This window comes from Anas acuta, chromosome 5 (assembly GCF_963932015.1).
Source record: "Anas acuta chromosome 5, bAnaAcu1.1, whole genome shotgun sequence".
Classification (NCBI taxonomy): Eukaryota; Metazoa; Chordata; class Aves; order Anseriformes; family Anatidae; genus Anas; species Anas acuta.
Window position 1 is genome coordinate 48,943,844 of NC_088983.1, and position 125,699 is coordinate 49,069,542.

Genomic DNA, 125,699 nt, shown 5'->3' on the forward strand with positions numbered 1-125,699 from the left:
ACTGTATTTTTTGGACACAAGGACTTAAAAACTTGCTCTTTTAAAAACCATATCAGGTAGCACTCTTCTGGAGTAACTTTAAACATTGCCAATCATCAAGGGACTGCGTTGACATAAAATTAAACCAAGCATGCAGACTCACTGACTTATGTGAAAGCTTTGATTAGCTGGTATCAAAGCTTTGTCATGTGTACCCCTGTTACAAAACTCTACCACGACTCAGAGGGCTGTACTTGTGCACAACATGGGTCTCTAAGTCACAGATTTTATTAACCTTACATGTTGGGAAAGAAAAGAAAAACAAAGCCTACAAGGATTTACCTCTTTACCTCCCTTTATAATAAAAGGGAATTTCAAAGGGTCTTGAAAAAGGAAGCATTCTCCTATTTTTATTTTTATTTTTTAGGTTACATATGAATCAGTGAAGTATATTGCCAATAACTCCCTTCAGCAAGGATACCTTAACTTAGCTCAGAGGTAGGGTTTTGGGCTGTTTTGTTTTAGAGTTTTGAAACTAATAAGGGTTAACGTCAAACTATACATATTTTTTTTCTGTTGGTACAAAAGTAATCAGTCGAAAATGCTCCTGGTTTATTTGCCAATTTGTCATCTCCTCTAAAGATTGCACAAAAAAATTGTTAGACATTTAAATAGCAACAAAGAATTTAGAAGAATAATGCTAATGTAGTCCTATCGTTCCACTAGTCGGTAGGATTTTTAGATGTTAATTTTTAAATGATGATTTCAGTTAAAGGAAGTAGAATGGCAGTTGTTCAGGCATTACAGCATCATAGAGAACTTACAGCAAGCAGTTATGATGCCAATATAAGTTATAGCTCTATCACTCGATATTAGGATATGCTGCTTTCTGCAGTTTTATTTCCTTCTTGGAAAGCAAGTAGGATGTTAGCTAGGAAATTACTCTTATTGAGAAATACTGGAACTTAATTAGTATTTTGGATGACCCACTTGAAATGGGAATTATTACATTTTTACATAATCCTATCTGGTGATATTAAAGCAAGATAATCAGCTTCTATGGAGATCAAGTATTTGTTGCAAACATACACATCTAGCTGGCTTATTAGTCTACAATTCACATGAGAATATTATCTAGACTTCAAAATGATGAGAAGTTAGAAGCTATAAATCATGTAGGAAATTTTTAATATTTTCGTTTTACATAATTGGAACTGAACTGTAAGAGCTTTATGAACACTTCGGGAGAGAGTAATCATTTCACGGGTCTGTGAAGCCACCAGAGTTGTCAAATCACTGATTTCTTTGTTGAGATTTCACACACAGATGTGCGAAGAATATATTTAACTCATGCAGTGATACAGAAATGGGACTCAGTATCTCTAAATCCCCTATGAAAGAACATTACAGAAAATTCCTATTTCACGCAAATTTTAGAAAGGCTAAAGAATTACAAATTGTATTTGGGTGAGGAACTGAATATTTGTATTTAACATATGACCCCAGAGGAATATATTTGGCAAATATAATTTTCCTTGACTGTTCTTTTTTAGTTAGTCATTAATAAATATGCAGAACAAAACATTGAGAAGCATAAAATTACCTTTATCCTTATAAAACATCATTATTAGGGAATGATATAGTTACATCTTCTTCTGACATTCAGAATAAATTCTCTTTTTGCAGAAATCTACCATTTTAAAAAAGGAATCAAAGATCATAACCAGTAGGTGGCAACTAGATTTCAACAGTAAGTAGATTTTTGCATTAATATGTAATTGAAAAACACCACGGTTTTCATCTAAGTTCTTGCTACAGTCACGGGATGTGTAGTTAGTCACCCCAAGGTATTTACCACTGACAAATAAGTGTCTAATAATGAAAAAATGTATCAATAAAACTGTAATCAGCAACCTGCAGTAACCTGGAGATAACCGCCATTTCACAACTAAGGCCACCCTCCCCCTGAGGTGTAAAGGTCGCACACTGCCGGGACACCTCCACCTACCCTAGGGAAGGGCAAATGTGCCCAACTGTCAAAAGAAACTTTTCATAACGAAACCTGCTGCTCTGTCAGCATGGTGCTACTGGCTACTGCTTTTTTTTTTTTTTTTTTTTCCCCCTGTGAGTTGTAGGAGTCAGGGAGCACCACTTGGAAAGGGAGTTCAGAGGATGAAGTGAATGACACAAAACTCAGCAAAGGAAAGAGCTATATCTGGTTAATCCTTTAATGTAAGAATGTAGTGGCAAAGATTTTGTTCACTTAAATTTGCCCTAATGGATGCTCGTGTGCCTCACAGCCTGACCACCAGGCAGGGGGAGGCTATCCAAACTGTACGGCAATTCTCATTAACAGTTCTTCAGCTGTTAACTGACTGACAGGATCAGGAAAATTTAAGAGCAGAGCTTAGGTATTTTCTGCTGAGAAAACCTGAAGGCTCCCAGCAAGGTGAGGGTACATTATACCGGTAGATAAATTGCTGGCAAGCTTCCTGTGGTGCATCGTTCCCTACATGCCCCAGTCCTGTCAAACAGTAACTCTTCATCACTTGATGTCTTGATTCCTTCTTTGATAGCTGGTCTTGTCTGGTAGCAGCAGATGCTGAACATGCTGTCTTGTGCCTGGCACAGAAAGACAGCCTGTAGTTGCCACGAGGATGTGGAGATGCAATGCATTTGGTTGCTGACATAGCAGCAACAACTCTGTTGGCTGCACCAGGCTGTCATGGCACAGGTAACCACATTTTATTGCTTTAGAAACAGCTGTTGCCCAACCTGGGTTGGCTCTGGTCAGTAGGCACTTCGCTTATAGCAAGATGCCTTACTGAAAGAGTTTTGCTGGAGCCCAGTGAAAGACTTAAGTGGGGACACAAATATCGACCAAACCAAAACAGGATGGTTTATTTTTTTGGGTGCAAGGTCAGCATAAAACAATCACCAGTAATTTGAGCTTTTGTTGTGATATAATCAGTAGGTCTGATGTACGTAATTACAAAAAGTCAATGCTTTTTAATAGGTAAAAAATAAAAAGTTCTTCCTAATTTCTTTGTTTAGTAAAATACCTTTCCAGAAGTAGCTGATTAATTTTGAACAGTCATCCCCATCAAGTATGGGAATGTCTTCTCTGTCTCTGATGTTAGCCATCTCTTTTGCCACAGCTCTGGTACTCTGGACCCACCTCTAAGCTGATTTAACATTCTAAGGGGATGATTAAGTAAAATATAATTATTTTATTTTTACCCCCTGCAGTAGTTTTTTCTTAGGTTAATAAGTTAATTCGCCTCACAGAAGCTCAAACAAGTGCCAGATATGATGCAAGGGAAGTGGTGAGAATGCATGGCCCCTAGCAGAAAACAGGAGGGAAAACAAGACCTCTCCCTTCTGGCAGTGTAAGCTGGTCAATTGGTGTTCTTCCCTGGGACAAGAGTCTCAATGCTCAGTCAGAAAGTTGGTCAATCATGGCTTAGATTGATGCCACTGGGGGCTATTCCAGGAGATTATGAAATGAGGCACTAAGATACATAAACACATGAGACTGTTTTAATAAGCTGTTTGATTAAGCCTACCTTAGGCTGGATAATCAGTGTTCAGAAAAAAATATCTTACAGTTGTAATAGTTTTAAACAAAATCACATTGAAAGTGAATGAATTGTAAGAGGTAAAAAAAAAAAAACAACTGACAAAACCCAGAGCAATCTCTCAAATTCTCAATGCACGCTATAAAACTGAGTTTCTTACTCATTATAATGACAAAATATGATTTGAAAATACATATGCTACAGGCTTAATTTCACAGAAATCCTATTAACATAGCATAAATGAAACAACAGTTTAAACAATCCTTTAAAATTCATACCTAACTTTTTAATTAAGGGGGGTCCCCACATTTTTCCCAAGAATAAGGACTACTTTATCTTTCAGAAATGAAGATCTAGAACAAGTTAAATGATGTAGTAGTTGAGCAGGATCAGCAAACACGTATTTGTTGAAATATAAAAAGCATACAAACAAAATGTCACATTAGTTCTCTGGAGCTTTTTTCACTCTTTTTTTTTTTGCATCTGAATTTTCATTCTTTCTACTGTAGATTTTGACAGCACTCGTGAATAGCAGTAATTGTCCAGGATTTCTGTTTTAACTCTCCTTTTCTTCTTTGATGTGTTTGATAGTCGAAACTGACTGCTAACACCTGTCAATCTGCTGAGTGTAATAGCACCCCCTTCTGGTTTCAACAGGGTGAGGTGTGGAATCTGGAACTCCCATGTAGGAAGATACCTGTATGGGGAAAACAGGATAAAAAATTAAGGTATTTTAAAACTACGTATTTCAGACCAAAGGCAAAAGAAGATTATTGCCACTATGTTAGTACAACATGTTCAATTTCAGGAGCTGAAGAGCAATTTTAGAACCCTTCTCATGGGCCATAGGGTAGCTCTGTGCAGGTGTGCTAGGCAGCATGTCTTCATCCCTCAATGCAGTGGCAGCTCTCCAAATATCTCCTCAGACAAGGACTCATTTGACAGCAAGCCTCCTGTCCTACTGCTTCCTTCTCTAGCGTGGGCATTACGGCTAATGCTCTGAGTACCCAGCTGGTCTAGGTAACCTTCTATGCTGCCTAAGCAGCCATTTTTCATCTCTTCTGATGCAAACATGGTGGGTGGAGAGAATTATCTGATGGGCCAACTCTGTGCAAGAAATTAGCCCATCCTGTTTAATTAGACCACTACTTTGGTCTAGGAACTCCTTTATGATCTCAGTACCAGTATCTTTAAATTTGCTTAGATGTTAGGAAGAGGTATCACAGACTCTGCAACATCATGCTACCACTGTGTTTTGCCGTACTGAGTCGTATAAAGCCTAATGTGAATTGTTTGAGAACTCTTTCAATTACATAAAGTACTGCCCGGTCACTTTATGTATGTGCTTTTACTTCAGAACAGTGGCTACAAACAGAAATTCACTGTGACACGAGTCACAGAGGTGCCGGTAATCAACACAACAATCAAATTATAATCAGCCATTTTTGCTTAAGACCAGAAAACCACACCAAATAAGTAACACTACTGAGACAGACTGAAACCAAACCTGATACCACAAGCTGAAGAACAAAAGCAGGTGTTCAGATATCTCTTTATAGATTAGCTTACTAGGATGTGGGCTTTTTCTTTTACTGTTTTCTGTCAAATAATGCTTGATATACTTTAGTTTTCAAAAGCAATTCACTCCATGCCACATGTATGCACTAGAAGAGGCACTGGGCATGCTTAATATGTATCTTTCCATTGCATTGCATGGTAAGGGAGCATTATTTCTGGCATAGATACAACTGCAGTGGTAATGGAGCAGAGAAGGGGAGAGTACTGAAGTTTCTAGTCTGTTGACTGACTGAGAAAGCAGACTGAACAGATGGTGTCAACTACAGTCTTTCCCTCCAAAAAGATCATCTGTACAGATAAATTCACACCTGAATATTGTCATTTATAAGATCCCATTTTCTTCTGCTGGATGTTTTGAAGGATCTAGTCCATGCTTTTTCATTTTCACTGCGATGTCAAATAGGTAATCATAACACTCACACCTAAGATTAAAAGGAAGAATATGTGAAATGTAAAGTTAGGCTCAAGTTTTACCACATTTTCTGAAAGTTATTAGTTTTCTTTCTTGAACTGTACACCATCAATGTGACAGTCTGTCTGGACAGCTGTTGTAATTTCCATCACTGCTACGTGGTGAGTGAGCTGGGCCATGCCCAGCATTTTTGCTATCTGAACTTGATTTGTTGCTCTTCCATCAGCAAATGAAGAATGCAATAACCCCCTGAAAATGGACTCGGGAAAATGGGGAACAGTATTGGTAGATGTCAAATAAAAGCAAAGATTGTCTTCAGGTTTCATATGCGAAGGGACTTGCCTGTGTAAAAGGCAAACACGGGGAACTCACTCAGCACTGAATAGGAAGAAAAATCAGTGAAATCATGGATGAAACCATTACCAAATACATTCAGTGAGGCCAGAAATTAATGAATGTTCTGAATGATTAAAAATGCTCAGAAATACACATAATATTAGGGTCATTAAAATTTTGAGGTATAATGGCAAAATATACTATATTTGTAAATTGTACTCACATTGTTTTGGCTTTTTCCCATGTTTCTCCCCATACGTAAACTCCATGACGTCTGACCAATACAGCACAAGAATCTGGGTATTTTTCCATTGCTTTTGCCATTCTTTCTTTGAGATCCTTCTCTTCTGGTGTATTCTCAATAATGGGAACCACTAGTGTATCATCATATCTAAGAGAAAAATAGATGTTTATATTTTAAAAATGCTATGTTTGGAAGCCTGATCTTATACTTTAGCTCTTCCAAAAGGAAGAGATTCTCTTTGCATAAAGATGTTAAATTCTCAACACTATAAAGTTTTAAGCTCTTCTATTGTTAGTCAATCGCAGTGTAACATATGAACTCCAGAGATATCTCCCACTCCTAGACTTATGCCATGCTGGCAATATCTGAACCGCACTTGAGGCAGTAAAAGAAAACAGTAATTTAATGTATTAGGTGTAGTTGTTTGTTCACATATCATCACTTTGTTGGGTCCTTTTACAACTTTTTCAGACTCTCTTCATCCTGTATTGGCATCACCTACAAGCTTGATCTCAGATTAAATTATTCAAAAGAATCACATCACGAAGAAGGAAATAAAGCTGTTTGCTAGAGACCAGAAAAAAAAAATAATTTAGGTAGTCCAAAAAGCCCCTGGAAATAAGATTGTCCTTCTAAGGCATATAAATAGAAAGAGTCAACACATGAAAAATAAATTCTTCTCTGTGATAGAGTGATTGGTGGGCTACATGTGATCTTAAGGGAGCCTGAGAACCCCAGTTCCAAAGACAAGATGATGCATGTTATTCAATGGAACTTGCCTAACAGTTTCTTGTGAAGGAGGACTGGGATATTTGGCATTGTTTGAACCTTAATTAACACTGGCAGAAACTTGTTTAAATAGTTTTTAATAAGTCCCCAGTTCACATGCAGATTTATCACTGAGATCTCATAGATATTTCATGAGTGGATGCTCGTACAATTCTTAAAAAACACAGAAGGGAAGCAATGGTAAAAATAATATAGCCTGTACTTCATATTACATATTCACAAAATTAAGAGGTCTCATCCCTTGCAGTTTTCTGTGATGATCGTTTTCACAAGGACGTCTAAAAAATAACGAGTGAAGAAAATTTAAGTTTTTATACATTTACTTTGACTCCCATGTATTCTGATCACTTAAAATTGGATTTGGAGTGTTTGCTACTAGTAACAACATCAGCTAAGGGATTGGTTTCCTGCTTTCTAGTTGGACCTTAGTTTTGAAGCAGGTATAGACACCGTAAACTGATTCCCAATCATAAACTTGTTAGTAAGATTTACAGAATCATAGAATAGCTGAGGTTGGAAGGGACCTCTGAAGATCATCTAGTCCAACCCCCTGCTGAGCAGGATCACCTAGAGCACATTGCACAGGATGGCATCCAGGTGAGTTTTCAGTATCTCCAGAGGAGTCTCCATAACTTTTCTGGGCAACCTGTTCCAGTGCTCTGTCAGTCTCACAGAAAAAAAGTGCCCTCTCATATTCAGCTGGAATTATTATCTCTAAAGCCCATAGAAGACTCTGAATGAGTTAAACTAAACAGATATCAAGTATTTTACTGAAAGATAAGGAACCCGCATTCAGATAAAACTTTATATAAAATACTTTGAGACAATCTGAGACTTTCAAAGCTATTTACTACAGATCTAGTTCTCTGTCTACAGAAGTCAAAGGTAAAGTTATTCTGGCATCTCTAGGATCGTATTTAGGCCAACAAATACTTCTGATTATCCTATCTGTAACATTTTCCTGGATAGCTTCCAGAAAAGGAAGCTTTTTGTTTTTGTTTTTGTTTTTGTTTTTTTTTTTTTTGTAATTAGAAAAAATATATTCTCGATATCCCCTGGTGTTGTTGTTTTTTAAGACCCTATTCTGCACTATAGAATTTCTTTTGAATTCAGTGCGCAGTCTGGTGTGACGCAAGACAACAGAACTGATCTAGGGTGGATGAACATGTACTTAGCAAAGCTCCAGATTACGTTTGCTTTCTTCATTTTTTCTGGTAGATTCGCAGGATGGCATAGGACAACTTGTAGATATGGAGCATAATAAATACAGTGTTTCCTGACTAACATACAGGAATCTTTGAAAACTCAAAATGCAAAACAAAACAACAAAAAAAGTTTTTTGGTTGTTGTTTTTAAACCAGTGTTGTTAGACAATTCAGTATAAGGGATGTCTTTTACTAGGAAGTTTTGCCACATAAAAATACAAATGCTAATGCTGTCAAGAAGGGGAAAGCTGGCAAGTCAACCAAAACTCTGAATAAAATATGCCTAGGCATAAAATCACAAGTCAAACATATTGCTTGCTCCCTTGCCAAAGGGCAATTGTTAGTTACAAAAATTAACATCAAAAAGTGGAAAGAATTTAGCATTTCAATTTTTCATCTAATTGTCACATATTATATAAATGTTGTTTGCTGGTCTCAATTCAACACTCTGTGGGTGGAGTCCTCAAAACAAGCCATCACACATAATTTGGAATAACTCAGCACTTACCTCAGAGCTCATCCTTGAAAAGTAATAACATTATCTTTAATGAGCTGTTTATTCTGAATTTTCTTTCAAAGTCTGTCAAGTAAAATCTGAAATCCTCTACTCTCTTAACTTGCCCCAAACTAGCACAGGCAATGATATGTGAAGTCCACCCAAATGCAATTTGTGCTTTATCAATCTAACCTAATGTTGGCTGGCTACAATTTCAGTTTAACATCGTATAGATCTGTTCACATCTCTGTTCTTGAGATATTTGTCGGGACATGGCTCTTTATTTGGTTTGTTTCTGTAGCTCAACAGACCACAGGAACTTTGACATTACAAGATTTTATCTCAGATCCCTTCCATAGGCTTAAGACCTTCGTAGGGGAAGCCAATGACTGATTTATTCCAGAGGTCTTGTTACTACTTATTCCTAATACTTTATATTATACACGTGAACACACATAACTCAAGTTACTTGTCATCTATTTATTTTGCTGAAAACAAGCAATCAAATAGCATGCCTCTGTTTTTAACATAAAGATATACCGGTAATAGCCTCCTGAAGTACACTTCTGTATTCCTTTTATCATCTCCTGATGGGTAATAGTGAACTCACTCCCTCGGTAAAGAAGGGTGGCCATAACAGCAGCCTTGGAGTGAGTATGGATCACTGCGCCTGCTCCTAAGAAGAGTCAAAGAAGAAAAATAGATATTTTATATTTTTAAAATACATCTATAAAGAACATTTTATTCACATGCTTGATACATTTCCTTTGGCTAGGCATCATAGCAAATGGTGATCTACTGTAGTAGAAGAAAAAATGTACAGCAGCCTAAATAAAGGTAGGAAACAATTACTCATCTATAAAAGATAATTACAGATTGTCTTACGGTATCTGTGTCAAATTTTAGTTAGTGACAAATTCTACGAGAAAAACTATTTGCATAAAAGCAAAGAGAAACATTCCTCGCATATTTATTTAGGTACTGCGAAGACTAAAACACTCTAAGTTCATCAGAAATCTGTGATTCTAGAGAATTTCCAAACTTATTTGTGAAAGTTTAAAGACTTTCTTTTTATGCAAGTAGTCTTCCTCAATAATCCACTGATTCTCTGAAAAATTATTTATTGTTATCTTATTGTACCATGACAGAAAGATAGATAGACAATAATTATAATTTACTGCTTTACGGCTGCAATGTTGCCAAAAAATACAAGTTTTCCTGAGGTACAAATGCAAGTTTCTTGTGTAGTAAGATGAGCTGAGACACCCTAAATCCTTTGTATACTATCAGATGTACAGATGTAATCTTACACAACAGCAAAAGCTGTCTATTACTGTCCATCTGCAGATGTTCCAGTACAGTCATGCCAGAGAAACATGCAGAACATTATTTGCAGCCCAAATCCCCCAATACCTTTTCCCATATGTATGATTGCAAGCCATACTGCTACCTAAATGTACTAAGGAATTATAACAACTGAGCTTTTTTTAACATCTCTGACACCAAAAAAAGGAAACAGATGCCCAACTGGAAACTAGCAGTGTGATTACAGAAAAGCTTCATATTTTTTTTCACCTATCAGTAATTTAGAGCCTTTAACCATAGCCAAAACTTGTAAAAAGGGTATCTTACACCTTGCAAAATGTGTAAACACCCCATTCCCTCCTGCAACCACACTAAATCAACAGACTGCATTAAAAGTCAGTGCTGAAAAGATGATGATCACAGGTGTACCTACATAAGAAAGTGTAAATGAGACTCATGGGATGTAATACAGATTACCTTCCATTGTATATGTTCCTGTACAAATTAATTTATTTTGTAGTGTTTTTTTGTTTGTTTGTTTGTTTGTTTTTCCTCACTGTGACTTTCATGTATAAAGAATCTGGTACTGAATTTTGATTTTGAGTGTACATATATAGTGTTTCAGTCATCACTGAACCAAAAAGATGTGCTATGTACCTCTCATAGTGTAGGCATTCATAAAAAGAGGTGTGCACTGGCTTTTCTTTAGTTTCTTGTGTGGTGGGGGACCACTGATGTCCTGTTCATTCATGTCGCAAACAAACATATCTTCTGGCTGTAAGACAAAAAATGTTGTTACTTGCGATGCTTCAACAGTTTTGTTTTCCTTCTAGGGAAATATATACGTACAAGAACGCCACATACTTATTATAGCATGCAATTTTAACTTTGGAAAAAGTTGAAAGATTAAAAGATTAGAAGTTATTCTAGCTGCTAACATTAATCATCATCACTATCTAAAGTGAGTGAATATTAGGTACTCTTTTATTCAGACTGCTGTAGAGCAGATATTTGTAAAACTATATATTTCTAGGAAAGGAGACATCTATCTACATAACAATCAATACACAAGGAAAAGTAGGAACCTATTCAAAAAAAGAAATGTAGATGTACTTTTCCTTTACACCATTAAGAACCAACAAAGGAAACAAATTAAAACTAAATATATTTAATTTGTAAAACTATGTATTTTTAACCTTGCTTTTAGTAGCTTTACAGGAATATTACCTTTGCATCAATCAGCTAGTCATCACAGTAGAGAATTGCTCAGGTTAGAAATAAAACTGTTTTCTAATTTAAAAAAAAATCAGCAGGAAATATAGTCACAAGACATCACCTTGCTCACTATGCTCAATCCAATGCTGCTGCCAATGAGGAACAAAACATGACATCTTGTCATATTTTTTGCTTATCTTGCTTATGTTCCTATCGGGCACTATGCAAGTTTCTATCAGTGAAGAGCTTCCTTTCACTCATCATTGTATTTTCCCTCAGACCTGTAAAATAAATATTTGGGGGAGTTCCTGCTGTTGTAAGATAGCTATCATTTACCATTTCCCCCTCCACTTATATTTTGGTATTTTGCTGTTTCAGGGAAGGAATAAAATAGCCAAGGTCACCTTTTTGAGGTGCAACCCCATCTATTTTCTGAGAAGATCAAGAGAAAGATTAGCAATCACTCAAATGACAAGAAATAGAAAGGAGGTGTTAATGCTTAATTATGTAGGTGTTATTGAAACTGTAGACAGATATCTATAAAGCCATTTAATCTTGAAAAAGAAAACAGCTGGTCTAGAGTATCTTTCAGTCTTGAGAGTTAATTTAGTCTTGATGATCTCTGTTTTAACCCACACTGGCCACTGAAACAAACATTGGCTTGCTATGTTATCCAAGTACTTAAATAAGGAGAGAACTCCACTGTTACTACAAGAATGCAATGAATAGTATAGTAAGTGTCTAACTTCACATACCGAAAAATGAAACACTAAACAAAGGTACATGTACTTCCACCCATCTCAAAATGAGGTCTGAGGTAAAAATAATGTTCAACGTACCTGTATTCTTTCCTTCTGGACTCCTGAAGGAGCGATGTAGATTTCATTCCTAAGGAAAGTCACAGACAGGAAAAAATATAAAAAGCACACCTATTTAACTGCATGGGCATTGTAACTGTAGATAGATTGAAAAGGAAATAGCAAATCTAGTCTGTGAAAATTTAACTTTCTTACTCCTGCATATAATCACAGGTAGACGTTCTTTTGTTTTAAATGCAACTGGATCATACAAGGGCATATCAATTCTCTAGCTTACATGAGTACCAGTGTTTCCAACTTGTGAAGAAATCTGAAATACATGCAGGAAATGCAACTTTGTTTTTCCTGTAAAGGAAAATACACAACTTTCATCTACACTAAGTCAGAACTCTACACCTCAGAATTCAGAACAAAAACTTGTACAAAAGAAACAATCAGTAGCAATCAGATACTGAGCTGTAGCAAAACTACTACTTAAAAATCAATAGACTACCTATAAACAGTATAAATTGTCTACTTTATTATACAAAATAAATACTTTAATTTTTGTTGTAACTGCCTAGTCTATATACAGCCTTAAAATGTATTTATATATTTATTTGCATTCATTAAAAATCACAAATTCAATGCAATGAAGTGACAAATTTAAGTAGAAGTGCATCACTTCTTGCAAGCTTCATATGATTAAAATCAACAAAAATAATTTAAATGATTTTAAGATGGCATCTGAAATAGTTCCAATAACACCAAAGAAAATCAGATTATTATATCTTATACTTGTAATCACTATTTGGTTTCAACAGCAATGTATTAAATTCGGGAGTGCGGAGACATCTAGTGAATAATTACTCAAGTTACAGATATAGCTAGGAAGCATGAGATGTCTATTTATTTATTTATTTTCCACTTCTTTAGAAATTTGTCATGCAAGGAAAATCTGATGATGAAATACAGACTATGAAATAAGGGATACCTGATGGAATTCTAGATCCACTTTTTATAATGCTATACCGTATCCAAACTGGCATCTTTTTTCTGAGTAGATCCTGTAAATTGCACGGTGAGTAATGCCGATCAGGATTAGTTGGTAAGACTAGTTGCTGGAATTTCAGTTGAATTTCAGTTGCTCTTTAGCTATCTCCTGTGGAGCAATTCTAGGCTAGTCCACTCGTTGCCTCATGGCCATTCATTGAAATGCTGCTGTAGTCATGAGTACAGTTATAGATTACCACTCCTACCACAGTAAGATGAGTTACTAATAGTAACTCAAATACGTATTTCAGTGTGTTCTGAGCAATAAAATGATAGAACTGTCGAGGAACGCCATGCTACTATGTTCCTTTATTTGCTATTGACAACATTTGTCTTGTCACAATGAACATGAATTACACAGAAACAGCAAAGAAAATAGCCTACATTTAGCTACGGATGAGAAAGTAGCGTTAGAAAGATCTTCCTGTAAGTGAAGAACTTTGAAAACAAGAATTAATCCTCATCATTTCATTTCTCTGATTATTTATTGCTGTTGGTTTGTTTGCAAAAACAAGCAGGGAAGTGACGTGACCTGCCCAAAGCCATTATATCACAAACATTTGTTTGTGATACAAAGCCATTATATCACAAACATTTTGTTTAGGGCGGTGTTTATTTGAGATACACATACATATTTAAATGGTAATAGCTGGTTTCTTCCTGATATACACTGCATGGAAGGATATGTCAGAAAAATGAGGGATCAGTCACTTTCAAGTTACCGTGTCACAACACCCTGTGAGGTGGCAGACACTGTGAAAGCTACTTTGCAGCGATCATTTCTCTTTTTTTCAGTGGCCACTGAGAGGAGCTCTGTCTCCATTAGAAGCTTGGAAAGTATGAACAAGGGCTGATGAGCAAGTAAAAAGCAAAGTGTTGCTCCTCAGATACACACCAAAAATTGTTTTGCTCTTGCCTGTTCTGCTTTAATTATATGCCAAGAATATCTCCTTAGAAATTATCTCAGTTGAACAGTGATTTCCTTATTGAAGGAAATGTCTTGTCTGCGACATGTCTAAGGTGGGATTAATCTCATCTAACCAGAGGCATTTGATAGCCTGGCATAACCTAATCTAGATTCCATAGTCAATGGAATGAAAAAGGGAGAAGAGATAATTCTTTGAAGGCAATTCATCTACCTTAAAGATAGAAAAAGGACAGAATAAAGAAACTCTCTGAAGTTGCCTATCCTCCACTGAAGGAACCTCAGTAATTAATTCAGGCTAGACACCTCCTCTCTGTACGGCTAAATTTGTGGTATTGTTCATTTCCACTTCTACCTTGTTACATGCACTTGACTGTCAAACACTTGTCACGGAACTGAACTGCCCTCACCAAATACTAAATGACAGCCACCTTCTCTCTATACCCATCATAGAATGATTTGGGCTGGAAGGGACATTCAAAGATCATCTAGTTTCTTTTTCTTCCGTCTTTACTTACCCATGCTTCAAGCTGATTCCTCCACCAGTTCCTGTTACCCAGCCTAAATGATAAAACTGTCTGCAAAGCTCTGGGATAAGGTTTCTTGGATGCAACTTTTCCTGCAAATAAATTAAAAATAAATTAAAAGCTATCATAAACATCACAAAACCAAGAATTTCATTTCTGAAACATAGTTTAAAGAGGTAGTGCTTTCATACTGCAGCATGACAGTCTAATTTACACTTACAAACTTCAATTACAAAATGACTGTGTCTTTGTACAATGTCTTCTTTGCTTTGTTGGGGCCATTCATGCCTCGAAACAAACAAAACTCTGAAATAAAATATGGCTACTTATCCTTCACAGGAATAGTCTCATCTCAAATTTATCCAAGTGCAGTGGCCCATGAGTATTACCATCAAGACCACATCGTGGATTATATGGAAAATAAATGTACATAACTTATTTCACTTTGAAAAGCTCTACTGTTTTTCCATTGTATCAATTTTCTGTATGCTTATTTTGCTAGCTTTGAAACTTCATAGTTTAATTTATGAATTACTATATGATTTTATCCATACTTACTATAAATTACAGTAGAATATGATTTTAAGCTGCTAATATTTTACACAGCAGTGAAAAATACCATAGAAAAGATAGGCAAATTATTTGAGGAACTTCACATTCCTGCATTTTTACAATGTGAGGTTACCTCACAAGCAGTTTAGCCAGAAGGCAAATTGCATTATTTTAATATTTCTTTCAGAAGGAAAAAAGTTATTTATTTTTTCCACATTCTGTTGTTTATTATATATGTACTATATGTGTATATATGTAAATATATTACATATATAAATACACATTTAAATACAGATGTATACATCTATCTATCTGACTTTTAAACAAAGGTACCTGTCATGGCAAAGATACGTTTATCATTGACCTAAACCAGACTGGCTTTACAGTACAAGCCAAAACTATTTATTGGAAATTCTAAACATTTCTTTGCACTGAACATATAAAACTCAGAAAGCTGTACATAACAGGTAGGTAACAGTCCTTGGTAATTAAGTATTAGAAAATTTAAGATCTTGAATGTTGAAATATTTATATGAGAAAAATAACCAGTATATAAAAATTGTGAGATACAGACTTTAAGTCATAGTGTGCTTGAATTTCCTCATTTGAACGTTGACTTGAGTACTTCTTTTAGCTTATCTTAGAGAACAGAAACCGAACAAAGCCTCCCTGCTTTACCACTGTAAAACCAAAAATTATATGTATTTTCACAAAGATCCTGATATAATTGAACTCTTAAAGTAATGGATAAAACAGTAGAGAAACAGAGAAGTACTTTCACATAAATGTATCTTCCTAGAATGGGGTAAGATCTGTAAGTACAATACCTCAGTAACAGAGCTGGTTATGTTTCTTATATGAGTGCGTGACACAAATCAGCAATTAACACACGTACTCCCTGAATTGCCAGTTTTCATCAGAAAAACGATCAATTTTAGGAAGGCTGTTTTGGAAAAAAATAGACCCTTAGGTCATCAAATACTGACCCTGGATATTGGCACCAACTCTTGCATAATTCATTATATATATTAAAATATGTATGTAAAGTCTGATCAATACTTCAATTTAGCAGCGTAGCACCATGTTCTTCAATGACACTTGTTTATGAAGATGTCATCTTTGAAGAACTGGCATTCACTTCAAATGCTAATCCTGCCCGCTTTGTTTCTGTTCTTTAGTCTCCTTCAGTATATTTAAAAAATAAAAAAAATGCCTGTTTATTCAAGTGTTAGACACAGACTAACCGACACACCTACAAACTTAGGTAAGAAGTTAGATTTTTCAAGCACCAACTTCACACTACTTAAAACAGAATATTATAGACAAGAGTACACAAAGAGGAAAAAAAAAAAAAAAGCAAACTTCTACATTTACAGTGAAAAAATTCTGAAATCCCTCCCTCAATCACATAGCTGAGAAGGAAACCATTCCTTTCTAGCTCTTCTTCACTGAGAATAGTTAACATACTAACAAGTATATTCCAACTAAGCATATTTCTCAAATGCTACCGTCTCTGAAATGTTACTGTGATTCTGAAAATATTAATGCATGTGTTCTATGTTTACAAAAACAAGTGCATAGCATGTGTAAATTATGGGTCCCCGTTCTGTTGTTCTAACTTGTTACAGACCGCCACAGACTGAGTCCCATGACGTCTTGTTTTGACTTTCATTCAACACGACATCACTGACTAGTTCTAACCCATGAATTGGTATTTTTCATTTCAAAGAAAAATTATCCCTTCTACTTCTGATGGAACAAACTCCAATTAAACAGGTTTATATTGCCCTTATTTATTGAATGTACACAGCAGTGAAAAATTCTATTATAGCATTCTTCCAATTGTTTCAGATTTTCTCTGGTGAATCTGGACATTTAGCACAGAAGTCACATTCATAGCACAATATACGTGCTTTTTGCTACTTTAAATCTTCAGAGGTATTTTTTTAAGTTCAGATTCAGGAACTACTTTCATCAAAAACATACAGAAGTAAGTATCATCCAGAATTTTTGACTGTTTTTCTGAGGAACTCCAGGATCAGAAATCAGTCTTCATAGTTTAATATTTTTCCAGGATTAGTGGATACTGATTATAACCACAAACTACCTGAACAGAAATATCGTTGTATTTCATGTTTAAAATTACTGATAATAAAGATGACACCCCTTTTCAAATCTAAAAAAGGTTATTTACTGTAATAAGCTTGGGAGTGAACTTGTGACAGCAGCAGGCAACCACAGGATCAATTTCAATGAACAGAACTTTTAAAGTTGATTTTTAAGTTGAAGGACAGATGCCACTTGGTTTTCTCTTCCTTAGGTCTCCAACTCAGGATCTAGACCACCAGTTTTCCGACACAGTCAGTGTGGGCAATTTAGCTTCTTTGCTGCTGTGCTGTTATCATCTTGTCCTGAGCTTTCTACATGATGTTAGGTATGAGGAAAAACTCCACAAATTTTCATGAGTTAAAAGACGTGACTGATTTTTCAATCTTTACTTTTTTATTTTTTTGAAAACAAGTTTGCTGGTAAGTTTCAAAACAGAAACAGAAAGTATTCACTTAAAATTTAAGCTATTTCCATCAGTATTTTTTTTTTCAGAAAACGGTTTTTGTATTTTGCAAAAAAGACTGTGGCTGCTCAAGGAAAAATGGCTTTTTCCTATTTTATCCAACTTCTTATTCTTAGTACTATCCAAACTAAAAAAATGATAATATCATGTAAATATAACATAATGGAAATCAAGGTGGCCCCAGGCTACCTGTGGAACAAACACATCGTAAAACTCAACTAAAGTGAGTTTATTTCAGGACGTGAGTTTATTTCAGGAATATGAGGTTATTTCAGGATATTAAAGTCAATAAGCAGTACTTGATATATGCATACATATATACAGATGCACACATACGTATCTCCCTATCTACATCCGTGTCTATATATATCTACATATATATCTGATATATGATATATATGATATATATATCATATATGATATATATCATATATCATATATATATATATGATATATATCATATATGATATATATATCATATATATCCGATATATATGATATATATGTGTATATATATATACATCTATATCCATATCTACATATGTATCACATATGTATCTCACATGTACTTCTCCCTCACAAATTGCTTAGAAAACATATATTGTCCTGAGAAAGAAGCAGGTAGTAAATCATTATTCCTTGGACTAGCTCAGTTTAACGTGGCAAAGCGGCTCCGTGCTACCCTACGTATAAAGGCTGAAACTGATCACTTATGTATTTATTGCGCACCACTTTCACTGCTTATTACCGCAATTAGCAGCTTTAATGAGTTTTAAAGGCTGGGTGTTCAGCACCTGCCCCCCCCCTTTCCCCCCTTCCCCCCTCAACGGCCGGGGGCTGCGCGCGGCCGCCCGTTACCTGCGCGCCGTTACACCCGCAGCCGTGGGCGGCAGCCATAGCGCCGAGCCGGGGGCCTGGCGGCGGGGCACGGCGCAGGCAGCGCAGCGGGCAGCCCCGGCGCGGCGCGGCGGGGCGGGGCGGGAGGCGAGGCAAGATGGCGGCCTCCTTGTGGCGGGGCGGCGGCGGGGCGCTGAGGCGGCTGCTGGCCGGGAGGCCGCTGCTGGGCGCCGCCGCCGCCCGCGGGGGCTGGAGGCCGCTGCACGGCTCCCGGCGGCGCTGCGGTGAGTGCTGGGGGCAGGGCCGGGCTGTTAGCGAGCGCCTTGCAGCAGCTGTCTGGCCGGAGCTGGTCCCGCCTGTGAGGAAATGGGTTTTAATTTTCAACGCGGGTTTAGGAGGCGAGTTTGGGGTTTGTGTTGAAGCGCTGGTCGTAATTCCCAAGGTGGGTTCTTGGCCTCAGAGCTGGGTGAGGGCTGCCGCGCTCAGCTCCTGTATCGGTTACTAACATAGTAATGTTCCAGCCCTTGGCATCTAGGCTTTTAAAAAACATCACCTAATAAACTCCTAGGAGAACTTACACTTTTATTTCTCTGCTGTGAATGATACAGACCTGTCTAAAACATGGTAAAAGGCAGGCAGATAAAGGGAGGAAAGGAAATGTAAGTACAGGTCAGTTTCAAAGAGGTTGCTCATGCAGGCCTTGCGAGGAAGGACACCAGGAGGCCTACAGCAGGAATCTGCTGGAATTGCCAGGAGCAAACGTGTAGGAACAAATCTGGGAAGGTCAAGGCATAACACGATGCGGTTCTTGTCTTGCAGAAGTATCAAAGAAATTGCCTGTAAGTAAATTAGTGTGAGAAATAAGAGTTAGTCAGTTACACGGTGAAACCTACCAAGAGCAAACCATGTATACATCCTAAATGACTAGTATATAACTAGGTCATGGTTTGGATTTGCTTATAAGCAGTATCTGCTTATAAAAGCTGTTTGTTTGTTTGTTTGTTTTTTAGAAATACAATAGCTCTTTCCCTCTTAACTGGTAATTGCAACACTGTAGTCCAGCTAGGGGGCAAGAGCTCTGTGATACCTTGTGACATCTATCTTGTCCTCCTGGCAGGCCTTGCAGGTGCCTTATGCTGCAGCAGTAGAACTATGTTATTTTAATCTGTTTGTATTAAACGGCATGATCTGCCTCCTGCCTGTGGAATGTGAAGGATGTGCAACTTGTGGAATATAGGGGAGGTCAAGGAGAGAAAAACAAAGGGGTGGTGGGAGCGAAACCTGGATAGCTTCTGCTGTTGGTTCAACCCTCTGTTATCTCTTAGGTCACACCGTGCATCTTCATAAGCTGAAAAGTGTGAAGTTCCAGCAGTGCCTATGCGTAGGCTTTCCAATGTCTTTAATAACATTAGCTGAACTACCAATGTTTAGATGTGCTTCAAAATAGTGGCAAATTGGTATAAATTACTTATGTTTGGACAGGTAATTGACACTCTAGTAACTCTGAGGAGCTGCACAGTAGACTTGGTGTAAGGCCAGAGCACTGATGTACTTTCTTCATAGAAAGAAAAATAGAACGAACCTCTAAAAATATTAGAGGTCTGTCAACCTTTTCTTGTGTTATTTTTTTAGTATTCCTTAATCCTATCATTGATGTCAGGTTGGAGTAAATCTTTTAAATCTGTTGTCACTCAGGAGTATTACTTAGGAAGTTGTGAAAGAGCTCACCAGTGGGGCGCATTAAATCATTTTGTTTGTTTTGACAAAGCTGTAACTGTTTCCATGTCAAAGGAGGTCAAACAAGGCAACAAACCAAAGTTATATTGGATATGTTTAACTACAAAATTCATCATCACCGATATTCTCAGGTTGTGGCTAATAGCCTATTACAGAGGTCTACTGGTCTGCTCTTTAGTTCATTAAACATACAGTGTAAAGATGCATTAAATCTCTTCAAGGAGGGGAGGAGGAGGAGGCAGAAATCTCATGCCCATGTTTGACATAATTCTTAAAATGTATTACCAAGAAAAACGCTCTTGGCTACATAGGGGGTTATCTTTAAAATAGTAGCTCCAATTTATGTGAAGGTTTTCTGTTGTAGTGTTTTAGATCTTTCTTCATTTTTTCAAGTCAGCTAAATGTGAAATGATAACACTTCAAATTGATAGGAGTCGAATTAGTGGATGGAGACTGGGAATTGAGAATTTTCTCATGGTTGTAGCTCTACGTTCTGTTAACTGAGTGAGCCTCATCTTTGTGGGATTGTGTGAATTGCCAGAACTTTTCTTCATTGCATGTTTACATGCAATGAAAGAGCAACAATATTTACTTTTAGAGTGCTTATAAAGACTGCTTTTATAGTACAGTGTAATTCTCTGTGTGAATACGATGATTTCTTTTCATAGAGTCATAGAAAGGCTCAGGTTGGAAGGGATCTTAAAAGTCATCCAACTCCAACCCCCCTGCCGTGGACAGGGATGTCACCCACTAGGTCAGGCTGGCCAAGGCCACAAATTACCCTAGACAATAAGATGGATATTAAAATGCATGCAACGTCCATGTAGGAAGATACGGAAAGTTTTCAAAAGCCAACACTTGGCAACTACAAATAAACTTGTATTTTCCTTTTAAGTTTTGACCTGTGATGTCTCTATATAACTCTTTTGGTTTGAATGCATTTGGTGATCAGAATATTTCCATATGCAAATTATTTTGTGATTTAAACAGTATGCTGAACTTTCAGGTGAACGGTCTAAAGAAAACATCTCAACAGTCCAAAAGAAAACATCAACTGTTGTTTTGCAGTGTATCTTAAGTCTTGAATGACAATGCACAGAATTTTACAGCCAGATGTTTCTTTTCCAGCCTGGAATCCCCACCTCACTCTGTGTCTATTTCAAACCCAGAATACTAAATATAGTATTCTGTTTTGAAGTAAAAGGTCAGCTACATTCCAAGTAGTAGTATGGGCCCTGCAAGTTGCAGTCCATCTTCAAAGAAAGTGGAGCAAAGGATTAGTTTTCACAATCCTAGGTTTTGTTCATACAGTTCCTAAATATTTTTGCAGAGCCATGGTGGTAGAATTTTTCTTTCTTTGTGACTGTTAAAGGCAGACTCATACACCTTGCACAGTCAGTTTGAATGCTGCTACTCACTTGCGTTTTCCATTATTGCAATGAGGCCCAACAGTTCCTCATTTTCAGAGGACGCATTTTAATGCATGCCTTGATTTTTGGATTCTTTCTCCTGCTTTGTCTCTGGTTTACTTTTCCAATACTTCATATATGCTTGCTCCTGGATCTTGTCTTTTAATTTGCTTAAAGGACCAGAAGGGACCGTATGGTTTGTTGTAGCTGCTCATAACAGGAAAGAGAAAATGTTACAGTACCCCAGATTTGTTGCTCAGTTTTGGGTTTATTCCATGGTATGGAGCATATTGTGGGGAATGGGTCAAGTAACTCTTTACTAAAACAAAAACTATGACACACCGTGTTTAAAAACATATATTTTTCTCATTAGAAATGTGGAATGCTTTCATTTTTTTTCAGTGAAGTATGTCCAAGTTCTAGGTAGTCCTAGATTTTTGTGGGGTATGACTTCAAAGTAATTTTTGTTGTTGTTGTATTTGACCATCAAAGTTGACTCATCAATTTAGACAAATGATATGGAAAGCATTTATTTACATAGTGTAAATTTTCAAGTAATGTATTTTCTACTTGCTGTTACCTATAAATGTATTTCAGTGAATGTACATAGCATAAAGAAAAGTAAACTCATGCTTTAACTTGGAGTGTTAGGAAAAAAAATCATAAATAAAACATGATGTGGTACATGAGCACAGAGAAGAATTCACAGAGTAATATACATTGTTAATGTAGATCATTTTCATGTGTATTAGCCCAAGATGAGAGCTTGTAAAAAGAAACTTTAAAAAAAAAATTCTTGGAGGAAGTTCAGATGAAGACCAGCAGTGCTACCCAGAACATTGTCTGGATGCATTTCTAAGGACTACAGTAATGAATAATGCAACTCTGACAAGTGTTTCAGTATCACAGAAAGAACAGAACAATTTCTAGGGCTGAGTTGGAAAAGGAAAAATACCCTGGGAATAGGCAGCTGAAAGAAATGTGTATTTCTTCATGCAGTCTGCTGGAAACATGAACCATGTATATGCTGGGCTCGTATCCACAGTTCAAGAGTTTTGGGGAGCGTGACCCTGAGTGTTTTGATGTCCTGGGGACTTTGGGGAATAGATAGCTCGCTCTCTGTGCCTCCTAAAATGGTGAGGTCATTAATGGCTGCTGAGGTTGTTAGATATTTCAATACATTATTTCAATTTTGCATTTTAAAATGCATTGTGTCCAGCAATAATGGAAAAACTGTGTCATGTCTATAACTCTACATAACCTCTGAAATATTTATGTTTTAATACCTTTTACAAGTTTAATAATTTAATTCTTTCATAATCCTGTAACAGTGAGACAGGCAAGGGCAGATTTATTGGATATATTAACATTAATTAATTACAGAACAGAGGTGGATGCTTTTAAATCCCTTAAAACATTGTGTATTAGTTGAAGTTTTCCTTTTATCTTTGTCTTCTCTGAGATCTTAACCATTAAGTTAGGACTTAGAAGTAAGGGTGGAAGCGTTTTCATTCTGGCCTTTTAGCTGAAACCTCTGATTTTATTTCATTGCCTGTTTTATTCTGGACAATGGGAAAAAACCTGGGGTTACTCCTAAGTGTGTAAAGCTGTTCCTGTTCTAAGCAATACAGGAACTGGGAGAAATGTGCTGCGGCTTCCTATTGTTGATAAACCTTAATGCTGCTGACAGGGTACAGAGAATAAGGGGAATATGAAGCAGAATTTGTTTGCCGTTATGTGCAGTGTTCTTCCTATTTGTCTGTTTCTGTGCTTTAACTCGATACAAACTCCGATTAAAAATAATTCAAGAAGAGCTTTAAAAATTGACCAGGCACTGGAAAACTGCTCTTCCAAAATAGCACCTGAAGATCTGTACTAGTACTGTACTAGCTTGGCCTCGTTGCTCTCCGCAGAAGGTCAGCAGGGTATCTCCGGTGTCACCAGCTGGGCGTCTGCATGCCCCCGTGGCACCAGGATCAGAGGGCAGGAGGCGGCGTGCTGGGCATGAGCCCTGCGCTCGCAGTCCCACGTGGGTGTCATGCAGCTGGGTGCTGTGCAGGGCCGCTTCTCCCGCTGTGTTTGGGTGCCCTGGGAAGGTTCAGCTGGCTGGCACGTGGCAGCGAGCTGCTGGCCGCCTGTGCCAAGTACATGTACGTGGTGTGGTGGGGCTGGGGTCTCTATTGCTTAAATACGTGGTGGCACCCTGCAGATCTTTGTGTTTGGCTTGTCACGGGAAGGAAAGGGCTGAGGATTTACCTGGTCCCTCTATAGAGACACCCACGGAAGACCTCTGGAATGAGAAATGTTTCAAGTTTTTTTTTATCAGACATAAGATCCAATCACTGAAATTTGGGTTGGGCAATTTCAGACTGCAAAGTAGATCTGGTTTCCTAGGAAAAAGGATAAATAAATGCTGGAACGGTTTATCAGTGCAGGAGGCAGCTCATCATTGTCTGGAGTACTGGGGTCAGGGGAGCTTTATTAATTTAAAAGATATGCTTTAATCTGTCATCTGGAAAAAAATACCAAAGTCTGCAGTGGAGAGGAGAAGGAACACACGGTGTTTGTGGTAGATTTTGAGAAAATTGATGAAACTTCTGGTCTCGGAATCCAGGACTCTGAACTTCAGGGAATGGGATTACATGCTTTGCCTTGGCACGCTTTTCATATTCCAGTTCAGCATTAAGGCAGGGGTCACAATTAAGTTGAAGTCTCTCACCTTTGGTTAAGAGTCGGAGATGAGTCTGACATTTGGGTAGCTGTGTTCTGTGCATTTCCACCCCGCTCTGTCCTAACACACATGCCCGTAACTAGAAATATGAGGACAGAGAAGCACTCCGAGATAGAACAGGAGGTGCTTTGTAGGCACAGTGCTCATATGTTTGTAATCAGCCTGCAGAACTAGAGAGACAAATGCTGGTGAATACTACTGAGGCGTTTCTGGATGGAGTATCCAATCCTTTATAGCCCATCAGGGTACACCAGAGGGTAACTTACCAATACCTCTCATCCAGTTTCTTGTGACTGCAGCAGTTTTGGCCTCTCGTAAGGGTTGAGATTGGTGCGCATGCACACTGCTGTGCCTGGGGTTTTTCTTTCCTTTGGGTTTGCTTATATCTGACAAGTCTTACACTTGGACTCCCTTCCCTGCTCACTTGTCTCTGAGACTCATTTTGTTTGTCTGTGTGTCCTGGAGGGAAGGAGAGGCTATGGCATGGTGTTTTAGCCAAGGTTTCGCTCAGAGAAGCTCTGATGGGGCAGAACTAAGCATGTGCAGGACCACATGTAGAAACACACACACAAAAAAATGGAAACCCAGTTTGGCTTAGTACCTCTGCTTCTGGTATGCAAGAAGCAAAGGCTGTTGGTGGCTCAGCTTTTGAATTTTGTGACATTTATATGAGGAAGAAAATTTACAGCTTCATCATAGCTGATTATATTCTTCTAGTGATGTTTATATTTTGTTGTTGCATTTTCATTTGATGCATGGTAACACCCACATAGTTTGAGCTCTAAGCAAGCTGTAAATTTTTTTTCTGTTTACATTTCTGTTGGGCAAAAGTCTTATAACTGTGCTTCACTTCCATCCACCAAAGCATTGTTCAGTAGGTCAAGCTGAACTGAGAGCTACTTGAAATACTAGTGTCTATTTTTAATAATGCGCTAAGTCTTAGTCCTAGGAAAAGTTTCCCTTAAAAACTGCTTTAAAGCTGAAACAGCATGAGCGTCTGAAATCATCTTCATCAGATCTAAAGTGTCCATGTTGTATTTTTATTTAAGACAGGGTTCAATTTATTTAAAGCTTTATATTTTTATGGCTTCATATTCAAGTTGGCTCTTCTCTGTGTAACAGACAGATTCAGTGCTTTGTGCTTTGCTTCCCTTGGTGCTCTTGGGAGTGCATTTACAGTGTGTGCATGTATGTACATTCTAGAAAAAGAGCATCATCATAGTTAATATTTTGTTCAATAATTGTTCTTCAGATTCATTCACTTCTAGTTGCATTTGAGTTAAGCAATTTACTGAGAAAAGAATTGGAAAAGCATCTAGTCTGAATAATAATGTTATTGTTTTACAGGTACGCCTGCAATTAAGGTTCTCATGCCTGCCCTTTCTCCTACAATGGAAGAAGGAAACATTGTGAAATGGTTAAAAAAGGAAGGTGAGACTTTTTTTCCCCCCTTGGGACCACAGTTGTAATTCTTCAGCTACATATTCTATAAGAATAAGATTGGTCTTTCAGGTTGTACCTTAATATTTTGAAGCAAAATACTAACAACTGAAAAGTAATGACTTATGTTGAATTATGTGGGAGTAGCTAGATAACTAAGCTGAGTGTACATTTTGTCTTCATATAGATTGTATTTAATTGGAAAAAAAATTGGTAGTCCCAGTTCCGTCAGGAAAAAATTTATTCTCTTCCTACCCCTTCTCCTTCTCCAGTGTAATATTAGAATTGGACTTTGTAGTTTTGGATTCCAGGTGCCAGTTGTCCATTTGTATAGGATGCACTGTGAAGTTTTAGGTGACTGTAGAGATTCTGTCCTCAGACATTTTTGGTTTTACGAAAGAAGCGGACATGTTTGGAGCAAAGCGCATCTCTTAGTCCATTAGCTTCAACAGGCACCATTTGACCAAAACATCAGTTTTGAGTGTTCTGACTATATAAGTAATTTATTTTTTTCCGCTTGCCTTTAAAATGTTCGTACATCCTTCATTGCTGTATTACTGGAGTACTTTGCTTGTATCAGTTTTGAATACAGTTTGGGAGGTAGACAGATAGCAACAGTATAGCTCAGAGATCCTTTAGTAATGGACATGATGTTTGGCTTCTGGTAAGAATTTCTGAAGAATTTACGAGGAATAATATGATAGTTTGTCCATAAAACATGGATGAATCGGTTTTCCTCATAAACTGGTCCAAGGATGTAACCACTATACAGTCATTTTTCTTCCCACTACATTCCAAACACAACACAAAAGAAAAATAAAAGTATTTTAACTAAATTAAAATTAATTCTTAATTGATGGTTGGAGTTCGAGAAGCTATTTCAGTATATTCATTGTTATGCGTGCCATTTCAAAGCAAGACCAAATCTAAGTATATGATATTGCTTTGTTAGGAATTAACTATGATCACAGAAGTGCCAGCGAACTTCTTTTTTTCCCCCTCTGGAAGTCTGGAAAGTAAACATAATAAAATTTAAAAAGTGAATATAAGTGTCTGATAATCTAATATCCAAGAAAATAAATATTGCCAAGCAATTGAGAGAAGAAAGCTGGTGATTGCATATGAAGTGTTATTTTCCACTATAACCAGCAGGGGTCAGTAGAATACTACTTGATCATTTTACTGTTCTTTGTTTAAGTATCAAGTGTTTTCATTTTACAGTTTCACAGGATGGGCAGATGATATTGGTACAGCAGAAGGAAAAATGTTGAATTTAATTGACAGCTTTAGTCTTTCTCTCTCATTGTTAATGCAGTTTTATATTGATTCCTGTGGGTAATAAAGTCCTTCACTTAAAACAAAACTGTGTTTCTAAAAACTTGTATTTATTATGTATGAATTTAATGTTGATGAAAGATGATAGATTAACAGCCCTGGAGACTAAAACCCTCTTGTTATCATGGGCAGGAAACAGACCAAGCAGCAGTGCTAGCAGTTTCCTAGTGCAGTGCAACTTGGCCTTCTTGTGAGACATCACCTCCAGGGAGTTCAGTCTCTATGCTCAGTCAACTTTGATTTGATTTGCAAACAGTACCAAGGAATGCACTTTGTATCTTGTGATTTGGATACTTGTCTGCAAGTAATTGAATGGAGGACGCAGGCTACTGAATGCCAATTGGATATGATTTCCTAGAAGGAAACTCAGCTTCAGCAGGAATACTAATCATTCAGTCTAGCTATAAGAAATTAATCACTTAATTTTTTTTTTAAAAAAAAAAAAAAGGGGGGGGGGGCATAAAAAGTTTTTTCAAGTGCATTATATATAATCTCAGAGTACCATTCAGGCAACTTCCTTTGGAAACACTGCTTTCTCATTAGAAAGCATAAAAACACACATTTTGCAAAGCTGTTCATTCCAAACATCTCTGCTGGGAAAGCTGATTTGTAACTGACATCAAAGTGGGTGCTATTTAGGAGTGATCACAAATTTTGCAGTCTACTGAAAATAACTATGATCCTTTCTATAGCACTGAGATATTGAAACTCGTGAAATTTTGAAGGCTGCTATAAATTGTTCTTGAAATTGCATATGAACAGTTTTCTTCCAAACTTTTGACCACTTCTTGGCTGCAGTATATACTGGGACTAGGGAAGGGAAAACAAAACAAACAGTGATGGAAAAGTGGTTTGCCTATTTCCCTGAAGACTCCTCCTCTTGTCTTCCCTGTGTATGGGAATCCTTACAGTTCTGTGAACAGCCCCATGTATATAAGTTATGAGATGCATTGTACGGGACAAACACATGAAATTTATTTTGCTTAGCTTGCACTGTTAGAGTTAGTGCTAAGCAGCCTCCAATAGTAAGATTTCTTTTTAAAGGTACAGAACATTTACAGATTGATTACAGGCTGGGAGAAGACACTAAGATGGAATTAAGCGCCTTTCTGCTTACCTGTGTTAGCTTTGTAGATTGCACAATTTGCCCAACAATTTGGTTTCTTAACATCTATGAAGTACTTACCTAATGATTTAATGATATATAGGCCACTTGAATTAATGATCCAATGGGATTAAGCCACAGATATAAAGCCTGGGAATTTAGTTTCCTGTGTAGACTGTTTATGCTCTAGTTATCGCAAAGTGCGGTGCGGCAATTAGACTATTACATTAAATAATCAGGTACTACTTTGTGACCTCCCTTGCCAAGTTCCTCAATAGGAATTTTTACGACTTCTAAAACTATGTAATTGGTTGAGCTTTGAATGCTGCTATTGTTTGTTACTGCAGAGATCGCGAGAATCATATAATGCTTTATTTTTCCCTTCTAACTGAGGTAGTTTTGAAACAGGCAATAATTTAATAATAAAATTTTAAGTGTATCATATGCCTAAATATAGGTTGTAACCTGCACAACTTTTTTTTTTCTTTCTGATGCTTAAGAATCAGTAGCAGAAAGAATTAAGTGCTTAGATAATATTGTTGCAGCAGTTCTGGTACTGGGGAGATATTAACATCTGTACATGTTAGACTTGCACATATTGATGCCATTTTTCAGTGCTCTATAAGGAAAAGTATAATATTTTGTTGGGGACCAAAGCATTCAACTACCTCAAAGTTCTTCAGTGTAATTTCAGTTTTAATGTAGGCCATCTGGTCAGTATTGGTGTGTTGAAGGATTCCAGACCCATTGTAATTTTATCATGTGCCCGCAGTTATAGGTATACTTGAAAAACAGGGGAAGGGTAGACTTCAAAATTATTCTACTTGGTTTTTTGTAATGTTGCAAAAGCAGATTCTAACATTTGCGCATATTTTTATTTCACAAAGTAAAAACATTTCTATTACACCTCTTTTGATTGTATGAGATTGAGGAAGCAAGCCTGCAGATAAACTTGCCAAAAGGATTCAAGTTCCTGAGATTTCTAATTGAAAATCTTTGATAGTACAGGTACAAACTAGGGAACTGTAATACTTACAGATATTGCTGACTAAGACCAATCTTAATAATTACTGGTTTAAACATCTTAGGCTTATGGCTAGCAATGAAAATGGAAGGCTGGGGATTATATTTGTGCAAGTGCTACTGATTGATGGTCTTGTGCAAATAAATTTAATTTTGTGTGTGTGTGTACTTCCTTTTGGAAAGCCTACTATAAACAATGCTATTTGGAATTTAATGAATATGTTAATGTTCTACTGCTGCAGTTTCTGTCTCTGCATGTTAGTGTTCATATTTGGAATTGAAAGATACAATATATCATGATAAACCATGATGGGGAATCTGCTAGCTATAGAATGTATTGAAGGATGTAAAGTGCTGTTATTGTATGTTTAATGTCTGTCTTCCATGGTTAAATAGTTCTGAAAGAAAGTTTAGCCTAAGTATTCTTAAGTTCTGTTATATTTTGCAGGTGAAACAGTGAATGCTGGAGATGCATTGTGTGAAATTGAAACAGACAAAGCGGTGGTTACCATGGAATCGAGTGATGATGGCGTATTGGCAAAAATACTGGTAGGGATTCTGTCTGAGTAGGATGTTACAATCTCTCTTGAGACTGTTGTTTAGCATAATGCCTCAAAAACTAGTTTAGACAGATAGCTTTCAGTCTGCTCAGCTCCTAGTATAATGTACTTATTTGCATTCCCAGTGAGAAATAATTGCTCTATTTATATCAGTACGTATACCAGACCACTCGTATTTGTAATTTCTAGACGTATTTAGAGAGAGATTTTCAGTTAGTCCAATTGAGTTGTATTAATTTATCTTTTGTTCATTATGAGTCACACCTGTGAAATATTGCAGTTTTTCTCAGAGAAAAAAGTGACAGTCACTTGGAATATGTAGTTTTGGGTGGTGCTTTAACCAACAATGCGGTAGTGATATTCTGTTGTTCCTGTGTGTGAAATTATTAATAAATCTGTAACATACTCTTTCTTGCAAACCACACTGTTTTATAAGCATCATTTGCATGGTGCTTATAGTCTAGTCTCTACTTCATTCTAAATGGATACCATGGATAAATTATAGGCTTCATTCCTTACACTCAAAATAATCCAACCATGTGGTTTGTTTGAGAGGACCATAATTTTTCTCCCTTTTCCGTTTCTTATGGATTTCTTTCCCAAACTGCTTACTACTTGAAGATTTCAAAACTCTCTCATTTTCATGCTGGTGGGAGTATAGTAGATGTTTTTCCCCTCCATTCACAATAACGAAACGTTAACAGTGAATTTGAAGTTTTGAATAAGAACTTTGGAGAAATAGTTTTGTCATGTATGTGCAATAGATAATGAAACCCTTTATAGAAACATCTAGTTCAAAGTGGTGGTGTTGGGAAAGAAGGGAGTGGACAAAAATGTAGAGATGAAGAAGTAAAATGAAAGAGGATGAGTGGCATTTTGATGTTATTTGGGTTCCTATAAACAATTTTGGTTACCTGTTGCCACTAAAGATAAATTTCCAGAGGAACGGTGTTGAGCAGAGTTACTTAAGAGTTGGCTGTGATTGGGAAGGATCTTGGTTGCTTGAGCTTAGCAACATAGATTTGCTTTGACTGCAAAATCAAAAAATCCAAGTATTTGATTGCACCCACACTAAGGGAATAAACTGCTTGAATTGAAGAACTACAGGAATAAATAATACTCCTTCTTTGAAACAGATTTAGGACTGACCTTGGATTTTCAATGCCAATGGCATATGAATATTTTTTCTGTTTTTTTAAATGTTTTTGTTTTGCAAGTAGGCATCTAAAGACCAGAGATCTTGTGCTGCTTCAGTGAGGCAAAAGCAAAGACTCAAGTGTAGACAGGGACTTGAATTTTGTCTTAAGTTTCAGTTCAGTGGCTTAATCACAGTATCATCCTTCCTTTTCTATCAATTTCTTAAAACCTTACAAAGTGTAAGACCAATTTTATTAGGTAGTGTCCTGAAGATGAAAAATAGCGATTGCAGTAGTTCTCTCCAATGCCATTTTCTAAGACTAGGTCCGTGAAAGATGGCTCCTGCTCTGAAACAATAGCTTAATTAACGTGGCAGGAGATAACCTTTCCGTATGCTTGGTGTCAGCTAAACAGTGTTACTCTGGTAACTGCCCTACAATTAATGAGAACTGGGATTGCGCTCTGAAGAAGACTGCTGTTGATGACAAATTTTTATAGTAGATAAAACGTAATTTGGTCAGGGAGGTCTCATTTAGGGAATATCTAATCGAGAGATGGGGTTGTGGAGCTATATAGGCATACTGCTACTAGTAATCTAGCTACTTAGAAAATTACAGAAAGGGTGTAGCTACAACTAGTTCCTAGAGCCAACAGCGTGCAAGACAATTCTACCCTGCCCACAGTGCGACTTGTTTGTGCTGCTATTACAAAAGCTAGTTGGGTTGGTATGTTACATTGCCTCTTGCTGTTGTACGAAAATGCAGTTGTAGCAGAATGTATTCGCGTAGCTACTCTTTGCAAAAAGGGGCGAGTACTTGCCTTCATGAGAGAATTTGAGAAGTGATGGTCCGTTTAGCATCTTCCTTTTTTGTATGAGCATTCTTTGCAAAAATGAATGCATCAAAATAGGTGGGAGGTGTTTTGGGAGGAGAAGTGATCTAGGATGGAATGCAGCTGCAAGTTAAGCTTGTCAGGGTTTATAAGAAATTATTATTAGCGTTGCATTTTCTACAAAAAAAAACTTGCATTTCAATCATTAGTTCATATAAATAGCAAGTTTGTAAACCTTTTTCTTCTTGTAATTTACATTGCTAAATAGTTATTTTCCCCAGATCCTTTTTTTTTTTTTTTTTTGGTAGCACCTTGATAAAACTCTTGCTGTTGCATTCAACTGCATATCAACACATCTAGTAATTTTCAGAGAATCCATTCTGGTATTCCAGAACAAAATTTCACAGCAGACACTTCTGAAAGCATGGGGATTTTTTTTTTTTTTTGGTCTTCATATTGTTATTTTCATAACTGGTAGATGAGTAATGCTTTCACTATTTTTAATTCTTTCGTCTTCAGTTTTGAATGCTTCTGAAAATTATTGTGCAACCTCTTCATTTTTTTTTCTTTAATAGGAAGTATCTATTCTGCATTTACAGATACTGCTTTGTGAGATTATGTGAAGAGGAGGCATGGGGATTCTCTGTGTCAAAATTTTTAAAGTATGCTTGCCCAAGAGACGTAAAGGATAGGATAGACTCCAGTGCTCACTTGCAAGCATCTTTAAAAGTGGTTCATGATGACTACAGATAGCATTAGTATTTCAGAAACTGCGTTTTTCCTGTTCCCTGCATTCCAAAACCATCCCAGATTCCAAAATTTCCTTATGTATATTTTGCTGTTTTGGTGCCATTTTATATCAATCAAAACCAGACTCTCTAGCAACATTCAACAGTGGCAACAGTTAGATTCTCTAGCAATGGCATTCAACCTTAGCCAAGACATTTCACACCATCCAATAACAATCGTACACTGGAAGCTCAGTCTGAAAAGGAGATGTCTCAAGGGGGATAATAGCTGTAATGTCTTTCAGATTAAGGGAAGAGAGGCAGCTTTATTGGAGTAGCATGAACAGATTATTATGCCAAATAAATTTTTAATGGGTTAATACTCCATTTTGGAATCTGGAAATGACGGGCTTAAATATTGTAATACAGAGTAGATATTAAACTTGATTCCAGTCTCCTGAAAAGTACTGGATGAAACTGATGTTTTGGGGAACTGGAATAATAGGGGAGCAATAGGATGTGATTTTCCTTTATTTTTCTAATTTATTTTTTTTAGCTCAAGTACAGTTCTTAATAGTCTTTTTGCAGTATCCTGCACTATACTGGATGTTCAGGAGACCTCTGTGCAAAATTTTTGACATTAAGCTCAGATTTGTGGATGGGGAGGTGATTTCATATTGAAAAGACTATCCTTTCAAAGCCCATCTCAGAAGTTTCATGTGATGTAGCTGATGAGGAATTAAGAACAAGTATAATGCATTTCAGCGGTCAAATCAGTTGAAGTTTATTCATTTCCTAAAAGAAACAAGGCAACGGTTTTAAATTGTTTGATTCCAGCTACAGTTCTGCACTATGGTAACTGAGCGGAAAACTTGAGTCAAATAAATGCAAACTAGCACTGTGTTTTTTTACCTTTAAAGAGGTAAGGTTCATTAGATTAAAGGAATTCATGTTTCTCTAACCCCTTTTTTATGACTATATGCTACAAGTATGTATGATATAAGAAAGAGCAGGCTAAGAATAAAATAGGTCCATACACATACATTCCTTTTCTTTCTGAATCTGTCTTTTAATGATCACATCTGATTTGGTATAAAATGCACTAAAAACTTAAATGAGTGAATGAAAATTTTAGAAGGGTAATTTCAGAAAGGTGATTACTCTTTCAGTAGTGTTAGTTCTTAAATTAACTGTGACTTTTTTTTCCTAAAATACTTAGTTCAATTTGGACTGAAAACAGGGGATGAACGATTGTTTTAAAGAACTGTATTTAAAATCCATTCCCATTTTCTCATTCATGACCTAAATGAGAATTGCTATGAACAGAAACTACTTCGTATAAAACTTCCACTGTGGTCAGCCAGCATGAGTTCTGCCCACCCTACCTGCCACTGTGCTGCAGTTGCACCTGCTCAGAGGAAAATTTAATTGCATAGAGGAGTAACCTCCAGCTTTTTCTCCCTGGCATTGCTCAGCTGAGCATTGCTGATTTGTCAGCTAAACTAGGATTTTTTAGAATCTTCTGGGCTATGCTTACACGCAGAGCAATAGAAATATTGTGAAACTACTTATTTGAGTCTTATCTTTATCTTTCTACATCTGAGATTCCAGGGTTCATTGAGGCTTATGCAAAGGGGTCTTTTGGTATTGTGGATTTTGGAAATACAGAAGATATGATTTAAAAAATCCAGGAGATGAAAAGTTAACCGATACAACTCTTGTCTCTCTGTTCTGAGCTGCAAAAGCTGTACGCATGTATTCTTATTTTTTGAAAATATTTTTAAACACATGTGTTTTTAAAAATATAAACTATGTGTTCATCTGGGTTGGAAACTTGTACTGGAAATGAAGGAATGCTGGAGTTTTCACAGCTGTTTATCTTGAGGAGTAATGAATATGAGAAAAAAGCACAATAGGGTCACTATGAAGACTGTTGGTAGGTTTGAATGTTCGTGCAATGCTGGTCTATAAACAAATTCTGACTAGTAGAATTGTTATATTACTGAATGGTCAACCATTCCTCTTGGATTTCTGCATGTGCACTCATAGCACCATTAAAGCACTCCTAGACCAAAATTGCAATGAAGAATTAATACCACAAGCATATCCTAGTGCTTACTGGTCTGTTCAGGTACAATATGTAGACTGCTTCTTAAAATGGAGCTGTTCTTTATCGTACATGCATGCCTTTGCAAAGGAATGAAAACATGCGCCGAAAAAAAAAGTTCTTATGTTGCAAAAAAAAATAAATAAAAATATAACTGCTGCTACATATTAGCATGGGAACTATTTTGAACTTGTGGGACATTTGTGTTGTCATTGGTATGAGTCTTGTATTCAGCATCAAACATCTGATTACTGTTCTGACAAATGGAGGCTTTTAAATGCCTTGTTCAGTGCTAAGTAAGATAATGCTGTAAAATTATTAGAGTGAATAATTTCAGGTTTCTTTTTGGTTTATAGCATAGTTTTCTTTTTTTTTTACCCTTTTTTTGTGTGTGTTTTCAGTGGCTATGTTAGGTAGGTTGTGTTTACATCTGCTTCAAGCTGCTGTTTTATTTGGTTATGAGTAGTAGTAATACTGCAAGCTTATCCAGTTATACAAATATGCTTGTCAATGGACCTTTCTGTTAAAGGGTCTTTCAGCTTTACACTAAGCAGTTTGAGTTTTGCTTGGCACTCTGTTATTCCCAGGTACTTTAAACTCACCTCAAAAAAAAAAAAACAAAACAAACAAACATGGTCAAATCTAGAGCACTTCAGACCTTTTTCTCAAATAAAGCTTTTCAGAGTATTAATGGAGAAAAGTGCATCAAGAGATCAGACAAGAAATAGTGATTTGTCTTAGATTTTTTTTATTCCTCATGTAATGAATACTCTTTTAAAAAGAAGTATTACACCAAAATTTATGTACTGTTCCTGGGGGAAGACGAAGTGGACTGACAAAGCTGTAAATGTGAAATGTTTTATGAGAATATACTCAGAACAGACTGGCTTTGCTGTTCATTTTTACATCTAGTGTTGGCCATTCTAGGGAGGGGGACGGGTAATCCAGTGAAATCTGATGTGTTCTGACAGAGGAGGTAAGTGTGCCGACAACTGTGTTCCCTGAATAATAATGTTCTAGTATCTGCATCTGCCTAGTACACTTTTTACAGTTTTACAGCATTCTACTTAGCGTTTAAGTGTCTACAAAACTTGATGAAACTAATAAGAACAATATTACACTCGGTGCTATGTGTATCTATTTATTTTGTGTCTGGTTTTTAGTTTGGACTTTTCAAACATTTGACAGTGATTTGCATTTTCTTGGTCAAAATGTCAGCAGTGCAGATAGATGCGTACTAACTCTGTCTGAGGCAAATGTTTGTGCAATATGGCTTTATGTAGAGCTTTTGTGTGTTTCCGTTGTTTGGAAATTAACTCTGTTTGGGCTTGGTACAGTCTAAGTTATATGTGGCTACCTGTGGTCCCAAGAGCTATTTTAACTTATGGCATGATGCCCTGGGAACGTTACTGCTTTTGAGGATCTAAAGAGTTCTACTTCTGCAACCATTTCAAAGACCATAAGACTGTCCTATTGTGGAGCCCTTTATTAGGTTAAGTCAATGTTGTTTGTTTTTTTTTGTTTGTTTGTTTTTAAAGTCCATGCTTTTGTCTCCCAAAGCATCATAAAAGCTATTTTGATTGTGGTACAGAAATGTCTTTTAATTTTGAGAGGAACATCTGGAACAGATTGGCCTTATCTGGTCTAATTACATTATGTTCTTTCTGTAAGATTTCTGTTCAGATGTTATCTGAAATAGTGAGTTGTATATCACATACATGCTGGCATATTCTTTGGGACACACTTGTTATTTGACACCAGTTAGGTTAAAATAGACAAATTTTAGCAGTGGATGATAGCATGAAGCAAGTGTTATCTTTTTCAAAAATAAGTTAAGTTGTTATGGGGTTGGGGCTTCTGTTTTTTAGCTTCTGAATTTACAAAGTTGTGTTTTTAAGAAGTGCCATTACTAGATACAGTGTGGATATCTCAAATTATCTTGCTGTACATAACTAGCAAAATTTTCAGGCTTTGTTCCCAAAGATTAGGCATCCACACTCATTTTCAGTAGCTAACAGGGCTTTTTTTTTTTCCCCCCCCAGTGGTACTCTGAGTGTCCTCACTTTAACTTCTGAATGCTAGCTAACTTTAGATGTATGGAACTTTGAGGCATTAATGTAAGTTAATATTTCCCTTTCACCTTAAAATAGCAGCTGTACTTAATTTCTGTCATGAGTCTTCATTATTAATAGTAGAAATAAAATGGGATATATTTTCCTGATGAAGTGTCATTAATATGCCTGAAATTTTTACATCTACCCTTTTTAGTCATGTTAGTCTAGACAATGCTAACTTAATGTTCTCATTGCTTTAAATTTAGGTGGAAGAAGGAAGCAAAAATGTACGCTTGGGCTCGCTAATTGGTCTGCTGGTAGAAGAAGGACAGGACTGGAAGCAGGTTGAAATACCAGCTGATGCTAGTGAGCCATCTTCTCTGGCTCCACCAGCAGCTGCACCTACTTCAACTCCTGCAAGTCCTTCAGTTTCAGCCCCTCCTCCTAAACTGGAACATCCACCTGGAAAATTGCAGTGAGTTTCTGTGCTCATTATGAAATGGAACACTTCCTCAGTTAGATCAGTAGAGCTGAACCAAGAAGAATATTTTCTCCCTTCTTACCTAGTATTAAGCTATTGTTTAAGAGAGTGTTTCAGTATGTGTGATGTAATAAAGCTTGCCTTCTCAGAATATTTTTCTGCTTGTACTCCCAAAAAGTCAATTCAAGCAACATACGTTTATTAGAGCAGCTTCTGTTAATGTGCTTTTATTCTGATACATAATTGCTTTATGAAGTATTCTAAGATTAGATGAGGAAAAAGTTGTTTTTACATATGATGGATGCTAATGCTTATTATTAGATACTTACCATGAGATTATCAGTTTAACTTACTTTATCTTTTTCCTTTAAAAAAGGAGACAAACAACAACAAATGACTCACTCCAAACATGCTAAGTTCTTCCACTTTTTGATATTAGGAAAAAGGAGTATTTTAATTTTCCTAACAGAATTGTGAAAAACTCAAGATCATGAGCTTGTGTGCTCTTTGTTAGGTTGTTTTGTTGTTGTTGTTGATTGTTTGTTTTTTATATGTTTGGGTATGGTAAGCATTTGCAAACATCTTAGAAGGCAAATATATTAACCCCAAAGTGTTAAGCAGGTAATAGTAATCTATGTATCACAGGTTTGTGTTTCAGGCTCCATGTTAGACATTGCTGCAGATAATCCAAACTGAAGAGTTTTATTCAAACAGCAATTTCACGTTAAAGTTTATAAATGACTGTGGTGGAGATTTTTGACTAGGTTATGTCGTTATACAAGCAAACAAACAAAATATCAAGTCAACCAAGGGTGTTACTCTCCACTTGGAGTGAATTATGGTAACATAAAAGCTGTGAAGTCAGTCTATTAAAGAAAAGAATGGGGAACTCTCATTTTGGCAGCATGTGCTACTGAAACTGTTCTGGTTTGATTTTTTTTTTTTCATTTGTTTGGGGTTTTGCGCTTTGTTTGTGGATTTTTTTTTGTTTGCTTGTTTTTAAACCTCCGTGCTTTGCTAATCTGGTTTGCTATGTTCACATTTGATACCATCATTTGAGCTATTCTAATGCAAGTGAAAGACACGTGGAAGCAACTGAGTGGTCGCTTGGTCAATGCCCAAATATTACCTGTAGGAGGACAATTATCCATGCACTTGAAAGGATTAAGTTTTGTATTTTTGTCAAATGTGCAACTGTTTCTCTGCAGCTGTTAATTCCAGAGATGCATTAGCACCTTTGGCATCAAATGATCATTTATGATGTGTTTCTTTGACAAGGACGTATGGACAGTGCTTAAATTTGATGTAGTGCAAACATTCTCATTCAGGAAATAACAAATAGGTATGTCTGAGTGTGGGATGAATTCATATTTAGTCTTCCAAAGCAGATACTGAATTATGCAGCTACATCTATATGACTTGCTTTCCCAAAGAGCATCTGCTTCATTAAATCAATACTATAAAAAAAAAAAAAAATGGAAGCTAGGGAGAAAATAATGTTATAATAAGAATTAAACTGCATTAGTAATAGCCAACTAGCCAAACAAATATTAGAGATGAGCAACCCTTTTGTCCAAGTTCCTGAAACTCATTTTTTATGTTACTACAAGCTAGTCTTCTTTAATATGCTAACATATTAAAGAATGTATTTGATTCTGCACTGATAATCCTTTCCCGCTATACTGCTGTGGAAGGAAAATTTGAAGATGAGTTTTGCAGTCTTTATTTTGGTTCCTGTAAGTCACTGTTGTGCTTTTAAATGCAACCTGGTATTGAAACTTGGTGAGGGGGAAGAGTCTGTCTTTAGTATTAAGATCACAGGTTTTGCATAGAACTGTTTTCTTCCCCAGCTGTTGCTTGCACAATACAGCATAAATTGTATAATTTCTCTTACAGTAAAGAAAAGAAGTAAACCTTACTGTTTTAAATAGTTAATTTTTCTCCTCATTTCCTTAGGGTTCGCTTAAGTCCTGCGGCTCGCAACATTCTGGAGACACATGGACTAGATCCAAGCAATGTTACACCTTCTGGGCCTCGAGGAATCTTCACTAAAGAGTATGTAGATATTTCAGTAAACATACAACCTCATATTCCTTTATTTCTTCCTTTGAACCCAGAGCAATCTCCATAAAATTGAAAAGTCTATTTTCATAAAAGCCACCTTTTTCTTCTATATTTTTCTTTGGAGGAGTTGCCTAGTGTAATTTGAAGAACCTGTCAAGCAGATGGGGAGAATAGGTTAGGAGATACTTAAAGAAGCCTTTAACTTCAAAACAAATAGATTTTTGTTTTTATATTCAATGTGGATTGTATGGTACTGCTGTCACATTAACAGTGGCTATCAGTGCCTTGACAGCAGTGTTCGCTACTGTTGTGAATCTAAACTGTTATTCCCTACTAGAGATACAGAACCAAAACAAAACAATAGCGGACTTTTTTTCTTCAGCTCCTATTCTTTGACGAATTCAGATCTTTTTCTTCTTTCATTGAAGTTAAACTATGAAATCTGTCAGGATTTAATTTGCTCTCCTTTTTGTTAAACTGGGGAGAGCAATGAAATGTATGTATGGTATGAATGAAATCCCAGAGTTCTGTTTTTTCTCCCATTTGTGTTTCTTTGTTGTTGTTATTGTTTTTCCTATTTTTAGTTCAGGGAATGTTTACAGCTCTGGTTTGTTGTGATCAGTGTTCTAGTAGTTTAATGTTACTTTGAGTATTCTGTTCTACTGATTAACACTCAACCCTTGGAGGTAGGAGCTTGCGTGTTAAATGGTATTGTGGTAGATTCAGAATGCTTAGCCTTGAAATGGTATATATATTATCTTTGCATTAGTTGTGTGTAAAGCTATCAAAGATAACTTTTTGTAGAAATTCTTGGTTTTGTTCTAAGTGAATGTGTTATTTTTGACTGATGCCATCATTCACCTACGCAGCCCTTGTTAGCTGCTGTAATGTTGTTTCCATACAAACTTCTTTTGAATTTTTGTTTCCATACAAAGCTAGGTTAGTGTAACTGAAATGTACTGGAAAAGCGGACTATGGAAGTTCGTTCCGTTTTAAAGCTTTTTCATATAGTCTTTGGTTGAATTGAGTGAAAATAGGGATTTGAATGGATAGAATGTGCTATGTACAGCAACAAATTATCAGAGATATTTTCTTCATTATGCAGTTGTAATGGTATTTTGTGGTGTGTTTGTAGTCTATGGCAGGTGGAAACCCTCTAGGACTTAGAAACACCTAATTAACATTCCCAGTTGTCATGGAGATGTAGCAAAGAGATTTCTGTAACTATGAAAATGTTCTGACTAACAATCTTATTTTTTCAAAATATCTCTTTCATACAAAAGACTTGAGTTTGAAAATACATTTTAAAATGCAGACAGATTTTTTTTAAACCATTACTTTGAAATGGTATTAGCCTTTCAGGTGCCTCCAGGCTCTGCTATTATACTTAGAAATGAAATGTTTGCAGATTTTTTTTGTAGAAAGCTGCTACAGACATTCAGGGAAATGCTACTTTTGCTAACTTGAGATTCCTGTTAAATACGTGCCATACTTCATAGCTGAGTGACTCATAGTCATGTTTCTAACTAGAGTAGTGATCAATTCTTCAAGGGATTGTAGCAGGTTCGATTTTCACTGTTAAACACCAAGTTTCCTTGGTTAAATCCAAGACTTTTTAACATTGTTTCTTGTAATCTCAAACTTGGATTTTAACAATGAAGGATAGTGAGTTATGTAAGAATGCCAGATTCTTTTCCCCAACTTTGTATCTTTAGATTTAATGCACCGTAAAGTTCACTTTTAACAGAAATAGGTGATTTCACTTGATAGTTTTCTCTGTCACAATTTGCTCCCTTAGTGGGCTGATAGTTCATTTCCTTCAGGTCTTAATTACTATATTCCTTGTTCTGATTGGTTTTGTTCTGGAGTGGTTTATTTTCTTCAAGCAGTGTCTTGTGCTTTCTTCAGAAATATGCTAGAAAATTAATGTATTAACAGAAAGTAAGTCAACTTCTGTTACACCACATTTCTAGTCATCAGCTCAGACACTGTTTTTGGACACTATGTTAAAATTGTTGATTGTCTCAGACTGCTTCTGCCCTTTCTCATCATGTTTGCTGATGATGTAGGGATTTGTAAATGCAAACAGTAAAAGGTGGGCATGTTAGTTACTGGCAGTAACTGGTCTTCTGAGGCCATGTTCGTTCCATCTATACCTTCCTACCTGCTGTCACTAAGTTGGGTGTGATTGAGGATTTCAGAGTTTCTCAGGCATTTATGTTTTCCACTTGCAAATAAGATATAGGACACTGATGTACTAATGGGTTTCCAACGAGTGAATGTATTTATAAAGTGCAGACCTGCAGTGGTATCTGTGCTTCATACAGCTTATCAGCTGTCACTATGGGGGAATGAGTTCCTTGTATAACACTGATGGTGCAGTAGAAGCTGTGTGTAGCATTCTCAGCTCACCTTTCCCCTCTCCCAAGAAATCTATGAATACAGTAATCAGATGTTCAGGTGAAAGGAGGCTGAGGAAATTTAGCAACAATAACTGCCACCAGGGTATGCTACTGTCAGTATGTGAATCTCATGGTGCCAACACTGGATCTTCAATGATTATTAGTAGTATTTGTGAAATGGGCAAATTAGAGGATGTAAAGTATATTTTGAGCACAAAACACACAGTTTACTGTGGCTGTTTTTTGTCTTTTGGTCAACATGATGAAGTAGAAAGTGTTAGTCTGCACATTTCTGTAGTAGTGGTTAAACTGAAGAGTTGCCTTAATTTGCATTCTTCTAATAATAACAGTTTGGTATAGCATACTGTTGTTTAACAAATGTTCACCAAGCTCTGGTATCTTCCCTGAGCAGATTGCTCTCTTTCATGTTTCTGTACTCCTCTCATGTTTCTCCATTACTATCCTGTATTGATAGGGGGTTTATAAAGTAGCTTGGAAGGGATGGTAACATCTTTCCTTTCCAGTTTTGATGAGATGTCACTTGTTGGCGTTGTACAGAAATGTTTAATTTGGTATGTTTTGGTGCCTCCTCCATCTTATGTTCAGGCTCCCAGTGTTGCACCCACGACAGTCATAATATTGATCTGCCTATTTTTCTTAATCTGTTAAGTCATGCGGAGTAGGTCGTTTAAAAAATAAAGTGTCTATCTCGTACTTGCGCGAAATTCAAAAACTCCTCAGTGAATATTCTAGTCTAAAAATAAGCTCAATTCTAGCAATATTTTTTTCAGTTAACACACTGAAAGCTATCAAAATCATTAAAGCATTTTGACTTGGCTATGGTAGGTAGGGCCATCTGTTTCGTATGCCATTTGCATAATACATGGAAGTAATTTTAAAACATTTTCTTAACTTTAAATATATAAAAAGTTATTAAAGCTTTATCCTATGTAATATGGGAATAATATAATGAACAGATGGTCTGTCTTATGGCTGCCAAACTAAAACCCTTAAGTGATTTTTGGTAGCTTCTAGTATGTTAAGTAGGAAAGTTGCATTACATCATGTAGTTACTTTTTTTTTTTAAATCTGAAATTGTAATGCTAGAGACGGTTTTTATTCAGTGAAATCTAACCATCTTTCTCCCTCTCATGTGGTAATTATGTTAAACATTAAATACTTTTAAAAGAAATGCTAGCATGTAATTCTGGAAAAAACAAGTAACAGCTTTAGTGATGAATTACTCAGCAATGAGTAATAGATATATTGAAAACAAGGAGCTTTTCAGGTTTTAATTCTTGGCTCTGGATTGCTATTGTTAAGAAAAAATACAAGTCCATTCAGATTGTTCTGTGGTTCTGAGATTTTGCCCCTTCACAAAAAATTAATAGCATATAAACTATTGACACTCACTGAAGAATAAACTCTCCCTTGAGCAGTAATTAATGAAAGTCGAAAGCCTTTTTGCTTGGTATGTCATATATTTAGAAGCCGTGCTGTGGTTGTCAGTAGTCTGATTTTTACACTTGCTTTTGATTTCCTCTACCAATTTATGTAATAAACCTTTGTGTACATACTGTGGTGATGGCTTCATGAAGTGATAGAGGATTATGTAGGGTACATGATACAAGCTTTTGTTATCAGATCCAGAGCATAAATATAAGTGATCCATGACTGATACAGCTCTTTTGCCAAGTCCCTGGTAGAGACAGATTTTATTAGCGTAGCTTATTTTACTTGCAGTTGGCAGTAGTGGTGTAAATGTAATTTTATCTGTTTTACCTCATACGTGCAACAGTATTTAGCATGTAGCTATATAAATGCAATGCACCTTTGTAGGTATAGGATTGTAGCTTAAGGATATGAGTTTTCCTTACATGTATGTCTTCATCATGGTGCTATCTTTCAAACTGTATATGAAGTGTGAACTTGTATACTACCTATACGTTTGTGCATATTTATGTCAGGAAGGTACAGGGAAATGGTTGGTAAGTGTAATGCTTAATTTCCTGTGAGCATTATTTATAAAGTAGCATTAGAAACCTACCATAATTATCACAACATAATTAATTTTAGTTGAAGTGGTTCCAAGTATAACAAATGAAATAGCTTGTATTTGAGATTTTCAGAACTTTATAGCCTAAGTAAATGTACTCTGATACCTTATTTACAAGAATTGTTAGTGCAATTTACAAATTGTCTTATACACCGACAATTAGTGATGACAGACATGCTTCTCTGACACAAATGTTTTCTGTTACTGCATATTCAAAAAAAAAAACACTTTATTAATAGAAATTAATGAGATAATTTACTGTAACTCAAGATATCAATAAAAAAACAGTAATTGTATCAGTTTAAAAATCATCTTCTTAACGTTTGGTTTATCAACAGAAATTGAAATGCACATAGTTTGCCAACAAATTAGTGATGGAGCAGTAATACTTTGAGAATTTTTGAAATTGTTTCTTCTTTGTCAGTATTTCACTGTGTTTAATCACCAGGGATGCTCTCAAACTTCTGCAAGAGAAGCAGAAGGGTAAACCCAGTGAATTGAAACCTATGGTTTCTCCAGCTCCTCCTCAGCCTAGTGCAGTGCCTTCTGCTTCACAAGCAACAGCTGTGACTTCTGCTTATCCAAGGCCAGCAGTTCCACCACTTTCCACACCAGGACAACCAGCTGCACCGGTAATGTTTCTTTTAAGTCCTTACCTTTATTAGAGGTAAATATTGCCACTGCTGCTTAGTGCTGAAAGCCACTGCTTTCTTAAAAGATGATTTGCTTCTATGAAGAAGTTGGGGAAACTTTTTGTACTGAAACATTACTGAATGTATCTTGGAGAGAGGGAGGAAGAATAAGGAAAAAGATATGCAGTGAAACCTGTCTGAAGCAACTACTCTGAGAACTGGAAAAGTAGTAATTCACTGAGGAAATATGTATTATCTATAGGGAACCAAGCATAGTCTGAGCAATATGTCAGGTCTGGTAGATGGAGAAGAGTGCTTACATACCCTGGCTGAGAACTGAAGCCTGAATATTTGGATATATTTTCTTGAAGACATCTGCTGGAATTAATTTTAGGATTAATTCTATACTGTAAAGTGAAACTGTCTTTGTTCTGTAAAACCTGTTGATTTAATCCAAATTCAGTGGAATAGACTAGAACACTCACTGATCTTAATCATGTTACTTTCTGTAGCTGGAATGTGCTGCTTTCTGATCCTCATTGGTGAAGTTTAAAGTGAACGGGAGCCACCAATGATAATGCATCAGTATTGGGAATTTTGTTTCAGCAAAGGGAATGTATGTTTGCTCTCTTGATATTTAATGTGTAGTATGTGATTTCTTTCAGGGCACATTCACAGAAATCCCAGCTAGCAACATCCGAAGAGTTATTGCAAAGAGATTAACGGAGTCTAAAACTACTATACCTCATGCATATGCTGCTGCTGACTGTGACATTGATGCTATTTTGAAATTAAGAACTGAATTGGCCAAAGGTTAGTGGTTAAACTGACTTACTATTGCATGTGGTACTAATGTGTACTTTGCCTTGTTCACATCACCTTGTGTCCAGGAGGTGGTGGACAGAACATGATGGTATTTTTGGTGTTTTGTATGTCGGACTCAAGCTATAGTCCTGTGTGATTAGTGGAACTGGGTAGCTTGTCAAGATACAGGAAGACAGAGCTGTTACTTTGCCAGCTAACACAATGGTTTGTAGACAACTGCAGAGGACTATGCATTGTCCAGTTGGTTTTTGTTTCATTCCATCCAGATACAGGAATATTTAGATTTTTTTATGGCTTAAAAACTCAAATTCTTCTTGTGAAATATAACAGGGGAAGCTTTAAATTAAAATACCCTCGTGTACTATTCTTGGGTACAAAGTTAAATTTTTTAGTTTTGCTGGCTTCTTCACTGAAATTATTGGAAAAGGGAAAGCTAATACAGTCTCTCAAATTCTTGTTGAGAATGGCTTTATTCGTGATAAGAAGAGAAAGTTCTTAACCACTGCCAGCCAATGCATGGTAAATTCCCCTTGAAGACATATAGTAACGGTGTTAATGGGAGTAAGGCAGTTATCTCTTTCAACGAAAAACTTAGATACATGCTTAAGGCTATGTTAAGATGGTAAGTAAACAGAAATCTTTCATGCAGAGAACTGGATAATTTTGAAATACACATTGACAATTGAATCAAGTGCTATAAATCTTATTATATGTAATGTGGAAATTCCAATTTTCATGTGTCACTGTTTAATTTATACAAAAATATATTTGTATAAGATTAAGAAATGAATTTTTCACTTTTTTGTCACAACTTGTATTCACTGAAATGGCATGTTTAGAAAATATTGTGGAAGTTTAAGGTAATAATCAAAAATTGCTTTGATATTACTAAAATAGTTCTTGTTTTTCCTAAAATCAGTTAAGTGTACTGTGCAACAGGATTTCTTATTATTTTCAAAATTAACAATGCAGACTAGAATCTTTCTACCCAATTTTCACATCAGTAAAGTACAATTGACATGTATTTAAAAACGGCAGGTTTTTTTCTCATGCTCCAGTTCCGTCAATCCAGTTAGGTACTTGTAGATTCCCTGGTGTTATATTAGAGTTCTGGGTTTCTTCTAATGGCTAACATTGCAAGTCAATTATGTGGCAAAATGGTCACTTGGTTAATTCCTCTAAATTAATGATCACTTGAGAAATTTACATAATTATCTGTAAATGATTTTCCCATCAGAGAAGCATTCCTAAAGACATGTATATTTATTACATGCCATAAGTCAGTCTCAAAAATTAAGTAGTTTTGCTTCTTGATCTGTGACAACAGTCACAAAGACAGCAGAGTAATTTACCTTTTTCATTATAAGCATGATGAATTTAATATTGTGTAAATACCTTATCTTCAGGATAATTCTATAGCAACTATGGAATATTCTGCATTGTGTCTCTAGGCTTTGCTTCTGTTGGCAGTCACGATCATTATTAGTACTTTGGTCTCCTAAAGCTTTGAAAGATGCATGCAGAGCATATGTAGCCATTTTTTCCCTTCCTTCTTCCAAGTTTTGGGGGAAAGGAAGCAAATGTACTAAGTGATATGCAGTATTTGTTATGCTTAAGTCAAAATAAATATATCCATTCCTCTTAAGGTTATCTTATATGTTTCTAGCTAATATTGACTTTGTGTGTAGTTTTGCTTATTAACTTGCTTACTTGCATATTATTTTGCAGCTTGCTTTAAAAGATAGCATTAACTCAATTTAAGGATTCGCAGGTGCCTTCACCTTGCTAATTCTTGCATTGCAGGGCTACAAGGGTCACTGGAGAATGACATACTTGTGATTCATAGCTGAACAAAAGCTGATCTTTGCGATTATTCCAATTTATGCATTACAGTACACAATTATAGCAGTCTTCAGTATTATCTTTGTGTATTTAGATCCTACAATAGTCTTCTACATGGAAAGTAAATATATGAAACATAAAACACATATGGAATACTTCTCATTAGAGCGAACGATAATATTCAAGTTTGCAGCTACTCTGACTTTATATCAAAAGCTAGAAAGGATGTCTATGCTGAGGAGATTTCTCTTTCTTGATATTCCTTTTGTTCTAAGGGGAGAAAGTGTTCTCACTTTTATGATAGTAATTTAAAGACGAGATACTTTCTGACAATGTTTCTAAGAAGCAAATCTGCTGAATTGCTGGAATCTTGTCATTACACAGGTTTGATAAACACATCTTAAGGGTAATGATTTTTTTTCTTTTTGCAGATGACATTAAAGTGTCTGTAAATGATTTTATTATCAAGGCGACAGCAGTTACTCTGAAGGTAAGTGAATAATTGACTTCAATAATTTAATAATTGAATTTTATAATTGATGATCAGTTATTAAATGAATATAAGAATTCTTAAATTATTGAAAATAAACACATTTTTCTCTATTGCTATTCACATTACATTGTTGTACTGTGTTAAATGCTAGTACTTGATGTGAATATATACTCTTAATCATTGATGACAAAGGAAACAGTGAACAAAAGCTTTTTCTTTCCATGTAAACTTGTTTCAGAGTTATTATTTTATCTCTTCTGATTTAAGTATTTTTTTTTCCTGTAGAAATATTATGACCATTGCATTCATTTGGATTTCAGACGCTTGGTTTTCCATATTGCAGTTTCTTTTGATTATTTTCTCCCCTTTCCCCTCCCTTTTTTCTAAAAAGTTTACTTTTTAAATTTATCTAAAGTAATAAATCTAAAATAGTAAACTAGCTTTGTGTAACTGTGATTCAAAGAAATTCACATTTAAGCTCAACTTGAAAACAGACTTAATTTTCCCTTATGTGAAGAGCATAGCAGCCTACATACGTTATTAAAGATATACATATGGAAAGACCTCTGCTGTGGCTTGGGTAAAATGTTAAAACCACGTTATTTATAAATGCGTGGGTTAAATAATCTAAACCTCTCTGTAATACAGGTAAAGGTTTGTTTGCTTATAGTTGAAACAATGAAATAACTTTCTGGAAAAAAAGAGTCTTGATTTTTAAAATTCTTAATTAGAGTATTTAGATCACAACCCTTATCAACCATTTTTAAGATTGTTTATCCAATTTGGGGCTTTAAGACACTTGATTTCAGGTCATATTCTCTTTTTTTTTTTTTTTCCCACTTTCAGAACATTCCAACAATGGCTTAGACAAGTTGTGACAGAAGCATAGTTTTCATCTTCTCCTAATGGCATGTGAAGCTTAGACTGAAATATATTGCTTAAAATTGCTTAATGTTATGTGGCCAATACTGTTCATTCAGTTATTTAGTATTGTACTTAATGGTTCAGGAGTTATACCCATAATGCTGAAGTGACAAGTTACCCCTTTTCTTATGTTAGAGAATAAAAACTAGAACAAAAAAAAATGTGAGTTCCTATACACAGACTGGATTACTTTTATTTGGTTTTTATACTTGATTTTTTTCTTCCTTTTTTTCCATTAAATAAATTATGTGATAGTGTTAGTTAGTGTCTTCATGAATGAAGCTTAGCTCTGTGTACCTCCCATAACTTTTTTTCTGGAATATCTTCTGCACTGTGGTGTCAGTTTTCAATTTCCTAATCCCGAGTTTCATTAAGGTTACTCAATACTAATCTTGGACTTACTGGAAATAGCACCTTCACAGTATCTCTGATCAGTGACCTGAGACTACACCTATATGTTGGTTTGTTATTTTTCTTTTCCCCTGAGCTGCTCCGGCTTTATATGATAAACTCACAAAAAATCATTAAACATATTAGTAAATATTATTTGAATTTTAATTGGAGGTCTTTGCAGAAAGATTTCTGATGCATTTTAGGAGAACTTCATCCCAATAACAATGAGTGTACCCGCAGCATATTCCTCTTTTAGCTTTATTTGTTGAGGGTAAGGTTTGAGACAAAACTGGAAAAGAACACACGGGTATAGTAAGATCTGTTTTCTATGCTTTTAAAGTCAATATCCTGTGAATTATTTGGGGGGAGAAATTACAATGCTTTGTGGTTCTTGTGTTCTGGGTGTCTGTAAGGTGGTGCCAGTGACTCCTGAAGGAATTCAGAGGCTTTTGATAATTTGTTAGTTCTCTAGTAGCACAAAAAGAAATCTTCTGGGTCCCCTGCCATTGTTTATTTTGGTTCCTGGAGTATGTATTCATGCTTTTTGTCAAAGTAAGTTTAAATCAAGCTAATCATGTAAATCTATTCTTAGAGCTTTACAGTGATTTTATTATTTTTTTGTCCTGCTTGTAGCAGTCCTGATGACAGGTGTGACCTGATCTTTTGCCTTCATTTACAAGCAGCAGTCTGTGATGCACTAATTAATTTGGTGAATGCCTGTATCATGCTATGTGTCTTAAAGGATTTTCCTTTTTCTTGATAATTGATTGCACCATTGTTCTTCTACCAGCTGTCTTTTTTTTTTTTCCCTAGCAAATGCCAGATGTGAACGCAACCTGGGATGGAGAAGGCTGCAGGCAGCTGCAGTCCATTGACATTTCTATTGCTGTGGCAACAGACCGAGGTCTCATTACACCGATCATAAAAGATGTTGCTGCCAAGGGAATACAGGAAATTGCTGCCTCTGCAAAGGTAGGACTTCAATGTACAGCAGGCTGAGAAATAAAATAACTATGTAGTTTCTTGTAGTGAAAAATGTAGCATGACACATCAATAAAAAAGAAAAGCATTTTCAAAATGGATCTAAAGCTGTTTCAGTATTTCTTAGAGTTAATTATTAATTACTATTAATTTTACAACTTACTTTATTGAACAACGACTTACTGTGCAACTAAACAACATGATGGCTAGCTAGCCTGTTTGAAAAATAAAACTGTACAGACTTCTGCATTTTGATGCCATCAATGTATTTCTCTAATTCTTATGAGGTAATATTGATTTCTGTAGTATTTTCAATTTTAGTTTTGAGATTGTTTTGTTTTCCTACCTTTCCCAGAAATGTGTTTGTAGCTGCTCGTGTTACATTCTGTGTAGTTACATTATGGCACTTATTACTTTCTGCAACTTCTCATACTGAGAATGTCACCCCAAAGGAAACATTAAACTCCTCTTACAAACAAGCAGTATGGTGTGCATAGGCCAGATGCCAACTGGTGACTTGAATCCGTGGCAATTTTTTGCCAGCCATAGTGGAAGTGTTTTGTGGCAGGCAAAACCACAATGAATGATGAAATGCTCTAACCTGAGCTTTTCTTTGTCATTTAATGTGTGCTAATGTAAGGCTTGCAGTATCTGGAGAATATAGTGAAGGTAGCTGCTAGGGCATGAAAGTGTCCTAAAACAAGACAGAAGCTATTCTTTATAAATTTTTGTCTTTTACTGAAAACTACAGAAATCATGACAGTCTGCATAAGCAGAAGGGAACAACTAACAGAGTTGTAACAAAAAAAAGACTTGTCATCACACAAAATGTTCTGAATAAGATGTCTTTTAGATTTTCTGGTTAGTATGACTTGTTTCATGTTCCACATGTTGTGAAAGTAAATCATTTCACTAATATTCTAGCCAGCCAATGAGGAAGGTCAGCTGAGATTGTTCAATTACTTTGTGATTAGTGATAGAATGGCAAGAAGGAAAACATTATTAGAAGTGAAATATAGGATATGCTTCAGTTTTCATCCCCGGTATGTTAATACTGTGACACAGTATTGCAAACCTTTCTTACCAAAAATTGTGTTCCACAGCTCCCACAATTAAAGCGTACTCGTGCATTATGTTTAATAGGCTATGATAAAGTAAGCATTTCAATTTCCCTTTCATTTCAAATGGAATGCGTGTAACATTAGGTCACAACTACTCTGTACAAAAGCCATTGAGTCAGACAGATTGCAGGTATCCACGCCAACAAAATTTTGCTCCTCAACCTCACTGAATTATTGAAACAAATATGTACCCCTCACACAAGCACATGCTCTGAAGGTACAAACTATGAAACTGTATCTGTTTCTCCACCAGTTTTCCTGTATTTTGGCAGCTGTTTTCTTTGTGAAAGTTGCCTACGCATCTCCTGTTGCATGTTAAATCTAACTTTTTTCCAGGTCATGTGCATCCTAGTACCATATTTTCATCACTTGAGTAATGCAATTGCACATATGTATCATGCTCATACACACTCTATTTTGTGAACACAATTCCTGTGGCTATTAACTCCTAGTTCAATAATTATTTAGAGATGAAGAAAAGCCTAAAATAAAGTTAAATGTATCCATTTAACTTTTAAATTCATAGAAAATGTGTCATAGTTTTTAAAACTTGGTCTAAGCTTGAATTACTTAGTGGTTGATTCATAAGAAGGAGATTTCCTTAAGCTTCTTGCTGTTTAGTTTTAAGGTGAAGGCATTGCAATTGTTGGACTACTGTGGCCTTTTATGATCCTTGCCTGGAAGCTGTTTAGAAATGTACATAGGGAAGACAGTTGTTTACCTTGACCAGCAGTGTCGTGGATGTTACTGTCCATCTACGGGTTGGGTTTGTCTCACAAAATGGTTCAAGAAGATGTGCCAAGATTTTATTTCTTGTGGAAAATACCCATCAATAGAATTAAGCAGTCTGTTTATTTCACTTGGTTAAAACTGATAAAAGCGACTGTCATAAGTGGAAACTATGATGGAATTGACTTCTTCTTGTTTGCATGTGGGTGGAGGATAAACTAGCTTGGATAAACTTTGGCACAGATAATGAATTGCTGAGTAGTTATAGATGTGACATGGATTAATCCCTTTTTGTGCTGTAATATAACTTTTCATACATAGTATGAAGTAGTAGTATTCCACTAGGAGCTCTTATATCGCTGATCTCTGTTGGATCCCGTGGCAAGTATAATAGTTGTTTTATAATTTCCAGACATTGTACAGATGTACATTGGTAAAAACAAAGGTATGAACACCTTAGAAGGAATTTCAGTGATTATTATATTAATGCTTATGAAGCTCTCTGTAGGGAAATGCTGTAGAAACGCAGATTTTAAATAAACAGAATAATTGCATCCACAGTTAAGTTCACAGTCAGAGTTTCTTCCATGTTTGCTGTTGAGGATCAAGCCTCACTGGAGAAAACTGAACTGCCTTTCATAACTAGCAAAGGTTATTTAAAAATAGAAATAGTTGTACATACCTTGCTTATAAGCTATTTAAAAAAAAATAAATCACTGTTCATTACATAAAAGCAATTATAACTTTTTTTTGTATCTGTAGTTTTAAAAACATTGAAGTAATTGGTAACAAGATGTCTTCATGGTTATTTCATTTTTATTTTTTAATATATTACTTTTAAGTTGACACCTAAACAACATTTTTGTGTATATAAAAAGCTTTTCTTGCTAGTCATAGTAGAACAGCAATACCTTTTTTAGTCTTTATTTTAAAGAGGATGTCCCATTGGAATTGCTGAGATTTTAAGGTAGATTGTATTTAAATTCTGTTTTATGAACTACTTTATCACTTAAGTTTCCATTGCCTAGCACTAGTGCTTGAGACTAACTTTTAAGGTCTCCAAACTATTTAGTAATTCAATAGGGATTGCCTGCTGAAAAGAAGTGAATATATACAAATATATATATATATATCATGCTTTTATGAAGTCACTGATTCAATTTAGTTGACTAAAGGCAACTTGGCATGGGTGAGCATGGGTTTATTTTTGGTTTATATTTTATTTATATTTTGAGAATATTCAGGTAACCACCACACCAAAAAACACACGATGTTTGTAGACACCTGGAATTATTACAGTTTTGTAGCACTGGGATAGAAAACTCTTGTTTGATCAGGCTAGTAGTTCTAGTGATAAAAGAATTAACTAGATAATGCTGTTTCCCAGGGTTTTTGTAGGAGTGCTTTAGTTCAGTGTAGTTTTTACCTGGGTAGATGGACAATGTTTTCTTCAGAGCTTGTTTTGGAGACTAGGAAAACATTTCTGTATATCCTTGGAAAACATCTAGGATTTTTGAGAAAACATGGAAAATCCATAAACAGCAGAAGGGGAAGGTTTTTTCTGGAAAAAAAAATCATGTTGACAGAAGAGAGGGGTCTTGGAAATGGCATGGAAAATTCCTAGAAAGCCCACTGGGGGAAGGGAGGAGGACTCCTAAAAATCCTGCGGAAAATGCCTGGAAAGCAGTTGGAAAACTGGAGAGCAGAGAGGAATTTCTTTGAAATTCATTGTGGGGAAGAATTCCTTGAAAAAAGGGCAGTGAGGGTTCATAGAAATGACCTCTTGGGATGGTGCTATTCATAGAAAGTATATGTGATTCTTGGAAAGCACATCTGTGGGAGAGAGGGTTCCTAAAGAGCACTTTAAAAGTCTCTAGAAAACACAGATACTCCTGGAGAGCACTTGATAGGATATCCATGGAAAGCATGTAGAAAATCTGTAGAATGGAGAGGGAACGATTTCCAGAAATCAGGCTTTTTTATTTAAAAAAAAAAAAAGAAGGTACATGGGGCAGAAAGGTAAATTCCTGGAAAGAAGGGTGATTCCTAGAAAGAATGTAGAAAAAATCATAGAAAGCAGCAGTAGAACTCCTAAAAAGGAAGTAGAAAATTCCTAGAAAACAGAGGGGATTCCTGGAATCTTTTTCCCCAACAAAGTTTCATAGATGTTATATATTACTTTTTTTTGTGAGGTGATAATCAGGCTCTTTTTTTTCCATTCACTTCCACTTGTATTTCCCTAACATAATTAAATGCTTGGAAACTCTAATTGTTGTTATTTTGCACAGAAGGAGGAAAATGCAGAGACTGTTGCTTTTATCAGTCTTCCCCAGTAACTGATATCTAAGCCTACTTCTCTGACTGTGCTTTTGGAAGAGTTTATTTTAGTATTATGCTGTTGTAATGCTGGAACGGTCACAACTTGACATTCTCCATGCACTTTTCCACCTGCAGAATAAGTATATTACACGCCAAAAGCACTAAATGTATTGCATGTGAATTGGATAGATTTGCCTGTTCTGTATATTCCCACGTCAGTCTATGCTGTCATTTGAAGAGCTCCAACTTTGGAAAAGATTGCTACTAATGGAGAAGTCACCCTGCACATTTCCAGTCACCACTTTTCCATTGGATTCTGTACAAAAGTGTAGGAACAGCTTGCTGGCTTGAGTAACTGGCTCGTGATCCACTTATGGGTGCCATTTCTTTTGGGCTCCACACAGTCCTCTCCTCCTGATGTGACGCGTACTCCAAGAATTACTCGTCTGGTAGACTGGTAGACCTTAGACTGCTTCTGTCTAAGGAGTCCACTAAGCTAGAAACATGCTAGGGGATGCATAGTGTACTTTATGATCTTATCACCTTAGAACATGGTATGAATTTCTTGGGTCATGTTTTAAAGAAAACTCTTCTGGAGAGTTTCTTCTCTTGTGTTTAGAAGCAGAAAAGTCTCGTGGATGAAATGGAGGTTGCAGGAAGGGCAGTCTTACTTACGTTGAACATGGCTGAATACTTAGCTGAAAGAATTATGTTTTCTCTCCATCTAATAGCAAGTTCTGTAGTGATACCTGACAATTTCTTAAACCAAATATGTTGAGGGGAATACAGTGAATTTGTCTCATCAGTATATTGCTAGATATTCCTGTTATATAAAAACACTGTGGTTCCTTTGTGAAAACTGAAGCAAAGCTCATAAGGTGAGAGAACAGCTTTTATTGCGATAGGCGATATAGTTGAGAAAATGAAGTTTTGTGTCCTAGTCTTTTTTGTCAAATCATTGCACCTACAACAACAACATTGCTGAAATGCTCACCACAATCCAAAAGCAGACGACTTTTTCTTGTGGCTGTATGGTACTTACAACGTCTCGCTGAAGTAAAAAGAATGAAACTCTTATGACACTTTAATTTCTTTCCTTGTTCCTCATCTTTTTCTTATTTCATTTTCCTTAGGCTCTAGCAAAGAAAGCAAGAGATGGAAAGCTGCTACCTGAAGAGTACCAGGGAGGATCTTTTAGGTAACATTCTCTAGCAGTGTTTAATATAAGCAGTGTGGTTTCAGAACTGCTATATTCTCAGCCATTTTACTATGTATTAACGTGTTACCTTTTAAAATCTTGATTCATTTAGGATGAAACTCCGTTGGGATAATTATGAGGGCTAAGCCTAGGCTGAATGTCATGTATTGGGGGAAAGTATTATCTTGGTACTGGTTTTCAACAAGTCTATTTCATCAGAGCCTGCTATGATTCAGGCTTTGCATTTTTTTTTGATGAATTCAGGTTTTTCACACCAAGACTGTTCCGACTTTTGTATTTGCACCTAGTTTTTTGAATTTGCAGAAGAAAGGTTTTTTGCTTGTTTTTCTTTAATTTCATCATTTAATTAGGAGAATGCATAGATAATAGTTTTTGAAATAAATATTTAAAAAAGAGTTCTTTGTCAGAGGTAGCACAGCATACAGTAATGCACTGTTTGTCTGAATTCATCTAGAAGAATGTCTCTAGAGGGGTAACAAGTGCTATAGCAAAGTTGTGGTGTTAACTCTTGCAATTTGCTTTTAACTGAAACATCAAAACCAGAGCACATAGAAAAAATATTAAATATATGCTACTATTTAAAATCTATTAAGTGAAGTGTTTCTTGCCAAACAGCATCATCAAGGAACATTTTTTGTTAAACAAATTTTAGCTTACCTCTCTTTTTGTCAGTTTTTAAAAGTTAAGTCTGAATGATCATCATTAATATTCTTATCTTCTATAATGGAATAATTGTGATGAGAATACTGCTAAAAATGACACTTCTGCAGAAATACTGCCGTAATATATAGCAGAGTGTGCCTGGGCTGCACCTGTCTTGAATAAGTGGCTGTGTCATGCTGGAGGAGTGGTCATAAAATTTGTAGACCTTTCAGTATAAAAAGATTATGTAAATGCAACAGTGGAGGCACAGATGTCGTCTTAAACACAAATGGCCCATGAGAGAATAACAGATTATCTTTTTCTACTTCTTGCAATAACTTTAACAGAAGGAGAAGATGGTAGGCCAACTTTCTCTGGTGAACAGTCTATCACAAGAGTCCAGCCCTCCCTTATGTACCACTTCCCAGCTGGTGATACAGACAAAGTTTTCAAGAAAGAAAGGCATGATAAGGCTTTTCTGTGCCTGAGTGACAATCTAAATGCCCAAAACATACTGTTTGGCTATTGTAACTTGAAGTTGTGAGGTTTGATCTAAAAGTCATTTGGCTTAGAATAGGCATAGGCAAAGTTTTATGTGAAGGTATCACTTTCCTGTCAGCCCTATTTATGAAGGTAAGCTTGTCTGCTTTCTGCATTTTTAGCATTTGTCTTTCTATTCTTACTTTTTTTCTGTACTCTGAAGACATTGTTTTTGAAACAGGCCATTATGGGCCCACAAATATCGTTTTAAAATGTTATCGTATGGGGACTGTGTAGTTCTCATGTTATGTTAGATGAATTTCCTTATCTTGGTCAGCTTTTGCCCAACAATTTACAGAAGATAGTAGGCACACTTACAATTAAAACACTATGGTTTATATTTCAAGGGAAGGTAACTTTTTATTTTTTTAATCTGTGATTAGAGCTCCAGTGACAGAAATTACACGAGTTGTTTTATTTTGGTAGCTTTCTGGTATCTTGCAATACATCCAGTGCTTCCTTGGAGATGATGCGTTTATCTGCCCAAAGGAACTTTGGATGTTACTGTGTATTCCCAGGCAGCAAAAGTGTTGCAACTGCTTTTGTGATCATTGTGTGTAATGTAATGATGAATTCCTTTAAGGAAATAGGACTCTAGAAAAAGGTGTATTAGTTATAATTAAAAAATCCCAGGTCTCAGAGTCTGAATATGCCCAACTGGAATCCAGTTCAGATCTTTTCAGTGAGTTAATGGGTTTGGCCTTCAGAAAGAAATTAGCTCACAGTAGTCATTGGATATAGATTTCCTTCTTCTAGGAGATGTCATTTCTGACATTACTGATAACTCTTTTTCTTTTTCATTTAGTATCTCCAATCTGGGCATGTTTGGCATCAACGATTTCACTGCAGTCATAAACCCTCCACAGGCCTGCATCCTAGCTGTGGGTCGAGCAAGACCAGAGCTCAAGGTTGTGGAAGATGAAGAAGGGAATGAGAAGCTTAAGCAGCATCAACTCATGACAGTGACTCTTTCAAGTGATGGTCGTGTGGTAGATGATGAACTGGCTTCAAAGTTTCTGGAGACCTTGAAAGCAAACCTTGAGAATCCAATACGACTTGCCTTGTGTTAAACTCGGTGAAGATTGCTTCCTGTTTTGACAACACAGAGAGCTCTGTTACAGAAAAACACCCCCAAGTACATTACGGGGGAGTAAATAGTGTGAGATAGACAGTTAAAATATTTAATTTATTGAATTAATATGAAAAACTGTTAATTTTCATGCTTTTAGTCATTTCCAATGATCAGGTTTTATATTGTAAAGCTAAAAGACTTCAAAGTTAACATACCACATTTCTTTAAACATTTAGTACTAATAGGGCATAATGTTTGCATAGAAAAGTCAATCTCTGTAAAAGAAAGCTTAAGAAAACTTAACAAAATTTAAAAGGGAGTGAGGTGCTTCATTTAAGGGCTAAATATCTAGCTTTTATAGCGAGGTAAGTAAGAGTTAGAATTGAGCAATTTGCTGCTATGACTCCTGATCAATACTGAGGTTGTGGAGTAGCTAATTTGTATCGCTGCAGTAGTTTTTCAGTTTGAAAAATACTTGTCTGGCATGTTGCACCATTCAAATAAGGTTGAAGTAAGGTTCATAAGCTTTTGACAGAAATTTCAGTGGATTTCTTCATAAGAGCAAAAAAGTTATAAACTAAAAAAAGTTAGGGTTTGGTTTCATTCTTTACTACAAGCTGCACTGAGGGAAAAATGTGAGAGACTAAATTAGATCAGAAAAAAAAATAATTTTCAGAATATGAAATAATTCTGATAGAATCCACAGCTGATCTCATTAAAGCACACTTAAAGTGTAGCTGTATCTATTTTTTTTCAGTATTTTAAGACTACTGCTTCTTATGCATTGAGATAAGTGCAGAGATGACAATGAACTTATCAGAATAAATGTATTCTCTGGAAATGATGAAATCTCAGCTTCATTGATTTCAGTTTTTGGTGTTACCAGTATCTGGGGAAAACAGAGCAACAATTAATTAGTAACAGGTTTTCTTTGGCTTAATTTGAAAAAAAATAATTATTGCCTTTAAACTTGCCCCAACTCAAATTTCTTCTTCAGTACCACAAAATATGAAAAATACTGTTTTCAGGTGTTCTGTGATACACTGTGGTTAGCTTAAAAAACAAGTTATTTGTGCCAGCAATATTATGATGAAAACCCGGTGTTGATCTTGTAATCTCACAGAGGTTGCAGTATGAAAGGTCAAATTTTGGACGCTGAAAATTTGCTCATTAATGTTGTTCTTTGAATGGATAGATTAAAGATGTAAATACAAAGTGTTTCGTCATTTGTTGTATATTGAATTGTAACTTGGAGTCATAAATACAGTGGCCTGAAGTTTAAATGAACAGAAATTGATTGTTCTTTCTTCCTGTATATGAATATGGAACCATGAGTTTGAATGAATGCATGTGAGTACGGAACCATCTAAAGTATGAATTTGTAATGAAACAATTGTGTTTACAGGACCTGGTGAAAATATAAATTCAGTTAAATTCTGGGAGTTTGTCTAATTCTGTTTTTTATAAGTACTATTTTTTTTTAAGATTCAGAGGACTTGTTGAGCTGCTGCCATAATTAAAAAAGCTAATTACAAGAGAAAAACTTTTAGTTAATACTGAGCTGACAGTTTTCATTACATGAATTTTTTTCTTTAGCTTGTTCTAATACAATAAATTTCATGAACTATTAATAGTAAAGAGAGAACAAACTTTTGATTACTAAGTTCAGTTTACTGCATAATAATGGTAATCTACTGGTATTTCCAGGAGTTTTTCACTCAAATTATATTCACAATTGCATGCTTAAGACTTATTTGCAGTTTTAAGTTGTTGACCATGAATTGTTCCGAAGTTGTCTATTAATCCCATAGTACTTTCAAGGGGGTAGGAGGGAACCATAATATATTGTACTTAATGGGTTTTCATTTGTTTGTGTAGCTTCATCTGCACAAGAAAGCTTGAAGGCTAATTTAAAATCTGATATAGTGATCTTCATTTTTGTACTAGGTACTCTGTAGTGTTGGTGTGTGCTCCCCAGCTTTTGTGTATTCTGCTCTCTGGCTGACTAGCGAAGGGCTGCAGGACTGATTTGTATACACAACTACAGTTTTGTGTGTCTGCTTGTGTTCATGTAGGGCAAGTCAGCGTATTTTACTTAATGCTTTTTTGGAGCCACTGAAAGGCAGTGTTGCATATATGTACTGCGTTTATCATGCTGTCTCATTCATGTGGGTGCTAATACTTGCCCTATTTAACACAAACACGTGTTAAGACAATGCAACTTTGTCTCAGTTCAAAAGTTGCAAGGGTTTAATTAACCTGTAGACAGTCTCTCAGCAAGGCAAAAAAAAAAAAAAAAAAAAAGCTTTAAATCTGTTTTCTTTATATCTGCCTGCTTGCCAACATTGTCATTTGACAGAAAAACAGATGTATGTGATGTGTCAGTCATCAGCCTGTGAAGGACCTCTCTACAATTCAATCATGTTGTGATAGCAGTCAGATCCCCCCAAAATGCCTCTCCTCAAGTAATTGTACCATTTGGTAACACCTACAGTTTTAGCAGAAGTTGCTCATATGGATTAAAATAAAACAATGAATATCCTTGTGGAGAATTCAGGGGTTTGGGAATGGGTGCAATGACTAAAATGGACCTGAAAGCGAAGCATATGAAACAGTTATGCTTACATTGAAGTGAGTTGAAGTAAAAATTTCATGTATAAAAAATATTTTTTTTGTTCTTTAAAATGATATCTGTTAACATCTCTTTTACATGCCTAAGCAAGAAATACCAGGAACACATATAACTTCTTGAAAAATTAAAACACTAACAAAATTTGATGACTGTGCTGTTGTCTGCTAGAAATATCTGCCTTTAAGATATGCTTGTTGAAAATTGCTTTCTTCATGTAATTTTCCTTGAAATAGGTGTAGTTAGGAAAACTAGGAGGTAGTGGTATTTGACAAGTCATGAACTATATGTGTAAGGTTTCAATCCCTAATTATGCTCTCAGAATCTCTGACTTTGGGGGATATTTTTTTTCCTGCAGTATATTCCTTCTAAAATAAAATTTCTGGAATTAGTCTTCCGAACATTATCCCTGAAAGAACCTCACTCATCACAAAGTGAATGTACCTATTTCCACCTAATCCTTTTGTCCACATGTTCATCTCCATTCATACAAAATAGACGCTTTCATTTCAACTAGAGATTAGTCCCATTGGATACAACAATTTGAAAGTTGATCAGCAAGCTACAAATGTGACAAAGCCAGAATACGTGCTTTTATGCACTGCATTGTACAGCAAGCTGCATTTTGATTGCGTTAAAAGTTGGTCATTTCAGAACGAAACTGCATTTGGAGGAAACTAATGCAGAATCACTAAAGCTAAGTGTCATGTTTGACATATATTTCCTATGCAATAGGCTGTGCCATAAAGTGAAAGAAAATAAAGTTGCCTTTAGGATTAGTCATCTGATTAGTTTTATTGTGGTAAAGTGTAGTTTTTTTAAAAAAATTACTTGTTTTTTCTCATGATTTCTATTTTTTTAGTCTTTTCATGGATTATTTCAGACCATAAATACTTTTTTCCTCTCTATAGTCCATTGAAAATTTTGTACATTGTTGTAATTTCCTTGAGAACAATGGAAATAAAATATAGTGAATAATGGTTGCACAATGACCAGTGTCAATTGGATTGGTGGGTTGGTGATTTTTCCATCTGATGTGCACGTTGCAAGCCCCTATCAGTACAACTTAGGTTATCCTAGCAGTTTCAGTTATGGGTTAATCACAGTAAGGAAAACAATTTATTTGTATCCTTTACTAAAAATGGGGAAGATCTTGAGCAGCCACTGGGGATCTTAATTTCCGCCATTTCTGCTACGGATGGTTTTGTTCTTGTTTTTATTGAGAAGAATTTTGGTGTCACTAACAGACAACCCAGTATCTTTTACAACCACTCCACTTCAAGAATGTGAAAAGCTGTATCATGGAGCTAAAAACATTGCATAGGAAAAGGAGTGGTTGATGCAGCAAACATGACCATAAACAATTTTAAAAGCTTTGGTGACTGAAAAACATCCCAATGTTGTCTTGTGGCAGAAGGAAGCCATATTACGAGGAATCATCTTGCCAGTGAGGCAATTCTCTGTAAGCAAGCAAGCAAGTCGGCTATGTAACGCTACAAGATGTATAGGTTACTGAACCTAGCAGGTCTTTTTATGACTTTTTTTTTTTTAAACCTTACTGTTTTTATCTCTGTTTTTATCCAGGTATCTTGGGTCTGCATTTTTGGTAATGATTTTTTTCCCCGTTCCTAAAATGTAGAAGTATTGTCTTAAGAATTCACAGCGATGCACGTCATTGACTTGCTTATCAAGGAATGCTGTATCTATGTGTTCAAAACCCTCTTTGATCTGTTTCCAGACCCAATATAGTCCATACAACTGTGTAAGCTAGCAAAGAATGCAGGAGATGGATAGTTGTGACAGACAGGCTCTCTTCTGGTATTCAGCCAAGCTGCCCCTTCCTGTAAGCCACAAAGCTGTACGTTGTGGTAGTGCTAGATAAAGAGCAAGAATTCTTTGAAACAGGTAGTAGTGGTGATTTTATCTGCAGGTTAATGCACGCAATGTTCCTCTGTCACACACAGTTGGGTGAGCCTATACAACTTCAATTCAGGATTGTAAATTGATGTTCATCATTGATGCAAGTCAGGTACTGTTTTTAGAAGGAAACTTTTAGGGGTCAGACCACATGGGGAATTATAATGGAACTGCTTAATTGTATGAGAGTGATTCCCAATAGTGTAGTGCAGCAAGGGACTATCCTTCATAGTATTAGGCCACATAAAACTACTGTTCAGTTACCTGTTCAAATTGAGCTTATATTTGATTATTTTTATTGCTGCAAGGTCATTCACTACATCATTGTACCAGTTACTCTAGCAATCTGAGTAATTTGTTGTCTTCCCCATATGTAGGTAAAATATAGGTAATATTTCAAATATATAAATATTTCATATATATAAAATATAGGTAATATTTCAATTTACATTCTATACTATCTATACCACTTCCATGTTATGGAAGGGCTGTTTTAAGTCTCCTGATCATGTCTGACTTGCCTTCTTAACTGGTAAGTCTGGTTCATGCTATTTAGAGAATGTTTGGGTTTTTGGTTTTGTTTGTTTGTTTTGTTTTGTTGTTTCCCAAGGCTTTGAAATATAATATCCTTCATTACTACTTATGAAGTACTGCAGCACAACTAGTAAAATCTAACTAGCTGTCCACATGCTCTCAATTTTCTAAGTTTTCTAGATCAGGAGAAATATTCATTTAGTGCAATAGTGCACCGTGGATCAGAAATAAGTAGCTGTTAATTTCCTTCACCCTGAAGGTTGCTAATGAGAAGTCGAGCAGTATAATTCAGGAAGTATCCTAGCACCTACAATTTTTTATACTCCAATATCTTTGTGGCCTGCTGTTTGTATTTCATTTCATTTTTTTTTTTTTAATTTAAATAAGGATTGAATATCATGTGAATAGTCACAAAGCATAATGCATTTGCAGAAAAGAGAGAAAAAAATATGGTTGTTCAGTGTGTGTTCTTTTATATGGTTATTATGATAATGTTTTTTTCATTATCCTTGAAGTTTCCAAATACTGGTTAAAAAAAATGATGGTCCAGTCAGTGTTTCGGTAACCCTTTCTGAGTATCTCGAAAGTTGTTCTGTTAGTCTTTGCATTCTGGGTTAAGCGTTAGAAACCTATAACGTGATTTTTTTTTTTCTTTAATTCAGATGAGTAGATATTGTTTAATTCAGATGAGTAGATATTGTTCTTGCAGAAGGAGGATATATAAAATAAGCCTAACAGTGGTTTCAGAATGCAATAAAAATGAGCAGTGATGCAGTAGCTTTAAAGGATATAGAGAAAATCTTCAGTGTCTCCTACTAGTTCCCTTTCTGCCTATGTTAATGTAGCATGAAAAATCAATTTTGTAGTTTGACAGCCAAGCATGTGAGGTGGACTTTTTAATCTATATATTTTATATATTTTAATATATTATATGTAATATTATAAATAACATAAATAATATATAATATAAACTTTTATTTCATAAATTGTCAGAAATGTGCATATTTATGCAAAGTTCCTTTCCAGGAAGGTGTGTTAATCAGCATGTTCATCTTTGTAAGTGTAGCTGTTCACTGAATTGTTCTTCAAAAACAGGAATCAAGGAGGCTCATTAATAATTGAAATAGTAAATTTTGTATGTGGGAAGAAGCGTTTAATCCCAGAGAATTGGGACATTTGGGAAGAAGATTAGGAAGAGATAGTAAAAACTTGCAGTAAAAAGGTTTGTGTGGAAATTGAAACAAAGGACAGTAACTAGTAAAGAATAGTAATAAATAAATAAATAAATAAACAAATAAAAGGGAATGGGAAATCAAGGAAATGAGTAATATCCAAAACAAAGATGTTTTAAAGAAAGCCTCCTTGGGTGCATATTGGCACATTCGAAAGATATTGTTAGAACTGGGGCACAGAAAGCAAGAGGACTTTCACTAAGTATTGCAATCAATGGTGGCCAATGTATAAACTAAATGGCCACTTTATGGATCAATCGACTATAACACTACCTTGCAATTATTGTTGTTTTTGAGGAGAAAAGGAAAATAGGATGAAATGTCTTATACTGATATGTTGTTCCAGCATCTTAGAGGGAAAAGGAGTGGAATTAAGTTGGCCCCTGACTGAGCTTTTGGTGTTGGCATGAGAAAAGTACAGGCTGGAGAAAGATAAAGGATTGGTTAAAAGAATTGATGAAGGTGTTAGAGGTGTGGCATATAGGATTTTGCAGAGCTGTTTGAAGTTGAATGAGCAGGGAAAGAAGATGTAGGAATATTAATAGTTCTGCCTCAACAGGAGGCTGTGATCTCAAAATCACTGGTGTGAGCCCTTTGGGGCAGAGGGACCATGATGGGTCCGAGAGAGTTGTCATGGAAACAGGAAAGCAGTTAACCCTTAAAACAACCTGAGTTTATGAGTGAGCTCAGATTGCCAATGGGACCACTCAGGGAGCTGTTGACAATTGCATTCGCCTTACAGACCCCACACTGAGACTATAGTCACCCTGGAAATAATGAACGGTAAATATCAAAATCTGGTTAAATTGGGAATTGAGAATCTGTTCCAACAAGATCCAAAAGAAACCCCTATCAAATTTTTGGACAGACTATGAAATGCAATGGAAAACAAAACAAAACAAATGAAACTGGACAAAATAGGGGCTAAATTAGAACAAGAAAAACGGACACTGCCAGACAGGCGAGAGATATTGCCAAAAGCTTATGCGAAGCAAATATTGGGACATTTGCATGCACAAACACATTGGGGTAAAAGGCACTAAGTGATCATTTACTAAAACAATTTGGTTGCATTGTTATTTTTTGTTTGTTTGTTTGTTTGTTGTTGTTGTTTTTTTTTTAATAGCAAAGCAAATTACACAACGTTGCTTAACTTGTCAGAAGATAAAGTGTTTCAACAAGCAGCCAAGGGAGGGGGAAAAAAAAAAAAAAACAGCTTATAGGCCTTTTGAGAAAGTACAAGTTGATTTCACTGAATTGCCCAAGGGAGGGAGGATAAAATATCTATTGGTATTACTAGATCATTTAACACAATGGGTAGAAGCTTATCCCGTAGCATGAGCTATGGCACAAATGGTGGTAAAAATTCTATTAGAACACCTGATACCTAGATATGGGATAATCCAGTACATTGATTCTGATCAGGGCACACACTTTACTTCTAAAATAATAAAATTATTATGTCAATCATTATGTATTCAGTGGGAATACCATACTCCGTGGCACCCACAAAGTTCAGGGAAAGTAGAAAGACTGAATCAAACAATAAAACAACAATTGGCTAAATTAATGATTGAGACACAAATGCCCTGGACGAGATGCTTACCATTGGCACTTTTAAACATAAGAACTAAACCATACAGTGAGACTGGATTATCACCATATGAAATGTTATGTGGTATGCCTTCTTCTCAAGGGATGCCTCTAGGGAACAATGTAGTTGAGGATCATAGCATCCAGAAATGTATAATTATTATTGGAAGGAGATTACAAGAGCTAAGAGAAATTGGAATGATGGCTCAAACACCACCTTTAGGATTTGCTGTTCGTAATATACAACCAGGAGACAAGGTCTTAATAAACACCTGGAGGGAAGAATCATCGAACCCCCGATGGGAGGGATCGTACCTTTTTTTACTTACTACCTCACAGCAGAAAGGGGTTGGACCCACGCATCCAGAATAAAAGGACCTGCTGGAGAGGAGCTCTGAGGAGAAGGACCTAGGGGTCCTGGTGGATGACAGGTTGACCATGAGCCAGCACTGTGCCCCTGTGGCTAATGGCATCCTGGCATGCATTAAAAGGAGCGTGGCCAGCAGGTCAAGGGAGGTGATCCTCCCCCTCTACTCTGCCCTGGTCAGGCCTCACCTGGAGTCCTGTGTCCAGTTCTGGGCTCCCCGGTACAAGAAAGACAGGGATCTCCTGGAAAGAGTCCAGCGGAGGGCCACAAAGATGATACGAGGCCTGGAGCATCTTCCCTATGAAGAAAGGCTGAGAGACCTGGGTCTGTTCAGCCTGGAGAAGAGAAGAGTGAGAGGGGTTCTCATCAGTGTATATAAATATCTGAGGTATGGGGGACAGAAGGATGTAGCCAACCTCTTCTCAGTGGTTTGTGGGGATAGGACAAGGGGCAATGGCTGCAAGTTAGAGCACAGGAAGTTCCGCACTGACATGCGGAAGAACTTCTCCACAGTGAGGGTGACGGAGCACTGGGACAGGCTGCCCAGGGAGGTTGTGGAGTCTCCTTCTCTGGAGATATTCAAGGCCTGTCTGGATGCCTACCTGGGCAGCCTGCTCTGACGAACCTGCTTTGGCAGGGGGGTTGGACCCGATGATCTTTCGAGGTCACTTCCAACCCCTACAGTTCTGTGATACTGATGTATTCCTTACTGGTGGATTTGCTTGATATAAGCCTTGATGGTGCTGCTATTTTCTGTTATTTCAGTCAAGGACTCATTTTGAAGCGAAAACTGAAATACACAAAGGCCAGCAGAGGGCAGACAGAGCAGGCTGGTTTTCTGAGAGTCTGGCTCTGTTAAGGTCTGCAAATAATCACTAAACTATTTTAGTACATAGGTGTGCTTGAATTTAAAGTTTAGCTTGATGATTCAGTGTTTGGTTTTGAAGTGTTTTGGAAAGCACCTGACGCAAATAAAAAAGGAATAGTAAATACTAACGTGCCTTGGTCTGTTGGAATTAAGATTAGGCAGAAACCGTGGTAGCTGTATGGCATTTCCTGTGGAACAGGATGTTGTATTCCAGTTGTCCTTAAAACGTTGAAGGCATAGTGAGCAGATTCCGTTACATCAGCATGGCAATTACATCCATAGTAGATTAAACAGAGGAAAAACTGTTCCAAACTTTAGTTGAAAGTACCTTTCAATATGTCCTTAGTTAAGAATAAGATGTAAAGTTGCATGCTCCCATAATTTCTTCCTTTGTAATCATGCTTGAGTAAAGCAGTCAGATGTCCACAATAATTTGCTGGTGATTTGTAGAAACATGCTAGCTAGTAAGTGTCCCAGGAATCAAGGAGATTCAGGAGAAGGTAAATGTGTTAATTAAACCAGGACACAAAACATTAACTGGAGGATTGGAGTTTTAGTTAAGGAGATTTTGTAAATTACTCACCTTGTATTCCCTTTGACGTCAGTTTTGCTTTGACTTGACAGTATCAAGGTAGATAGTTATTCAGATACAATAACCATATTGTTCTTCACTCTCTCCATAATGATTGTCCTGGCAAGCTAAACATTTGTGTCATTACCAGAAATGACTAGCTGGAAAATGACAGACTTTTCTGTTTGTTCATTACCTGTACTAAGGACGATGATTCATGCTATGTCAATAAATACCTTTGTTTATCTCCTTGAAGATTAGAGATCAAGAGAAGATTCTTTTTTATACTTTAAAAAGTTCCTTTCCTGCGGCCTAGAGTTAGATAAGAAGAAAGGACAGCTGTGATCCTTTTTATTTTTGTTCTCAGTTGTATGAAAAATATATTCAATTGTTAGTGCAGTAGATATTCTCTCTTCTAAAGCTTCATGATTTTTGCATTGTCTGTGTAACATTATAGGGTGCTGTTCACTTCACTTTGAAGGGATTCAAGCAATTGAATCTTACAGGATACACTCTGTTAACCTAGTTCATCTACTAATTCCTAATTCAGATGCTTTTCTTATGAAGATTTAAGTAGTTGTGTTTTATTATGCAGCTTTGGTGCACTTCAAATTTCTTCCCTGCCAAATAAATTACAAACTTAAATGCCCACGAAGGCTGTCTGTTAGCCATGTGGAGACTCAGAGTTGCTGTCAGATCCCAATTGTCATTAGCAGCATGCTCTGATATTCTCTCTGTCTCAGCAGATAACATCACTCTGTTTCCTCTTCTTTGTATGGAAAATAGGAGCAATAATGGGTCTTCTGGCTGATGGAGGAATTTGCATCGTCTTCTGAAACTCTTCTTAGCCTTCCAAAATGTAAGACTTCTGGCTCAAAGTTCAACTTTCAGCCACGTGTGATGAGTGTAACACATTGCTTATGCATTTTCTCATAGTTCCAAGGACTCTAGAACACCTTTACTATTCACTTCATAGTATAAGCACTACACAGATTCAAATGAAAATAACTTTCACACTGTTCCTTTAAAAAAACAAAACAAACAAACAAACAAACAAACAAAAAACAAGTAGGGAAGTTATCTACAGGTTTATTTTGGAATCAGTTCTCAAATTGGTTGTGCTTACAGGACATTATCAGATGTGGTAACAACTTGCATTTTCCTGTTGATTGATACAAAAGCTGCATCTTTTTCAGGTGGATTAGGAGTCCTGTCCATTCTTATTTTGAGCCTGATCTGGTTTTCATAGTCTTCAAAGCAGGTGATGTCTTGCTTAAACTCATAACAAGTGCTAATGATGCTGAGCAACTTCCAGCTTGGAATGGAAGAGAAATTTTTGAATGTGCTATACTATCCTAGACAGTGCTCTAAGGCACCTCCTCATCTGCTTTTCCTATATATTTGTATGCTGTCAGGCTTCAACCACTCTGGAATCTGCAGAGGAAGACCCCAAACAAAGGGTGTAAAGGTGCTCTTACTGAAATAAGCAAAGCTTATAAAGAAATATGACCATCTCCTCTTACAAACATTTTGTTCAACACCAGTGTCTTGCCACGGTGCACCTAGTTTCATTGACTGTGAGCTGAAGGACAGACTTGTAGTTTTACCATAAGAGACCTGTGTTAAGACTGCTGTTTTAAAACAAGTCAGCTTCTCCCAGCTGCCTGTTGCTGTGACAGCAGCGTTAATCATTACTTTGTGACACACTTGGGTGTATTGAAGGGAAGAATGATACATATGAAGGTCAATACTCACTGTTTACCCAGAGGTTATCAATTTCAGCTTTAGCAATAGCACTGATGTTGCTATGATTTCACAAAACTAAGTTGACCTATCAGAAGTGTCTTAAGTTATATCCATGTGGCTTAAATATTGGTTGTGATCTTGACCCTAGAAAGAGAGGGGTATTTTGCCAAAGAATGCACACTGTCAGGAAGGCATCCTTTATGTTGGAAGATCGTTCGTTGTGTAGGGTAGAGGAGGTGAAAGAAAGTCATAAGATAGTTGTCTTTGTCATCTGTATTTGGTCATCTTTCTTTGTATAGCATAGGATCTCTATTTTATTATCAAGGAATGCTTGGATATTTGAAGCCATAAAGCATAAGCAGGTGATCTCTGCCCATGTGATTATCTTTAGTAAATTCCTAGAGAAACATAACTTAATAAGTTTGAAGTCCATAACACACTTATGAAAGTGACTTTTACTTCTTGGCCACCCTTTTTAAGCATGTGTGTGTATCACGTGTGTGTGCATGTGCAAGTGTGCATCTGTGTGTGCTGAGACAGACTGGTAGAGAGAGCCAGTCTCACTACTGCTTAACAAATGTGTTTGAAAACCTTTTGGGTTTGGGCTGCAGGATGAGCATAGACAGGCTTCTGAGCTTCCCTGCTGAGCCTTCAACTTTTCTACTTTAGTGCGTGTGTGAGAGAATGTATGTGTATGGGTACAACACTGGAGCAGGCCTGAGAGAAACCTGCCCTGATTACATTTGAAGAAAATAATTGCAACATTGCATCTCTTGCTCAAACAGAAGCGATGAGACAGTTGATAGTTGGGAGCAGATACTCTTGGCTGAGAGATATACCCTGAAGAATCTATGAGGCAATCTGTAAGAAGGCGGCTTTCCCTTATGCATAGCTCATCATGGTATTTCGGACTGACATATAAACTTGGCAGGGAGGGGACAGGGAAGTCTTGTATTCTTGTTTGAGTGTAAGGTGTCTAGTGCTCTTGGAGATTTTTAAAACATTTAATTTTGTTTAAAATATGTACAAAAAGCAATCAACTAACCAAACAAAAACTGCAACTGTTATAGTGGACTTTACTACGTTAATTGATCAATCTATTAATCCATAAAGGGCAGTCTAGAAGATCTCAAGGGACTAGGGCTGATTTGGGTTTAGCCTTGGCAATTATTTCCTCTGTCCTAAGCCTCAGTCGTATTAATTTTTATGCTGTTTAATGTAGTCCTTGTCTGTTTGTGGGTGTGCTCTATATCTGATTACCAATTTACTTGTAATTTCAGATTTGAGCAGACAGGCATCAATACCTCAGGAAATACCAGCTTTTTAACAAAAATATTCTCTAGCTTTAGTAGTGGGTAATACTTAATCTAATGACACAAATTTGTCTACCTAATGACAGAAAGCAAGAGATTAGTGCAGGAAAATAGTAACTTTGCTTGGAACAGTCAAAAGAACTCTGGATTCTTGCATAACTAGATGCTATTGTTTTAATACTTTGTTGTTGTTATTCTTTTTTTCAGGTTAATTAAACATGGGAAATTTTAGCTCTGCCTTGTAAATGAGAAGCAGAAAAAGCCCAAATGAGAGGGAATTATCATACCAACCATGAGTTCTAATTGCAAACTCTAGAATATGTTCTTCTGACTCTGGAATTTTTAGGGGGTTCTGAAATTTTTGTGATGTTGAAAAGAAATATTTGCATGTGTTTAACTATTATTCTTGTGGTTAGCTTGAATGCTTGACTGACTTTTATATGCAAACATCAGATTAAGCAATTATAGATTGTAATTCTAAGTAGTGTTTTCTTAAGGCATGCAACCGCTAAACATATTTTCTAGGATAAATCCCCATCTCACCTATGATAAGAAATGTCAAGAAGAACCTTCTTCTAGGCTTTCAAAAAGGTGAGAAGAACATCTCATCTTCTTTTCTTTTACTCCATTGTGGTTTTTGTTGTTGTTGTAGTTTTTGATGTTGCCTAACCCCCCTCCCATTTAAGATTAGTTTCAATGTATTGGAAGAATTAGTGGTTTAATCTACCAAAACCACTTCTAAGTAGACTGGCATTTTCACAGAACTATGGAGGTATATCTGTAGTTAAAATTACTTTTGCTAGTATTAATATGAATATTTCAAAAAATGTTAATTTGCATAAAAAGCAAAGCATATTCAGATGGGAAACTTCAACTTTTGTCGAAGTCTGTGAGGACTTAAACTGTATTGGAGTTAAATTTTTAAAGACTTCCTGAATATTCTTTCATCGGTAACTGTTTTCCTGCTTATATGTGAACAGAATCCAGAGTCATAAAATGGGAATGCTACTGGGACTGTCCACAAAGGTGCTAAGAGACTAAAAACATTAAAGTAGTGTCTCCAACAACATCTTGAAAAGCTGAAGTTTGCTTCCAGTGATACTGAAATGTCAATGAGGGAGGCACGTGGTGATTCGTGTTCATGTGTCTCAGGCACTTGGTCTCATCTCTTTCAAACTGTTGTACTATGAGAAGACAAAGAAAACAATTTACAATACAACAGAAAGCTGAAGCACCTAGTTTAGCTACCTGGAGATATTATGAAGACTCCAGAGATTACAGGTGAGAAATCTTACAAAAAGGTTAGATTTTCATTTTCCTTGTAATGAATTCAACATTTTAAGCTAATTGTTTCTCCACTACAGTAAATTCAACAGGACAGGATATTCCAGAAACAGAACTTAATCTGACGGTTGTAGAGATGTTCTAGAGAGTCCTTGTTCATCTTTGTTAGAAAGAAGTTTTGAAATCTCAGACACATTGTGAATCATATGCTTCAGAAAAAAACAAAAACAAAAACCACAGCTCTGTTGCCTCCTCTCCTGTGAGCTTGTTTCCATCCTTTCTCATTTGTTAGCTCTTCTTTCTCCTTCATCTTGCAATTGGCTTCGAATAATCCCTGCTACTAATGCTTCTCCATGACCTGTCTTCTGGTTTTACCAGTCCCATGTCAGGAACTGTTTGGTAGATGTCTTCACAGCTTTTGCAAGAGGTGAAAAATAGAGGCTTTGAGTAAGAAATCTATGAATATCATAGATATATGATATTCATATACGTATGAATATATATGTATGCATATGTATGATACAATATATATTCTGGATATAATATATATTTGTGAATATTGTAATCACTTACCTACCTCAGTAAACTCCTGAAATGGTTTCTTTTGAGTTAACTAGTGAAAGCCTGTGAAGCAAGAGGAAGTATTATAATTAAGATTACTTTATTTGCTCATTTGTAAATCGTTCACTACTCATTGTAATCCAGCAGGATTTACCACCGTTTCAAAAGAATTCCTTTTCCACCTCTAAACTGTTTTAATTCTTTGGGATTCACTAAAGTAGGCCTCATTAATTTAAATTGCACTCTTTTTTTAGCATTTAGAACAGGGTACCTGTTGCCAAATCACTCTGTTAGAAGCTGTTTACTGAGGATATGTAAAATGCACCATTGCTGAAGCTAATATGATTTATAATTTGCTTTTATGTCTTTAATTATATTTTTCCCCCACATTACGTGTTGGGACCGTGGTGGCCTTTTACAAGTGGTTTAAACAAAAGGAAGGAAGCTAAAGCAAAAAGGGACAGTAGCTGCCCGTTTGGAGTAGCAGCTAGAGGCCAGGTGGCATAGCCAAAGTGTCTAAAATAACTCAGGCTTGTGTGTAAATGACTGACTCTCATCACTGAGTAAGCATGGAGAGAAACTAGTATTAGGTTTTGGCTTACCGATTCTTATTTCCCTAGAGAATGAGCATAAATGATTTTTGAATGAACTTTAATTGAATGTTTGGCTTTCTTTTTTGAAGGTACCTTTTGTGCTCTCACTACAGTGTATGATATAAAAAGAATACTGTCTTCCTTAGGCTTGGAGACTTGTTTCTAACATCTCCAGATGTGTATGTCCCAGAGACAGAGGTATGTGTGGTACTCACAACCCTTAGAACTGCCACGTTCCTGGCAGAGAGCTGCTTCATGCACAGGTCAGGAATCAGCATGCAAGCCACTTTCAATATGAGAAGCAAGGATTTGCTGAAGAATGGCTCAATTTGATTAGTTTTCCGATAGATTTCAAATCACTTACAGCAGTGAAATGAAGTTCAATGAAATAGATACAGCAGGAAAGATACACTTTAATCTTCACTTTTGATTAAATCTGACTCAATCTTCAGCATCAACTCCTGTTATCTATAATTTGGAAACTTAGATTATGAATCAAAGAGAAGGAAAGTCCTGTCTAGTAATTCCTGGCACAAAGCTAAATGCTTGCTGATCACTTGAGTTTTAAGTATAGGTTTCCTGAAAACTCTAAACTACAAGTAGAGTCTCACCCCATACTTCCAAGGATCGCCTGCTTATCAGGTGCTTACCAAGTGATTTATTGAGGCATGAGAAAGAAAATACAGAATCTTTTTTAAATCCAGAACTTGAAAAAAAATGTAATAATTGCTCCTAAAACTGGGTAAGATGTTTGCAAATGATAAATTAAAAGTGTGTTCTGATTTCATATCAAATGCATCCAACTACAAAGACAACTGGTCTCCCTTGTTTTGTGTTTAGAGCAGATGTAAAAATTTAGTGCTCCTCAGGATAACTTCATTACCTAGTAAATAATATGAAATATAGTTGCTTTTTCTATATACATGTATTTGCATCTTTTAAATCAAAAAACATTTAACCTAGATTAAAAAAAAAAAAAAAAAAAAAAAAAAAGAGAGAGAGAAAAGAAAAAGAAAAGCCTTCTTCTGTTATAAGGTTATGTACTTTTCTGAGCATACCTTAATTTCAAAAGCAACCTAACAATAACTTGGTAGGCATCTCCTAAGTCCTTTGCAAGTACAAAATGAAACAAGAATGTTCAGAAAGAACATTTCTTTAATGAATACTTGGCTGACACTAGGACAGAAAAAAAGTAGGGGGAAAAAACAAGAGATGCTGGTACATGTTGATGCTGATTACAACACACTAGATTTGTCATCTTAAACCAAGAGCATGACATCATCAAACCCCTGCCTTTGATCTCAAACACCAAGGAGATTTAACTGCTATAAAAGGCAATACACTAGACTTTTCCCAGTACTGTTCCAACTGATTATTTGGTATGAGAATTAATAATTAATTAACATGATTGTAATTCATACAAACAGTCACATAACTAAGTCTGTAATTAGGCCTGATTTTTAGAACAGATGAGCGTGCATTTTCTAGTATGTTCCAAGGAAGATAATTGGGTGAATACACGCTAGCAGGTGAGACAAAAGGTTATAGAAAGAGGCCATGCTGACGAGGGGCATGGAGTTTCCCAGAAGAGGAATGTATACCAGAGACTAAAGACAGATATTGGAAGTGGGAGTGCAGGTCAAGCAGGTGGCACAGTAGGAAGTAGAGCAAGTCTGGTTGATGGAAGGAGAAGGGTCTTGCCTGGTGACTTGCAGCCAGCCTGCTTCAGGACTGTTTCCTTGTCTCAGAACTGTCCAGTAAGTTCCAGAACACGGCACTTACCTCCTGTGCCTCTTCTACACCCTGGGATGTTATCCATGGTAAAGATAACATTCCTTACAGAGGCCTTCTCTCCAAGCATTGTGAGTATAAAATTCAACAAGTCTTTGAGATTTCTTACATGGACTGTATTGAACGCATCTGTGATCAACAGGATAGAGAAGCAGTTGTGCAGCGGCTTGTTTGCTTGTTCAAGTATCCAACAAGGATAGTCTGTGCCTGGGATGCCAGCCAGGTGTTTTTGCAGTTTGTGTTGATGGAAAACAATGACTCCTTGACTATGGTGTGCTTAATAAATTAAACTGTTTAAGTTCCGGAAGTAATAGCTCTGATTGTGCACCCCTTTTCTGGCCAATACATTGGCGTTACTGTGTGAGCCTTCTGTTGTCACACTGTAAAGCATTATGAGAGGTTGCTTTGATGTGGCCCAAGCAGAGGTAAATAGCAAGCTGTTAAGTGCAGCTTTTATTTGTTATTTTTTTAATTTGTTATTTTGCAGCTTTTCTTTTTTGGTTGCTGATGCGCTTCAGCTCTTTTGGTGCCTTGTGTGTAATGCATTAGGCATAAGTATTGTATTGGGGAACAGGCAACCTCCTCCAGGAATCAGTGAAGAACTCTGAGATGTCTCATTCTCTGATCACAGCTGTGAACACATGGTATTCATTGCAGATGTTGTAGGCCTATTTCTGTGGGAAATGAACAGGAGCATGGTTCCAAAGTATTGTAATTAAAATCCCAGACAGAAAAGGTCACATCTTTATGCCTTGGATATATTTAAGAGGTACAAACATTTGCCTTTGCATGTACAATTTGGTGAAAGGCTTCAGAAATGTATGAACAGTAACTGTCAATTAATTCTATGTACACGTGACATGGTAAACAAGGATACAAGAAGCTTATTTCATTTCTGGTTGTCTAAAAGAGTAAAACATTTTTCCTCTAATCCACTGAGCTGTCTGCAGTAGGGGACATCGCCCCACCACAAGTGGAAGACAACATACAAAGGCAGATATACTTCTTTCTCTGTTATACCATTGTGCATGGACTAAGCAGCAAAGCTTCTCCCAAATAAGCATCTCTTACACTCCTTTTGAGCAACATGTAGGCAAAAAGTGGTTTAATTTCATAGTTCCATTGTCATTTTAACAACCATAAGGCCTAGATGAGTTTCTGTTCGCAGCGTCATGATAACATGTCAATGTTATCAACCCGTCTAAACTGACTTTAACAGAAAAGATACCTACCCTAGTGGTCTTGATCAGAAGTTGTTTGCCACAGTGTAGTTTGCTATGCACTTGCATGCTGTTCTCAAGGTGAATAGATTTCAGTGAGTCTGTTGCTATATTTTCTCCAGTGACTTTATTCAATTTTAACGTTTCAGAGTCAAATCCATTATCCAGACACCAGTCCTCTGTATGGCAGATTATTTTATAAAATTTTTGTCTCTCTTTAGTTGGAGGGGAAAAACAAACAAACACTGGATTTTACACAGAAGACAATCTTTCAGGATTATTAGTAGTAGGGTGGGTACCTGAGAAGGAGGGATTTTATCCTTAATAGCTAAATACATGTTATTGTACGTCATCCCCAAGGTAACATGATTAAACTCCAGTGAGATATTCTTTTTGGAGCTTTGGAAGCAGTTGTAACTTTCCAGACTCTATTTCCACAGTGTATTGTTTATTGTGAATCTGCCAGAATTTTAAACAGGCCTACCCTCACATGCTGATGCTAAAATATTCTGTAGCACCTACTTCACCAAGCAATGCATCAAAGGGTGTGGAAAACTGTTTAAATTTGCCTGCACTAGGGACAGAAGGCAGAATGATGTAGGAGGAAGAGAATTGCCAATAGCAAAGACAGACTAAAATATCCACATATTAACTTACTGTGTTACTTCATAACTGCTGGAATGATGCAGGAAAAGACGGCTGGAAAATGAGAGCCATTTCCAACTGTTAGACACATCACTCAAGTGTTCAAGGTCCAGTACTATAAGGCAACAAGAAAACACCAGGCCCTTCTCTGTGGTTTTCATAGACTACAGAAAAAGCAGAAGCTTTTTTGTGCCTGCTGGGTAAATGTGAGGCAATCAACCACAGCATGCTGACGATCTGATGCAACTAAAAAGAGGCAAGAGCTATCAACTCAATCTCCTACTCACACGTCTTTGAATTTTGGGGTAGAAAGCCAGAACAAGGGACATATTTCTGCTGAAATTAACCCCAGGATGGTTTATTGGTGATTCATTTTAGGTTTGTATGGAAGTAGACAGAAGAGCTCCATTTGTGGATTGTTCTATAGAATCTACCTGTTTGTTACACCTGTTGTTGACTTTTCTAGTTCTGGTGAACCTTGTGAGCTCATTATTTCATTTTTATTTTCCAGACTTTTTGGCCTTTTCCTATCTGTCATGCTATCAGTAGTTTCATTTCTCCCTTATCCTTTTACTTGCAGGCAATTTTCTTCTTTTTCTCTGCGTCTGTGAGCATTTTGTTGTCTGGATCTTATGTTTGGCAATAATACAACATCTCTGAAGCAGTCATGGTAAATGGTAAATCATAAATGCAATATTGCCGAAGGCCTTAGTGGATGCTATCAGAAGATATTATCCTTATTTTTATTAATCTTGTCCAGCAAAGAACTCCTAAGGAAAGCTGCCCTTTTCAGGGTGCTTAAATGAGATTTCAGATTGTAAGCTCCCTAAGAACTGCCTCGGGTTGATCAAGAAGTCAGTGCTGAGAGAAGATACAGAAAAATAATCCTGTCGGGCAAGTTACTTGGAACCAAAGTCCTTGCATGGAGAAATAGCTCTGGAATTATGTGTATTAAAGGACATATTCCTCATGAAGCTTCTTATACTTTAGAGAGCCATTTAAGAAAAGTGAATTACAACTGTGCTTCATAAGCTCCACTGTAGTTCAGTTCCAACACGAAAAATTGGTTTCAGCTTTAAAATATCTACGTATTTTACATCCTGAATCTCTGAGAGGCTACAAAATTTCTTACCATTTCTAAACCAGCAGCAAATGTGATTTGTTAACAAATTAACAACTATTTGATCTTATAAGGAGGGACTTGAATTAAAGCATTCATTAAAAAGTTTAAAATTACCTTTGATATAACTCAGTTCAGTGAAACCTTTGGCGTAATGAAGTTCAGTGACTTCAGAAAATTCAGTGACTCTCTTTCACAAAACACCTTGCATCCATATTTTCCAGATTAAATATTATTATTGAATGCTTAACATTTGGAATTGCTAGCTTTGACTGACCAGTTCCTGATTCTCCTGTGACACACAAGTGACATAGTAGACTGTCTGAGATCACTTGAAGTCATTTTTGAAAACAAAACTTGTGTTACAATCAGACCTTCATTGTTTCTAGCCAATAAGAAGGAAAGTACCCAAAATGAAGCTACTACAGAGGCTGTAGCTTTTTAAGTCTTAGGTTCTGAGTGTCTCAAGATTGCAACGGATTACAACATTTGTGAACAGAAAAAAGACGAAGTGAGTCATAAATCATAATATTACATGTATCTTTTAAGTTATATGGCTTGGGTTTAGGCTGCCTCAAATTTTACTGTTAACTGAGCTGGAAAAGAGCAGGTGGGTAATGTTAATATAATACCAAAGTAATAAATGCACAGGTGCAAAATGTATTGTTTTAATTTAAGGGGAAAAAAAAGGCACTTAACCATTGGATTTCTTCCAAACTCTATTTAGTATCAGCTGAGTCTCCAAAATATGTTTGCTCTACTTGCTGAGAAACTGTTTTATCCTCTTTACCGTTACTGATTCTATTTATAACAAAACAGCCACGGAATATGTGCAGTATTCTCCCTATCTAAGAGCTCTGCAGCCGTGTTGTGTGTCCTGTGTTTATACCATATCCCACAGTTACAAACCTGTTCATCTTCTTGTATTTGGACATCTCCCCTCTATTTGTGCCGTGCATTGTCTTACTGTACACTGTTCTGCATCATGGAGGGCTGTATTTGGACAAAGACTGAGCTGACACCCCTGGAGGAGAACGTGAGTGGCAGGCCTCTCTGAGGGTGCTATAGGCCTGAAGGACTTCAGCTGGGACTGATAACCCACACACACACATGCCGTCTGCCCCCGGGCCATTTAAGCTCAGGGATGACGGGGTTTCACTACTGGCCTGGGTTACAATGTCGCTGTCAATGTCTCAGCCCCTGCTTTTTGGATTTTTTTGTAGGCCGCTTGTCTCTTGGCCAGACCCCTCAGGTGTGTGCTGTAGCCTTGCTTCCAGCTATGCCTCCTCTAGCTCCTGACAGGACTCCCTGCACGGACTTGTCTCTTGTCTTGCTTGGGAGTGTTGATGGACCCTTATTAGCAGCACATGGCCCACCATGTTCAGTCCTGTGGGACTGCTTTGAATCAGTTTTGTCTTTTTTTTTTTTTTTTTTTCCTCTCATCTGGTTTTGAAGACCTTGAGGCACCATGGCTTCCAACTGCAACTCCCCATGCTGATGCTTTACTAAGGTGAAAACATGTTCTCTAGGCCCCAAAGCAAACTGTCCTCTTTTGTTTCTCAGAAATTCAATTTGTTGTTGTTCTTTGTAAATGTCTTTCTAACACTTTACATTTTTGGATAAAGAAGCAGACTGTCTCTTCACTTTGTATCCATATAGATATAGCAGAGATGCACAAGCTAAATAATCTTTGTGAAGGATCAATTTTTTACAGTGACATAATCTATCGTGCCAGCATTGTATCTTTCCCCAGAATCACTGCTTCATGGGTTTATCTTGCATTGGGCATGGCTGACTCATGGCAAAAATGAACTTCAGATAAAAAGCCATTGAGCTGGGTCTTTCGTTTGGATCAAGGTAGCTTAAAGATCTGTGTGCAGTTAGTGGGCCAGTAGTTAGCGGGAAATCAGGGCTTGTTTGCTGTGTCCTGGTACAACTTGAAACTAAAACACTGAAAGGTGAAAGTGTTGTAATAAATTTGAATCCCGTTACTGAGTAATGGGACCACATTGCTTAAAAATGTATCCTGCAAGAGCTTAAGTCTTATCATGAATCAGTGGAATATAAATTCCTTAATACCTAAGTCACTGGAAGAGACTTCACTCTTACTTCAGTTCATTTGGGTAGCTGTGGAATTTTTTAATGCGAGTTCAAACTGGCACACCAGCATTAAGGAATAATCCAGAAGCTTTAGTTACTATGTTTCTCTATCCTCGTTGTCTGTACCAAAGTGATTAAATTTACCTGAAGTGTTTTGCCCTAGAATGAGCCGTGCTCTGTATAGGAGCTGGATAGATTCTTTGCAGACTCTTTCTGCTTTCTTTGTTTCAACATCCAGTTTGGGATTTAAAGTGAGAACATCCCAAGACTTCAGCATAAACACAACCAGATACACTTTTCAACTTAAAAATGAGTTTTCATTTTAACCCTAATCAGATTTTTATATTTATGTTTATCGTATATTTATTGTATTAGGACCAGTTTCATTGTATCTCAGCATTTTACTGTGATCTAAAACTTGTGGGCGTAGCAAACTCAGGATGCTGTTACTTTCTGCCTTGCTAAGTTTTAGACAGATTTAGACTGCCCATTTCTTGGACAACTGTTACTTCAAGAACAAGGACAAGAGTGTAAGATGGGTTATGATGCAACAAGACCTTCCTCAAGTTGTGTCCATAACTGCTGAGTATTAGACTTCAGTGTTCCAGCTGTAAGCTGTCTCAGCATCTACATAGTGTGTACAACAATGCTCTCAAAAATCAGTAGCCATCATCCTCAGCAGCCTGATGGATGATAGAATAACCTGGAAAGCTTTAGTTAGTAGTTCAGCCAAAAGAACAACTTTAGAGAAAATGAAATGTTGCTTCACTGTGTTTATATGTTTTGGCATGGCTAGGGTAGCCTCTGGAAATTTAACTTTGCAAAGCTTTTTTATTTCACAAATCCATTGCCAAATACATGCAGATTTGTTTTAAAAGTTAGACAACCTGTGCTGAAGTGAGGATAACTTGAGAGAAGATGTGCTATCTAACTTTGTATGTTCACACGTTTTATATAGTATTTACCCTCCAGTCAATAGTATATAGTATATAAAGATTTACAATAAGGTGATACACTGCATGATTTTACTGTGGTAGAGATTAATGTATTTTATAGTGTCAGCAGTTTTACAATGATAGAACCTCTTGGTAGCTAGACAGCTAGCTAATTAAACTGAGAAAAATATATAAAATATTTAGTAGAAGTTTCTACAATTTCGGTAGAGTATGTAAGTTTATTAGTGTTCACAAAGCTTCCAGGTGACACAGTAGGAAGATCAGGATTAGAGATGTGATACTTTCTTTGTCAAACCCTAATTTTTAATAATATCTTATCTCTTATCTCTGACTGTCCTTTCCCCAAGGTCTTGTCTTATTCTCCCAATCTTTTTTTTTTTTTTCTTCCCTCTTCGTCTCAGCGTAGCTCATTTCTCTTTTTGTTTTCTCCAATACTGTCTCCTAGCATTCACTCTTCCACTGGTTCTCACGTCATTCTGTTTTGTTTGCCTCTCAATTTTCCATTCAAGTCTCTTTTCCCACTCTTATTTTAGGCCTCAGCTTTATCATTACCCAAATGCTGCCTATTCAAATCTATATTTTATATGAAACATGAGAGGATTTGAATGGAAACAAGTGATCTTTCACTCATGATACCAAGAAGTTTGGTTATTCTTAGCATTTCTACCATTTTAATAATGGTATTTTTCTCCAGTTATTTCCATGAGTTATTGAGTCTTTCATACCTGAGTGTTAATATATAATCTTCTCCATGTCAAACATCTGACCAAGATTTTAACTACTTTGTCACATCCGAGAGGAGAGAGGCAAAGTTCCCTCTCTCTGCACTCTGCAAATAGTAGCATGAATAGTTTTTAAGGCTGTATAATATACTACAGTGGCTGGCTTTTAAGATTGCTGGAAAGGTAGCCAAGACTGTCACAGCAGAAAGGTGGAATAAGCAGAGAACTGGGAAAGGGCTGTGTAGTGACCTGTACTGCGGGAAGTGTTCCAGGTAGACTAATTGCCTCCAGCCTTTCCAAAAAGATCCCTGTACAACTTTGGTTTGGTTTGCTTGAACCTTGTTGTGCCATTTTACTCCATGCTGCTGAGCAGATGCTAAGATGCATTTTGGAGGCTGCTGCACTTTAGAAAGCAAAACAAAACAGATATTTGCTTTTGTATTATTATTAACATGAAAACACAGGTTTGGACATCTCTTGTAAAAGCAGGTAAAGCAAGCGGTGTAGACTGCAACATAGAAACTATGCATTTTGAAAACACCCATTACTATAACAGCCAGGTGTTGTATTCAGCCATTGCTGTGATCTCATATAAGAGGCAAGATTGACTTATTTTTTTTTTATTATTTTTTTTTAGAGGCCTTCCATGAACTTCTGTGTATAACTTCATTTCTACACTCTAGCAAGGGGCTGGTTCTCCACTAGTTTCAGCCCACATATTTCCATTGACTTCAGCTGGGATTTTTCAGTTTAAATTTTTCTTCTTATTACTTATTCAGCAATCTGTAGTAAAATGGCTGTCAAACAATCACAATAAGTACCATTCTTATTAGTTATCAGGATCACAGCAGTTTTGCCAATGCCATGTTTTCTAGAATGTTGTAAGTAAAAAAACAACAACAACAACAACAAAAAAAAACCATAAGGACTTTTATCTTGTCATGACATACAAAAGCAGTATTATAAAAAGGGAAATATTTTCAGCTATTTTGCATTTTTTTATGAAGCAGCTGATCCATCACAAGTCTGTCTGCTTTGTCACCCCTAGATACGGTTTCTAGCTACATTATTTCATTTAATAATATTTGTTGGGCTTTGTGGTTAATTTTTAAAAGGAAGCAGTGTGTTATCTGCTTGGTGCCTTTGAATCACTGAAGTACAAGGCATTGAGAAACAGTTTCTCCCTAACCACTTGTGCTTGATGACTCAATGGCAGCTGCCATTAGAAAAAGTACTGTATTTCCCCAGGCAAGACATTTCTGTATTGGACTCCTCTGTACTGCTTGAAAGTCTGAGTTCCTTCATGAAGAACCATCAGTGTCTGAACTGACTTTCCCACAGCTCATGTAATCTGTTAATCCTGGGTCATGCTAGAGATGCTGGTATAGACAGGCATAAGAAGTGTATGGTTTACAAGAAATTTAATGTAATTTTGATTTTAAAAATAGGAAAAAAGTACAACAACAACAACAAAAAAAAAACAAAACAAAACAAACAAACAACAAAAAAAACCACTTTAAATAAAGAAAAGAGGTATCCAAGTCAAGGATGCTTACTTTTATCATGTAAGTTTTCTTAGAAAGCAAACAAAATTATTAGTTGTGAAATCAGATAAAATAGAGCTACCAAGCTGTACAGTTTCTAGCATGGTGTTGTTTCTTTTTTTCCTCAATTTCAACCAAAACACACTTGCAAAGTTATTAATGTTGAAAGATATCTATATATATATATACAGAGAGATATATAGATATGTACAGAGATATATTTTTGCCATGTCTTGGCTAAGCAATGGGTGAGAATTGTTCATACTGTTCTTTTCTCCCTTTATAAGGACTGTTGCCATGGTTGATGGCTTTTGTTGCAGCTGTTTTTGTTTGTTTGTTTGTTTGTTGTTTTTTTTTGTTTGTTTGTTTTTCAAAAATGCATTAGTAGTGACCTAATATTAAAATGTGCTTTGGAAAAATATTTTAGTAGTGCAGCTACTTTACAGTTCTTATTGATTATTTTTTTTGCCATATTCACTTGTCAGGATGGATTTAGTATAGAGTAGGATGTTTTTCTTTCCCTATTATTTTTTTCTTTCATACATTATTATCCAACACTACAAGTCAGAGCAAAGTTTCTTCTTTCATTACTTTTCTCTTGTTAAGGCGTATTTTTACAAAGCCAAATGTTTCAAGGTTTCTTTTTAATTATGGACTTTAAAATATAAATGTGATAATGGCAAAGCCCCAAAGTTTGGGCCTACATTCTCTTTCACTTGTGCTCATTAGCAGGTGCAAGAGGAACAAGTTTTTTCAGCTTACTGTGGATGCAACTGCCTTGAAGCTAGCCACAGCAACCCTACAGCGTTTTAAGGTGCTTCCCTATCTAGTCAATCATGCGAGTCTGTGGTTATTGCTTTAAGCTGTCTCCACTGCCTTCTTGTCTGACACTTGTCTTTTGTTCCTGATAACTGGGCCAATGTCCAGAACTGCAAAGCTGTTGTTCCTTTCTGGCTCAAAGCACACTTTTCCTAATTCTGATTGGCAGGAAATGGTTAGCAGCCTTGTGCTCTGTTGCAGCTAGTCCATGGTCCCAGTTAAAAGCCCGGTGCAAAAACCTGTGGGTGACCTTCACCTGCACAAGAGCAGTATTGTGTCTAGGTTCTTCTGTGGATCCCAGCCTCTAAGCAGAAAGCTGAATTAAGTAATCTTTGCAGAGATTTTTCAGGGTACAGAAATATTTAAGCACAGAGAGCTTAAATTCAGTGGCACAGAAACTCCAGTCTCTTATTTAGGATCTAACAGTTCAATCTGGGAGATAACAATTCACCTCTGTATCCTGTTTTCAGTAGTGTTGCGTGATTGATGAGCTACAGTAAAACAGAAATAAGACACATGAGGAATGTATTCAAAGTCATACACAGAGGTGGGGAGAGGGTGGGAATTTTCCGGTGATTACACCCTGGCCCATGAGACTTAATTATCCAAAACAGTCTGATAACTAATGTAATTTGTTTGCATAGCTAACTCCCCTGATTAGTTCTGGGGAGGTGTGTGGCTTTATTTCCACTTTAGGGAGTTTCTCTAATAATTTTCTTCCAAAGGTGAATAACATCATATTTCCCTAAATGCAGCTGGCTCTGAGAATCAAACTGTGTGCAACAACTGATTTTTCAATCAAGTGCTAAATTACTCTTCAGTCCATGTATCCATAGTACCTTTAAAGTACAGCTTTCTCACAGTAATTTTCTTGTTCCATACTTTGTGTAGGTAAATCTGTACTTTATAAGAAATGACAGAAATATCTCAACCACTAGTTTAAAGAGAGAAAACTCATTTGAACACCAGTCTGTAGTTTTTGTTCAGAAATTATTTGGATTTTGATCTGATTTTTTTTAATGCTCCAGTAGACTGTAGTGCTCAAAGATGTAGGCCATCAGCTGTGCTGTGCATACAATTGATCATCAGTTGACATCAGTCAACTCTACAGGTCAGCTAGTGTGACATCTCTTTCCTAAGGTAATTTTAAGGACATTTTTTCCTTTTTTTTTTTTTTTTTTTTTTTTTTTTTTTTTGGTATTTGTTTTATTCATCCAGACATGTTTCTGAAGCCTTAATGGAAGATTTATTTTTTTGAAAGAAAAGGTCTCACTCTGCCTCAGCAGGAAAGTTAGGTGGGGGGAAGCTGAGTGAAACCAATTAGTTTTGCTAGAAGCAAAGACAGTAGAACAATAATAGTTCCCCTTTATGCATGTGTCACATCTCTTTTGCTGAAAGCAACTACTTGAAATGCTGACTATTGCTCAGTATCAACAGAGGCACAGAAAAAGAGATGAAACACTGCTTCCAGAGACTTAATGTCATGTTGGACTAGCTGTACTGAAACAAACAGCACTTAATTTTCCAGGATGAGATATGCTGCCTCAGCAGAGCTACAAGTTAGCCATGGACAGTAACAGAAGATTTGCATATGTCTCTGTGCAAGTATATCATGTGTTCTGCTGTCATAACAGAGCCATCAAGTAATAATCAAGAGATCATGATCCAGTGCTATTATCTGATTTTCTCTCCTGAAGCTGCTGGCAAATGTGGAAATGAACCCCAGAGGGAAATAGAGTATTGCACATGAGCTGGCAAACCTCAGAAATTCTCACAATGTTTTTTCCTTCCAAAACACCTAAAGAGGAAGGACCCAGTCCTTGCAAGGGGAACAGGATGTGAGGCTTCCCAGACTTTACCATCACAGAGGCATACAAGGAGGTTTCTCATTCCAATTAAATATTGTGAAGGAAATGTGAGCTGTACATGACTGAAGAACAAAGGTTTTCATCACATTGTTATTATGGTTGTAATGGTCTTGCCCAGTTAACTTTGATTTCAAAAGTAATTTTCTCTTGGCAGCTTCCATCTGAATATTAAGAGGCAAATGATGCATCTATTGACTTTTAACGTTCTGTCTTACAGGTTTTGAGAGACTATGGGATTCTAAACAGGGAAATTCAATTCACCGTTTCTTTCAGAAGGAAGAGGAAGATTGAGAGACTTTGGTGCATGTTTTTACAGGACTGTCTCCTGTAAACCTTTTGCACACAACTATCTCAGTGCCAGTATTTTTGCTCCTAATCAATTCTATGGGATTCTGGGTCTTTAAAACTGTCAAAGTTACAGAAAAGCTTGGAAATTAATTATAGAAGTCTCAGCTGAAAAAAAAAATAAAAATACCTTTTGATTTGGATGGATGTTAAGCATTTTGCAATGCCTGGAGAATTGGGCTAGAAGCCAGCCTGGTCATTCAAGGCAGGCTGATAGAGGCCAGTAGAACAGTAATTCTAAAATTGGACCTTTTTTTCTGGGCTTGGAATTCTTCTTTAGTCATGACTTGAAGTATAATAAAAAATGGAATTTCCAGTGAGAAACCTCCCTCTAGAGTTCAGAGCCCAATTTGTCTTAGTGAGGATGTTGGCTCAGAGGCAGCAGGGTTTTTATCAGGTATTCCTCTGAAAGGAAGTCTGACATTTAATCTTGCTCAGGAAGTAGAAGAAACAGGTTCAGTGCTTTCAGTGCCTAGGGTTCACACTTCCAGGGAAAAAAAAAAAAAAAAAGAGCCAGAGATAGCCTAGAGGATAAACAGGCACCTGATTATCTTTACTTATACCCATAAAAGTGAGCCACTCTGTAGCCAAGAACACAACATTCAAAAGCAAAGACAGTCAGTCTGGAGGACTGTCCTGGAGCTGTGGTTCTCAGGAGTAAGCCTACACCTTATAAGTTATTACTTCCCAGAAAGATCTATTTACTATTCAGTGTTAGGTGAACAGTAATCAATATTTCCCATCACTGATAAGAAATCTGATCATACTTTCTAGCTCTTGAGAGCTCCGTGAATTTTGCATTTGAACTTTCTGAGCATGTCCAGCAGCAGAAATCAATCATTTTATTGCGCAAACTACAGCCCTATAGGTATCAAAATGTTGAGATAAGATTGTTGAAGATAGCAGCCTTTGGCTGAGATCACCTGAATCCTTCCTGGTTTGCGTTTGAGATATTTCTAAAGCTATTTTTTTTTGTATCTAGTTCTTTGTAGGCATCCATTTGCTGGTTTTGTTGCCTCATGGGCAATTGGTGCTCTACCTTGTCAAGGCTCAGAGAAAGGAAGGACCAACTTTATCAGTTGAAGTAAATGTAACTTTCCCGCTTGCAGCACATTTTGCAGAAGAACATGATATCTCCTGAAAACAAACAATGTAAATATATTATTTTCTTCCCTTCAGGCATAACATTTGGTGGGAGAAGGTGAAAGTGCTGCCTTCTAAATGATTAATGCCACTTTCTGCAACTGTTCCCTTTTCCAATGTGACATTAGAGAAGTTGATATGTGCCAGTGAAGGCATTTGTCATGTACTATATGTGATGGTTCACAGCAGGTGAAACCAAGGAAAGTCTGAATTGCATAGAGCTGGGCTGAGATAATAACAGAGCCAAAAGCATGAGTTACATGAGCATGATATATCCCCTTGTCACAGTTTTCCATGGTTAATACTGCATAGCTACAATGCATGGAAATGTTGTCCTGCTATAGCAACATGACTCATTTGTTCTTTTAAAGAAATCTTGATTACATCAGAAGGATCATTTCTGGAAATCTGATCATTTTCACTGAGTCAGTTAGCTAACTGTCTTTTCTTTCCCAAATGTGCTTGATAATCTTCTGAGTAAGCTTGGAGAGTGTGAGGCTGAATGACTGTTGGCAGGGTCCACCTGTCTACAGGCAGAGAATACCCTGAATGAAAACGTGGCCTGTACGTCATGCCAGTGCTATTCATACACATACTGTCTAAGCAAGGCAGCAATTTAAGAAGCAGTTTTTTTTGTTTGTTTGTTTTTAAAGTAAATTGAAGAATGCACACTAAGGAAGAGATAATACAATTTTCTCACCAGACTTTCCCAGTTGTTTGAGTTTGCAAAAAATAACCCTGAAATCAGTACAGAATAACTTCATAAACAAAGTCTGAAGGCTTTTTTGTTACATACAAACTACATGTTACAAAAATAAATAAATTTTTATCATAATTGATGAATCATATGTAGTTAAATTATAGAAGATATGTCAAGATAAAAGTTGTCCTTAAAAAATATGAGGTGATAACATGTTGTCTATTTAAAAATGATTTTTTTGTTTAGACTTATACAGTCTAAGGTATCTTCAATGAATTTCTGAAAAATTGGAGATTTTTACCAGAAGTGACCAGAAGAGATCAGGATTGCATCTCCTTCTATTTGTGTATAATTTTGTTGGAAAAGATTAAAATAGAAAAGTATTTCTGTGTGAGAGAGAGCATATTCATGTGTATGCTACTTAACAGAAGAGACAGAATTTCTTGTTTACGAAACATTGAGTCTGAAGTAGTCATTTGATATAAACCAGAAGGGAAAAATACCCCGCAGGGTAAGCTGAAAAAAATCCTGCCCGCATGCTGTCCATGTGATTGGAGTGTAAATGAAAGATGATATACTCTTGCCACTTGAAAATATGAAAATCAGAGCAAAGTAGAGTTAGGTTTACCAAAATTAAAGCTTTTATTAAAATGACTGTAAGGAGAACATAGGCATTAGTTAGTAAATATTGTTGTGGTTCTGTCATTTCACTGACATCTATTTCGACTAATAATAATAATCTGTCCACTTAATGGAGTCATTGTGTGCTTTAGGTATACCATACTATACAGGTATGGTGTGCTTGAGAGAAATATAGATAGTTCTTATTCTACTTTTGGTAAATCTCAGTCTAACTACTTGTGAAATGGCTCTTGACAGTGTTGAAGTTAGTGAGAGTTACCGGATGGAAACTGAACAGCAGGGATTTCCCAGATTTCACAGGCTTGGGGCTTCCTGACAGTGAATTCCTTCGCTTAAATTGCTTAAAAACGTCTCCTCTGTCTCTGGGAAGCTGAGTTACACAAGCTCAATGGCTAGCAGACCAGTGCTCTTTACGTGCAGCCTGCTCTGCTACCAGCCCTGCTAACATTCCTGTGACATGAGTGGAGTACTACCAAGTGGGAGGCATGCTCAGCGTCACAGCAGGCAGAGGCAGCCGAATTAATAATTTCTCAGTTATTAATTCTACTCTTACAGGGTCACCAAAACCAACCTGTAAGAAGTAACAAGTCTCAGCTCGCTGGGTTGCCTTTAGTTTTACTTTCCTGCTTGCAAAGGCGGCTCTCGCCTACTGCAGCAAGTGCGAGCATTCAGGGCTTTGGATTAATCATAAAGTACTCTCATAAATTTTATAATGAAATGATTCAGGAGAGATTGACATAGAGACTTTCAGTCTTTAAAGTTCTTACTCTATTTCAGGACAATTTCACATCTTTATTAACATAGCTTTCTGTTTGCTTTTAGGCAAAATGAGATGAACCAAACACCTGTGCAAACTAGAACAGTAATTGCAACAGCACACAGTTATATGATACGTACCTGGCACTGCACTGCATGTATGTCACGCTTAAAAATACTGACATGAAGGGCCTAATTAACAGTACTTAATTGGCACCTGGCATCTTTTGAAATCAAGAATTCACTGGACCTACCATTTTTTTCTCAGATCTCATCTCCTCTGTATTCCAAACGTATATGAAAGGTATGTCTGCTATTTGTTTTCAGAATGGATTAATTGCATTATTTAAAAAAAAATAATATATATATATATATATATATATATATATATATATATATGTATTATGCCTAACATCTCCAGAGGAGCTTGTATTCAAATCATCATAAAATATTCAATTTATCTAGGAACTAATTTATTCTTTTTGGATGGATTTTGGCACAGAGCAACAGAAAGAGCAAAGCAAGAGTTATACCACCTTGTGTTTTGTACTGACAAGGGTACTAAATAGATGCTCCATGTTTTAACCCTGCTGATGCCAGCCAGAATGCATTGTGCAAGTCTAAATGAGGACACAGCTATAGCCTGGAAAAGCATAGCATAAGGACCACAGGTACCAAAATATCTATGCATGTAACTCTTTGGGGGCTGGTTTTGTATTTCTGTAAAGCAAAATTTTAAAAAATATTCTGCCACTGGAAGAGACCATTTGGAATCTAGATCACTTAGGGACATCATTTGTTTCCTACATCCTTTCTCTGTCTTTTCCCCTGAATGTATCACAAACCTGTTTTGGAATCTTTTGGAATTTTTTTTATTTTTTTTTCTCCCTTACGCTGGAAAATTATTATGGGAATAGCCAGGAAAAAAAAAAAAAAAGAAAAAAAAAAGCAATAATTACAGTAACGTGTTACAGAATAAGGTACTCTTGGAACCAGAAATGCAACAAAGCAACATGTTTGTGGCTTATTTCCTGGGTGGGAGAAAGAGCTCAGGGTGTGACTGGGAAGAGGAGGCTTATGCCATGGAAATGTAATAATCACCACCTGTGAATAATAAGCTATTAACTAATGGGCAGTAAGCTTTTGTGGGGGAGATAGCAAACACTTCATTCTCTGCATCCTGCCCCTGACTAGAGAACTCACTTCCATCTTTTTTGCCCATCTGGTTGTGCATTTGGCTTTAGTTAGGACTAAACAAACTCTGCACAGAGTGCTAATGACTACCTTGCTGTAACTAGTCCTATGAATGTTCCTTTGCATTTAAGAAAGCAACCCAGAGTTCTGGTCACAATCCAAGTAGCAGCATTCTTCCACCTTAAATTCTCACATATTTTCATCTGGAATAAACAAATGTCAAAATAATATGCTCTCAATCAGTTGCTGTATTGCAGTGACAGACAAATTAATCCTTAAACGTATTTTGTAGTTAGTCAATTCATGATGATGGACTGCTAAGTAAATAGTAATTGTTGTCCATTATAAATACCCATATAGTGAACAACGATTAGATATTGCTGTGGGCAGAGAAAATGAAATTGATGTATTTTGTATTTTACCTGGTAGTTTTAAAGTTGAGTTGCAAATTGTACAGTAGATCTGATACAAAAGCCAAATGTCATCATAAGATAATGTCTCATGCCAGTCAAAAGATAACAGCAAAATCACGTGAATTGTTATCTATCAAATGTGAAAGCAACTAAAATAAACTTTCTTTTCCTTTAGAAGCAAAACTGGTGGTGCTTGGAACATAGTGATCAGGAAATGAAAAACAAAATGTGGCCAAAATATAAACTAAGCAGAAAAGTGAACATCACTTTAAGAGGCTACTATGTTAATTAAGTTTCTGGTGAATAGTGCTTCATTGGCAGTTTGGAATACGAAGGCCTTTAATTAAGAAAAAGAAAATCACACTCACTTGACAAGTACATTAGCAGTGGCATTAGATTAGTTTCCTTGGGTTTCTTAAGTAGAATAGATAAATAGCTTTTTTCCCAGTATTTGAAAGACTGTGTTGCTGGGTTTCCCTTTCTCTTCCAGTGTATAACCTGTTACTAATTTGCGGGAAAGATATTACACTGGATGGTTCTCTACCCCACTATCATAATTCCTTGATTCATTTAAAAGTTCCATTTTTTATATTCTTTTCAGTATTTTAATTGAACATGTGTGTGTCTGAATATAGGAATCTTCACTAGTATTTATTTTGAGTGGGCTGTTACCAATATATAACATGATTGCTCTCTATGCAATGGGTGCTTATTAAGGGTAAAAACACTTAATTGCAGAAGTTAAGATTTTCTCATCTTGGTGTAATTTCCCATTCTCAAGTTAAGAGAATGCTGGCTACAACCAAATGTGTGGTATAATGTCTATTGGCTATATCTGCACTCAGATGCAGTTGTGTTATTACCAGTTTGCAGAGCGTTCCTTAGTTGACCTCTCTCTTTCTCTCTCACCTTGTGATCTGCCGTTTCAGTCTCCTTGTGACTCCCTGAGGTTAAGCTTCCCACTCATTGTATCAGGGCATTCCCCAGTTGAGATGAGAGGCTCAAACTGGAAAACTTCCTCTGTGGGACAGAAGTGGGAAATCTCCCTCAGTGAGCTTCAGGAGTTTTAGAGAACTGTTGTTGTTTTGTAGTTTTTTTTTTTTCCTCTTTCTTTTATTAAGCAACACTGCAGCAATGCAGGAGGAATATTTTTACTGAATTTACAGTTTAAAGAGCCCAGACTGTATGACAGTAAAGAGAGGGGAAATAGGTTTGTTGTCGATGAAGCATTCAAGATGCTGCAAAGAATGGCAGTGGTGTCCATTCAGAACAATGTTGTCAGCACTGAGGTTGTAGAGGATGCTGCCAGTTTGGCTGGTATAGGCTGTCTTGCTTAAATGTGAACTTGGTAAATACTCAGGAAATTGTAGGGAGACTGGTGGTTGTTTTCTCTTCTTACCCAAGGTCATCTGCAAATATTCTTAACTCTCAACCCTCAGCGCTGTCTTGACAAGATGATGATATGCTGGCTTCCCTCTCAAAGCCACAATCCTTAACTTGGCAAAGGATCTCCCTAGAAACCTTGCTAAGTGTCATAAGATCAAGTCATTTGAAATTATTTGGGAAAGGATATGTAGCTGTATAGACATACAGTTTGAAGAGAACAGTACATCAGTCCTTGAAGTCAAGCATTCAAAACGTAGCAAATAGCAAAACCAGGTTTGTCTCTGCCGCCCTAATTTTGGCTTCTTTATACCTCTGATTACAGTGCTTACTTCAATTACTTACAGTGCTTACTTAAATTACTTACTTCAATTAATTATGGTGCTTACTTCAATTCATGATCACGCACTGCTTCTGCTCCTGACCTTCCCAGGACCCCAGACTCACTCAGTTCTTCACATAGACAGTGCTCACTTAATAAGCATCTCTTCAGTGTCTCATTATTCTGTTTGGCACTTGGGGGCTGTGTCTGATGACCAAGAAGCCCTTCTGCTTCTCTTTGATTCATCACTAGTGCTTTTGAAACATTCAAGTATTATAATTTGTCTTCATAACCCACACCCCGCCACCACCCCCCGAGACAAGTAAATTATATTACCTCCAGGAGGGACACATGGGATTTATTATGTAAAGAAACAATTAACTTCATGTGCTTGATTTGTGACAGTACAGTTCTGTTTGTTGCCACCATACACAGTCCTGACAAAAATTAGAGCTCGATCTCTCTTCATTTGCAGCTGTGAACTAGTAAGACTTTTGTAACTGGAGCTGAAGCTTCAGTTCAGACACTCAGAAGTCAACATACAGCCTTCAATTGTGTTTATATATGTATATTTGCTTCAAGTTCTCCAGGTCCAGATAGAAAATATGTGGCAGAGACAGGATTCAGTTTCACAGGGTGCTACTTAACTTTTAACCTCAACCCTGAACACACCTTTACCTCCTTCAGTCCCACAGTTTAACTGCTATACACCTCCCAGTCTCTATGGTGAGTAAGGGTGCTACTGCCAATAATCACTTTTACTTCACAGCATTACTCCCTTCCCAGAATATTTTGTAGCATGTATGTTACATGAGGCATTGTGAAAGTAGAAAATATGACTGTGAAATTGTGAAGGTGGCTTCCTTCTGCACACAACAGAACTGAATGATGACTCCTGATATTTCCTCATTTTGGAACCTCGACCCTGCAACCTAAAAAACAAGAGGTGTTAATATGTAATGTGCTAGGTTTTCAAAAGCAAAATGGAAAAAAAAAAAAAGCCTCCAAAAGTGCTGCCTCGGAAAACTATCTTAAGTATTATCACAGATTTGTCTCAGTTGACAGTGATGGTTATCTGTGGCAGGCCAATGCTTATGACCATCACTAAAGGAAAAAGGAAGGACTGACAGATGACCATGTGGCTCTAGCACAAAGCAGCCTTATATCCTTCTGAGAGCATTTACTGTGCATTTAATGGGGCAATCTTCCTGGCAGGAGAAGGCACGTGTCTTGAGAGAAACCATATGAGTGTGGACATGGCTGCCAGTTTTATATCTTTCAACACAAAGCTGAACTTCTCTATTGCTTCTATTCCACACCACAATTTCCCTCTTGCTTGCTGGCCTGTTTCCTTACTGAGTCAGCCTAGGTCTGCTTCTCTCCCAGCCAGATCTTTCAACAGGCTCCTGTTTGCAGTCCACTTATCTGTGGGTCACCTCTTGTCCTCTCCTTGACTATTGATACCTTCTTTATTTCTCTGAGTTTGTGTGGCTACAAGGAATTTGGCAGTTTCAATGAAAGTTTTGCTTAGCCCCATGTTTGGGCATGCCCTGTGGAGGTGGAATATTTGATAATCATAGCTGCAAAGAGCCACTGGGTGTATATGAGGTGCAGTTATTACTCTTACAATTTTAGTAGCATTCATGGGATTGGAATATGGCATGGTCCTGATGCAACAACCACTCCCATGTAAAAATGTGAAGTATGTGGGTGTTAGAAGAATTGAATGAAAAGTGTCAGAAGTACGGATGTTTGAATAAAACAATATATTTCTATTTTTGTTTTGAAATGACCAAACTGTTCTGATTGACTTTTCCCAACAAACTAAATACCTTAACACAGCAGACACCCCCCAAAAAATTAGTTCAAAATTTAGTGGAATGGAAATATGTTTCTCTCTACACAGGACTAACTTGTAACCCAGGGAACAGTATTGTGTGCTTTCTTTTTCTTCTCTCAGAGTCTTAAAATTTATTTGAAGATTTTCTTTCCTTAGTAGAAGGGATTTCCTACACAATCAATGTCTCCCTCCTTTCTTCCCCTTTCCCTGCATATAATAAAACATTTTTCTTGATCTACAACACTGAAATGAAATTGAGCCCTGTCTGGCTTTCTTCCAAGAAGACAGAGATGTAGGGAGAATATTTGAGCTATTAGCTAAACTTCATATATAAAATTTTCCATTCTCTTTTAATAATGCTTTGGCATTTTCTGAGTGCTTTTTATTCTTCTTGAAAATACGACCTAAAATATTTCACGAAAAACTGAGCTAGATTGAATGGAAGTAGAAAAAGGAAAGATTATTGCTGGGCTCTGGAACATACAGGCAGAGGAACCTAAGCCAGATTTCACTCCTGTAGATTTTGTTTCAAAATGGCTGGCAAAGACAAAAAAAAAAAAGTCTTGGCACTTCAGATTGCTTATGACTTCTGTGAGCAGCCAATATTTCCTTTGAATTGCCTGAGGTAATTTCAAGGGGGAGCTGTATGATCTTACAAGAAAAGCTGAATGGACAGTAGTACTAGTGCTCTGGTATTTGTTGCTCAATTATTTAGACATACATGTACTTCCCAAATGGAACTCACTAAAGAAGACTTTAAATTTTACTTTTACTCCTTTTTTTTCTTTCCTTTCTCCTTTTCTCTTTCTCCTTTTCTCATACATTTCTCATATATATTTTTACTGTCTCTTCTACAACTATTCACTTCATTTCTTCATCTACAATTCATTTTATTACTCATATTGAATCATAGATTAGGTTGTTGAGTGAGTTTCTATGCCATTAATTTTGCTATTTGCAAGCCAGAAGACTGCCTTTTTTTTTTTATATATATATAAAAATAATAACAAATAAAACACAAGAAACCTCTACTCTGTAAAGTTCACCGGTAGAGCTCTGGAAGGACTTAAGTTCTCTTCTGTCACATTCACAAAGAGGCACATGCCAAATCTTTTTCATGTTCACGAAGGAAAAAATGGACTTGTTTGGAGGAAAGAAATTAACAACACTACATCTGTATTTTAACAGCTGACAATCACATACTTCATGGTAAGTATGTTAGGATCTGCCTTTCCAGGTTTAGGTGTACAGTAATAAAACTGCAAGGCAATTCATAACTTCAAATGCTGTGTGAGAAAAAGATAAAATCCTTTCCAAAACTCTCCCTCTCCCAATGTCCCAATGCAAAGGAAAATGAATTGCAATCTGTAGCCTGTTTTCTGAAAGTAAGAAAATTAGAATTTTATTTTTTTTTCTCCTGTAAATCAGTGCTGCAAATGGAGGCTAATGCAAGCTCATAGACTCTCTTTTTCTAATTCCAATGGTCTTTTCTGAATGCTGCTGAAGCCAATTTTCTCACAACATTGGTGATATACTTTTCATTAATGTAGTTAGTATTTATGTTTGAACATTCATGATGATAATTATTCAGAATTTCATATAAGAACAAGTTTAGGACCAAAATGTTTTGTTTCTGAATGCACGTTTTTGCAATCATATTACATCTGAGTTTTGAAGAGCAAGTTAAAAACCTTGGATAATCGTACAGTAATAAGCTGTTCAAGATTCATTGTACTTTCACAGCTTTCATATTTGGTATTCTGCAGATACCAAACTATCTCTGCTACTTTTTCTCCATCCATATGTAGGATGAGTTGGGGAAGAAAAAAAAAAGCAAATAAACAAAACAAACAAACAAAACTAAAATAGTATTAGATGTTCTCTTTGTTTATACAAGATAATGTGCTGCGGTCATCATGTTCTTTTGTGGTTAATGGTTGTGAATCTACTCATGTGGCATGGCCTGCTTATGATGTGCTGCCCAGAGGCATTGTAGAAAAAGATGTTTTCTTATCCCAGAAATGTGTACTATACAATGAGACAACGCATAACTAAAACCAGGAGGGACAATCTACTAGTGGTTAAGGTAGTTGTCAGCATGAAAAGTAATACAGTTCTACAACGTCACTCAGAAATGATGTGATAAATAGATGTGACAGCTTAACAAATTCTGTTTTAATTTTAGAAATGATCGTTTGTTAAGGAAAGATGAATATTCTGCATAGGTCACATGCTCATGTAAAAAGATGTTGATAAATTGCAAAAAATTCTAGAGCAAAACATGCCAGCATAATGAGTGTGGTCAGGAAAGACTGACTTAAGGAGAATATGTAAAATATTGACTCAGAAGGAGTTGTGATAACAGTCTACAAGTGCTGAAGCAAGTGAATGCCAAAGAAGGAGAGGAATTTACTGTGGTGCAAAGGAGGTACAACAAGCACTAATGATCTGAAAAATTTTGAGGCAGTATATCCATAAGACTGAAAAATATTTGAAAGTAGACATCAAAAATTAGACTGGAAGAATGTCTAAAAATACACAGTACAGGAACAAATCTGAAAATTGGAACTGGATAATCTATATCTAGAGCCATGTAGACATACCTCCTCCACAACTTTTTTTTTTCTTTTTTTTTTTCTTTCCTGCCAGAAGCCTCAATACTTTTCTCAAGTAGATATCTTGCACTTCTGACTGTTATATTACTGATTACGAACTGTGCTATGATAGGCCATGTAAAAAGGTAAAAGCTAATGGGTGATCCACTTTAAATCACGTTCTAAATAATCGACTGCAGAAATCTCTGCAATGATAATGAGACAATAATTTTAAAAGAAACATCAAGGGAAGAAGTTGGGGAAAAACCTGTATGATTTCTAGGCTTAGTTTTTGCTCTCCAAAAGAGGAAAAATCAGATAAATAAGGATACAGCAAAACACAAAGGAGTCTCATCACTGGGTAGAAAGACAGCAAGAAGAATCATTTAGATTAAAATAAGGACCCATATAGGTACAGAAGGAACTACACCTCATCTGAGAGACTGGGTGTGGTCAGGGTGAAATCAAATATTTATACACTAATACCACAACCTGGCAACGCAATGGAGGAACTTGAGATGGTAGAGGAAATGAAACTAGACAGCATGGGAACAACAGAAACATGGTGGAATAAGGCTAATGACTGAATAATGAGAGGTGTGCCATATACAGAAATACTATTTATACCTTTAACTGGTGTTAATGCAACATGGGATATGATCACATGTAAGCATAACAAATTATTACCAAAAAAAAAGTGGAAGCATGGCTTCAGGAGAAAAAGGAAGCCTAGTTAAGAATAGTAAAACAAGTTATTGTAGAACAATACTGAAACATTTACAGACGTTTTAAAATTTCTAATCTTCCTAATAACTTTAGGAATTGTATGACTTTGAAACTTTTAGATTTCTTAATAAGAATTAGAAAGAACTACTTACAATGGCGAGTCCTAGACATACGCAGATTTAATAGTTAACACCCTACTTCACAGATTTTTCCCTGAATCAGAAAGGGATTATGTTATTTAGGCTGACTGGTGTGTGTAATAAAACATTCTGCAAAGATATAAAAGAGTTGGCCACAGAAAACACACATGCCTTGACAGATGGGGTCTTCATCCACTATAAATTAAGGGAAGGATAAACAAAAGCATATCTTTAAATAAGGTCTTCAGTTTAAAGAGAGGAAAAAAAAATCTTGTGTAAAGGATAGGGTTTAGTTAAAGAAATTACTTCACTGAGAGAGCTAAGCTTAAATGTAGGTAGGTCTGAAGTTTAATTAGAATGTTGTAAAACTATCAGGAATTCCTATCTCATGCAAGGGAAAACTTATTCAAGGGACTCTCTGCATAAATGGATAATAGCTACCTCCAAATCATATCACAGTAAGTAGAGAGCTGGGAATAAATGAAAAAGGGCCTGCTTACAACAACAGAAATAAAGCAAGAGACTAAGCCATCTCAGATATGAAGAAGTATATGGACACTGTAGCTAGGACTGAACTAGGTCATTTAGCCATTTAAACAGAAAAGGAGCAAGGCAGAAAGTTCAAAGCAGTGAAGACATGATATAAAGATAGTTAACCGTTACAATTCAAAACTTAAATCAGCATCAACCTCTTTCCTGGATTTCTAAATTAACGAGCATACAAAAATTTGTAGGACCAAGTTCTACATAGTTACTGTAAAATCACTCAAACTAAGGTTTAAGAAAATCAGGTGCTTTATCAATGCTTATAGAGAAAGGAGTATATTTGCATATGTATAGGTGCATTATTTCAACCTCAAAGTGAAGGAAGCTTTTAGAGTAGATTTGAAGGACAGGGTTACTTAAGATGTAGCAGCAGGTTGATGCAGGGACATGTTTCAACATTGATTTCACAGATGGGGTTGTGGCACTCAAAGGTTTTATCTCTGTTTAGAAAATCAGGTAATTATTTGGCAGTGCAGCAAGTGTTATTTATTTGAGTTTAAACACATCGTTTATGAGATCACATTAGAAATGGTCAATTAAGAAAGGAATTAAGTACAAGAACTGTAAAATGGAGAAAGAATTGGTAAAGGAAAGAAGTAAAGAAGCACCTTGGGAAAGGTGGGTCAGGCTGATGATGACAAAAGTGATGAACCTTGTAATTATATAGTAGAACTAAATTATAGAATTATGGAACCATAGAAAACCCTGAGTTGGAAGATACCCACAGGGATCATCAAACCCAGCTCCTGGCTCCACACAAGAACACCCCAAAATCAGACTATGTGTCTGAGAGCATTGTCCAAATGCTTCTTTATCCTTGTCAGGCTCAGTGCTGTGCCCGCTGCCCTGGGGAGCCTGTCCCAGTGCCTGACCACTATCTGGGTGCAGAACATTTCCCTAACCCCCAGCCTGACACTCCCCTGTCCCAGCTCCATGCCATTCCCTTGGGTCCTGTCACTGTCCCCAGAGAGCAGAGCTCAGCGCCTGCCCCTCCGCTCCCCTTGTGAGGGAGCTGCAGATCCCCATGATTGTTTGGCCTGCGCTTCTCTAGGCTGAACAATCCAAGTGACCTCAGCCATTCCTCACACATCTTGCCCTCTAGACCCTTCACCATCTTTGTAGCCCTTCTTTGGATGTTCTCTAATAGTTTTATGTCCTCCTTATACTGTGGTGCCCAAAACTGCACACAGTACTTGAGGTGAGGCTACAGTAGCATGGAGCAGAGCAGGACAGTCAATTCTCTCAACTTAGCCATGCAGTGCCTGAGGTACCCAGGGATCTGATTGCCCCCCCTGGCTGCTGGGGCACACTGGCAACTCAGATTCAACTTTCCATCAAACAGAACCCCTATATCACTTTCTACATCACACAGGAGAATTTGAAGGATCTGGAGGAGACCTCCACTAGAAATAGTCCATAGAAATAGTCCATAGTATTCCTAAGACTTTTAAGATAGAGATCAGAATAATACAAAAAGTCACTTCTGTGACTAGGTGCCTGTTTGAACAAGGAACTGCTTTAGGTGAGCTTGGAAAATCTTTTCAAATTTGAAGTCTAAATGCATATTCAGTCTCTGAATAGCCAGTTCCTGGCTCCAGTTTACTTAATCTACTGTGCAGGAACTACTTACCTCTTCCATACAAACACACCTCTCAATAACCATTGTCCAAGACACATTTTTTTGTGAACACAGCAGTGAACTTAACCACAAATCAGTGGAGTAATTAGTGTTTCCTGTAGTAATAGAGCAGGGAAAAAATAATTTCTTTTCATATCTAGCACTTCTATGGAGGAGCCCAAAGGTTAAAAAATAAAAAAAAAATTATTTAGCAGGTAAAATTAAACAGAATGGCCTGTCATCATTTTAGGTGGTATAAATTACCAAAACACTCATTCCACAGAGAACTGCTGGCCTTCTGTATCTAATGAACTGCACTGATGAAAGTTTGAGAAAGGGTAAATGACAACAAAATGTTAAGCTGCTGAGCCTATTTAAATTATAAGGAAAAAAAAAAACTGTCCTCAGACTTTAAATGGATATTTAATTTTATAGTGCTTTAATGTAGTTGACCTTCTCTATGTACCCTCTTGAGCTGTAAATATTGTTTTCCTCCTACACAAAGTCACCATGCAACGTCCAAGCATAAATTGCACAGATGATCAAATGGCCAACTTTTCCATGCCAACATAGATGTTCTGAGTGTCTGGAGTCTCCAGAAACTATACGCTAAACACGTCCCTCCACAGACCATACTATCTATCACCTCTTTGATGTACTTATCTTGCCTAGTGTAAGCATGTACATTATCATTTGGAAATGGTTCCCTGGTCTTAGTGTCTGAGATAGTGGCCTATCTGGGATGGCCAAGTCTGCCTGGAATTTTGATGTGCAAATACTGTTTACTGAGATGTATTATAAAGAAAATATTACAATATGTACTGTAGTGCTCCAAGAAAATATCTTCTCATCATTACTGCCTTGCAGTCCACTTAGGAAAAATGATTGTAGAAGATTCCAGACTATCAGTGCATTATATTGTCATAAAGGAGACATGCATAGCCACAGTTGAGATTTGCTCTGGGGAGTGCTGAATAGGGGAGAGTATGTGAATGACATAAAATAAGAAAGTGGTCTAATCTCTTCAATGAAGAAAAGTATCATCAAGGTATGCAAAAGGAGATAATCTAGGATGGTTGTGAATAGGCTTGAAGTAAGCAGGATAGATTCAGGGGGCAATACAAAATACTGTATTCAGACTCACATGCTTTGATATTTCACTGAATGTACCCTAATACAGGGAGAGATTGTTCCAAATCAGTGCTGGTTTCTTTAGATCAGTGTTCAAACCCCATGTTAGTAAGAGAGGAAGCTGCTTCACTGTCACAAAGCCTTGTACTTCTGTAAAACTATCAAGAGAATACATTTTGCAAAACATTTTGCATTTTCATGTTTTGATCATTTCATGAATTACAGTAAAAAAAAAAAAAAGTCACAGAATTCACTTTTTTTTTAAGTGAAAAATCTGAAATTCTTCAGGTTTAACTACAATAAATTTCATACAAAAAGAATATGTACATTTACATGAATGAAAACAGAAAAGCTATATTGAAGATTTTATCTTTTTTATGTTGATACTGAAAATATTCTGGAAAGCACTGGAGACTGTTTTTTCATGGGAAACTTTCTCATAGGAAGCACGCATATCAGCTAAAACACTATAGTTCTTGTCTGGAAGGAACATGTCCATGTCTACATGTAAATCATAGAAAATAATTTTTTGCACATTGTTTTGATTTGGTAGATATAATATTCCTAAGGAACCAGTGAAATATGAACTTGGGAGGAAAAAGAAATAGTAGTTCAGGCAGTAACAAAAAATAGTGTTTCCATTTTTTGGCCCTGTTTGCCATCCTAGTAAGCAGCCTAGCAGTAGGACCAGATGGTAATTCTATAGAGGTGTGGCAGCAGTTAGGAGTGGAAAATGTGGAAAATGAAATGTCTGCAGATGCACGTATCTGAGTCTCTCAGACTTTTCTAAGTGAAGATTTGAAACAAGAAAAAAAAAATCAGTTTGTTCATTTTATATTACTCTTCATTAAAAAAATTCACTTCCTCTTCTGGAAAACCTCATCGATTCAGTTACTTTTAATAGTTAAACAAGTTAGTTTCATCGAGAGCAAGCATTTGAACCATGAGTGAGAGGAACACAAAAATAAATTAAGCATTCTTATGAACATATGAGTTGCTACAATGGGAATTTCAGTGGTTTTATATTTATAAATAGTGGCTAAATTCTTTGCATGAATCTGCATAGCAGGAAGATTTGATCATACTTACAGCTGCTGCAATCAGACAAGACAATGATTGTTAGTTTTGTTTTAAAAGTGGTTGCTTCAGTTCTCTGTAGTCAAATTAAAAAAGTTTTGAAGTGACCCTTAGTCACTCTCTTAGGTACAGGAGATTTGATGGAATTTTTTTATCGTATTTTTCAGATAGATTTTACCTCATCTCCATTCTGGCCTATCTACATCACATGAACCTATTACTAAATGTAGGTTTAAACTTGCTTTGGTTAAAAGCAGTCTTATCACTAGTTGTCTGTGTACCTTTAGACTGCTTCATGGGCCTATGCCTGTTCTCCCAGTCATTCGACCTAGGGCAATCAGGCACAACCCACACTTGGGCTCATCTCTGACGTGGTATCCTACAACTTCTTGCACTTTCAATCCTTTGTAGAAAGATATGCATGCTATGCTCAATATTTACTCCATCCTTGCTGTGTTACAGTGCTGGATATCACCTTGTCCTTAAAATAGGGCTAAATTTCAATTTCGGATTGAGATGCAATAGGAAGAGCTGTGCTGTGTCAGTGTAAGCTGCCAGAGAGATTGTAAAGTCACGACCCTACCCCAGTATAATGCCTCAAGAGCCCAGCTCACAGAACTGCTGAGGTTGAAAGGGACCTCTTGAAATCATCTAGTCCACCTCTTCTGTTCAGGCAAGATGAGCTAGAACAGGTTCCCTAGGACAGCCTCCAGTGGGGTTTTGAAAAATCTTTGGCTCCCTCTGACCTACTTTTAATACTGACACATTTTAATATTTGTGAAAATTCTTCAAGTACCTTTTAATATTTCTTTACAAGAAACCAAGGGGCCACTTTGCTACCCACCTTATCTGTGCTTTCATAATGCAATGGTGCGTGTTCTCACGTAGAGAGATATGGCATGAAGAGATAGCCACAAGGTATGATGTATTAATAGTTGAGAATGGAGCGGTGATGTGGGGCAAGGCATATCTTGATCTTCACTCATACTGCCTATTGAAAAGAAGTCTCTGTTGGGCCTGTTGAAAAGAATTCTCTGTTGGGCATGAATCTGATACATGCAACACATGTGCAATGGGGAAGATAAAGGCAACAGAACTCTTGAAAGAAACCGGCAGCGTAGATATCTCCAGCATAAAGCAGAAGAGGCAGTAAAACCTAAAAGCTAGTGCTAGCTCTTGCTACTCACCAGTCAGAGATCAGCCTGAAGTAACTCAAGAGATTCAGCAATGGATCTGAGCCAGAAGTGAGAGTGTTTTCCAGTTTCCAGACTGCATAGTTGCTAAATGAGAGACAACTTGTAGTCTTGATTCATACCCAGTTTATAATAACGTTTATTTGAAAATGTTTTATATGCAGACGTTGATAACTGGCATGCCTGGGTTGTTGCTTTTTGGTAGTTGCAATAGTTTTTAAAATAACTTCTTGGAATATTGTTAGATACTATAGAATAACGTTTGGAATATTATTAATTGCAATCTAAATTGCATATCTAAATTTGGTACCTTTCCCACTAGTCTGACAGATTCAGTAAACAATTATTACATGTTAACAATTCAGAAGTTAACTGTTATTTCTGGGTAGGGTGTTGTACAAATTTTTATTTATTTATTTATTTTAATTACTATTTTTTCTTTAACATGTCTGGGGTAAAGAAGCTCTGATCTATTGACAAAAGTTATAGTGTGTTCCTCTCTGGGATAGTTATACTTTAGATTATACAGCTTAATATAGTTTTGGACAAACAGTTCATAGCAGTAAAAGTTCAAAAGCCGTTAAAATCTGGCTAATATTCACCAATTTAAACTTGACACCAAAGCAACTTTTGGCTACAGAAGGTAACATAGATTGTACTGCACAAATAAAAGTTCAGCATAAAGCTTTATTTTTCCTTTGTCAGCTCCTTAGTCATCTAATCTCATTTAATAAGAACTGACAGTCAGTGACACTTTTCACTTGCTATTTCTGACTAGGAACCACTTCTGCAGTATTTCTCTCTTCAGGAGATACATTTTCCCTGAACGAAAGAGGAAATACAGGTAGAAAATGTAGTGCTTTCAAGGTTGTACATGGGAAGCAAGAGATGTGGTAAAGGACAGATTGCAGTGATATAATTCTGACTACACATCTACTACATATCTACACATTTCTACATGGAAATGTAGAAATGTCAGCATTTTTCTGTCTGCTGTAATTATTTATTAGCTCCTGTTAAGCATTTGAATCAAATTGAAATATGAATTCTAAGGCTTCTTTGGTGTGGTGGCCTGAGAAGGTTGATTGGAACTAAGCCCTAGATTTACAAGAATCAAGGATTATTGACCTTTTCAATGGTTAGCTCTAAAAAGCCTTTGGTTACTACAGTGAGGCAGACTCTTCAGAGGAAAATTCATGGATGTTTTTGTTTGGCTGGTTTGGTTTTCCTCTGTATCTTGGATTTCTTTACAATGGAAATAAATCATTCTGATGTAATCTAATTTATTGTGGCTTGGTTCTTTCTGTCCAGCCTTACACAGCCTTACTACAGCCTTACTACAGAAGTCTTCAGCTGAACAAATGGGAAGTCCAAAATCTGAGAGCTCTTTGTACAAGATAAGAGAGTCTTTGTGAGATCATATTAAACATAAACACACTTTAAAACAAACCATATTATCTCCTCAAATAACGTATTAAGTTTGACATTTCTTGGAAGAAATTTTCAGTGGATGCAACTAGTAAAAAGAACAAATAAGAAAAAGGGAAGGAAAGGGAGGGGAACCGAAACATAAAAATCACTCAAAGCGGAAACGTTTTATTTAAACAATCTCTGTTGCAGTTGAATAGATGAATTATGTGAATAAAGTAGGCTTTCTTGAATAGCTCGCAGGAAAACATTGATCTACATTGCTTTCCCATAAACAGTAGATAAGGACAGTTTCATTAAGAACTTGCTGAACATCTAGAAGCATAAAAAAGCCAAAAATGTTTCGAAACAGTTTTCCATCTATACTATCATGACGTTTTAATAAAATGCTGGTGTTGATTTTCAGACTAATTTCCCAACCCCTTTGATGAAATTCTAATACAGTCTTTGCTAAACTCTTGCTTTGCCCTCTGTTGGCTTTTAGAGTGAAGACTCTGCCATATCTTTCATGGATATGTGCTAAGTTTTTGGGGGAGATCAGAGTCTGTCTAGCTGATCTTATATTAGCAGCTGTTAATGAGTTTTGGTAATATTAGAAACAGCTTAAAAACATATAGCGTTGAGAATCTGTAGGAATCACTTCAGTGAATTTTGGGAGTACAAGGGAGAAAATGAGTAGAAGAGCTTGCACACTTAAATCCTTCATACGTATATTTATATAGCTGAAATTATACATGTTCTGTCAGTGTTACACCAGAAAATTAAACAAAATCCGACTGATCAGAAAAACTGACTGTAAACAGGCCATCATTAGCAAATGGAAATGTATCTAGAGGAGTCTCTGTTTTCTTGGCCCACTTGCTATTTAAAATCTTCATCTTAATCTCAGTAGGAGAGAAAGAGAAAATTTATGTAAAACACGGTGCAGTGATAAAAATGGCCAGACATTTCGGTTAGACACAGCAGTCTAGTTCACATAGTTGGCCTGCACCTTGTATTTTAGTACAGCTGCATGTAATATTTTACAACTGAGAGCAGAGAAAAATTTACTAGGCGGGAAACTAAATCCCACGAAGAACAAACAGCAATGTGCTTTTTTTTTTTTAAGATTGGTAACTAACTGGCAAGGAGATTTTGGTATGCATGTACTATTATCTGTTTCTTAGACCAAACTTATGGCTGAAATGTTTTCCTCTATGTCTCTCTTTTTTTTTTTTCCTTCTATCAATTTGCTTCTTTTAATTAATAATATGAATTGCTAAAATAAACATTTACGCAGTAACATTCATGTTCTGTTTCTCCCTTCCAAATGTAAATATATTTTTTCATCATGTTTCAACAGTTGCATTGCTCCAAACTGATTCAACTGTTTCATTTTGCTCAATGTCTTGTTCAATTAAGCATTATCTTTGCTTCCAAGGCAAAATCAGCACTTCATTAGAAATGAGGTTACAACTTCTCATTATTAGGACTGAGTCATTAAAATTGTTTTGTTTTTTTCCCGATGGCCTGCATAGAAGCAACACTGAATCTCAGTTGCTTTTAAAGACTGTCTGCTAATAATTATTGTAGACACTTGATGCGCTGTTTGACAGCACAGATGGGATTAAGCTGACCTTTTTACCACATAATATTTTCTATGTTAATTACAAAAGAAAAGGCAAACTGAAAATGCTGACCAGTCTGACTGTCTAGGTCAGTGGGAGGGTCCATTTATCCTAACTACAAAATAGGAAAAAACGTTATTATTTTCAAAGACAAACTCAGGGCTTAATTCAAGAGTCCTGGCAAAGTGTTTGGAATCTCCATTTGAACGTTATTTTGTCTGTTAGAAGGCATTGTTGAGTTTACACTCACCAGCTGCTGCACTTTATAATATAACTATAGTAGTGAAATATGATCTAGATGAGCATGTCAGACACTGAGTTAGACTTTCTGAACCTCTTTGCAAGGAGTTTACATCTCTTCTTCTCTGCAAAGTCACCAGCTGTTTTCTTCCAAAACTTGTGCAATAAATACTCAGCGTGATGGAAAAGCCTAAGATTATGCTATTATATAAAGAACGGCTAAAAAGCTATGTAGATGTTCCAAAGTTAGATGGAGCATATGGACTGACGGGGTTCAGCCATGACTGTACAGACCGAAGCAAGTGGCTAAAATCTTACTTGAACCTTTACACAGTTTCAGACATGCTGAGCACTGCTGCCACAGCCAAGCTATTTCAGTAGCTGTAGCACTATTGAACCCTGGGCCTTGTGCGCACACATCCCAACAAGGAAGTGCTTATAGTATGTGGGCTCATATAGATGAACCTCTCAGAAAGCATCTTTATTTGTTTGTTTGCTCTGTGTTCTTCAGGTCAACTGATCTTCAATAAACTGCTCTTCATTTCAATGCCCTTGATTTCTCTCTTTCTTCACTCAAGCTGATTAAACACAGGCCTCAATAGGGCTTTATTTCTTCAGGTAACTTACTGAGAGTAACTAATAGTTCTGATGTGGGCTGTTTTTTTTTTTTTTTCAGCCTATGCTCCCAGAACCAAGGGAATGATATTGGGTTCATTAGTTAAACCGACTGATCTTGCAGTAAGGCTCAGTAATGTAAAATAGTCTCCCTGAATTGCTTCCTTTCAAAAGCATTTCTTCCTCAGGCTCATCTGAGAAGCCGTGATGACTTTTTTTCATCCTGGCTGGTGATTCGATCAGTGTGGATTCTGGTTAAGTTCATAATGAGTGTCACACTCATTTATTCAGTGTGTGCAAATATGTCCCATTATTAATGGAGCTTGTGACTGAAAATACAGGATATCTGTATTTTGTATGCAAAATAAAGGATCTGCAACTTTATGATAGATACCAGCTTTCAGGTATTACACAACAGAAGGTGGTCAGAGGGGAAAAACAATTTTTCCTTTTGCAGTTGCTTTTGCTTATTTGATTTTTGCATTTTACTTAGGATAAAGAAGGAAAATAGCACAGATTCATTTTTGCATTTACTGAATTTTAGCCAATTTCATTCTCAGTCAATTCCATGATAGTTGATAAACATTAGAAGAGGATGTTTAATTGCTTTTGCAAAGTTTTCTTCTTGTTGTGTAAAAAGACCATTAGAGCAACTGCTGTAAGCAGTCTTGGTTTTATGAAAAAGTATTCCCTTGCCCCAGTATTTAATTCAGTGTCAATTAAAACTGAACAGTTTTTGTAAGCTAACATAATATATTTTCCCAGGTCAGCAGATATAATTAATGATGGACTGAAAATCAGCATCTATTTATCAAGACCCAGGAACATTACATTACGCATCCAGTTTGCACCAAGTGATGTTGAAATAATGCCTAAGGTAGCATAAAGTACTCTGAAGAAGAAATACAGAAGCCCTGAAATCAAGCATGTAAGTAGACATTTTCAATAGTATTGTTTTTAAGCTGAAGGAGATAGAACCTAACCCTGCTTAGAGATCTAATGGTAAAATGACCAAAGAAAACTTTATGCAGTATCTCGTTTTATTACTGTTAATATGTTCCTTAAAAACACTTCAGTACATCTTATTGAAAGCAAAAAAGGATGTAATTACTGCAATTGACTACACTTGTAACTTTAATAATTTTCTGAGAAAATGAATGTGTAAGTATCATTGACAAGTATTATGTGGTCAAATACAAGAATGCTAAATGGACATAACAGAAAAGCAGAGATATGGTCATATAGACTAGAAGAGATAATTTGAGGCAGTAATTATGTTGTTCCTGCCTTTTTGGGTGACTTAAGTGTCTTGTGGTTAAAACCATATGAAGCTTTGATTCTGGGATTCAAGAGACCAGATGGTTTTGTTTATTAAAAATGAGTTGTTCTGTATGGTAATCACTTTCTTTCTGAGATCACCAAATGTGATGGAATTGGAGCAAGCATCAAATTTCCCTGTAAAACTTGCTTAAATTGGACATAAATTCAAAATTTTATCAACCTGTTTGTTCTTCTTGAAGTGAATATTTGAAAGGCTATCAAGGGCATCAATGGACAAACTACTAAATTTTTGAATCATTACAGACTCTTTTGTTGTTTAGAAGCAATAACAACAAACTCCAAGGATTTCTTACCGTGGAAATACCAGGTTAGTTCCTGAGATTTTTTTTTTTCTAAATAATGTCGACGTTCTTGGTCGCTGAAATAATTTAGGTCTTTGCTGAATGTAGACTGGCAGGAAACATGCATGAAGATTGTCAAAATTGTCCTGCATTAGCATTTATTTAGATAGTGTTTTCTGTTTATAAAATTCTGATATTCACTGTCCCTGTACAAATGTTTTTTGTAACTACCATGGAGGTAATCATGCACAAGCCATGCAAAATTCCTATCTCAAATTCTCTCAGTAAAATAGTGTATTTATATAAGTCCATTTTTGAAATGTACCCATCTGGAGATGTCCAAAGCAATGTGTAATAAACATAAAAATTAATCTGTTGATGTTGGCAAAGAAGAATATTTTCAATATGCTGTATATCCAGTGCTATTCTGGACTGTATTACAATTATCATTTCCCTTGGAAGATGACTGTGTACCTGTACAGGTATACAGAATATATAGGCCTCATTGTTAAAAACTTTTTCCCACTGTAAAATTCTGATCACCTTCCTTTGAGCACTCTCTTTCAAGCCAATGGTATCACTTATATCAATACAGAGGACAAAAAACATATTGGTTCACCTCTTTTTAAAAGTGCTGTCACAGGGAGAGCTGTGAAGGATTTTGAAACTCTGACCTGCCTATTTACTTCTAATTGTAGTAGAATACCAGTGACTTTCTATGGCCAAAATAATAAGGAAGAACGGATGGGTAAATATTTTAATTTCATCTCTTCCAACAAGAAAGTCCATTTTGGAGGAATTGTTTGGTTTGTATTGCACAAATGAATATCCGGTCTGACTCTTTGAAGGAGAAAATGTCAGGCTCAATACAAACATATTTGCAAAGATTAGAACTGCTTTACTTTCTTGCTTAATCTAATAATTTCTTCCACTAAGATCTGAATATGTGTAAGTGAGAATATAAATGAGAAAACATTTTCTTATAAACACAGAATCAATTCAATTTCTAAGTCAGAATTGCAGAGTTATATAAAATAGAGTGTTTAATGACATTTAGGAGGGATGATGACCAATTTTCTTAAAATGCTGTGGGAAATAGAAAAAATTATGCCAAGTTTCTATGTTTTAGGACAGGAGGATTGGGGAAGAGATCAAATAAACAATGATAGGATAAATAATAGCATAAGATCAATAAAAAATAGATAAAAATAGATAGGATCAATAATAAATGTGATCAACAATGATCAAATAAAGGAAAGAACATATTATGCAATGGGAGAGGAATTTCTTTAATTCTAGTTGTGATCTCATTGGTGGTGGAAGAACTGACAGTAATTGCTGTTTTAAGCGCACACATTTTACAATCTGCTAAACAGGTGGAGGGAAAAAAAATGTCAGTAGCAGAATTAAGTCCGTCTCTGCAGACAAATTCTACACAAAGGCTATGAAAGTGTTTGCTGTGAAGCACAGAGAGAAATAGTGGGGAGAAGATTGTTTTTCTAAAAATAAATAAATAAATATATATTTATTTATAATATATATATATATTGAACATGGTAACAAAGTAGGAAACCAATCTCATCATATATACAGGAGCCAGGAAAGCATTTACTCTTATGCAAAAAGTGAGAACATGTAAAAACATTCTTTGTTTTATTTGTTATTTAATCAGTAAAATAGAAGGCAACAGACTGGACGGAAATCATCTCTGAATAAGCAAGTTAATGCAACTTTTTTTTTGTTATTTTTTGATTTAATTCTCACTAGTCCAATAGGTATAACAGAATAAAAAGAAATCATTCCTTTGCTGAATGAATGGAAGTATAGGACAACATTTCTACGAGGTGGTATTCTGAAAGATAGTAAGGAGTTGTGTTTCAGAGAGTCTTTAGCACATAAATACTTTATCTTTGGGATTTTTGTCCTAAGAACTTCTGTCTGAATAAAATGTGCAGTCATCAATAGTTTTTAAGCAGTGGTTTATAATAATTGAAGCTGCCTTGATGAGCCAGTATTATGAGCCATTAATGACCATACAATGATACAAGAAAATATCTTCAGCTCTGGGCTATCAGTTATTAGAGGTATCCTGAGAATTACCAAAAGCTGAAGCTAGGCTGCTTACTGTGTGGAAATACCAGAAAATAGGGGTAACTCACTGTCTCACAATTTAAAATTCTAAATAATCTTTCAGAGAAAATTTGTAAGGACTCAAATTTTAACCTAACATCCAGCTAGAGAAAAATTGACTTAAGAAGAATTTTTTAAAACCTAATTGCAGACTGAAAAAATGTGAAACCTCCTTTTCAATTTAGGTAAGAACTTTGGGTACTTTTTATGATGGAAGAGGTGTGATTACTGGTAGGTAGTAGAGGGGAAACAGGAATTTGAGGGAACTATAGAAAAAGGAAGTTGAAACAGTAAAATAATGTAATGTCACTATGTTGTTTAGATGATTTTAGGTATTACACAAAAATAAAAGAAAACAAACAAACAAAACAGCAAACATGCTTCTGTTGGGGTTAATATCATTACTGTGGCATTTTAGACTCTGGTGGGACAGAGACAAGACCGCAAGATATCTGAATCCCTTTCACAAATTCAACTCTTACTTCCTTGTAGGCTGGCAGGAAAATCTGCCATTTGAAATGTTCACCTGAAATCACATTTTAAGTCAACTTTCCTTATTTACAATTGCTTTCCCTGTTTCCTTTAATTGCCAGTTTACTTTGTTCCCTCCCAGTTCAGCTCCCCACCTCTGCATTGCTCCAGTCTATCTGATATTTCCTAAGCAAAACAGGGTGTTCTTCATGCCTCCCACAGCTCTAAACACTCAATTTCTGACTGCATGAAAATGCAGTAATGTGGTGTTGTATTTTACCATATTCTGAGTCACTGGAAGAAATATGGAGGTCTAATTACTTGAGCACACTTTTGAGTTATACAGATCTGAAAAGAGTTCTAAGCATGAACTTTTCATTCTGTTTCCAAGATATTAGGAATCAAAGAATATTATAATGATTTGGTCAAATAACTCTACATTTCAAAACATACTCCAGGTCCCCTAAGGACAATTTAGGATTGTATAAAGCAATTTCAATACACATGCAAAATGACAAAGGCTTTATTTTTTTCATACCCTGGACTTCTAAAACTGATGCTTCTTTGCTTGGTGGTCCCTGTAACAAACATTCATGTTTTTCCTAGATTCGTTTGGATGGTTAAAAAAAAAAAAAAAAATCCAGCAAAACATCAAAGAAACCTAGCCTCGTTTAAATTCATAAATTCCTACCTTGCATATCAGTCTTCCATATCTTTCTAGTTAAAACTGCAATTTGTTTGGGCAGAATTTAGATTACAGAATTCATAATAAAACAACAACAACAAACAAAAAGAAAACTTGTTCTGCCATTGCCTCCCTTCCTGAGTAGCCAATCTCAGAGATCGAAAAGCTGTTTACTGTGATCTGCAAATAAAATGACAACAGTTCACATTAATTTTGCCCAGTTATAAACAGTAGAATAAAGGAAGTCTGTGTATAATAATGCCTCAGTGGCAATCATTGATCAGTTAGCAATGTGAAATCTCTCATTCAGCAAAACACCTAAACTCATGCATGATTTTAAGTCCAAGAATAATCCCATTGAGACCAGACAGAGTCACTGACATAATTTCTGAGGAACATACTTTTTAAGCTAGATCCTGTAAAACACTTGAATACCTAATAACTCAGTGTGTCAGGCCTTTGGTTCCCCAGGTAAAAGCCAGAACTTCACCTAGAGTTTCTATAGAGTGGACAAGGAAAGTCAGATGTCTCCAAATGGAATATATAAAAAGCATTTCCTAGAGTTATTGCAGGAAATGCTGAGAGTAATAAGGCTGTTTCTGAAATCTCACATTTCTCTGAAGTTTAGATCAATTTCTCAGTTGTATAGCTGTCTGTTTCCATTCAGACAACATCACATCCCTGAACAGTCACTTGGAAGTAGCTACTAGGCATAAGAGTTAATAAATATTTACCTACATAAAGCAGTATCTGAAAGAACACATACCTACTCCCCCACACCAGAGAAAGCAAACTGGGATGTTCTCTCTCAAAATGTAGTCAGTAGTAGCAGTAGTGACTTTTTGCATGTCTGGAATTTCCCTTGTCTTAAAAGAGCTGATCAGTTTTAGCCCCTTCCTTATGTAAATCAGATCAGGATGAAGATCCTCAAGAAAATCACAGAGTTCAGAACCAAGTTACACAGAGATACTGAGAAATGGTACCTTAATTTGGGTAATGCCAAAGCTGAATTCTTATGAAGTCCTTCAGGAATCCCCTCATCACATATTCTTGTAGTTTTGTTCTTCAGATATGTGATGGGTGATTCATACAGTTGCTTGTTTTACATGCACACACACAGAAAAATGTAAAGTGTAAAAATCTCAATAAATATATGTACTTGTGTCCTTCTATGATACATGCTACAGTGGAGATTTCAGCCTTCATTTGCATGTCAAAATGAAAATAGATACAAAGAAACCTGATACCACAACTGAGTAACTCAGTGTTTTGTTGGTTTTCTCTTTTTTTTGTCTCTCTCTTTCCTTTTAAAATCATATTTAGGCAAACCTAACATGACAGGCATTTACGTTTATATTTCTGCCACAGTTTTTCTCCTTTAAAAGAATGTCTCCACTAAAGCTAACAATAATAACAGTTGTAAGGGAACCCAAACAGTAGGGTAACTGTGCAGAAATACTGAGGAATATTTAAACCAAGCAATCCTTGAATGCCATTTTCGTACTTTCTAAAATCTGTTTGCATTGCTAAGATCTTTGTTTCCTTTAAGAGGATGTTGAGGATTTCTGAAAGCTTAAAATAAATTGTTACTCAAAAAAAAAAAAAAAAGAAAAAAAAAAGAAAAAAGAAAAGCAAAGTAACAAACTGTGACTGTGTTTCCTTTTAATTAAGTTCTGCAGCTTCTCATCTGATGTGCAATTTCTTGACTATAATAGAGCGAGTTCATTGCCAAATGCTTGGCATGGTTATTTATTTCTTTCCTTCATTCATCATGTAGCCACATGCAGAGGAAAGAAATGATTGGACTAAGGTGAATGTTGAGAAAAATCTGTTTGTTCATTTGGAAACCTGAGTTTATTTATAAACCCCACACATGGCTTCTGATTCCATTTCAAAAGCTTTTGAAAATAATTAAACAAATGTGTTTGATGCTGAATTAAAAAATAAATTTAAGAAGTGAATTTCCATTTATCCAGAATGCATGTGAGTAGGTGGTGATTACGTGCAAATGATTACTGATTGAGACAACACAGTTTTAATTGCTGGGTAGAAAAGAATTCTCTGTCCATATCATGGCTCGTGTCCTTTCTCAGACTCGTATCTGACTTGAGAATATGTCTTAAAGCAGGTTTATGAATTCTCTCCAGGCTCACCTTTTCTCTACTGTTTGCACCTCTCTCCGTCTCATAACGATCACCAGAGATGCAAATTCTGGTATGTCTTTGATTTAACAGAGAAGACAAGCTGAGGTTTATGGAAATTCTTAAGACTTTGGAGTTTCTTCTCCCCACTAGAATCTGTTCGGTTTGGGGGTATAGGTAGGGAGAAAAGGCAATAATAGTATTTGGATTAGTGATGCATATTGGTTTACTGGAAATAGACCTACATTGTAAGTGTTCAGGATAGGTTTGGATTCTTAAACAAAGCTAAACTTTATAACCAAAAAGGGGAAATCAAGCTCCTTAACTTTAAAACTTCAAGCACAGAATAGACCAAATTTCTATCATTTTACTTTGTATCCTATTCTCCTTTTATTTTAACATTAAGTTTGAAGTCATCAACAGATACAGCTGAATGCCATTTGAGTTGTATGTTGATCATAGATCTTCCAAAGATTGGCTGAACATCCAAGTTCAGACTGCTTTCTGCACAAATTCTCAAACTGCCTGATAAATAGTATTCAGACCTTGAAAAAGTGAAAGGTTCAAGCTGTCAAAAATTAACGCTTCATTTATGTTTGCCATTTTCATGTTTTATTTTTTGTTGCTTTGCACTGATTTCTGCACCAAATTTATCTTGGGAAAATACATTTTTCTACTCATATTGAGAAAGAATCTCTACTGAAATCAAGAAATTGCTTTTCTTCCTCTAAGAGGATAACTCCAACTTAGAGTTTATACATTCAGGACAAGGGACCAAAACATAAAAGTACACAGGATCAAACTGTAGCTCATGATCCTTATGAGACTTTAGTCTGGGACTACTTAGCAATGGGGAATGAGGAAGCCTCTGCTGGTACCACAGCTTCTGTTGAATTTGTCTCTGCTAGTAGGAAAGAATGGCTGAGGTCAATCTTGCTGAGTTGCCCTGTGTGTCCAGCACAGCCCAGCTCTGCCTCAAAAAGGAGAAGGAACCATTATCATGTGAACCTCTTGTGGAACTCCCCTCTTTTCCCTCAGCTTCCTATAATTCATCTTGTGGCTCTCAGATTCATGAAGGTATTTTAGTGTTACTTGTATGGTCGATATTGCATGGCTAAACCTGTGCACATGAGTGAGCATTATGAAGGGTGATCCAAAGGACTGTAAGTACATTTTGCTTGAGATCTCTTTAGAGTTAATATTTCAGTGATGAACATAACTCTTGATATACATTATACCTGTTCCTTGCTGTACTACCATACTACCATACTTAAAAGAAAAGTTATTACATATTTCATGGTTCTGAGCTTCAGTAGGCACAAAATTATTCATCCATGACATTAAAGTAATGACAACCAGAAAAGAATGTGTTTAGGTCAATCCTAATAATATTCATGTTTAAAATCCTGTGGCCCTTATTTCTATGATTTCTTCCCCACAGTACCATTTGGGTCATAAGAGTTTAAGAAACAAGTCAGAAACACAGTCATTTCCAATATTTTTACTACTGCACGCCATGCTAAAAAGTGATTATTGTGCATAATAACATGACAAGATTGTACTTAAGGTAGCAGATCTCTATATGACTCTTTAGAGATATTTTGTATAGATTTGCTTACAGTGCCTGTGGCTGAAGGGAGAATTCAGTCAGGCATCAAACCTTATATTTTCTCTTTTTTGTGTGTGTGTGTTAAAAGCAGCTAATGAATCTGTGAGGCAGTATACAAAGCAGTAGAAATTATTCTAAGATCTTGATCTTGCAAGGATCATGCAATTGTGTAATTGTATTGCACAACCCAGAACATGGCACCATCTTTCCACGACAAAGGCACAGAGTGAAGGAAAATATGGATAAGTTGATGTTTCTTTTGGAGCACCAAGTGACTGTTAAGAATGAGCATCATATTCAAAATAACTGTTAAGAATGAACCTCATATTCAAAATATTCTTTATTTTTCACCTAGTAATTGGCCATCTGGTGGTAATCTCTTCTCCTTCAGGGATGTTGAAATGAATTCTTGAGGAGTGTAAAATCCAGGATGTCTATGAGATGATCAACAACACCAATACTATACAGGTTAAAATACAAAAGTCCTTTCACACGAAGTAATCGAGTATACCTGTGTTCCAGGAAAGAGAGGAAACTTCTAGTTGTGTTTCAGCCTGGCAGCTGTGTGACTGAAAGCACCTCTTGTCTACAACGAAGTCTCCAAGGAGTGGCATATCCCACCATGGTGTGATTAACCCCTAGGTCTGGTTTCAGTGACTGTTCAGGTGTTACAAGTTTCAGTTCTGTTGTACTGGAGATGTGGGATGCTCTTAAGTGAATCATAGCCTCATAGTTGAAAATGAATAGGCATCTCATCCATCTTTCAGCAAGGGTGAGAGTGTTCTCAGAAGCTATCCCACTATGTAACTGGTATCACACCAGGACCTTCCTAATGTTCATCTTAATATTTCCACTCCAAATTTTATCCTTTACATCAATTGAGCCTCTGGAGGAGTTTCTCCTTGTCTTGCTTGACAAGACTTGCTTCTTTGGCAAGTAGCTTCTTACATGACAAGGCCAAAATCTGTTAGTGAATAGGCTACTGCTTCAGCCTAAATCCAGCAAAATCTGAAATCCTGCAGAAACTTGCAAAAGGAAAAAGAAGGGAGGTGAAGAAGAGATGGACTGCCCCAGACGTCTGTGGAAGATACTCCCTTTCCTACCTGAAAGCCCACAAACAGCATTACCAGTAGTTTATGACTAAATCCTTCAATGTGCTGTGTTCTTTAGGTTAGCTCACTGCTACGGGCTAGGGACAGGACTTCAGCATACAGTAGATGAGAGCAAAGAGATATATTCAGCTGGCATATCCACATGATGTAATGCAGAGTTATGCAGAAGCATGAGTTCCTGAAAGCCATAGATCATTACCAGGATGGAGCTAGTTAGCTGTATCTGCAAGTCTAATTATCTCATATGCAATGCCATACAACTGTGGCTACATTTTCAGCTCTGAAGCAGGCTCAGCTGACAGATGGTTAGGGCTTTCTGTGCTATGCAGACATGCATATACTTGCTAAGCTGCCTCCTCCCAGGGGAAGGAAGAGGACCCTGATTCTCCCACAAGGGTGTCTAACAAGGCCATCCTGCCATAGGTTCAGTTTCTTTCTCTGCTTCAACATTCCCCTAACTGTCTAGGCTAAACAGTAACTTCAACAGGAATGCTTGAGAGACTCCCAGCTCAAGAGGCCCAAACAGTTTGCTAGCTAACACACGTTGTCAGGACAGCAGCTGTGGTTGAAATGGTCATAGCAGAAGTACTTAAACCTGTCTTCCACATCCATTAAAAAAAATGCAAGCAAATACTCTGTTTTTATTCACTAATAAATGTGTATTTAGATCTATGGTCTTGGCTGCATTTTAATGCAGATAATCACAATGTGAATAATTAAGATTGTAACCTATATTTACAGTTAAACGGATATTTCTATTCTCTGAAATTCTCATACTTAATGATATTGTGCAAAGGAGCTGCTGTGCTCTGTACATGATGCACCCATATCTTGGAAGGAAGTGAGTAATCTCTTGAGAGGTGCAGTCTGGGCCTCCTCAGACAGTCAGTAAGACTTTCTGTCTGCATGTGACTAGCAGTGTATGATCTATTTTTACCTTTTATTTCTCAATAATTCTTTTTTTGTTTTCTTTTGTTTTGTTTTCTATGCTTCAATTTCTTCAATTAATTCTCAAATGGACTAAGCTTGGAAAAAAGAAGTCTTTTGGAAATGCTACGTTCAGCAAAGACTGGGCCATGCAAACTGACTTTCAGATATCTGTCTGTAAAGAAAAGTGTGATTAAGAAGAGAGGAAAAACTAGCTAGACTGGGATTGAAGAACTGAATTTGAATATGGGAGGGAGAAGTTAAAAAGGAATCCTTAAATAGTTGAGATAAGCTTTAGTATCCTTATATCTTTATTTGAACCAGACTGTTGAACATTCATAGCCTGTCTATCTCACATCTATGCCCCTTGAGATATGCCTTGTATAATTCATCACTTAGGGAGTAATACATATGTAAGAATTGACGATGATGTAGATCTATCCTTCCTGGGCTAGCTAATATCAAACAGATTTCCGCCTGTAAAAGGGAAAGAAGCTTTACAGGAGTTCTCTCAATGCATTCCATTTCGTCCCAAGATTTTAAAAAATCTGTTTAGTGTGATACTCTTTTTATGGTATTGGCCAGCATTTTCTGCTTGCTAGATAGTGGTGTGCAGAGTTTATGATAGTACCAGACACATCTGGCTTTTTCTCCCTGCCATTCTCTCTGCCTCTCCTACCCATCACTCTAGAAAAACTTTTCACTAAATTCTTGTAATAATTAAAGAGTTCACAATATGGTTATAGAAAGCAGACTTCGTGGAGCGTGAATCTTAGAATCTTATGTGTATAAACATCTTTATCTTAATATATCTTTCAAAAGATGGGAAGAGGGTCTTCTTACAGGTAGAACTTCCAGGTACAATGGACAGCAGATAAACTGAACACTCTTACTTGTTCTCATATTCATTTGTATGTCACCAAATTTGCTCTCGTATCGTATCTTTGAAATCTCGGATGACTCAGACATGGATCATTTCTTGTAAATTCAGTGCAAGTTGGCTGAAACTTCGACATCTCAAGGAGTCTTAATAGCTTTCCAGATCTGACTTGTTCAAAATGCTGTTCAGACACGTCCTGCTTAATCCTTCCAACACTTCAATAAAACATTTAGCATACATGAGTAGTGTTTTAGAGGTGAACAAATAACTCATAATACTTTATTTATTACCAGTTGTACATTTCTACGAATTAAAAGGTTGTGAACACAGTGCAAATATCTTAGATGTATTATTCAGAAGAATCTAGTAAATTTCTGAGTAAATATTGTCTTTACCAATGAGTCACAAATTATTGAAAAAGAGTGTTCAAGAACCAAAAAATTATAGGGGTTTGGTTGGCAGTGATAATCATGGGATGCTGTGTTATTTGATGTTTAATCCATTTATATAGTTTACCAACATGGTGCAAATTTTGTAATTTAAATTGCATTAAACACTGAATTTCATTTTTTACATATAGAATTTCTATTGGGAAAATTTCTCCTACTGAAAGACCCTATCAACTTAAATGTCTCTCAAAAGCCAACTTGAAATGACTGCAACTGTATGCAAGAATATTTTCAAAATCATATTTAAGGTGTGTTTTTTTCCACCTTGCTCTGCCATTATTCGACTGCTGATGGATGGAGAAAACAGAGACAGAAAGATGTGACTGACCCAGATCTGTAGCATTAACTGCTACTCAGAGTGGGAATAGTAATCTATCCCCTGGATCTCTGTTTATTGTATTACTTTACACTACTACTTCCCCTTAAGGGATGGATGTTATTGAGGTCCAAAAAAAGCCAAATTATTGTCACTCAGTATTACTAAAGGAAAGACAAATTAAGTTGAACACCAGTAATATCAGCCTTTGGTCAGTAAGAAACATGCACTCAGACACAGATGTGTGATGCTATGTATACAAAGAAAGAAAGAAAATAAGGAAAGAAACTTCAACATATAATTGAACTCTTGACAATTATGTCATAATATTCCAAATGAGTGTATGTTTTGTTTGTTTGTTTGTTTGTTTGTTTGTTTCCATTTCTAAAATACTGCCTTTTATTGTTAAGCCAAATTATGAAGCAGGCAATGGATGTATGCTCTAGTGAGACAGTTCCCAATTCTAAGATTAATTTTTACTGTGTTATAATAGCATTCAGCTCTTCCCTTATCTATTTCTCTACCAGAAATTCAGGAATACGGAAATGTGCAAAAACAGAATTTCCTGTATCGCTAATTTTATGAAATCTATTTTATGTACTTCTGTCCCAGCCTCACACAAAAATCCTGCTTGCAGACACCCAGAATTACTTTTTTTTTTTTTTTTGCTTATTTATATAGAGAAAGCAGTTTCCCTCAGAATTCATAATTTATTTTCCTTGGCAATTCCTACATCAATTATGTAGAGACCAGAAGTGAAAACTGCTTTCTTAACTGACACTTCTATATGCTCTGAGTGAGCTCCAATGGGTAAACTGGGGGGTTTCCTGCCTTCTCCATCCTTGGAGGGGCACTTAGTGCTGTTTGGGTCTCAGGGTCCCTGTTTCCCAGCTGAAGCTCATGGAGATAGTTGCCCAGACTGTGGCTGAGTATGCCCAGGTGGCAAGGGTTGAATCTGAGTAAACAAGCTGCTGATGTTGTACCAGGAGGAGCCAAGTTCATTTATTGTTGGCTATGTTTAGCCTGCAGAACTATCAGGGTTTAAGATTTCTTATTTTGGGGTATGGAATATGCTATTTGAGGGTAAGAATATGCTATTTGCTGCTGATGTCTGCAGGTCCAATGAGGCAAAAGGACTGCTCTTTTGAGGAAGATGCTGTTGCTCTAGTGATGCACTACCTAAAGCCATGAGAAGGGGCAAACTGTTTGATGTGTATTTTACCCAGCCAGTTTAGTAGTCAAAAGCTACGCCTATCAGCTTCCTTGCCCTGCTCATTGCATGACGTGCACGCACCTGCACCTTCCCTCCTAGAGCCAGACTGGAACCAGCTATTATCTTTGTCTCTCAAAACAAACATGCCTATTATGGTCTAAAATTAGGATACTTTTCCTTCCCTTCCACCTTTCACAGGGGTCATATACTGACTAACAGGGAGACTGCTGAAATTCAGTAAGCTTCTGTTTACGTACAGCCCAGGTCTGGTTTTAGTGCTCTTCATAACTGGAAAAGAGAGGCTTACCTATTCATTCCCACGCTGCTAAGTTTAGGGCACAGCCTAAATGTGGCTGTTACATGTGGCCATGGCAAGACTGGCACAAACATATACTGTGCAAACAGAAGTTGTTCCATGAATGAATCCAACTTGTTTCTTGGTTTCTACTTTCTTTAGATAGGAAAATATTTTATCAGTAGCTATAAATCCGATGGAATCCCTCCATCCTTTCAGTTTATATACATACAGGAAAAAAATGTAACTCAGTATGCAGAGTTATCGTAATACAGATACTGCAACTAAACCAAATGCTGTTCACAGATGGCTTGAGCTGAAATTCCTCAAAATCAGTACAGAACTTCCCTTGACTTTGAAGGGCTCTGGTCAGGCCCATATTAGGTGTGAGAGGCCCCAAGGACTTATCTGTTCGTTCAGTTAAGTTTGCTTATGCAAATCCCGAGAGTTTCCTGAGTAGTGAGTATGTTTGCACTTTGTAAAGCTCACCTGCTCTTTGGGGGCATTAAATGTTTGACTTCGTTATTCCACTGCATAAAAGAGAGAGTGGATAAGAAAGGATGGGAGATAAGAAAAGGGTGAAACAAGTGGAGACGGGAGAGAGTAGAGGTAGAAGTCAAGAAGCAAAACCAGGAGGAGAAGAATGGAGAAAGGGGCAGAGGGGAGGAGAAAGGGGAGGACAAGAAACAGCACATCGTAGAGATGGCACAGTATAAGCTTGATTTACCTATTGTTAAACTGCAGATGAAAGAAACAAAAGCAGGAAGACAAAGATCAGTGCAGAGATGGCAGTCATGCACTGATGTGTAGATTTTCAGGTTTGTGTTGCAAGGTGTGTGCTGGGAGGGTGAAGAAGGAGGAGGGAGGGACAGAGGAAGAGCAAAACCACCTGCAGAGAGATGTCTCCCCCTCTTCCCTCAGTCTCTTCCCACTTGCACCGCCCCCAGCCCCCAGCTGTTTTTGGCTCTGTGGGTTCCTAACACATCCAGTACGCCTGCACTGCGTGCTTGGACATCTGGCTCTTGGTGGCAGCTGCTGTGTGCTCCGTGCAGGTTTCCTGCCCCATCTCTAGCATCTAGCATTAGAAACTAACGGGATACAATGGTGTGGAAGCTGTGGATGGGGACAGGCACTGGGATGTCCTGAAGGTGTACTTCTGTGAGCCATGAAGTCAGCCAGAGGCTGACTGGTTTGGGACACTGCAAGGAGCAAGGAAGCTGATGGGGCCAGGCAGTCTGCCGCAGAGGAAACCTTGCTGCAGAACATTTCTTTCAGAGTAGTTGAGGGATTCTGGCTGGTAGAGACTTTTGACTGTGTTGGATTAGCAAGTTGTTTAGGGATCTGGGGCAAACCAGTAAAACAGGCTGATGAATCCATGCGGTAGGTGCCAATCTGGGTTGCTGCCTTTTTCAGAAGTAAACAACTAGGAGCCATTGTTCATCTTCCTGACTCTCTGCAGGACACAAGCTGTAAATTACATCTGGGAACAAAAGGTTGATGGGAGTAGAACCGGGTGCCCAACTTCCCAAGGGAGTGCTTTGCCCTCCAGCCAAAAGAGTAGCTTTTCTGGCTTAAACCAGCACAGACTCTTCTTATGCCTTCCCACTAGCACTCAGAGCCCAAGAAAAGTGTGCAGTACAGGATTTGCTACACTGAAGCATTTACAACCATTTCCATTACAAACCTGGTTTCAGGGTTGATCATTAAAATTAAATCCAGTCTGAAATGTAGCAAATAAGATTGCAGTCTAGGGACACAGGAGGAAATCTTATTAAAAATACCATATCTTTTTGAGATCGTAGTTAAATGGATATAAAATCATCCCTCCACCCCCGAAACTGCCTTACAGCCCGTCTCACAGGCCAGCTGTAGTCTGTGCAGAATGTACGCTGCCACGACCACAATTACCTAATGAGATTTGTGCTTTTTATATTCACTGAGATTACACTCTTTAGCTCCCCATGAAAAGCTTGACATTTCCACAAAAATTTGTTCAGAAAAGGATTTTTTATTTTAAAAAATAATAATCTGATAATAGAAAAAAAAAATCAAATTATGAACATCCTTTTTCTGTGTTTCTGTTTTTGAAAAAAAATGCGAGTAATTTTGACAGAAACAAAATTCTATTCTTCCCTCTGTTTCAATTGCTCCCATTTGATAAAGAAACCATGATAACTCTTTTTTCATCGTAAGTTCAGGTATTTTCATTTACTGGTCTCTATGCTTAATAAAATCCAAATAAATATATATTATAGGGACAGGCTGCCATGCTGTGTTTAGTAGAATTTTGGCCTTTGACCTCAGATGGGCCAGAATTTCATCCTCTAAGGGGATTCCATCAAAAACAAAAACAAAACCAAAACTTTTTATATTGCTGTAAGCCACACACGTTCCTTTTCTAGGGCTCCAAACCATGTATTCCCTAACAGGATTTTATCAAAATTAATTGGTGCTGGCTACAGTTCATGTATATGATAAAATCATGAATGAGCTATTTTGGTGCTTCTCTAGTACGTTGCACCATCATAGATTCCATATCTGCTTTGTCAAAGGCTTCTCAAAAAGACATTTTGTAAATGTTGGGGCTTTGTTACTGTTGTTGGATTAGTTGTCAGATTCTCTTTTGAAATCACACTTCATTTAGTACCTTTAATTATTTTACAAAATTTTGGTGTCAGGAATTTAACTCTTTGTTGACAAGGGAGTAAGAAAGTTACAAAAGCTCTGACATTTCACTGCGCAGTTTGTGTTGTTAACAATAATGTCATGGAAACAGATGCACAATGGGTATGAACTAATGGCCTCACCTTAAAACAATGGTCAACTGCATTTCCAGCTGAATATTTGCTTCATGATTTTCATGTTCCGTAAGATTATCTCAAGCTAAAAAAAAAAAAATATTATGTATTTCTCACAATAATAATAATAATAATCTTGCAGGACCCTTTTCCCAGAGATGAACATCTCCTTCAACTAAATTTTCTGGGCAGCATCAGGTTCAGCCGCACCCAGGCTAAATATGGATTGCTGTCTACCTCAGGCCAATATGTTTTAGGGGAGAAATTCCGTGTCTGGGTGAGAAGGAAGGAAATATTTCCATGTCAGTTTTATTTATTTATTTATCTATTGCAGCTCTTTGAAGTGCTTAGGGGGTTGAAATGCAAGTCTATGTCCTAGGCTAATGCATACACAGGTGGATGGCATGTGAAATAGACAGGCTGACTTGTTATATATATACATTTCAGTAATTATTTCTGTGGTTTATCACATGAAATGACATACTGTGATGAATTATTTTTCTTGTATATATCTGTCTTTCCACTTGCATTAGGTATTATCATATATATGCACCTGGTCTAAACATGCCTAATCTTAGCCCAATTTCAGAGGACAAGCAAGAAGCAGATTTTCTGAAGTGGAATACCCCCTGTACACACCAAACACATGCAGAAACATTGAGATGTCTAAGATGCATATCAAATAATGCTCAGTATTGAGAAAACAACCTGTTCATAGATGTCAGAACAGCTAGAATTAGAAACTTCAGTCCATGAAGAGACTGGGAATTTCCACTTCTGGTAAAATAAGACACCTACCTCTGTAACATTTGCCCACATCCCTGAAATGAACATTATTCTCCATTTACCCATGGTAAAGAAAACAGACTTCCTTTTTTTGGTTGTTTGTTCCATTTAATTGGGAATAAAGGACATTAAAAAGAGGTATTTTATGTTAATCAAAACCAACCAGCTAACTAATGAACCAAACAGCTGCACTTACAGATAACTAAATTTTAATTAAATATACCATTATTTTGTTTCATACATTGGAGTGAATTTCAAAAGTCATTTATCAATTGAAGAAAAAGATATCCTTAGTAAACTAACAACATGCTCTATCTCTGCTCCAGCATTTTCAATCCCCAAACTTCATTCATATAGTTAGATGCCAGAATACCTGTTGGTATAAACGTACAGGAATTCACAGAACTATTTCTTTTCCACTACTATAAACAGTAAGTCCTATAGGTGATTGTTTTTATTCTGCTCTTTAAGTCATTTTTTTCAAAAGTAAAAGTAACAAATTCACTAAATAAAGTATGTTTCATCTGTAACTTCAAAGTTTCTAGATTCTTAATAAAAAGATGCCCTGGGTTTTAAGGAAAGATTTTTCTCTTTAACCTTGTCCCATCAGATATTCCAGACCTGTAGGAAAAGCCTGTTGGAACATGTTAAAAATTTGGCTGATTGGGGAAGGGATAGCCAGCCATCTTTAAGTCAAAAGTCAAAGAAAAGGCAAAGCGTAACATTCTCGTGCCTGTGGCTGGAAAGACCTGCCTGTATTTTTCCATTGTTCACATTAACAGAGATTAAAAAATTAATGAGAAAATTCTTTAAAGTGGGAGGATCGACACCATGGTAATCCGATACAGAATTTTTCATTCTGAATTTGCTGAGTGAAACCGAAATCGGGGGATTACAGGCTGTCAGTCATTGCCACGTGCTGCTTGCTACAGGTGAGGTGTGCTGGGCTGGGTGAGCCCTCTCCAGCCCCTCATTCTGCTGCACACAAACGTTTGCCATGACCTCCTAGGAGAGACCTGGACATGGAGACTACAGGACATTGTTAGGGCACACAACAGACGTACCTTTCTCTTATCTGCAGAGGTTTGAGGTTTTTCAATGAGGGATTTCATGTGGCATCTTTCGCTGATTGTAGAGTCCCACAGAGCCCCACATGGCAATAAACATGTGGCCCTTGGGAACCAGGACTTCATCTGTGTATCAAATGCTGTCACGTGCTCTCATCCTGTTCCTCTGCTGTGTGAATTGGGAATAGGAGGAATAACTCCTTCTCTACCTTGTGTTGTC

General features: G+C 36.6%; 2 protein-coding genes and 1 long non-coding RNA gene across 4 annotated transcripts; 2 read left to right on the forward strand and 1 right to left on the reverse strand.

The window, feature by feature from the left end:
* Positions 1–3,497: 3,497 nt before the first annotated feature.
* Positions 3,498–18,555, reverse strand: APIP (APAF1 interacting protein). Of its 2 annotated transcripts, XM_068684638.1 has the most exons (8): positions 18,422–18,555; positions 14,431–14,531; positions 11,977–12,025; positions 10,580–10,697; positions 9,158–9,293; positions 6,107–6,274; positions 5,444–5,557; positions 3,498–4,254 (listed from the first exon to the last, which is right to left on the reverse strand). In XM_068684638.1, exons 1-7 carry the CDS (start codon positions 18,458–18,460, stop codon positions 5,458–5,460), a joined length of 711 nt encoding a protein of 236 aa, XP_068540739.1. In that variant the 5' UTR covers positions 18,461–18,555; the 3' UTR covers positions 3,498–4,254; positions 5,444–5,457. The 2 variants fall into 2 exon arrangements, with proteins under 2 accessions (XP_068540739.1, XP_068540740.1); XM_068684639.1 differs by lacking the exons at positions 11,977–12,025; positions 14,431–14,531; positions 18,422–18,555 and adding an exon at positions 11,259–11,410.
* Positions 18,509–58,774, forward strand: PDHX (pyruvate dehydrogenase complex component X). The gene is made up of 11 exons (XM_068684637.1): positions 18,509–18,684; positions 25,625–25,708; positions 29,629–29,729; positions 36,864–37,072; positions 39,035–39,133; positions 44,049–44,232; positions 44,898–45,045; positions 47,331–47,389; positions 49,523–49,681; positions 54,993–55,057; positions 57,066–58,774. Exons 1-11 carry the CDS (start codon positions 18,558–18,560, stop codon positions 57,328–57,330), a joined length of 1,500 nt encoding a protein of 499 aa, XP_068540738.1. The 5' UTR covers positions 18,509–18,557; the 3' UTR covers positions 57,331–58,774.
* Positions 58,775–74,269: 15,495 nt separating this feature from the next.
* LOC137856599 (uncharacterized) lies at positions 74,270–108,979 on the forward strand. Its single transcript, XR_011096617.1, has 3 exons — positions 74,270–74,402; positions 107,744–107,906; positions 108,563–108,979. It is a non-coding gene; the product is annotated as an uncharacterized lncRNA (long non-coding RNA).
* Positions 108,980–125,699: the final 16,720 nt, after the last annotated feature.

What these genes read in the sequence shown, in the direction of transcription:
- APIP (XM_068684638.1), bottom strand. Translation starts at nt 18,460, where the DNA reads ATGGCTGCCGCCCACGGCTGCGGGTGTAACGGCGCGCAG. An exon ending in TCCAGAAGGAAAGAATACAG is followed by an intron (nt 10,698 to 11,976) that starts GTACGTTGAACA and finishes TTTGTCTTACAG; the next exon opens with CCAGAAGATATGTTTGTTTG. An exon ending in TGGGAAAAAGCCAAAACAAT is followed by an intron (nt 5,558 to 6,106) that starts GTGAGTACAATT and finishes TTTTAATCTTAG; the next exon opens with GTGTGAGTGTTATGATTACC.
- PDHX (XM_068684637.1), top strand. Translation starts at nt 18,558, where the DNA reads ATGGCGGCCTCCTTGTGGCGGGGCGGCGGCGGGGCGCTGAGGCGGCTG. An exon ending in CGGCTCCCGGCGGCGCTGCG is followed by an intron (nt 18,685 to 25,624) that starts GTGAGTGCTGGG and finishes ATTGTTTTACAG; the next exon opens with GTACGCCTGCAATTAAGGTT. An exon ending in CATCCACCTGGAAAATTGCA is followed by an intron (nt 37,073 to 39,034) that starts GTGAGTTTCTGT and finishes TCATTTCCTTAG; the next exon opens with GGTTCGCTTAAGTCCTGCGG.